This window comes from Prunus persica, chromosome G8, assembly GCF_000346465.2.
Source record: "Prunus persica cultivar Lovell chromosome G8, Prunus_persica_NCBIv2, whole genome shotgun sequence".
NCBI classification, from domain to species: Eukaryota; Viridiplantae; Streptophyta; class Magnoliopsida; order Rosales; family Rosaceae; genus Prunus; species Prunus persica.
In genome coordinates, this window is record NC_034016.1 from 12749857 (window position 1) to 12890535 (window position 140679).

A 140679-nucleotide genomic window follows, 5' to 3' on the forward strand; every position below is an offset into this window, starting at 1 on the left:
ATGCTCAATGGCATCAAGAAAGCATCTTGGTAGCCACCGAACCGGTGCGTTTCGAAGTTCTTCGTGTTATTGTTTGCAATTTTTCTGCTTCCGGAAATGGGTTTTTTAATAAATCGAAATGGTGTTTTGCTTGTAGCATATAGATAAGGGTATAAGCATGTAGCATCCAAAATAAATGTATCTCCTTCTCTGTGTTTCGTTTTTTGGCCAGTTGTTTGAATTTAAGTATTCTACTACTTTGCTCTAAATAAGTATGACAACTTTAACTGATGTCCATTGTACCATTTTTAATGGATTACTATGACACCCTGTGACTTGCATGTTGAACCTATTTTTATTTTTCTTTTTGGTCTCATGGGGCTGAGTTGCATCTACCAGTTTTCATCTTTTGTTTTTCTACAAAGTGGAATGGATGAACTTAGTGAAGATGGGGATTTTGGCGAATTTGTTTATGCGTCTTTCTATGGTTGTAAGAACCCTGCTTAATATAAGAATAGAAATGCAGAACCCCAGCAGAAATTGTTGGTATTTGCCATTTTTCGTGACTTTAATGTTCATACACAATGGCAAGTTTTTGTAGGGATAAGACATGATAGCAGGTCAAGGTCTAATGGTTTTATGGTGCTGTGGGTAAAATAGAAAACAAATTTGGCATCAGTTTGTGAGATGGAGATGTTGTTGTCAACATTAGGTAGAAACTGTAGAGGTTTCATTTGAAAGTTTGGAAGCAACATGCTGAAATTTTTTTGTTGTTTAAGGAAATGAGGGAGGCAGAGTAGCGGAAGATCGTCATCTTGTATTTTTTATTGTTTAGAGAAATGAGGGTTTAAGCAAGCAAGAGAGAGGTACGTGAAACATATGGCTCTATCAGCTTCAGAGTCGAGGAAAATGGTTGGCATCCAGCGTGTGTTTCTTGTTGACATATCCACTTTCCCCCTTTTTTGAGCTTCTATGCAGTATGTATAAATGCCTTTATAAATCAAGATTTAGTGTTCAGTGTTTTAGAGCTTATTTAGATATATAATCTAATAGAAATTTTAATGTCAGTTTGAAAGATTTAAATCTATTTTGCTAGACAATCTAACAAACATTTGTTGTGTTTCTAGATCATTGGTTAGATGAAATCTTTAACCTAATAGGCAACATAAATGTCAAATATATGTGAAATTGGATTGTTGCCCTTGTTGAATTTCGACATATTAAGTCTAGTGGTATTTCTCTTCCATATATCAGAATAGTTCCCAAGATCGCACTCTCCCGTTGATTTTTTGAAAATTAAAGTAATTGGTCAAAATTTGAAAGCTTTTAATTTTTTTTATAGTATTTGAAAGCTTTTAATTTAAATGTGAACTAGTTTGACACTGTTCTTTACCTTCGTTTGAACATAGGCAATAAGATATTTTGGGAGCACTCAAAAAACAAGTGAAATCCACTATAAAAGATGGCTAACACATACCAACTAGCTCTTGATATAGTGGTACGTTTCTTCCCAATGTTGGCTGATGTCTCAAATTCAAATCCTCCCTCCCCGATTAATAAAATAAATAAATAAACGATGGCTCCCACATAACCTAGTGTAAGATGGACATAACAAGCAAAAGGGTTTTTCCTAGAGAGGTACGTACCATTTTTACACGATGGATGTAAAAGTTTCATTTGTCTATTTAAAATTCTAAAATCCTTAATAATATAGTACGCAAAACAAGAAGAACCTTGCTTCTAAGCTTTGGGACCAATTGTTTATTCAATATCTGGTTGTCATACTGCTTACTGAGGACAAAAGCTTGCAATGCCATTTAAAAATGGTTTTGATCGCCATATAGCCACCCTTGCCATATAGTTAGGTCTCTAAGTGTTTGAAAGGAACATTTTGAATATTTGACCTTATTTTTCTTGGGCCAGATTAGTGAGTGCATGAGTCTGGTTAAAAATGCAAAGACATATTCCTGAGCTCAGTTCTTTTGATTTTTAATGCTTCATATATATTGTCAGTATATATTATACAGTATATAAGGTCTTATAATGTTGAATTATTACGGTTTTCAGGGAACTCAAGCAAATTTCTTCTCGGCTATCAAACAGGCCACGATAGACCTTGAATCCAAACTGGACCTCAAAAGAACCTCACACATTTTTCTGAGAAGTGACTGCAATCAAGCCTGATTTCCACCTTAGCTTGTTGAAAGTTCTGAGACAAAGTTCATCTTGAATTTGGCTGTGATTGTTGACTATAATGGCAGATGGATTGAACCATTACTTTCATTACATTTGTCATGTAGGATTCATTTTGGTGATTTTTGTTTCCTTTATAGGTTTAGTATGTTTGATTATATCTCTTCATCTTTCCCCATCTCTTTCTTTCTATAGTTTGGATTTTTGGGAACAGAGATTCTCTTTTTTGAATGCTTTGAATTTTGAAGCCTGATATGTATGGCTTAGGCCCTATGTGTGATCCGAACTATTTTTGCTTTTTGGTTATCAGAGCTTCAGCCTGTTAGAATTATTCATATGGGTTACTCTTCCATAAAGACTGATATCTCTCACTCACAACTTTCCGAGTTTGAATTTCGAAAGAAATTCCACAGATATGTTTAATGCAGGTCTTTTTAATCTCTGGGAGACTAAACCTAAAAACTTGGGGCCAATGTCATCCCAGAAATTTGTTGCAAGAAACAGGGTTTAAATTAGCATTTAAAAGAATTCAATACACATTACACCCTTTTTATTGGGTCTTAAACAGGAATTTTGCTTGCACTACTCCTGCATTTTGTAGGAGTGTTTGCAAGAAATTGTCAGCCAAAAGTCTCAAAACAAACAATGGTTTGTGTTCCTCAAGAAGTACTCCACTGCGGTTTGAGGGACTAACAAGGTGGAAGGTCTGTAGGTGGAGGCAAGATAGAGTGATCTGAGTCTTTCCCACTTTCCACCACGAATGCAGTCTTCAAACCCCAGCTGGTATGGAGCTCCAAATGACAGTGCATGAACCAGACACCTAAAGATGATAAAATACGTTTGAAAATATTAGTGAAATTTCAAAAAAAATAAGATATATTATTCTTGCTTAATTAGCAACTTTGAAGTATAATGTAGCATGCTATTTGGTTAGTTTGATGTGTTCACCTGGATTATCAGCCCGGAACCTTATGGCAACCCAACCACCGGTAGGAACTCCGATTGTGTTTCTTTCGGGAGGATCCACCAAGTTATACTTTGCCGGGTCCTGTTTGGGGTCGAAGTTCCCAACTCCAGTCCCAACAACAAAGAAATTGTAACCATGAAGGTGGAAGGGATGAGACTCCACTGTGAGAAGATTGATGTCTTGTAGCACCAACTCAACTGTTGAATTGAAAGCAAGTTTGCTAAGCCGGGTGCCTAGTTTAGTGCCAAGGCTGGCAGTGAGTGGTGTACCAGTGTAATTGAAAGGTGTTGGAGGGCGGTCTGGGAAATCTGTGGTAAATACTCCCTTGGTGTTGAAATAATGAGCTTGAAGCAGCCCAATTTGGGGCATCACAAATGTGATATTGTTTAAAAAAGCAGTGAGCTGTGTTCCATTGAGGCAAGTGGTGCATTGGTTAATTCCCAACCCGATCGTGTAAAAGAGATGTCGATCAACTTTAAAGAGGTACACTGGCCGGGAACTGTGCTGTGTTTAGACTTCTTAGCTTGGCATTGAAGCTCATTGCGAAAGCTGTGTTATTAAGTGCCGGAAGTTGGGGAAGAACTGGCTGCACGCTATTTGGGATGCCTTTGTACTGCAGTATTCCAGTGGCAGTTTGTTGTCAACGGAAACAGGTGCATCCATGAATGGCCTAGCTGCCATGAAATATCTGCCGGGTGCTTGGTTGGCTTGAACGAGAACATTCGTGGTCTGACCTGGTGCTATTAGTATTGCTTGAGATGCGAATGGTTTGGTGTAGACTGCATCAATTTCTATTGTGACCAGCAATGGCAAAGAATAGCTCATCATTGAGTGCAGCATTGATGATTCGTAGCAGGTACATCTTTCCCTGCTCAACCTCCAATGCATAGGTATCTGAGATAGCAAAAACAAGGAAGGATGAGAATGCAAAGTCTCATTTTTCATGTCCAAATGGCAGTGCCATAAAACAAAAGTGGTCTCAGAACATCTAGTGTCATAGATGGGAAAAGTTCTCGCATACAATGAGTATATACAACGTAGCTCTCACAATAACTAGTTGCACGTCCACCATGTGCATTGTTTAAGCTCATTGTAGGCAAGAACTTTTCTACAGAAGGCGGTGGCTTACGTTTTTCAGAACAGGGAAACAGAGGCCCTGGCTTCCCATTGATGGTGTGTGCATCTGACATATTTGGTGGCAATCCCAGTTTGTTTCCTTGTTTAACAACCTCTTTGACGTCGTTATTCCACCATTCTCCTACACCATTCACAATACAATCATTTTCTGCATAAACTCTAAAAAATTCCTGTATATAGTTACAAATCTAATAATTGCACCAACTCACCTAAGACAATATTAGCCTCCTTGTATGGCTGAAGAAATGGAAAACCAGTCCCTTGTTTAGGCAAGATGACAATTGCTCCATACACAGTGGCTCTTAGCCAGAAAATATGTGCATGCCACCATAGAGTTCCTCTTTGCCCTGTTATAGTGATATTGTAGGTGTAACTATGTCCTGTCTTGATAGGACATTGTGTGATATAGGCAGGCCCATCTGCCCACCCATTTCTATGTTGCTTTAATCCATGCCTGCAAAATTCAATCAAAATGTGACATTAATAAACCCAAATGTTCATTTTAGTTTTATGCTTGCATAATCATATGAATTCAAATATAAATTTCCTACCAATGAATTGACATATTGTATTGTGCATGGTTGGTAACATTGACAAGAAGTGTATCTCCTTCTCTAGCATAAACTGTAGGTCCAGGGAACATCCCATTTACTGTAACAATTGGCTTAGAATGGCACAACCTTCTCACATTCTTCACCTGAACCTGAAAATAATTTTTGGAACTGATAAATAATAACCAGATATAAAATGCATGCGATTTAAGTCTGCCATTTTGAGTTGCTCACATCGAATCGGTATGTCTTCAAAGTGGCTTTTGCCGGAGTGCAAAAGAACCCAATTAAGCATAAGAAGAGAAATGCAGAAGAACCCCAGCAGAAACTGTTGGTTTTTGCCATTTTTCGTGACCGAATCGTTTCTATACAATTGCAAGTTTGTAGGGATGAGACATGGTAGCAAGTCAGGTTCTAATGGTTTTATATGGCTGTGCCCAAAATCTAAAATAAACCATCAGTTTGTTTATGTTAGATGGAGTTGGTGTTGTCAACATTAGGTAGAGGCTGTACATGAAAGCTTTGAAGCAAAATACAGATGGGGACTTTTAGTGTAAAGCCAACTTGAAGAGGCAAACAGAGTAGCTGAAGAACTTAATCTTGTGGTTTTTATTGTTTAGGAAAATACAAATATAAGCAAGAGAGCTACTTGAAGCCTAAATATTGATAACTTTACCTTCAAGGAAAATGGTTAGCATCAAGCGTATGTTCTCTGTTCTCATATACACTTTGGGGCTTTTTTTCTTCTTTTGTTCTGGCTTTTACCCCGCCAACCTTAAGTGCAGGTTTTTTACCTTTCGTAAGTAATTGAGGTTGGTTGGTTTAATATGTTGAGTTGAAACTTGAAAATTGTTTTCCTATGTCAGGTTTTTTTTTTTTGGTTGTTGCCACTTGAAATCATTGTTATGGAGAATAATATTAGCCATTCATCCTAGAAATTTTATTCAGTTTGGGATGGTGAATCAATCATATCTGTTGTGCCTCTTCAGGTCTGATGCAATATGGATGCAAAATGGATGCTTCATCTGTACTTTATAACAGTGTTAAAGCACATGCTTCTGTTGCAACATTACACCAAAAAGAGATTGAAGGCGGAATTGTTTGGGCACGCCAGCTGGGTGGGGAGGTAAATCAAATGTGTACAGCTTACTACAAATTCGGAAGTTGTTGAATTGCTCTAGCTCATACATTCATTATTTGAACCAATTTAAGGATTTCCATTGTTTCTAAGTAATTTTGGGTTTGGGATTTGTTGTTACCATTCAAGTTGAGCTCTATTTGTTCTTGGATATAGTTCAGATAGATAATAAAAAGGACGAGGCACAGATATTATAGGTTTTAGCAGTATCTCTTGGGCAGTACAAGGACCATAAACAAAAAATATATGCGGAATACTGATGTTGACATGCTCTTACTCTGCATGCGAGGAAAAAACCAGCATTGAGATTTTGTTAGAGATAAAAGTCAGGCATTTATTTTTTGTTTATCTTTTTTCCCTTATAGGTAAAAATTCCTGGCACCTGCCTACTCATAATTAAAAAGAACCAGCATGATATTTAGCATTATCGGTTGTTAGTCATGTTATTGTTGTCATTGATATTATTTGCAGTGTTGGAGTTATTATATTTGCTTATTGTTGTCATTTATGTTATTGGTGGTGGTGGTGTTATTATATTTGCTTCTAAACAGCTCGGTTGTTTTTCTGGGCCAGGGTGCCAAGACTTGGAAGTGGAAGGTCATTGTTAGAGATATTCCTTTCAAGGTTTTTTTCTCATTGTATTGTCATATGACATTCTTTTTCCTTGGGGGGAGATCTTAAATTAAACTAGTTTGCTTACGTAAATGCAGGCCAAAGAGAATGAAATAGAAGAGACATTTTCATCAGCAGGGTTTGTCTTGGATGTAATTATATTACACAATTCTGATACAGGGTATACTGTCATTGTCCATTGTTGTTTTTCTCTCTTAATGGAAATATATTTTCTGTTCTTCATTCTTATTTTAATTTTTTATTCCTCGTTCGCAGGTTACCTAAAGGTTTTGCATTTGTCCAATTCACACGCAAACAGGATGCAGAAAATGTACATTTGTGATTTGTGCTTTCCTTTTGGAGTACATAATGAAGCCCTGCGTTCATTAACATTTTTCTTTTTCTTTCTCAGGCAATTAAAAAGTTAAATGGACAAATGCTTCATAAAAGACCCATAGCTGTTGACTGGGCTCTTTTCAAAGCAGATGTGTGGTAGTGTCACTGTAAAAAATGCTGTTTTTGCTTCAGAAGATGGTACTTGTGGCATTATTGTAACTCTATTCTCATTTAGCAAACTTTTGTCTTACTGTAATGGATTATCCTGAATGGTTGGCATTTTCTTTCCTCAAAACATTAACAGGAAGGTCTTATTCTTGAGGGAACTCCAGCTGCAGAAGGGGTTTCGGCTAGTGATATGTTGAAACGCCAAATGTAAGTTTATTGATTTCTTTGTTTCCCTAGATACTGCATATACATACCCTCTCCTCCATGGGATACCATAGCACGATACAATTCGTACATGATTTTATTTGGACAAAATCTCTTTTCAATTAATACAATCATTTGTAATTTAATCCTTCAATTTTTGGTCCCTGTAACGTGTATTTGCATTTTAGTTCAACTATATTTCTCTTAGCAAAATTTTTATTAAAAAAAGCTTATAGACTTTTCTTGTTTTATGGTTCTCGTCTTTGAGGCTTTTTCTGTGTATATTTGTATGGAACTTTCTCTTATTTGTAATTGATATTGTTAATGCAGATAAAGTTCTTGGAGGATGTGAAGAAAGGAAAGCTTGTTGCAAAGAATTTCTCGTGGAGCTGCCTTCGTTGAGTTTACAGAGCATCAGCATGCACTTGTGGCCCTGAGAGTTTTGAACAACAATCCTGGTAATTTAATTCCTCAAAAGTGTAATATCCATATTGACATATGACGCTGATTATTGGTAATCTGTAAACAGCGGTCTCAATTTCAGTCTTATTATGTTGGAAATATATATATTCAAATGCATTAACTCCATTGTATTATAATTTAAGGTGATGGTCCTAAGCATCGCCCAATTGTGGAGTTTGCACCTGAGAATGTTAAAAAATTGAATATACGAAATGCTAAGATACAAGCACAGCAGCGTGCAGCTCATCGTAATCGGGAAAACGTGCATCAAAATGAAGGCTCAAATAGACCAGATACTCATCCAAGCAAGAAGTCCAAAAACTCGAAACAAAAAGGGGAAAAGCCAAAATTGGATGATTCAGTACCAAATAAAGAAGACGAAGTTGAAAATAAGTTTAGTGATGGAGCTGCCACCGAAAGACAGAGAGGTTCTAAGTGGCAGAAAAATGGTCCATTTGGAAAGGTAAAAAAGATCTCATCAAAGGTATCAGGACAATCAACAACAGAGAAGGCAGAAGGCTCAAAACGTGAACCAAACAATCATCAAGATGGCAGGAAGGCTGGTGGTGGAAGATCATCCGAAGGACACAACTATGCAACCTAATAAGAGGACGCTGCAGGAGCAGAAAGAGGTAGGGGGGTTTGGGGGGGGTGGGGTGTGGGCAGCGGGCGGGGGGGAGGAGAATGTGACTAGGAGAAAGAGGCCAAAGAAGAATAAGGACCCATTAGGGAGGGATGTTACAGATAAACTCGACACGCTGATTGAACAATATAGATCCAACTACTCGCAACGGAGCTCCGTCCAAACTGATGGTGAAAAGCAAGGTTCCAGAAATCTTAGTAAATGGTTCCAAACATAATTTTATGTTGATTTTGTTAAATTGCATGATAAGTCTCACAAGAGAGGAGTAAAAGCAGTTGCTGGATATGTAGTTGCTATAAATTTTGCACATTGTTTAACTTTTGGCAATATTTGTAAGCATGAAATTTACTGTCTTGCTTTTTGGTTGAAAAACTATTGATTTGTTCAATTCCACCTGACCTCAAACTTAGGCTTTTATTACTCGTAGAGATTTCTCCTAGTAATGTTTAAGCACTATTTTCGAAACAAAACTCAGTTTCAAATATTTTGACAGACTTGGTTTGGCTGGTGCAGTTTGGTTTCTTGCTTTTAAGTAAAGATTTTCGGGGTTAAGCCTTATCCCTTCATAACTTCAAAATGACGCTTATTGTATATCGCATTTCATTTCATCTGGTGTATTTATGCAGAGGAATTAATTTCTGAGAATGGAAGATGGTGCTGCGTTGCTAATTCTTTGTCAGCATACCCTTTTAGTTTGTGCAAACTAAAAGGAAAATCTAAACATACAAAAAATTAGCAAGGAGAATTCAAGAGAGCAGCTCCAATTTTTGATCAAATTAACCAATTTAGAGTAAATGGACAAATAAATTCAGTACTTTTATCTAAACAAAAAAATAAAAAAAGACAATTAAAGAAAATTTTGTATCTACTAAGAAGAGAAACTAAAGCCGATCAAAATCGTGGTACAAATATATTCATCTACAGCTATATATCACTTGTAGAATTAATATCCTAGATACAAGCCATGAGCTCTTCCATATATGATTCAGTCCATTTAGAGTAGCTGTTATCAACATTCTCAGAGTTACTTGGGCTGCAAGCATCCTCCACTTTGGTTTCACAAAGTATTTGTTCAATGTTGAAGATAGGATTGTCCTCGAAGAATGTCTGATCAATCGGATCAACATTATCATAAGAGACCACAAGTTCACCACCAGTTATACTAGGAGAGTAGCCTTGTTGTACATGTGATGATGATTCTTCAGTTGATCCCATTTGATCATCTTTTTTCATCTTTTTATTTGTGCTCCTCTTCTTTTGTACTTGATCTCGTGATGAACGAATTAAATTTATTTCCTTACTCGAGGCCCTATCGTTCTTCCTCATTCGGCAAATCACGAAATCGAAATCATAACTACGATCATTGTAGTCATTCTTGGGACCAACAAAAAGACTATATTCATCCAGTAACCACCATGTGTGCTCCTCGGACCCTTTATTCTCATAGCGGAATTTTCGTTTTCGGCCAATGGGGTTCGGATTTCCATTGTCGTCCTCAATGAGTTTGAAGGATTCAGTTTCACTCCAGGTACCGCCGTGGCCAATGCTGCGATCCATGCGCTTCGTGGTTAACTTGTTGAGCCCGGAAAGGAAATACAAGTCTTGATCGACAAGTTGAGGCCCTCCGTACTTGTTCCAAATCTCCGAAGGCTCTAACTTTTTGCCGAAGAGATCGCAGGCACGGATGAAGTTGCTGTACGGCGGCATCAAAGGCTTTCTCTGAACCAACAAAGTATGGAGAAAGGAACCCACAATCTCTTGATCAGTGGGGTGGAAACGGAAACCTAACGGCACATTATGATGATGTGCCATTGCTTGCTTGCTGCTGCTAATTAAGAAGAGAAATGCTTGCTTCCTTGGTGCTGCTAATTAAGAAGAGAAAGAGAGGAGAGAGAGAAACCAAGTGACGTTGTTTGTGCGTAATCTGAATTCTATTTATAGGGAGTGCCTGTTTAGGGTTTCTTTTTAGTTTCCTTCCTGCGTAAGGAAATAGAATTCCAGATGAAACATGGAAACTCTTTTTTGTCTTTTTCTTATTTTGTATTAATTTGAAAGAAAATTTGATTGGCCTGAGCAGTTTTGGTACTTTATTATTTTAATTTTTAATTTTTAATCAAATTGAATTGAATAAAAGGAGATTGGTTTTGGTTATGTTCAATTGTACGTCAAGTTCATTGCTTCCCCTATTATTGTTATTTCGTCGATCCTGAATCTTCAGTCGCCAAAATTCTCAGAGTCAGGGTTTTCTTTTTTCAATTTTTTCAATTTCGTTTTCGTTTTTTCCTTCTTCTCCTTTTTCTGTTTTTGTTTTTCCATACTCAGGTAAATTACTGAATTGCTTTGTTTTTTTATGGAAGATATTTTCTTAGCAACCAAACAGCTGTAAAGCTGAATAACTGAAGGTTTCTTTCAGGTGGGTATTTGGTTATTGCCTCAGAGATGAATGATCTAATGACCAAGTAAATCCTCAGTTACGTGGACCTCAAGAAACAGGCCATGAAAGACCTTGAATCGGAACCCGACCTCGAAATGGGCAAACTTGGCCCTACTGATGAACAGAACCTCACCCAATTTTTCAAACAAGTGACCGCAATCAAGGCTGATATGGAACAGAACCTCACAAACCTTCTTCTTGATCTTCAGGACCCGAATGAAGAAACCAAGTTTACTCACACTGCTAAAGTTCTTTGAGGGCTGACATGGTAGCTATTCTGAGGAAAGCAAAAGGCATCAAAGAAAGATTGGAGTCGCTTGAACGCATGTGGCTAATCGAAATGTATATCAGTTGAGTACAAGGAAGGCAGCCCTGTTGATCGAATGAGGATTTGGGTGACTACTGGTTTGAGAATTAAGCTGAGAGATATGATGAATGATTTTCAGTCCTTGAGAGAACAGATCGTTCAAGAGCACAAAGAAGGTCTCAAGAGGAGGTATTATAATGCCACAGGAGAGGAAGCGAGGAAGTGATTGATAGATGATTTTGGAAAGTAAATGGGAAGGTCAAAGTTTTTGAGGGGAAGGCTGAGTTGGCAATGGAGAATCCGGAAAGGCATGAGGCCTTGAAGGACTTGCAGAGAAGCTTGACAGAACTCCATCAAGTTTTCCTGGACATGGTAGTGATGGTTGTAAAGCAAGGGGAACGAATGGATGATAGTGAAAAGAATGTGGCTGATGCTGGGGCTTACATTCATGGTGGAACCAATGCTCTTTATTCTGCTCAGCAGATGAAGCAGAGAAGAGGAAGATGGGTTTGTTGGATTGGGGCTTTGGTGTTGATTGTGTTGCTGGTATGCCTGATTTCCATCTTAGCTTCTTGAAATCGTAGAGATCAAAGTTCATCCTGGATGTGGCTGTTTTTGTTGTGCTGTAGTGGAGTTTTGGTCTGTGAATAATATACTGGAGTTGACTATACTGGCTGGCGGAATCAATGGTTGCTTTCATTACATTTGTCATCTAGAATGCAGAACTATTTTGCTCTTTTGTTATCAGAGCTTCAGCTTGTTAGAATTATTCCCCAGATATGTTTAATGCAGGTCTTTTTAAGCTCTGGTAGATTAAACCTAAAAATTTGGGGCCAATGTCACCCCAGAAATCTGTTGCATGAAAAAGCGTTCAAATTAGCATTTAGAAGAATTCGATACACATTACACCTTTTTATTGGGTCTTAAACAAGAATTTTGCTTTCACAACTCCTGCATTTTGCAGGATTGTTTGCAAGGAATTATCAGCCAAAAGGCTCAAAACAAACAATGGTTTGTGTTCCTCAAGAAGTACTCCACTGCGGTTCGAGGAACTAACAAGGCGGAAGGTCTGTAGGTGGAGGCAAGATAGAGTGATCTGAGTCTTTCCCATTTTCCACCACGAATGCAGTCTTCAAACCCCAGCTGGTATGGAGCTCCAAATGACAGTGCATGAACCAGACACCTAAAGATGATCAAATATCGTTCAAAATATTAGTGAAATATCTAAAAATAAAGAAGAGAGATTATTCTTGCTTAATTAGTAACTTTGAAGTTTAATGTAGCATGCTATTTGGTTAGTTTGATGTGTTTACCTGGATTATCAGCCCTGAACCTTATGGCAACCCAACCACCTGTAGGAACTGCAATTGTGTTTCTTTCGGGAGGATCCACCAAGTTATACTTTGCCGGGTCCTTTTTAGGGTCGAAGTTCCCAACTCCGGTCCCAACAACAAAGAAATTGTAACCATGAAGGTGGAAAGGATGGGACTCCACTGTGAGAAGATTGGTGTCTTGCAGCACCAACTCCACTGTTGAATTGAAGGCAAGTTTGCTAAGCCGGGTGCCGATTTTAGTGCCAAGGTTTGCATTGAGTGGTGCACCAGTGTAATTGAAAGGTGTTGGAGGGCGGTCTGGGAAATCTGTGGTAAATACTCCCTTGGTGTTGAAATAATGAGCTTGAAGCAGCCCAATTTGGGGCATCACAAATGTGATATTGTTTAAAGAAGCAGTGAGCTGTGTTCCATTGAGGCAAGTGGTGCATTGGTTAATTCCCAACCCAATCGTGTAAAAGAGATGTCGATCAACTTTAAGAGGTACACTGGCCGGGAACTGTGCTGTGTTTAAACTTCTTAGCTTGGCATTGAAGCTCAATGCAAAAGCTGTGTCATTGAGTGCCGGAAGTTGGGGAAGAACTGGCTGCACAGTATTTGGGATGCCTTTGTACTGCAGTATTCCAGTGGCAGTTTTGTTGTCAATGGAAACCGGTGCGTCCATGAATGGCCTGGACGCCATGAAATATCTTCCAGGCGCTTGGTTGGCCTGAATGAGAACATTCGTGGTCTGGCCTGGTGCTATTAATAGTGCTTGAGATATGAATGGTTTGGTATATACTGCATCAATTTCTACCACTGTCAAGTTGTGACCAGCAATAGCAAAGAATAGCTCATCATTGAGTGCAGCATTGATGATTCGTAGCAGGTACGTCTTTCCCTGTTCAACCTCCAATGCATAGGTATCTGAGATAGCAAAAAGAAGAAAGGATGAGAATGCAAAGTCTCATTTTTGACGTCCAAATGGCAGTGCCATAAAACAAAAGTGGTCTCAGAACATCTAGTGTCATAGATGGGAAAAGTTCTCGCATACAATGAGTATATACAACGTAGCTCTCACAATAACTAGTTGCACGTCCACCATGTGCATTGTATAAACTCATTGTAGGCAAGAACTTTTCTACAGAAGGCAGTGGCTTACGTTTTTCAGAACATGGAAAGAGAGGCCCTGGCTTCCCATTGATGGTGTGTGCATCTGACATATTTGGTGGCAATCCCAGTTTGTTTCCTTGTTTAACAACCTCTTCGACGTCGTTATTCCACCATTCTCCTACACCATTCACAAGAAACAATACAATCATTTTCTGCATAAACTAAAAAAAAATTCTGTATATAGTTACAAATCTTATAGTTGCACCAACTCGCCTAAGACAATATTAGCCTCCTTGTATGGCTGAAGAAATGGAAAACCAGTCCCTTGTTTAGGCAAGATGACAATTGCTCCATACACAGTGGCTCTTAGCCAGAAAATATGTGCATGCCACCATAGAGTTCCTCTTTGCCCTGTTATAGTGATATTGTAGGTGTAACTATGTCCTGTCTTGATAGGACATTGTGTGATATAGGCAGGCCCATCTGCCCACCCATTTCTATATTGCTTTAATCCATGCCTGAAAATTCAATCAAAATGTGACATTAATAAACCCAAATGTTCATTTTAATTTTATGCTCGCATAATCATATGAATTCGAATATAAATTTCCTACCAATGAATTGACATATTGTATTTTGCATGGTTGGTAACATTGACAAGAAGTGTATCTCCTTCTCTAGCATAAACTGTAGGTCCAGGGAACATCCCATTTACTGTAACAATTGGCTTAGAATGGCACAACCTGCTCACATTCTTCACTTGAACCTGAAAATAATTTTTGGAACAGATCAATAATAACCAGGTATATGAAATGCATGCAATTTAAGTCTGCCATTTTGAAATGCTTACATCGAATTGGTATGTCTTCAAAGCGGCTTTTGCCGGAGTGGAAAAGAACCCAACTAAGCATAAGAAGAGAAGTGCAGAAGAACCCCAGCAGAAACTGTTGGTTTTTGCCATTTTTCGTGACCGAATCGTTTCTATACAATGGCAAGTTTGTAGGGATGAGACATGGTAGCAAGTCAGGTTCTAATGGTTTTATATGGCTGTGCCCAAAATCTAAAATAAACCATCAGTTTGTTTATGTAAGATGGAGTTGGTATTGTCAACATTAGGTAGAGGTTGTACATGAAAGCTTTGAAGCAAAATACAGATGGGGACTTTTAGTGTAAAGCCAACTTGAAAAGGCAAACAGAGTAGCTGAAGAACTTAATCTCGTATTTTTAATTGTTTAGGAAAATACAAGTATAATTAAGAGAGCTACTTGAAACCTAAATGTGGATCTCTCAACTTTACCTTCAAGGAAAATGGTTGGCATCAAGGGTTTTTTTTCTGTTCACGTGTACCTTTGGGCCTTATATTTTTTTCTTTTTTGGCGTACCATTGTTGACATTGTATCTGGATTTGTTTGTTTAAAACAGGATTTAGCATTTAGTGTTTAGAGTTTTGTTAGAAAGATTATGAAATGAAGGTTTAATTTAATTTCAAATAAGTTATCTCTATTTGAATAGCTTATTTTCTGTTGTCTAAGTAGCCTAGCACATTATGTTGCTAAATTGTCACTTTCGATCATTAGAAAAATGAAATCTTATGAGCAAAAACTTTCATTTATCTATTTATAATTTATAATTCTTTAACGATATGGTAAGGGAAAACAAGAAAAACCTTGCTTCTAAGCTTTGGGTCCAACTGTTTAGTCAGTATCTGGTGGTCACTGCTTATTGAGGACAAAAGCTTTGCAATGCCATCTAAAATGGTATTGATCACCAAAAGCTAGAGTAACTTTATTTGTTCAATTTGATTAGGTGCCTGTAGTTGTAAATTGAAAAATATCTTGGTTTGGTCAATTGATTTTCACTATCTTCTTATTGGATGATCTTTAGGCTATACTATTTTCCTTTCTTTTCTTTTTTTTTTATAAAAAAAATTATTAGTTTGCAAATAAAAGTCATTTTTCTATTAGATTAAACCTCTTTCCAAGAATTCTATAGTAAAGGCTTATATATGACTCGTGGATGTAGGGCTGGGCATTCAAATCGGTAACCCGGTCAAACCACCCAAACCAAACCGATGGTTTGGGTTAGTTTGGTTTTTTTTTTTTTCAATCTTTTTTTGATCATCGGTTTGAACCCAAACCAAACCAAACTAAACCAAAATATATGGTTTGGTGTACAATTTATAATATTTAAAACCACGGTTTAACCAAACCAAATCGATGATATTAAAAAAATATTATAAGAAATATATATATAATACATAGTTTCAATCTTTTCTTTTTTTTCTCTCTCCATCTCTCTATTTGTCTTGTCTTTATCAGTCTGTCTTCACTCCCTCTCCCCATCTCCCTCTTTTTTTTCCTTCTTCTTCTTCTCCTCTCTCTCTTCTTTTTCTCCTCCTCTTCTTCTTCTTCTTCTCCATCTCTCCCTCCATTTTTTCTTCTTCTTCTTCTCTCTCTCTCTCAGAAAGCCAAAAAATCCAAACCAAACCAAACCAACCCACCAAGTCTGGTTAATCGAAGTGGTCGATTTTCATCAATTATGATTTGATTTCGATTTTCAAAACAACCAAATCGAGGCTTACGGTTTGATGTTTAGATTGAATCTAAAACCGAACCAACCCAGACCGACCCCACCCCTACTTAGATGAGACCCTAATCACTTTGTTTAAGGCTGCAATCTTACTTTGCTTTTTATTTGATGAGATATGGGCTTTTAAGTCACTTAGGCCAGTGGGCCCCATAAATATACACCACGTGGCTTTTTTTGTTGGAAATGTGACTTAACTATTATTTATTTTTTTGGTTTTTTGGTTTTTTATAGGAAAATGTGACTTTACTTTAGAAATTGGGCCGTAACACTAAAGCAAGTATACATGTCGTGTGACATAAATTAAGCCACGTTTACACTTCTCAAGCATTTAGTATTTTTGGATTTTTGCATTGCCATGCATTGTCTTGCTTGTTTGAAGATCAAACCCAACTAAGATATCAAAAGAGAAATGTAATGGTGTATCCAAAAAAATATATATGTAATGAATGTATATTCGAAACCTATCTCATTTCAACTCACAAACATCAGATATCAAAATCAAAGCCGAAAGCAACATGTATGCAATGGCTTTTAGCCACATTTATTAATGTGTACTAGACTATTATTAACACATGTTGGTCCTCTTCTGGGTAACATGCTCGATAAAATGCCTCAAAGAAATTAAAGAATGCAACTGACATGGTTGTATTTTCAGCCAGTAAATATTAGAGAAATCATATTATTGTATTACATTGTGTTAACTCTTTATTAAGGGTAGGGTCTACAAACACAAGTAAATCTCACCTCTATTAAAGAAACGGTACACAATGTGCTATAATAATATAATCTTTGTAGAATTTTCATTTCCAAGGCCTCTCGTTTCTGTAGAAGTATCAGCAGTCAGGACTGGGAGCAAAGGCATGTCAAGAGGAGACTCATGAAGGTGAGATTCATTTGTTCATGCACTCAGTCATTCATCATATGCATAGAGATAGTGCACATTAACAGTTGGGTATTTTTTATGATACAAGGTTTTTCAATGTTAGTTTATTGCAGAAGTCTGCATTTATCTTTGTTATAACTCATTTCTGGGTGCAGGTTGAGAGAGAGGGGCAGTGTTAGATTTGCTAGCTGTTTGGGAACTTGGCAAGCCATGGAAGCAGAGAAATGGGGTTTTACTATAACCTTGTTCATCTTTGCTGTAGTGCCTTTCACTCTTCTAATCCTGCAGAATCCTAATAAACCATGGTATGGTATGCATTTGCAATCTGCTTTTACTATTTGGATTTAGTTGTTCATTTATAACCACTGAAATGGAGCCTAGACAATAAAAACATAGGAATTCAGGAAAGGAATGGCCTAACAGGAATTATTATTATTATTATTATTATTATTTTTTAAATTTAGAAATGGGTTCATCGTTGTATTGGCTTGGTCTATATGTCTAATTAACAATGATCTTAAAAGTTGTGTAATAGTTGGTTGTACCTGGGTGGTCTTTTTTCTTTGGGGAGACTTTGAAAAAGGCCAAAAGAGAGAGGAATTTTTTAAAAGAAGCCAAAATAGACAAAATTGTCCTTATTTATTTTTGGATTTCCTAAGGAATTCTTTACATTTGCATGTCTTTGGTTTTAAAGTTGAGAGGTTTTTCTGTCTTTTTTGAAAAAGCTTTGGCTTTTTCCAAAAGTGAAAAAAAATTTGTGGCTAAAACCTAAATTTACTTTTTCTCTTTACTAGGTCTGCCTCTGTGTGTAGCCTGTTTTGAGGGATTTTGTTTCTTTGATTCTTTCTGTAGTAGCTGTTTGCAGCTGTACAACCTAGTTTGGTCAAATAGAACAAATGGTAGCTTTATTTGTAACATCAATGACAAAGTCCATGGTTAATTTAACTGAAGATCATCAAACAGTCAAACTAAGTACTAACAGAGGGTGTAAATTGGTCGAATTTTAAACATTAGGGTAGTGGTGGACCTATTAAGGCGCAAGGAGGTGCAACTGCACCTTCTCTTACAGGAAAAACTACTGTAGGTGCTTCAAATTGCCCTTTTATTCAGCTGGTGATGCTGCACAGATTACTTTATTTCCATTTTCAACATTTAAGTAAATGAACTCCATTTACTTAAGTTTACAATGTAAATAAGAAAGTACCCCTTATTTGGATTCAAATAAAAATAATAGAAAATTAAATTCCCACCAAATCAAAATATGAAAAATCAGTTTTAAAAAAATAATGGCTCATTAAGTCAATATATACTTCATAATAAAATCCCATAAAATCAAGTTTTCTTATTTGATGTGTAAGAAATAAAAGCCACTAAAAATTATTTTGAGAAAATGATTATTTCGAAAAATCATTTTTCATACTTAGTCAATAATTTTACATAAAACAATTTTTCATGTATGATACGAATACATTAAAGAACCTAAAGTCAATTTAGGTAAAAAGCTTTAGACATTCAATCCACAAAGAGTTTTTAGCCTTTCAAAATTGCACATCCGCTAAAAATTTCTTGAGTCAACCAGTGCATTAGGGTGCAAATTGATTAAATTAAAACATCGTGGCCCATGTTAATAATGCCCTCAAACCTGAAGGGAGTAAAATGTCATTAATCCTTAATCTAATTTAATCTATGTTCCATCATGTAATTAAACAAAGCACTGTTCTGATCATCAGTCTCTGGCATTGGCAATACCACTTACGGCCTCTAATGTTTCCAGGGAATTTGTGGACAAAATCTTAGGCATATTAGGAGGAGATGACTCAATATACCCTTCTGGAAACTACAAGGTCAATGGAGATCACATTCAGGACCTGTTTGTGAGTCCCAACTTATCTAGTTGCAACTTGCAACTCATCTTATGGTCGGCCTGATCTCCTTGTCCATTGCCGCCCTCCAGAAAGTGCGGAGAAGAGGCCATCATTGATTTTCAATTTCTGGATGCCTCGACTCATTTGCGAATTCGAAGGCCTGCCCATCATGTTGATGATGATTATGTTGCTAAGTATAAAAGAGCCTTAACCATCACGAAGTCCTTGGCAGACAGTGACCCTCGGAGTTTTAGTCGTCAAGCCAATATACATTGTCTCTATTGCACCGGTGCATATGACCAGCCACATTCCAATCTTTCTATTGATATCCATAGGACATGGTTTTTCTTCCCTTGGCACCGCATGATGCTCCATTTCCACAAACGAATAGTCGGAAGCCTCATAGGGATGACGCATTTGCTCTGCCATTTTGGAATTGAGACTCCCCTGATGCAATGACACTTCCTGGGTGGTACATGAATGATCCTTTTTTCAATGATCAGCGTGATTTTTCGCACTTCCCACCAAAAGTTTGCGATTTGAACTTCCTTGAAGACAATGATATTGAACCTGGCATTGATGTATAAGCAGGTTGTATCCGGTGCAAAGAAGCCAGAGCTGTTCATGGGATGAGGGAGGTGTTTGTGATGGACCAGGCACCGTAGAGCGTGCCCCTCACAACACACTGCATAAATGGGTTGGCAGCAATTTCCAGCCTAAAAGGGAAGACATGGGAGCATTCTACTCAGCAGCTCGGGACCCTACGTTCTACGCACACCACGCAAACATAGACCGTCTTTGGGAGGTTTGGAGCGGGGTTCACAAATTTGACTTGCACAATGTGGATCCTGATTGGCTCAACTTTTCTTTCTACTTCCATGATCAGAATTCTCAGCTTGTGAGAATTTATGTTCGTGATGTTCTCAATACCGCGAAGCTTCGGTCTGTTTATGAGGAGGCTGATCTTCCATGGCTGAATATGCGTCCAAAGCCTTATATATTCCATCCAAAATGGACATGCAAGCTCTGAAACTAAGAGAAAACAAAACCATATTACAATCGCCGCGTGAGCGCATATTATCAACAGAGTTTGGATCGAGCGGTCGAAATCTTGACAGCTACATAACAGTAAAGGTGCAAAGGTTGAAATACAATAGAAGAAAGCAAGCAAAAGAAGAAGAGGAAGAGGTCTTGGTTGTTCATGGAATTGATGTCCAAAGTGATGAGTACGTTAAATTTGATGTCTATATAAATTTAGTGGATGAGAGTATAGTTAGCCCAAGTTTCAGTGAATTTGTAGGAACCTTTGTTCACATACCTCACGGCAAGAGGGATGCTAATGGAAAAACCAATCTCAAGTTGGGGATCTCAGAAGTACTAGAAGATTTGGAGGCAGATAGCGATGAGAGCATTTGGGTGACATTGATACCAAGGACTAAATCTTGCACTTACACAATAATTGATGGACTGCAGATTGAATATATGAGATAAATATTGATGCTTTGTTTGTGGATTTCAACTTCAAAAATGAGATGGCTGAGTGCATGAACAAATAAATTGTAATGGAACAAAGATCTCCAAAAAAATAAAAAATAAAAAACCCACTACATAGCTATGGAGTACGTAGACAGTCAGAGCATCCTTACTGAAAAAACTAGATGTTGAGAACATAATGAAACTAAAACTTATAATTTGCATTTCTAGCATACCTCAACTATAAATCATCGTTTTATCCACGTATGTTGATCGAGCTTCGAATTTCGTATGAATATATTGTAACCCCTCGTTACAGTCTCATTGGGCCATAACGAGAAATGAGGTTTGAACATCATCAGCCTTTGTTGGTAAAAGAAGTCCAGCGAAACTAGCCCAAAAGAAAATTGAAAGAATGGTCCTATTTCCAATTCCTTGTTGGGCCTTTGGATTCAAAAAATCCTAGTTGGGCCCCGATGGAAGGGCATTGTTCCCTCTTACTCTTGGCTATAAATATGGAAAACCTAATCCTGCAGCCTACCCCTCTTCTTATTCCCCTCCTCCCTCTCCTCCTCTGTCCAAGTGACCACAAACCCTAATCTCTGTGTTTGTGTGCGTCTGTCTGTAATTGTATAGTTTTGTTTTGATGTTGGGGAAGGCAGGTGCGATGATGATGAGAAATATATAATCTCGTTAATCTGATATTGATATGAGGAGAAACTATCTCATCCATTCATAATCTTTCTGAGCACCCTTTCCTTCATTTTATACTCTCTGTTCGTTTTCTTCTTGTTTGGATGAGTCTTTTTCAAGTTTCAGTTTTGCCTCTGAGCTCAAACTTCCCTACTTTCTTTTGATTTCTTTTTTCTTTTTTTTTATGTGTTTATTTTTTCTGGGTGATAACCCAATTGGGGCAGGCAGAAATCACAAGGGCGTTTTAATGTTTGAACTTGGAAATGTGTTTGATGAATTATGAATATGATAAGGTTAGTGTTCAAATCAAATTGTGAACAGAATTTAATCTTCAAGAAGAGCTAATCTAGAATTTAATCAATTGTCATGCTAAAATTAAGTTCTAATGGAAATCTTCTGTGAGAAAGATGTAATTGGGTTTCACATCTTTCACTGCTACAATACGGGCTAACCATGAAGAACATGTGCAACGTGCATCCTTGCAATTCTAGTAACGCCGACAAGCTTAGTTGGACCAAAGCCTCAAAATAATCATGGCTTATTCTGTGGGTTGGATGGAGGTTTTGGGTTGCTCATTGGCACCAAACCTAAGCCCATTTTTTGGAGTTGAACCATATGGGCAAGGGTGATAGAAAGCTAACATTCTTTTTACAAGCCAACTAAATTTGCCTAAACTCAAACCAAAAATCATTAAAAGCCATCTGAATCTCATCAATTTTTTCGGACTTGGAATATAATTTTCATTTATAAATTTTTTGTATTGGAATTGAAATCCCCTTATTCTGATATAAATGTCAGTTTTTGTAAACAATTTCAAATATAGCAGACAACTCACATAAATAGACACAAATGCCCTCAAATTTAGAACTTACATAATCCTAAAAAAGAAACCTTATTAAATAAAACTTTGAAATATTTCCTCCAAACACTTTTCCAATCACCTCTATTTCTTTTTTTTCTTTTTTTTTCCTTCTTCCGTTTGTCTCCAGCATCACTCCCTCTCTTTTCCTTTTCTTTTTTTCTTTCTTCTTCTCTCCATCTCTCTCTCTCCCTTTTCTTCTTCTCCTGCATATCTCTATTCTTATTCTTCTCATCTTCTTCTCTCCCATTTGTCTCCAAATAAAATGTCTGCATTTATTTGGCAAAAAAAAAAGGTATTTAGAACCAAAAATTTAGAAAATGATTGAATCAATGCATAAGTATAATTTCCTCCTCTCACCCAAAAAAAAATAATTTATTTCACATAACTTTAATTCTTCAAAAAGCCACTAATTTAGATAGTCTATAGAACAAAAAATTCAATAAAATGATCTACATTAAGTCAGCAAAACCATAATTGAAATTTTATAAATATAGTATGAAGAATAAATGAAGAAATTGAACGAAGAACCAAGGAAGAACTGGACTTCACCGTTTGACTATGGCAACAATACGTAACAAACTCTACGTACAAAGATGCCCAATCTAATAGGGTTTTCTTTTTTAGATTTATGTTGGTTTTAAATTGGAGGGTATTTATGTCTATTTAAGTGAGTTTTTTTGCTATTTTTGAAATGTTTTACAAAAACTGACATTTTTTAAATTAGGAGTCAAGTTTTGGCTATTTTTTTTTTATAAATTCTCAATTTTTTAATTATATATAAGCGATAATATCTAAACTACATTACATTAATCTAATTTTTTACTAAACGAAATTTAAAGGAAACGAATTCACTCACGTTTGCTAACCCACGTTTGCAAGCGAAAAAGGAGCAAAGAAAATTAAGTGCACGTACACAATCCAACTACGCAAGCAAAGAAATGGAACCCACACATGTAGTCCCCCTATCAGCTGGCACCAAAACCGCGGCTCATCGACCACCAACTCCTCAAAGGCCCCCAAAACAATCAAAATCTACACCAATCTGAAAATCCTCAGAAACCCAGATCACTAAAAATTAGTCCTTCTCTTGCTTGAAATTTGAATTTGAAATACAGTTTGTGATGTCATTGGAGGTGGTGAAGGAAGACGAAGAAGTTTACAGCTGGCGAGAAGTGAAGCTGGCGTCGATCGCAGAGCTTGAGAGGGAGACGGCGGAGAGAAGGCGTGGCCGTGACATAGTCATCGCTGTGGATCATGGGCCCAACAGCAAGCACGCTTTCGATTGGGCCCTTATTCACTTTTGCAGGCTTGCTGATACCATCCATCTTATTCATGCTGTTTCCAGTTAATTCATTCATTCACTTACATGTTTTTTGATCTTGCTCTGTGTTTTCTGTTTTCTTTTTTAGTATCCTTATGAATTTTAATCTTAGAATTTTGTGATATGAGTGGTTTAGTTTTTGTGGGTTTTTTTTTTTGGGTATCATCTTTGTGACATATGCTATTGTCATTCATAGGAGAAGTTCTTTCGGTGGGGCAAGTCCCATGGGACCTCGTGGAGTGCGACCCGTTTTTCGGGGTCACACTCAACCATGAGGTGAGGTCCCCGTAAGACGTGCCCCAGTTTATGGTTTGTTTTTTTAGACGTAGATGCATGTGAGTCTCACAGTGGGGCTCATGTTTGATTTCCTCATGTAACGGGTAAGCGATTAGCCTAAGCAAATCTCTTCTTATTTTCGTACTTAGGTGTGACCAACGAGATTGTTTACGATGCAAGCCAGGTCCTGATGCAGAAGCTTGCAATTGAGGCATTTGAAGTTGCCATGGTGAGTATAATTAATGTTTGCACTTGAGCATTAACTCTTGTGTTTGGAACATTATTAGCCATGTCTAATTTTATATCAGTTGCGAATGATGTAATTTAGGGCATAACCTGCACATTAAATCACATTTATACAACTTTTGATCATCAAGTAAACTTGGCACCTTGTGCAGTCATTTGCAGCATTGAATTAGTTCAATGGTTTGCCTGCACTAGGTATATAATTGTCATTCTGATGTATAAGCTTAATTTACTGCAATTATTTTGGATAACCCCAACATAGTCAATGATCATTAGGTTTAGTAGAATTTAGTCTCCACCTTTGATTGAGGAATTCTTGAGTTCAAATCTCGTGAATGGGAGTTGTGTGGTAGAATATATTACACACACAAATTCATGATAACCAACTTCAGATTATTTACTTTCCTTGGATCGTTTTATGTTTAAATTTTGAACAATCTCTATGGGAATAGGTGAGGACGATTGCACGAATTGTGCAAGGAGATCCAGGTAAGGTAATTTGCAAGGAAGCAGAGCGTGTAAAGCCTGCAGCTGTTATCCTGGGTACCAGAGGCAGAGGCTTCATTCAAAGGTCTCTCTCTCTCTCTCTCTTTCTTGGCCTTTCCATTTCCTCCCATTTATTTCAACTATTTCAGTCAAAGGTCCCTCTCTCTCTCTCTCAAACACAGATCACTTACTCAAATTTATTCTGGGATTTCTGCAGTGTACTACAGGGAAGTGTCAGCGAGTATTGCATGCACAACTGTAAATCAGCTCCTGTTGTAATCGTTCCAGGGAAAGGTATAACTTCCCATCTTATATATGATTGGAACCTTGAGCTTCAATGGATTTAGAGAATTGAAACATATAATATCTGTTTCTTGAATTGGCAGAAGCTGGAGACGAGTCATTGATCTAGCTAGTGGAACTCATGGTATGTATAGAACAGTTCTGTCCTGATTAATGTTGTGCAATTTCTATTCGTACTTTAGTAGCTTGCGTATGTAGTAATTCGAACTTGGAGGGGTTGTAAGAATCAATTGGCCAAGTCTTACCATTAATAGTTTATGTGGATGAAATGTTCAAAATTCATAGTATATGTTAAGCTGCAGGAATTGATTAAGATCTCTGATTATTTGAGTTTTGCCCAAGTTTTGCCTCATTGCTGATTGCTTTGTTAATCTCAATTGATGGAACAATGTGAGTAACGTTATGTGGATGAATTGGTCAGAATGCATAGCTCCTTTATCAGTCTATAGACTCTATATTCTGAACCTTCACTTGGACCTTTCAACTCTCAACAAGAGTTCTTAACCAAATAAAAAAAACTTTCAAAGATGGCCTCTTATATTCTTGTAGTTTTGAGTTTGCAATGTGTGTATGTGTTAAGAGTATTGAATGATTTATTTAGGTAAGAAATAGGCTTACCCCTGTGTCGATACCTAGAAATATCGATATTGGCCGATATAGCGTAACGGCTGATATTTTCATCCTTGAGCAAGATGTTTCTTTCACCAGCTTGTTCAGGGTTCACAGTTTCTGATCCTTAGCCACCCGTCAAAACCTACCCATAAATTGTTAGGGTCATCTGGTAACCATTTTGGATTCTTTTAGCAAGAAAAAGACACAAACTTAGGAGCTCTGGCTACCTCAAACAAATTTTTAGAGCTGCACCAATTTTTGCAATCTGCGGAAAGAATCTTTGTAGGTTTTAGCTGTTATTCCTTGGAAGGGAAAATTTTCACACAAAGTTGAGGTGGACCCAAGAGAAGGAAGAGGCAAAATCAATCATCCCTCACCAAGTGGAGCAAAGAAAATGAAAGAGATTATTTCTCTGGACGTGGCCAGGTCCACTGACCACACCCCTTCTCACTATTATTTCTCATTGGTCGATTCTTGAATTTCTTGTCATGCATCTTTTTTGGCAATGGCCGTTTCAACTTTCATGTTTCTGTGAATTCATCATCACGTTCAGATTGAATACCAAAAGTATTCAATGTCTAAATTATCACCATTCATCATCGTGCGAATATTTTACATTGCTCAACTGAATTGGGTATATAGACAAAGTGACAATCTAAATTAGGGCCTTTAGATCATGTATGTATGGGCCTCATTTTACAATGTGTTTCTATAATACCAAATCAAATCAATAATCGTTTAACCATTTAATTATCATAATGATTCTCCATGTTTATCGGTAAAACTATGTTCATAAATTTTGGTCGCAATTGGATATATACATGATTCTCGATTTAGATAAGGATATAATAAATAAACGATTTGGATCATGAAACCAAATCACCGAATAAACTCTATATTAAGTTCTTGATACGTGTAGCTAGTTTAGGCCCGTTATTGCAATGTTCTGATAACCATCTATTGAGGGAGGATGAACCAAGTAGGCTAGCTGGTGTAATTGAGGAAGATGTTTTATCATCTCTTTGAGTTGGATCCAACCTCGCATTTCAAAGAAATTCCATGCCCAAACTTGGCTTTATGAATCAGCCACATAGAAAGGGATAATGCTACACAATGTTTTTCCAAATACATTAGATTCTCTACACACACACACACACACACACACACAAAATTGTGTCAAGTTGCTTTCCCTCACTTTAAACAAATTATAATTCTTGAAAACCCATCAACACGTTTTTCTTTTAATTAAAATATCAAGTAACGTCTCACCCTTAGATTTTTGACAATGATAATTCAAAATAATTGATGTAAGGGCTCTGCGGAAGCTACCTTATTAATTACACTAGGCACAAGAAAACAACTCTAACCAATTGAATATAGTAGGAATGGATAAGCAATTTTGTACTGTTTCTTTGCCAAATTGCTGTCCTTGATCTTCTTTAAATTTTGGTCACACCCTATATCATCACTCTTTTTCTGCATAATTATCAGGGTCTCTATCAACAAATATTATTATTCTTCTTCTTCTCAAAAGGGAGCTGGGTTGGTCCACAGGTAGGTTCATGGCCACTGTCCCTCATGTAGCGCTTGCTTGAACTTGTCTCTGAACCTTCATCCATCAGAGGGTCAACTTGCACTCTCCCATCAATTACAAGTATGATACGGCAATTTCTGCATTCCCATGACAGCTAGATTTGTCTTTCACTTCAAATTGGGATGGGGACAATTTATCTTGTAAAAGGGTCTTGAATTGTGGCAGATGACGGTTACACACCCTCGTCTTTAAATGGGTACAATAGTCCTCAGAGCATAGACGACGGTATTTTGTCAATCTCGACAATGGTAAAAATCCGTCGTCTATGATATTTTTTTTTGTAGTAGTGTGGAAATTGCAGGGAACCCTAATTACCCTTTATTGGCTTTAAGTTGGTTTCAACCATAATGCGTGGTTCCATTTTCTTTTTTCCATCAACCTTATTTTAGGGCTTCCAATTTGGTTCCCTATTAATAGGTTGGTGCTATAGTGATGATGATGGTATGATTTGTAGACAATGGAAGGTCTTTGTATTTTATTCATACTATGTTGCAGGTATACATACAAACATATATATATATATATATATATAAATATGTTATGTACTTAGATAAGAAAAAATAATCTGGATCAGAGGCATCAAGTAAACTCTTCCAGTAATCAAATGAATGATGTTTGATTCACATCTCCATCTTTAAATTGCTAGCTTCAATAGACCCTGCAAAAAGATTGATAGGAGGAATCTTAGAGTCAACTTTAGCAGTAACTTTTTTTTTTCTTTCTTTTTTTACCTTCTCCAAATACAACAGAAAATATGATTGAACAATCAAAAGCATCATCATTATTGGATTGAGTGAATTGCAGCCTAAACTTTCTAAAATGGGGACCACTTCATCTTGAGTAAGACTTCACATAATGGATATACACCATTACCATTACTGACAGATGATAGCTATTATGTGGTTTACAGACTCAAAATTGCACCACACCTTTAACTGCTCCCCCTTTCTATCCAAAATGCTGAGGCAAGATCATAATCATTTAAAGAAAACAAGGAAATCTCTACTTTTAATTGATTTAGGTGGAAAAAGGAGATAACCATTCATTTAGAAAACTTTAATTTAGTCCAATTAGAAAGGACATACTAAATTCCTGAGCAAAATCATTAGACATTTTGTGGGGTCTGTGTGGTCTCTATCAGATTCAGAGGTAGCCTAAACCTAATGATGCTTTATCATACAAACATGGAGTCATGGGCAATGGTTTGGGAATGTAGGAAGAAAGATTTGTTCTGTCTACCTGTAAATGGTTGCGATTGAAAGGGTGTTGTTCTTCCTTGTTGGAATTCCACATTGAAAAGGTTTTGTAAATCAGCATCCCAAATTGCAGTAGGAGGGGCTTGCTGCAGGTGGCATATAAGATCTACCGTCAAAACATTGCTAAATTTATAGTGTCTAAAATAGATGTATACATGAGTGCGGAGACATTACAGTGAAGCAGGATGTGTCGAGAAATGTTTCGGGGATCGATACAGGAGCACTGATGGTTCTTCGAAGTGCCAAATCGGAGGAATTTATCCCCATATCCAAGCCACAAGATGAAACCATTTGCTGTACTGGATTAAACTGCACATATGCAGAATTGGTCATTTCTGATGACATCCCAATCGTCGGAAAATTGGCCGCGCACGCAGGAAACATCTGTTGATTTTGAGGCAAAACGAAGAGTTATAAGTAACAGAAGTTTTGAACAAACAAAGTCTTTCTTTAATTCTCAAGCAAAGGAACATAAATTTTGCTAGAAACACTTTTGTGATAAGCCATTCAAGCAATCTTGTTCCCTTTGCCAATACTTTTTGACAACTAAATCAATAACAAAAAGTCTTTGAAAACTTATTGATCTTATAGTACGTTAAAGTTTCCTGACCTCTTTCGCAAACAAATCGTCAATGTTGAAGTCAAGCCGCGGATTAACAGCAGCTAGTTTCATAGACAGGAACTGTTAATTATGAAGAGGATCCGTTTAATAATACAGAACAGCAAAAAGATTTCAAAGTATTTGAACCCAATCATGGGAAAAGATCAAATGTTATGTCACCTCTACTTGTCGTTGAAGAGATTGAACATAATTGATGATTTCGTCGAGCATGCCAGCCTTGCCAGTGATCTTGTTGCACCCTGGTACTAAATCTTGCAGATACTTCATTCTTTCACTGATTTTTTCCCTCCTCACCTGAATGATCACAATCAAACATTGGCATAAACAATTGAACAAGAGGATCTGCAAAAGAAGAGAAAAAAAATTATATAAATCTGAAACCCCACTAGTCCTACTTACCCTCTCAGCCAAGCTGTGGCTATCAGTGGCCTGACCTCGCCGTGCCCGGACATGAATGTAATCAGGCTTTTGAACCTCAGAAGCTTTTGAATTGTCTTTTGAAGTATCACCAGAAGATTCTCTATCGTTGTTTGTGTTGTTCTTGGTGCTGGTTTGCTCTGTGATCTTGGAGTCTCCCTCCTCTGCGCACCCTTTCATTCTTTTCTCTGTGCTATCATCTTCTGCAGCTACAGCCTAGAAATCCCAAAAACAGAATATATGCATCAGCCAATTTCTCAAAACTGCCAAAAAGTTAAACCCCAAAAACTTTCCAATTTAAACACAAACAGAGAAACAGAGAAGTCAAGAAACAAATTAAAGCAGACAAACAGAGAAGTCAAGAAACAAAATTTTTATATTCTTCATGTTGAATAGAAAGTAAATCATAACACCAAAAATGAAACAGAGTCAAAACTACAGAGACCAATATAATTTTTCCTTTTTTTCAAAAAATAAAAAGCAAAATTCAGAAAAATGAGCATAGAGGCACACCTTATTGCTCTGTACCTTATCAGCCTTCCTCTTCTTAAAGCTTTCCTTCCCGGTCGGCAAGCTAATCTTCTGAGACAAAACGGCGTCGTTGGACTTTTTCTCAGCGGCCACAGTAGGTGGGCAGCTAAAAGTCCTGGAAATATTACTATTATTATTGCGACCATTAATCATCTCCTCAAACCCTGCTGCGCCATTATTGTTCACGACCAACCCACAAGACCCATAACCCAATTCAGCCCATCTGTTTTCCGAACACGGGTCGGGTTTCACCGCCGAGTCACCGCACACCAAACCCATGAAGCCCTGAGCCTGACCCGCCGGAATCGGAACAGAGAATACTCCGCTAAGCTCGTTCCCGCTAAAATTGTACCCTTGCTGCTGCTGATGCAGCTGAATTGGATCATTATGCTCGTGCAGGTGCCACTTCATCCGAGCCCTCTGCCGCTCGAGCACAGTCATGTCCGTACAGTTCCCGGCGAGGAAGGTGCCCGGGGCGTTCATACAGTTCAGCATCTCCGGCAACGCTCTGTTCATCACACAGAAAAAAACACACCAGCAGATTTTGGCCACCCACCGTCGAAAAATTGGAAATTTTAGAGAGACGAACACAGAAATTGGAAGGCGAAATGAATTTTGCTTGGTGTGAAGAATAGTGGGTAGTGATTAGTTTTCGAAAATGTGGTGAGATTGTTTAGGGATTAGGGCTCATGCCCAACACGTTGAGGGGTTTTTGTAAGCAAAGTACGTACTGCGATTTGATCATAAAGTACTTTGAATTATGCAAATTTGGTAAAAGGGTATAATGGGAGCTGGTAGTTGATGGTATTGGAGCCGTTGGAGTGTGTGTGAGACTGAGAGAGAGAGAGAGGGTCCTAAAATGAAGGGCAGGGGGGTTAGGTATATATAAAGAGAAAAGAAAGGGTTTGGCCGGAATCTGACAAAGAAATAAGAAATAGCCGGAATTATTAGAGAGAGAAAGAGAGACTCCAGATGATGATGATAGAGGGGAGAGAGAGAGAGAGAGATGGAGGCGGAGAGGGATGAAGCAAATGGGGCAGAGAGCCATCGAATGTATCCACATGAGCAGAGGCCGTGGGTTGTGGGCCATGTTTGACATGACCGCCACGTGGTCATGTCCTGACCAAAACGGCGAATGGTGGCTCGGACGGAACGGGGTTTTGCTGCTTTTGCTAATTCTGCATGATGACGACGACTGCATGCAAATTGTTATATTTATTATGTTTTTTTTAAATATAATTGAGAGTTTAAACTACAAGCAGGATGTGATTTCTTACTTACACATATTATTAATATGTTATAAGTCTTTTGATAAAAAATAAAAAAAAATTCAAAGCTAAAATTACTGATTTACAAATTAGAAACCATTTATTCACTAGTCGGCATGCAAATTGTAATTATAATCTCACTATGAATAAAGTTTCCCACTATTTATTTGTGAGCGTCTAGTTGTATCATGGTGACAACTACGCATCATGGCAAAACGGATGACTTGAAAGATGATTACGACATTGTTATATTTTGAGACTATTAGTTAAGATCATGCATTAATAATAATGTTCCACTTATGATATGATGTCAATCAACTTTCTTATTTTGTAGTTAACACCAAATTAAGATTGAGACGTTAAATTATTCTCTTTGCATGCAAAATCAATTACGATTGACTGTATAAAAGTACTTGTCCTCAAGATTACAAAACATATCAAATCAATTACGAAATGTACAGTGTGATATATTTACTGTAAAGATGAATGTTACTTTTTTATTTTTATCTTTATTTCTTCTCAATTGAGTAGGGTGTGGGAAAACAAATTTTACATCCAATGAGATAATTACAGGTGTACGTAAGTTAAGCGCAGGCCATATCGCTTGAACGCTCCAACCAAGGAGGCCATCTCATGCTGGACAAACCAGAAAGAAAGCATGTCACGCATTGGGCCTGCAAACTACGTAAAACTCAAATACAAAATGGGAAAAAATAGGCCCATCATGGTCATTCTCTGCAAACAATGTAAATGGTATTACCTACTCGAGGTACTTGGTAAGAAGTCATATAACTTGAATTTTATTATAATGGCATGTTTATTAATTCATAATTAGATTATGAGAAATTCAATTGAGGAGGAGTTGGATTAAGGAGAATTATATTCCGGATTTCTATTGAAGTTGTTTACTAATCTATATGGATTGAGGAAAGTTAGATTCTAGATTCCTATTGAAGTTGTTTACTAAACTATATGCAATTGGGGTAAGAGTGGTGCTAATTACTAAAATGTCCTCATTTTTTGAGTTAAATTAGATGGCAAATTTGGAATTTTTAAAATTGTGTGAAGATATAATTGGTAAAAAAGATGAATTCCTAATGGATTAGTTCTCCAAGAATTAGAATATCACCTCCCACCCAAGAATTGAATTCCTCTAAAATCAGAAATTCAATTCCTAATTTTTTGTGGGCCTCGCTTATTTTTTTATTCCTTGATGTAACGTAAACGCAGAAATCTTCCATAGGTGGGATTCAATTCTTCGTGAGAATTCCAATTCCTAATTAATAAACACACCATAAATCCAATTTAGGCATCAGAGACTATTTGGCAAACACCACACCAGTGTTTATTTCCTTTGATTTCAGGTTATAAAGGACATTTTACTTGCCTTGTGGAAATCATCTCTCATATAAGGGATTCGAACTTTGAACGTTCCAACTTTTGGAAGAAAAATACGATTAAACTTGGTGCATACATATTAACTCAAAATTTACAATAATTTGAATCTATAGATGTTCCAAGTATTATGAAATTAGAAATAGGAAAATGAAAAAATTTCAACATTTCCGTAAATTTTTCGGTTCCAATATGATTTATTTGAAATTTTAAGAATCTTGAAATTTACGCATCTTATCTAATTAAATTATGAAAAATAAAAGGTATACGGTCATTTTAATTGAAAAAAATGTTAATATTGTGTATATGACGTTGACGATTTATATTATAGGACACAAATTTAAATTATGGCTTAAAATGACATAATTTTAGCAATGAACAAATCATCAATACAAAAAAGGTAAGAAAGAACTAAGTTACACTATTAATCGTATTGACTGTGTACACTCAACACAACAAAACAATCCTTGACGGATCAATACAATTATAATGACTCGCAATTAGGGGTGGAGCTACATTCAGATTCAGGCCTATAAAAATTCTGTGAAATTTAATATAAAATGTACCAAGCTCAAGAGCTTCTTCGAAGTTTATGTAAAATTTAAAAATCTATGTGCAAATTGTTTAGAAAAATCTTTGTTGGCCCCAAAACAAAAGGGACTAGCTTCACAAGTGGTTACAATGTCTATCATCATCACTTGCCACAATTGAAGATGCATGCTCCTTAATCTTTTCATATTCTCATATGGCATTGTTAATTTTTCTTTTATTCAACGAGACTGTCGTATATGAAATTTGAACTCAAAATGAAAAAAGAAAAGAAAAGGCTGCTTGCTAGTTGTGAAGTAGATGACGTCTTACATTTCCCATTTGTAATAAAACAAGTAAATAACAGAGATGAGGTCACAGCCAATAAGTTTGCAATTCGATCAGTCTATTTTAAGGAAGTTCACAGTATATCCTTCATGCTTATCCCTGCATAACAAAATCGGTTAGACCAAATTTAGCATGGAGAAAATTGGTGGATTTCTGCGCACTTATATAAAAGGGATATTGAGAGATGAGGAATCAAATCTAGAACATCGAATATAAGGGTAAATATTCTTAACTGTCTCATCTACAAGCTTCTTGATATGCATGTAAAAAACTCAGTATGTACTTTAGTTTTTGGATGAACCTGCATAATTCGAATATACTACCTCTTGCAATGTCAAGAAGAGAAATATGAAGGAAGTTGAGGTTTCACTCTAAAATTAATTTACAATGAGGCAATTTCACCTTCGCATTCTTACAAAATACCTCATATATATATGGATAATTATTCGGAATCAATTAAGCTACAAGAAACTTACTATATATATTATGAGAGAAGAAAAAGGTTATGTTTAGAGGTTTATATTTTTATAATAAATAAATTATATGAAGAACTCTTTGAGAATATATCTAATGTAAAAGGCCAATCAATCAATTTCACTCATGAATTGATTTTCGACTAATCATTGGTCCCAACTCAGAAATTTTGACTAAGAAGTTTTATTGGTAATGGAAGTTTAGCATCTCCCGTCTGTCGTCATAGGCATTGACTCTACCTCATCAAAGTTATACCTTAAACTTATTCAAGGCATCATATTTAATTAAGATTACACTTAAAAAGTGCTTGAAGTGTGAAGAAAAACAATTTTATATATATACAGAAATTCTCTTATGTGGACATTTAGATATTATTATCGTGCGGATGCTATGTATTTTATACTACTCCTCTATATTTTTCTATCTGTTTACAATAGCATCCACACGATAATAACGTGTGGACATCCGGATAAGAGAAATATATATATCCATGCAAACCACATACATATATAAAGGATATTTGGATTTTTCCCTTTGATAAACGATAACATATCTACGAACTTTTACTTAAAACAAATTTACACATTGAGGCTACCAACAAGTACGTATCAAATTCATCACAAATATATATCATTCTTAATTACCATCCATGTAAATCGAACTTGAGACTTTTTTCTAACCACGTTGCGACAAATATCATTAGATCAAAGACTTAGTTGGTTAAAATATATAATGGCATTAAGAACCATCTAGATTCTTAACATAACCTTAATTAATGATGCAACAGTTTGGATTGAGACTTTTGGGTTCAAATTATTCAAATCATTCTTTACTTGCAAATTCATGCAGCCATTTGAAGCTTGAAGCAACAGATCGTCCAGAGAGGATGAAGGCTACTTCCATTATCAATTCATGGGCCCAAAATCATCTCTCCGCACCGCCGTCCCACCCCCCAAAATCTCTCTCTCTCTCTCTCTCTCTCTCTCTCTCTCTTTGCATATAGTAATGTTATAAATAAGACTTTAGGATATAGCTGAATACAAATGGGACCTGGGCTTTCTCCATCTCGTTTCCTCTTATCAATTTCTCTGTGGTTTTTAATGAACTGAAAACTACTATTGGCCCCATACTTTTTTATGTCCTCCCATTTTTTTTTTCTCTCTCTCTCAAGTGCTTTCAATCTTTACACTTGGTTTGACCAAAGCCACACCCATAAGTACAGTATATTTATAATCTTTAGGACCCCCCTCCCCTCCCTTAAATATATTGTTAGATTTTTTAAGATATTGTTAGGGTTCAAGTTCAACAAAACAAAAAGTTTGGGATCAAGGGAGAGAAGTCACCATGGTTGGGCCCCAGGGCCAAGGTGGCCCCTCATTTTGTTACACTGAATTTATAACTTAGTTGCTTTTTTATCCTCACGAAATAATTTTCATTTTCTTCCCTCCCCTTTAAAAAAAAGAATTCCATTAGTTTTAAAAGTTGAATATCTCAACAACTTATCCAATATCTTTTTTTTGCCTTTATGTTCTTTTTAGTTGATACATAACTAGTTAGTTCGTAAGTTACGTTAACGTATTGCTGTAGCAAGTTTTGAAAATATCATATACGACACTTTGAAATTCAAAAACTCATACGTAGAGGAATATGAGTGATTAAACACTAATCTCTCATTTGGATCACTCCACAACGTGATCTCATTATTAGGGATATGCCAGCCTTAACCTCCATCTTATTACTAAAGACAATGACTTTTAACAAATCTTTATGGTAATGGTACATTCACTATTACTATTTAAGGTCACCTTTGCCGAAGGCAAATGGGGCCTATTGTTGTCCTTATCTCTCATTCTTTCCATCAGTTTTCTGCATTTGTGGTGTCAATGAACAGAAAACTACTCTTGTCCCCTTCGCTTTTTTGTTGTTGGTGTCTTTTCTCTTTGTGCTTGCTCAAGTGGTTTCCATCTTTACATTTGGATTGACCAAAGCCCCGAAGGATTTAAGTACGCTGAATAATATAATCTTCAAAGGCATCTTTATATAGGACCAGTTGAGAGGGGAACCCCGGCTCTAAGATAGCAACAGGCAAGTGGGTTGTTCTTTCATTTTTTATTTTTATTTGTTCCAATTCTTTTTTTATTGATTTTATTTTTTTATTTTTTTTATTTTTATTTTTTGAATATATTCTTGTGTTGATGCATGGGTTGAAACTAGAAATCCCACCATTAGCTAGCTACATGATACTTTGAAACAAAAAAGATCCCCCAAGATGTTGTGGTTGAAATGCTGGAAATGGGAAATAAACCCTACTGTGTTCACTGTAGAGTGAGACAAAGTAAGTAACCATATTGCTGCTGCTCATACAGAGTCATCATTTATGTGTGTGGTCCAATAAAATTCCATGGTGTGCAAACCCCCTCCCTCTCTCTGTTGGCCGTTCAAAACCAGGTCCGGCTTTGAGCATGGGCATGCAAGGCGATGGTCTAGGGCCCCAATAAAAATCTAAAATTATTGTAGATAAGTATAAATGTTAAAATTCAATTACCTACTTTTTTTTCTTGGTGAGATGTCCAAAACAAATTGTTATATATATATCTTCTTTTTTTAAAAAAAAACACTATAAAATGAGGGGGGAGAGAGAGAGAGAGAGAGAGATCACTGAACTTAGGCTTCACTGGAGACTGTTGTGTCCGTGCATGGCTCCATTCCCCTTGTAGCTATTATATCTAGTCATACACACATACGGCGGATGGAGATGCTATGGGCTTCCTTCTCTTTCTTTAATGCCACAATGAGCTCATACCTCTCAGATCCACCTGTTGAGAGATATTTTATCTTTCATTACTATATTGAGGTGGTTTTGGGGTCATGTGGTATGATATACCATGCGTCATCACTTCTATATGGTGGCTCATTATTAGCATCGACACTTGGGAACTGCCGAAGAGTCATAAGTTAACCAATAATTCTTGTGAGGATGTGAAGTGAAGAGTTGTCCATATCGGAAATTGAAGTATTCTTGCATGGACTTTTGAGAATTGATTTTGAAAGGGAGTACCACCTCTTATTCAAATTTTTTCAATCTCTAGTAATATTTCATTTATTTATATTTGGACTCATTTTAAACCATGTAGTAACCTCCATCCCTCGTAAAATAGTGCGCGATGAAGGGGTACTTACTCCCAAACCAAACCTCTAGGAATGAACATTTCTCGACACTACTTGAATTTTTTTGGGATAACTTTCTTAGTTTGATTTCTCATAAATTTTTTGAGCAAACAATGTTATGTTATATTTCTATTTAGATCGGTATACTAGATACTAGGTTATATTCTAATGATCATTGACTTATTGAGGTATGATAAGAGTTTAAATTAGGTTATACTTCGAAGCCTAAAACCTTGTGAATTAAGGAAAGTTTTGAAGCCAATTAAAGGGGTCTTATTTATTTCCTTTTGCGTGAACCGTTGCATGAACCATTTTTTAGAGTTTTCTCTTAGATCATGTTTTGTCTGGTTATTTTTTGTGCTAGATAGGAACTTGCTTTTTGTTCATATAATCAACAAATTTTTCATAACAAAACTAAACCTAAAATATTCAAACCCTAAAGAAATAACCAGAATTACATCACAACTAAATTACTTGATAAGTTTCTTCAACAAATAGAATATATCCTGTAATTTGTTTATAAGTCATAAGTAATCTCTTGCCACAAAAGTGTGATACTTAATTTAGGAAGCTTGCATATATTACTTGTTAGTTTTGTGATTTAAAGTTAAACTGAAAAAACTGTTTCTCTTAACAAATTAAGAAACGGTTTTCTTAGAAAGTACTTATACATTCTTTTTGCAAATCCTTACAACATCGAATCCTTCCTCAATTAATTTCTCGCAAATTGAAACACACTGGATCAAACTTCAAAATATGGAAGTTTGATCTTGAAGTTGCTTTTGGAATGAATGAGAACGATTATGCTCTCGCTCATGATTATACTTAATTCAAGCTAGTTGTTTCGTTTATAAATCTTATAGTACAACTCCGAAAGCTGAGGAAAAAAGGAGAAGCATCTAACGTTTAATAGGTGTCACTCGTGTCAACTTATCATGAAAGAGAATGAGATTCTAATAAAGAATATAAAGGAGCCAATTAAGAAGCGGAACAAAGATGAATTGCAACGAAAAAAGTTGAGGCGCAACGACGGCGTCGGCTTTATGGAGGACCCATAAGGAGGTACATGATCATCGACTATCTTTAATTCCTATTTTTCACCAACTATTCTCTCTACTTTTGTGTAAGATTTGGTTGATCTCCTGTATATGCAAATCTATTCAATTCATCTTTGTACAGCAAACTCTAAATTTTAACTGTGTGGTGAGTAAATAACAGTTGGGTGAGAGATTGGTTTAATTTCCAAGATAATTGTATTAATTATATCCACAAACTAACAACTCAGTGACTTGTTTTGTGGATCTCCTGTTCTATATTTGTGGCCGGTGCAATCCAACTTCTCTATGAAGAAACTGTTTATGAGGATAAGACGAGACATAGATGAAGGAAATAGCTTTTGCTTTTCCTAAAAGACATATAATAAGTGTTTGCATTGCATGGAGATCATCGCATGGATGCACGCATTAAAGTGTAAGGGTGAGTCAAAGCATAAAATTATGGTCAAAGACATAATATATGCCAGCAGCTACCCCCATCAATTATAGACAGCAGTACAGACAAGTTCCATGTCGGGTTCTGCTTCGCCATCATGTCCTCCAACCCAACATGCCACTACATTTCTTCTACCAAAAATAAAACATGTACGTACATTTCTAATAAATTTTCTGGTTCTTACCCGATTTGGCGATCCCATCTTTTTTTACTTTATGTTGCCAAACCCTGAATATCTTGCACTAATTAGTATTACCATTAGCCAAAAATCCAACTTGTCACTAGATATTAAAGATTAGATTGGTTAATCACAAGAAAAATTATTCTGTTTAATGATAGCACCACGTGACATAGTTATATGACATAACAAGTTTTGTTTATGACTTACATTTTAGGGTTTAATCTTTTCTTTTTGTACAAAGAATATTGAAGTAGAGAATCGATCACAACATTTTAAGTGGCAGATGGGAATTCTTGTAATAACTTAAGCCAGAAATCTCTTGCCTTTGGAGTTTAATATTTAATAATTAAACATGTGGTATAAATAAGCACAGCCTATCAAATGCATTTTTAATCTAATTTTTCATTGCTTCACGACCAAACGGGCCCTAAAGTTTTGTACTTAGCTTGGTTGTCAAGACACACTCTGAGCATCATTGGTCAGATTCAGCTTGGAATAACTTCTTGCAGTTTGGATCAACTCTGTCTCAATTTAGCCAGGCATGACTTGAAATTCTACGTTTACATCAAGTACTGTTGAATTATTGAAATTGATGGATGATCATTTACACATTCCCTAGACCTTGTTGAAAGTGCATTAGAGAATATGCAAATGTAGGATTTGCAAGAAAACATATCTAAGTCATGCCAATCTAGTCGTGTTCAAAGAATTAATTCATCAATGACCAATTATCGGAGGACATCCAAAGAGAACCAAAATTTTGAAACATTTCAAGCAATAAGCATAGCTGCCGACAATAGGAATAAGATGGGTGTCCAAATATAAATCCCTCTAATTGCCGCGAAACCTTTTTTCAAGAATATATACATATGATACCATATCTTCATAAGCTAAATTAAGAATCTACCCACTACCTAGCCTCTCTCTCTTAAGGGACTGACTGATATCACAAACATATCTACCCACTAGCCTTGTACACTTGGATTCATAGACATCCACAGCCATTTTTAATTCGAATCAAGAAATTCAGGGTCGTACAAGAAACAGCTTGAAATGAATGCTTCCACCAACTTAGATGATGTTTTGTGCTCTTTTATAATCGAGGACACAAAGAGAAGGAAACCCATTTGTTGAAATTAGGGTTGGGTGACATACGCATATTAATATTAGTAAAAGAATATGAGAGAGTCGACATTACCACATGAGTGGTTTTGGATGAGTATTGGGAACAAGGACATATTGAAGGCCTAAATGACATCATAGGGTTGAAATGAAAGATTTTTGTATTGGATTTGTAGGATCAATAGGAGAATTTTAGGGTTAGGAGGTTAGGTGATTAGATGGAGGGGAGACCAAGTTGGGTAAGTGTTTGCAGAGGATCTTTGTCATTCTCTCGCAACACCATATGGGTGTGTTCCCAAAATTATAATATGCACAAAACTCACTTCAACTTGTATATTAGTCTACAATTTCCCTTGTATATATGCATACATTGTCTTCCAACTCATTATTTGCTAGGTTGTATCTCTCCCCGCTCCCCTCCCACACCCACCACACCCCCCCCCCCCCCCCCAGCTCCTAACCCCTGATCTGCAACCTACTGCTGATGTGTATATGTGCCTACTTGCCATTTCTTCTCTTCTACCCATCCCAACCCTTTTTCAAACGATATTAATTATATCAAATATATTCATTAAATACCTTAGCATAACTCAAATTGAAGCGTTTGGTCAGCTTCTAATGATATAGATAATATATTTTAGTAGGCAACAATATGCCTTATAGGTTTTTAAAGTACAGATTTACCTACTTCATTTGCGTACTCCCTTGGAGACGGCCATATTCTAATGATATAGATAATATATTTTAGTAGGCAACAATATGCCTTATAGGTTTTTAAAGTACATATTTGCCCACTTCATTTGCATACTCTTTTAGAGACGCTCTGAGCGTACACATGTTACCGATTTAATAAATTAGTTAAAATAAAATAAAATAAAAATGTACGTATCTGTTCATATGAAAGCTATGAGTGCATACAAAGGGGCCCTATTGTGGCTTTGCCCCGGACCAGCTCTCGCTCACAAGACACACACATATACATAATAATATATAATAATAACAATTTGGTAACCAAAAAATAACTGTATCGTACGTGAAAGTATATGATTAATTAAAGTTAAGATCAAACTTCGATTTAATATAATATTTCTCTTGTCAATATTGAAATAGGTTTCAAATTGACATCGCTACTTCTCCAGTAATTAATTTGGTCATCGCATTTTCTTTATCGTCACTGGACATAGACAGTATCAGTTTTACTAGCTCAAACAGGGATGAAATATATAATCCAACAAGCATCATCATGGTCATACATGGGCCTAGCATTTCCAAGACACAGTGGCATCCTTTTACACTTCCAGCAGTAGTTTGGAGCCCAAACATTAAATTTTATTCTCCCTTAATTATATACGTGATATATTTTGCGGTATATATATATATCTCTAATAAAAGAGTGTTCTTCAAATAAAATTATTTTAGGGATCTCTTAATAGAAGGGTACTGTATATATATATCTTTCTGTATATTAGGTGATGAGCTTTTGTCAAAACCCAACAATGGTATTAGGGAAAATCTAAACATATAACAACATATTGGACCATGGCACGTGGGTCGATTGCTACTTCAGAAATGCAATTAATGGAGATGCAAATTGTGAATTGAGAGGTGTAAGGCGAGCTCTTGGTGCAGATAGTGATAGCATATGATATAAGCTCAGTGGAGTAGTGGGTTTTAGAAGAGAACAGGTTTAACAGTACTGGTAGTGGAAGCTTGATTATAACAAATGCACTCATTGGCAGACATTTATATTGAGACATATAGTTGACATTATTCTTAATATTCATGGGGTCCAAGATTACATTGTCCATTTTGGTTGTCATCCAATGAACAACTTATATAGGATATGTATAATTACCCGCAAACCATACGTATTAGATAAATTTGAGTGTTTTGCACTCATGAGATTCTATATGTGCGTTTATCATTAGGTTGAATAAATTTCTTTCAAATTACGTGAATAGTCAAGCGTTCAATTGAATATTCACATTCTTAATTGCCATTTTGCACTTTTTTGTGAGTGTTTTAGAATTTCAAATATAATTAGTATAAGGAGCAAGAAGGTGAAAAATTGAGAGTATGAATAATGTAGTTATTCTAATGATATATGAATGGTACTGATCAGCGTATCTTCTTGATTCATCATGTTTCCCCTTTAGTCATATTATAACATAATTCAATAGAAACTAAGAGTGTGAATAACAACCGCTAATGATATGAAAAGTACTGATTTGCATGATTCATCATGTTTCCTGCTTTAGTCATATTATAGCATAATTCTCTTGTGACCCAAGAAAAAGTTGCACGATCATGAATTTAAATTTCAGTGAAGTATATGCTTGGCATTTCATTGGAAAAACTTTATGTGGGTACCCCCAATCCAACTGCAAGATATTGGTGGGGATATTGGTCCTATGATATTATGATGGTGCCCGGTTGGGTACAAGCAAAGTCAATTTGATCATGAAAGCCAGCTGTAACAAGTCATTATTAAAATATGATGTGCTTGTGTGTGTCACAGAGAGAGAGAGAGAGAGAGAGAGAGAGAGAGAGAGAGAGAGAGAGAGTTGTGTTCCCAAAGTCTATCTTCTGAACAAGTAAATCACGGCCCAGAAAAATCTTACCCAGTATTCATGATTTTCAAGGACGACTAAGAAAGACGAGGGTCAAAAGCGACGTACCCAAATCCATCAACTTTTCGAAAGGCAATGAGATAATGGTAGCGATGATATATATATATATATATATATATATATATCCTGATATCATATCATGGAGATCATATAATGTTAGACAATCATATGCTAGCCAAAAGAGTTGGAGAATATATAGGTTACCAATAGTCAAGACTTTCTGTAATCAAACCTCTGATAGTCGCATATTAGACAACTAATAATGTTAAACTCTTAATTCTTTTGCATGTTAGTTTTGTAAGGGTAAGTTTTACTCATGAGCTTGTACGAAACTAAATTCAACTATTAAAAGAATAGATTTAGAATATATTATAGGTCCTATCTTCAATTCGCTCCTCTCTCAATATCGCTTCGCTTGCATTTTTTTCTTTTCAAATGTAACAAGAGAACCACTTATGGATACTTTCACTTCTGTCCCAACAGAGACAAATAGGCCTGTTAAATTGGGTTTGTAAATCCTTGCAATACTTGAAAGGATTACGGAGAAGGGAGGCCCTCTTCAAAATCACTCCAATTGATGCCCTTCTCATACGGCCAGCCAAGGCTTTACATGTTATGATGTGAAACCCAAATTTTTGTTGGGCAACTCAATGAGTTGGACCTTCTTCGTGGGTTGAGTGTAGAACTGTATATTAATTGGCATGACCACTAACCTAATCGGTGAATTGAAAATGTCTAATTCGTAAATTACAATTTCATAATCCCCTTAAAAAACAAAGCATCCATTTCAAACTCCAACCACAATTTTTTTTCTGTTGAACCTCAATTGTCTCTCCCTTTGCTTATAATTCAAAAGCTTAAAAGATTTTTAGTTTTTCTATTTATTGTCAATTTGTTTTGGATTAAATGCTCACATTTTATTATAGAATGCTATTGAGGTGTTGAGCGCCACGTGCTTTCAGTGAAACAAAGTATATGAGAATTTTCAGATATTTCTGATATGTATTCTTCTCCAATATCGAGGTATTTATAAAGAAGAACAAAGATGTGTTAACCCTAAATAAGATAAGAAATAAATTTAAATTACAATAGGACTAAATAAATTGGTAAGTAACCAAAATCCTAACTTAATAAGGACTCGCCAACACTTTCATATCACCTAACGTGTGTGTTGTTTGTTGAGATAGCCTTAAATGATGCCATGTGTGGGGGCATGTTGATAGTCTAAATTCCGATATCCCCCTTGACTAATAGTTTAAAAGATCATCTTAAGCATCTACACTCATTGCCAATTGGTTTTTGTTTCAATGCTCACATTCTAATATTTGGTACTCTTTGATAATGTTATTTTCACAACATAGAATATCTCACCATCTTGAGCATCTGCACTCATTGCCAATTAAATTTTTTATTGAATACTCACATTGTAATATTTGGTACTCTCTGATAATGTTATTTTCACAATCTCTCTCTCTCTCTCTCTCTCTCTCTCTCTCTCTCTCTCTCTCTCTCTCTCTCTCTCTCACACACACACACACACACAGAGTTCAATTCCTTTCTTGCAACACATTTTGAGAAATCCAGGTCCAACTTGTAGAAAAAATATCACTGATCTATATCATCTATGAATTGTGAGCGATTAGCATGATTCCCATTGGTTGGTGCTCAAGACTGGCACATCTATCTACTTATCCTCAAATAGACAATGGGCGGAATAAAAAAATATATTTTATATGGCTTTACATAATTTGGTTTCTCTCTTCGACAGAGATTCCTCTTTTATTTGTATATATTATGCTTTCCCTAGCCATTTCATGGACCAGGTATGAGTGGTGGATATATATGAGTTATTGTAAAGTCACAGTTTCCCCTACTTTGATATCAAGCTTTTGAAACACCTTCCATCTTTTCAGGAGGACCACATGCAGTAGGAGAAGGGCCTCTGTGATAGGCAGTTAATTTGGCCATGAATGGAACCTGTCGAAGAGTCGTCTTAGATGCTGAATCTGCATATATCACAGATTGGTGTTGAAGAGGACCACTTCTAACTATAAAGTTAAAGAGAGACCCCAAGATTTGTTGCCTTTTTCAACCAATAATCACCGGCCAGACTAGTCCCAATCAATTTCAAATAATATACCAAAAACTTAGGCAACTTGGTTGTTAATGGCAGCTTTCTCTTTACAGAATTAGTTTCACGGAAAAAATTTGTGGGGTTGTTACTGTTACGTAGAAGTATGACACATAATATCTTTTAACTGGATTGTTCTGCCACTCAACAATATTATGCGACAATATATATCAATCATATTTAAATTTCGATGATTTAATTGACTGATAAATAGTAATGAATGTGTATACGTACTTTAACTCATTGATTTCTGATTTCATGATAAACTCATAATAGCTAGCATAATGTGCAATGCAATTCATTCTCCACAATGTCATGCTCTTTGAGGCATGTACTAATAATTGTTTTGATTTTCCGCAATCACAATACCACTCCCTCCCTCTGTAGTCTCATTCCTCGAAAAAAGTATATATCTAGAGTGATACGCTTATTTTATACATGCATATCCCAGTCTTATTTTGATTCCGAAAGTATTAATAAACACCGAAATGACCTAATTGGGCGAGATTTCCATTCTTTCCATTCCCATTTCAGGTTAGTAGACTGTTACCAACTGATTTGAGAGTAGTATTCAAGATCTTAGGTTTCTCCACCTGTTGTCAACTGAGTTGAACAAATATATTCCCTCAAATGGAGATAGGAAGGGAAGAAATGAATAGGTTTTGATATGTACTTCCTAGAGCTATAGTGTTTCCTTACCTTCTTTCTCTTATTTGAAGTATACCTGCAAAAAGTTTCTGCTAATATTTTGGATCACCCTACAACCTAAATGATAATGTTACAACTGTGACAGATTAGAACAGGTATATTCAAAGTGATATAGTGCGGGCACTACGACTACACATCTCTTTATCTTATCACTAGAGGTTACTGGACCACTGCTGCACATCTTTGTGCTACTTCACCTGAGTTTCTACCATCAAATAAAAGTAAAAAATAAAATAAAATAACTGGCCAATGATTCACTGCTTAGAATGGAACGTTAGGCTCCTACGTACCAATCAACTGACACAAAACCCCCAATCCTATCCTATCCAAGTAGAAAACTTGCAGCACCTGTTGACTATCTCCTTAATAATGCATTTTACATGCAGAAACAAACAACTTCATTTTAATATCTATAGATATATCAGGGTACGGGGCTCAGGTAGCCAGCTACAAGTTTTGGAATGTTGTTCAGAAGAAAGATCCGAAAACCTAATTCCAAAGATCTGAAAATTTAATACAAACAAGTAACATCTCTGCTCTGCATGAAACCCGATTACCCAAGTACATCTTCTTTGGCTCTTTGCTTTGTCCTAAAGATCCTGTCAGTGATCACCAACTCACCCTCACCTTGTGATCAATCATATCCTCAGCAGTACACCCCTTTGATATTAATAAAGGGTTTTATTCGATATCTACGAAATAAAAAATAAAAAGAAAAGAAAAGAAAAAAACTTGAGAGAGAGAGAGTACATCCATTTTCTTGATGGGTTGTTACTTATGAGGGGAAAAAAAAAAGTAGATTCAGTAATTATCTCAGCTACAATTAAATCCACATATAAGAAATCTAAATATTAGATATGGATGAATTTGGGGATCAATATATATTACTCACAGTACGTAATTACCAGCCAAGCAACTATGAGTAAATGATAAGTTTTAGTACGTAAACTGCAAATACATGTAAATTATATGTAAACTACACTTTTTACTTAAGTTCAAGCGCTTTGATTCACGGGAAAAAATTTGAACTTATTATTAAAATGTGAGTATTCCATTTAAAACCAATTGAAAAATAATACAGATCTCTGTAGTTTTTAAGCTTTTAATATAAACTTTCATTATTTTGATGTGGAATACTCTCAACAGTTCTAACAAATATCTGAATTTACAACTTTTAAACTTTTGATGTAATGATATTTGTATTTTACAATTCCTTATGCTCGTTCTTTTTACCACTTAAATTTTATGTGGGGTTGAAAATAGGACAAGGGCTAAGAGAAAACCATAAGGTGAAAGATGCATACCAGAGTCTGATCGGAGAGTGAAGGTGACCATTAATGATCCGTAAGTTTTTCATCTTTCAATACCTTTGTTTTCTTTCGAGTACTTTTGTTGTCTAATGTGCTCCACTCTGACTTCTGTGCTCTCTCTCTCATCAATTTAACCTTTGCAAGAAGCTTTTACGCATTTAGTGTATCCATCAATCACATCCACCTTAAGCAAATATCCGAATAAGACATTTCACCTATTTACCAATAAAAATTCTTTACCTCAAACTAAAATAAAGTAGCACAAACTACGTTATCTGTTTTTTTAGCACACTTAGACATTTGAGAATGAGGTGTTTACACAAATATTTATTGAGCACTTAGGCGTTTCGAATTTCTGCTCGTATGAGTATAAGGGAAAAACTCAACCAACTAAGCTATACCCCACTGGCACTAACTACGTTTTCTTTTGTTTTTAACTACTTGGTCAGACCAAAAAATTTGACCTCTCAAATTCCTCTCTCTCTCTCTCTCTCTCTCTCTCTCTCTCTGTCTTCTTGTACCTTGAGATTCTTCAGTTGTGGCTCCAAAAGGAGACGAATGATGCCTAATTTCTCATTTTGGCTTTATAGATTCGCCAACTGGCTTATGGCACCACTCCATCGCTCTCCACTACTACTATTTATAGGCAAAGCACCGTAGCCATTTCTTGCACATATACCATCCCTAGCTTCCCCTCTAACCCTGCAAGCTACACATATGCACCTTTCTTCTTCCCCTTTTTCTTTATTTACACAGCCCTTGAAACCTTTCCATTAGTTGTAGAGTTTGCGTAAATTAGTATTTAACTAGCTTTAGGTTGTTTGATTAACTCATTAATGGCGTCCCTCCAAAAACACAACTCTTCCTGGACACCAAAACAGAACAAACTCTTTGAAAGAGCACTGGCCTTGTACGACAAGGATACCCCGGAACGGTGGCAAAATGTGGCCAAGGCTGTTGGTGGGAATAAAACAGTTGAGGAAGTCAAGAGGCACTATGACATCCTTCTAGAAGACCTCAGGCAAATCGAGTCCGGCCACGTTCCTATTCCCAACTACAAGTCCTCCTATGGCGGCAGTGCTGGTGGCCGCGGCAGCAGCAGCAACATTAATTTTGATGAAGAAGAAAGGTACATCACATCCTCTATCTTTTTCTTGTACATGCAAGATGGAGTGGTTGGAACAATGATGCCCTAACAAATTTTAAAATCATTTTTTATTTTTTCAAGTGAATTTTACTAAAATTATTTTTGTTTTCCAAGTTTACACATTCTTAATAGCATGCTTAATTTTATTCAGTATGATATTTGAACCGTCTTTCTGACCACATTTAGTTGATGGCATGATGCATTTACACCATGCCAATAGGCCAAGCATTTGGATATTTCGGAGAGATTAATATTTGTTCTTGTTTGTTTCTTATCATTTTATCTTTTGTTACCTCTACCCATACCTTTGCCAACAACACATTGCTTGCTTGCTTTGCAGGCTTCTGAAGTATCTTAAATTGCAGTAAAGTCCAAGTCAATTGCCACCTTTTCATGAAAAGGTTGACTACATGTCTCCCTAAAATAAAATGTGCCTCTTTATATGTTCATCTCTCTCTCTCTCTCTCCACAGTGTAATTGATGTTCAAAAAAAGAGGTTTATGAAAATCTGAGGAAAATTCATAGATGTGATCAATACCACAAGCAAAGAGATGTGCATCAAATCAAAACGCATATTGCACCCAAGAGCTGCTAATAATAATTTTTTTTTTATATTTCCTATCAACATTGACCAACCAAATCAAGCTGGCAAGTCAACTTTATAATAATACTAAAGCAATGTGGAGTCATTCTATAGTGAGGGCGTTATATAAAGCCTTTCGATGAGGTTCTATCTCTCAACTATTGGATGAATCTAATCAATTTGATCAAATGCTTAAAAAATAGGATCTCATCTAAGGATCTTAAATAAAGCCCTCACTATAGCATTCTTGAGGCTTGTATAGATCCCACCATCCAGCCCATTTAACATTAAGGCTAGGTCCAGCTTCTATAAAGGGTATTCATGTCAATTCCGATTCAAAATCAACACGTGTCGCCACACGACTCTACCAAATGATGGTATTCTTCTATGTTTCTCCAATGTATACCCAAAAAAAAAAAAACACTTTTCCACGTGTCAGTATGTGATTAGTTGAAGATAGCAAAACAATATTATCCCTATTTTATACAAGTTTTTTTACCCAATATAAAGTAAACGTGTTATATTTTGTGTAGATTTGTAGCATCACATCGACATGCCACATTCGTTGCATCACTCAATAATTTCCTGCAACTCATCATTCTCAATTAATTTGAGCCTTATAGTATTCCCCATCCTCAGCAAGCAGCTTCAATCCCAAAGAGAGTGGAGAAAATAGTTTCCTATTCATGCAACACAGTTCATATTGATACCTTCTTATCAGCAAGGCTGGTCCTGAGATTTTGAGGGCCTATGCGAAACTTTAATTAGAGCTCTCACATAATCTAATGGAAAATTTGCATAAATACCACCTGAACTTTTAGGTATGTGTGTCATTATCACTTGAACTTTTATTTTTTATTTTTAACCACCTGAACTTTGTAAAGTGTTGTAATCCACCACCTACATCTAACTCCGTTAAAATTTCTGTTAAATTTAAGGATATTTTTGTCAATTAACTATAATAAAGAATAATTATAAAAAACAGATTTAAAAACCAAAAAAAAAAAAAAAAGACCTAAAAAACCCACCTTACTCCTACTCCTACTTTTCCAACTTTTCCAACTTTTCCAATGTCAATTCGCTCCACCGCAAAAAAAAACCCACCCTCCCAAAACCCACCCTCTGCACACACTCTTGTGTGGGTTGTTCAAATTGAGTAGCAAACTGATGACTGAAGCAACTGATATGGATAATAACTTCAGATACGCTGGGGAGCCACCAAATTACTATAAGCTTCGACAATTACGTATTTATACTTTTTAGATTGTGAGTAATTGTTTGGTAAGCGGTGTGGTGATTGATACGTTTGTGTTTTTTAACGTTTTATGGTCAATTGTGATTCTAACTTTACTGTAACGTTTGTGTTTTTTCTAAATTTCTTGATTGTTTAACTTTACTGTAACTTTAAATTTTTTATTGCTATTTAATCTTGTAGTTTGCTTTGGCCATTATGATATTTTGCTTAACAACTAGATTTGCATCGAGTGTCTGTGGGGCTATGTCGAATATGTCACATTTCCACGTTTATATTTTATGATGTGACTCACACATCACATATATATGTACTTCATGGGAACTGCATTACCAATCTTTGGAAGCCTATTCTGATATGGTTGAAACCTACCATATCTCCCTCGACTTTTTAACACCTAAGTAGACAATTAAGCCACTTTGTCATTAATTACAAATTTTAATAAGTTAACTCTTGCATTTTTTTTTTATAGTACACTCTCACATGCCAACTTCTTTAAGTGGTTATTTGTAGGGCACAAACCGAACAAAATAAAATAAAATAACGTTGCCTTGTTAGTTCAACAAAAAGGAGCAGCTCCTAATAGTTGTTATTTGGTTTATGAAGATAGTTCTGAAAAATTATATGTTTTATTTGTTATTTGTATGTATAAAACTAATTTCACATGAAAATTACGATCATGTAAAATTTTTGAAATTTTAAAAATAGTGGTAACTTTTGTTTGTTCAATGTTCTATACGCAGAGGGTTTAGATCCAACATTGTGGACTGCTGAAATACACCATGGTGGTCAACTTCAAGACATAGGTAATGGATACAACTTTTATTCTGGCGGTAGTGTGGTTTGGGTAGACAACTTAAATCGAGACTAATGTCACCTTTCGATTTTGATAATTTTGCAAAGAAATTGGGGTATCAAGAACGTGTTAGCTACTACTATAGAGTGCCAAAGGGAGTAAATGGGTTAGAAAGTAAGTTGGTTTGTATTACAAATGATGAAGTGTTTAATAACATGTTGGGAAATGCTAACAACCTTCTCTCTTTTCCTCATGACATGTGTCATTTTCTTTGCACTTAAAACAATGTCAAACAACCTACGTTTTGTTTTCCATACTTACCCTTTTTGATGTATTGAATTTACTTTATTATTATTATTATTTTTACAGCTTTCTTAATACTTTGTAAAGAATTATTATATTAATTTATTAAATATTTAAAAAAATCAAAATAAAAAACCTATCTCAAGTCGTCCCCACCTTCTTCCCCAGAGCGCAGCACCTCCATCTTGACCACCATCTCCTTAGCGCCACCCATCCCCACCCCACCCTTTCATTACAGAACTTGATATCTGATATTGCATTAGCTAGCTTATCTGAGCTTTCACCATAATTCAACAAATCCTTCCTCCCTGTAACATGGAAACATAGAACTTTGACCAGATTGCCCCAATTTTCAACTAAATTAGCTTATTTTCAACTTCACACTTCACTGAAAACAACCAAAAAGACACCCTCAACATAAAATTGATTATTATTTAAACTCAGCTAATCAAACAGAATAACTTTTGTAAAGAAAATAAAATAACAAACAAATAAAGCAGAAACTCTCTCAAATAAAACAGAGTAGTATAACTACAACTCAAATTTCAAAGAAAGAGGAAAAAAAAACCCAAAATAGCAGCTTCGGTATCTCTGAGGAGGCTCACCTCTGGAAGAAACTGGGAGTTTTGGAAGAGCTCTGAAGAAGGTATTATTTCTACCATGGGCGGCCAATAATGGTGGAGGCAAGCTTGCAATAATGGAAGGGTGGGGTGGGGCGGGTGGGGATGGATGGCGCTAAGGAGATGGTAGGCAAGATGGAGGTGCTGGGCTTTGGGGAAGAAGGTGGGGACGAGAGATTTGTTTTTTATTTTGATTTTTTAAATATTTAATAAATTAATATAATAAATTTTTACAAAGTATTAAGAAAGCTGTAAAAATAAATAAATAAATAAAAGTAAATTCAATACATCAAATGAGGGTAAGTATGGAAAACAAAAGGTAGGTGGTTTGGCATTGTTTTAAGGGCAAAGAAAATAACACATGTCATGAGAGAAAGAGAAAATATCCAAAAGAAAAGGTTGAAGAAAAGGTTAGCATTTGATAACTTACTACTCAGCAAATTGTTTACTAAAAAGGCCTTTAATATTTTAAATTTGAGGCAAAATAGGTTGCCAACTGTCAACCGCTTATTGAACGGGGATACTTCTGTGGATGGCTGACCCTGGCATCCCCGTGCCAGGAAAGTTTTTCTCCAAAACCACAGTAAATTAAATGTTTCCAACCAACACTCTAAAGCTCTCATTAGTTCTTAAAAAGCAAAAACATAAATGGTCTCTTCAGTCTTGGTGCACATCTTCCGAAAAAGAAGCAAGAATTTCCTTGAGCTGCTTGTTGAAAACGAAGGGTTTTTCTATATGCAAAAGGTGGCCTGCCTCCTCTATAGACTGCAGTTTTGCGCTGCCTCCCAATTGCCTGTAAATATCTGGGTTTCAAATTCATTATATTTCAAGTCTAAAAGATTTCTATCACTATCACAAATCCAATTATTTCAGCCAGTTATTGTTTAGTATCGAAGTCAAGGTCAACGTCTTTGAGCATGGTAGAATAACATACATTCTTAGGTTCCTGGCTGTTTCCATGTTGAAAATTTTGTCATTCTCTCCCCACAAAAGATGCACTCTCTGCAAGAAAATGAATCATTAGCCTATTAAAGAAATATGACTACTGCTATGCTCGCTAATATTTTATCACCAAAAAATATGATTATTTTCGTTTATTCAATAAATGTCTACTAATATACAGAGCGTCAACGAGACTCTAACTTAATGAGAAAGGGCCTTGACACATTGGTAGTGTATGTGTGAGAATCCCCTACCTTTATTTTTTTATAATTTAGAGTATCGCTTGTATTAATAAATTATAAAACAAAAGGCCCCCACTAAAGTAAAAAAATAATTTAGAAAATAAATATGGTAAACCTAATATCAAAGAAAATTAATGCAACATTTAAGGCAATACCCGTGTTTGTCAAAACTAGCGGAAGGATCGATGCACTAAATTTACCCAAGCTACACATGTTTGTCATGTTCCAGCTTCGAGTATGTCGTTAATTGTGATCATCATTTAAGAACACTAACATCAATTTATTTAGAAAAGCTCAACAAACAACAAACCTGTGGAAAATCAGCAATGGTCGAGACCTTGTCATCAACTACCAATGCCCCTAGAAGTTCTTCTCTCTCCTTTCTGTTGCCAAACATAACCTGCAACCATTCATCGATCATTGAAATGTTTAAGACCACCAGACCATTTTCCTCAAAATATTTGCACTAACAAATTATTAATTAAAAGCTCATGTATATTGGGTTACCTCGAAACAATCTTTGTAAATCCAATCAGGGAGATATGGAAATTTGTAGGTAGCAATTTCTAACATGTTTCTCACATCTTTGACTGAGTTAGGAAGCAAGTAATCGGGCCAGCATTTGAACCCAAGTCTTTCAAGAGAAGCATCACTGATGGATCTGGTCAAAGCCAAAACTGAACCAGTCACCACAATGGACTCCACCAAATTGGGGTACAACTCAGCCATTTTGAACCCAACCATCCCACCATAGCTAAACCCCACCAAGGTGCACCTCTCTACCCCCATGCTCCTCAAACCCTTGGCAACACACTCGGCTTGAAACTCCGGTGACCTATCCGATTTATCTGTGATGGATCCCCCGAAGAAGAGAAAGTCCGGGACATAAACGGTGTAGTTTTTGGCCAAAGATAGCACTTGAAGTTGCCATGTGAAAATACCATCCATTGTAAAGCCATGAAGGAACACCACGGCTGGCTTCGATTTCTTTGGTGTGTTTGCAATTTTGTTGGGGATATTACTAGAGACCCAGAAGTTCATGATCGTTCCTGGCTCTATTTCGACAGTTTGGGGTCTCACCCCAACTAGTTTCATAATTCCATGTAGAATAAACTTGTATACTGAAAAAAAGTTCACCATCTCTCTCTCTCTCTCTCTCTCTCTCTCTCTCTCTCTCTGGTGCACACAAAGACAGACTAAACACAGTGTTTACTGTATAAGACTTCTCTTTCTCTCTCTCTCTCTCTCTCTCTCTCTGTGGTGCACACAAAGACAGACTAAACACAGTGTTTACTATATAAGACTTGTCGGCAGCTAGCATCTGTCAATTATTTCCACAATCTTTTGTTTATTTTAAAAGGATTGCAAATGGCGTGGACTAAGGTCCTATTACATATATGCCCTAGAAATCAGTATAAAATGGATAATTCTAAAGAAATAATATCTAATAATTAAAAGGGCAAAAACGTTACTTTAGATACATAACGTACACAAAGTAACAAGTCCATGGATTAAGATATAAATGAAAAGTGGGCTAAAGAAGTTAGAGGAACGAGACCTTTCCATACATATAAATATTGTATCCTAAAATGTTCCTGGTCATAGGATCACCAATTGGACAATGGTGACCCGCAAAGATTGGTGCACATTATGTCTGCTTAGTTGGGAGGATGACTAATCTTAAGTCATTCGTGTAGAGACATTGAGACAGATGGTGTAGGTGCTGTATAGAAGATGGAGTTCACTTAACGTCATCAACTCTAGAATTCTTGTATGGAAGTGTTACTCACAAGTGTCAAACAAAGAATTCTAAGTTGTGATAATGCAAATTAATCATTAGACCTGAGACATCACAATTGTCTTGTGTATATGTTGTTTCTCTTTGAGAGCATTATACGGTCGTATCAAAATAATGTGACTTAAAGGTGTTCCTCAGGATTCTCAGCGTGTACGTAGAGACTAGTGAATGTACACCAAGGAATCTCTGCTCTTAGTAAGAAGAGAGAATACTCTAAAGATATGATTCATGAATCTTTGGCCAAATATTGGATGGACATTGAAACAAAAGAGTTTGCAATTTCATCAAATTGAATCATATAATCTAGAGATGTCATATTAGGTATTTTGACACAAATTTACCATATCCCGAGAATATGACATTGAGTATTGAATTAGAGAATGATCGAATTGCATTGTAATCACAAACTGACTAGGTTCTTTAAATGAATTCTTTTTAGATTGGGTAGTCATGACATACTGCTAGGTGTCACTTATGGCTTATGAAAGTCCTATAAGGACTAATTATAATTAGCCTTCGCCAATATGGAGAATTGTATAGAGGGATACAATTCACACTTGATTCAGAGTGAATTATTCATACTCACTGCCTCGCTAATTAGAACCTATAAGATCGCACACCAAAAAGGAATCGATTGGGAAATTATGAAGAGAATGAATGATTTTGTGACTTGGTCAAAGTCAATGTGAAAGTCAAAGGTCAAAGTCAAAAGTCAAAGGTCAAAAGTCAAACGGTTGACCCAACACTTAACACGGTCAACTAAAGATGACCAGGACCAAGACTCGTTAGACAAGTGAGTGATTGCATTAGTCAAGTCACTATAGTAATTAAATTGATTAGATTAATTTAATTATTCAATTAAAGTTATGAAATTTTAATTAAAGATCCCATATGACTTGGACATTCAAAAGGAATTTGACCATATGGACTTAGGGCATATGTGACACGTTATAGGATTAATGTGTTGGACCAAGATAGCAAAAGATGACACACAAAGGGGGTATGGCTACACTAGGGTTTGGGGGCATTTTTGTCACTCTTGTGACATTTTTTATTCTATAAGAGCAACTCCACACATTTGCCCTTAGCCATGGCAAGGGTGGAGCTAGGGCAGCCACTATTCACGTGAATAGTGGCTGCCCTTGCAAATAGTATTTTGTGTTTCCACCCATTGCCATAGCTAAGGGCAATTACTATTCATTTTTTTGTTTTTTTACAAATTTTTTAATAAAAATAATTAATTTAGATAATATTTTCGGATAATATTTTTGGGTTTGTACATATCAATATTTATTATAAAATTCATATCTCAATCGGATAAAATTTTGGTATTTATAGAAAAAAAAAGAGTATTTTTTTGGTATTTTTTTTTAAAAAAATTCAATTTTTTTCATTTTTTTATTGCACAAAAATTGGCTGCCGTTGGATTGGAGAAAAAAAATCTGATCGGAGAGCCCAGAGTGCGACACGTGGACTTTTAGTGGTACTGTAGCGCCAGACATTGTAGCACTGCGGCACTGTAGCGATGACGTCAGCACCAAAACGAGGGCTGGAGCTCGGGCCAACCTTGCCCTCGGGCCAGCCCAGGTTGCTGGGTCCCACCTTGCGCTCGGGCCTGGGCTGTGCACTGGAACACCTTTTTTTTTTTTTTTTTTTCTCCCCTAGCCTCGGGCTGTGCCGTTGGAGTTGGTCTAAGTGTGTAGCTATGGAATCCTATCATCCTAGGGTTTTCAAGTTGGTGAAATTGGAAGAGAGAAAACATCAAGCTCTCTCTCCTTAACCCCTTGAATCTATCACATCAAGTGAGGGTGCTAGCACCACTCTTCACTTGTTGTCTACTCATTCTCTCATCTCATTCAATCCTTGGTGAAGAGTTTTGAGGAGGTGCATATCTTTGTACCTATTGGATAGCTACAAGATGGAGAATCAACATTAAAAGGGAGAGCCAACAACAAAGGGACCACTCCCTCTACATGATCACCATTCTTGGTTTCAAGATTCACTCCAAGGGTATGAACATCTTATCTTTCTCTCAAATAGGATTTAGAGAGTCTTTGATGCACACTTTCATAGACTTATAAAGATTGTGACCAAATGAGACTTGCATGAATCCCTAGTTTATTTAATGCTTCCGTTTTTACTTTGATTTCATATTAGATATGACTTGCTAAGTGATTTATATTCTCAAAGTTTGGTTATAGAGTTTTTAGAAATCTCTACACAACACCATTCCCACAATATTCCCTTCAATCCCTTGATATTGATTGTGACTCTTTATCTGTTGTTTCTCTCATGGCCAAGGTGTTTGCCCAATCGCACCCCCTTTTTTGTCTAATTGAAGATTGCAAGTTGCTGCTAAACCGTGATTATGTTTACAGGGACGAAATAGAGTTGCTGACCACCTTGCTAATTTGGGGCATGAATTACCTTTTGGGCTTCATAATTTTGAGTCAGCTTCGACTTCTATTTCGAAGATTTTATTGGACGATGTGATAAAAAGGGCCCTTGAAAGGGCTGTGATTTGTAAGTTTTTTTCTTCTAGTTTCGTCTTCACTTTGGCCTCGTTGTAATAAACAAAAAAATGGGACAACTGACAAATAATGTTTACAGATATAATTTACTATGCATAGAGATAATGACAGTGAGATATGATAGCAAGATTAATGTACAGAAATAATCAATTTCGTAAACCTTATTATATTATATAAATAATTATGTTGGATTTGCAAAGCATATCTATGCATGTGTTTTTGCTTGTAAAATGTCACCCACATCAATGAGATGGATAAAATAGCCAAGACATGAGTTCGCTCTCGTATAGTTAAGTTTGAACCCCTTCACGTAAATTAGATTAATTTAAAATATATTATTGCTCGTTTAAAAAAAAAAAAAAACTAATGATTCTCTTGATTTGTTTTTTCAATGCATTACTCGTGTGTTATTGTATCCTTTTCGCACCATCCGGAAGAAACAGGACGGATATATATTCCTAGACTGAGGAGGGATTTAAATATATGAAAATGAAAACGAGACTTACCAAGTTTGGAGCTAGGAAAGCCTGTTTATACGGATTGATTGAAAGCTTGAGCAAGAATCTCGCACCAGGAAAAACTTGTGCAAGAAAAATCCGCACCAGATTTTAACAACAGTAAGGAAAAGCAAATGGGTAGAATTGAGGGAAGCCATACACATGGATTAGGTGCAAAATTTATGAATGAAGGTGGGAAACTTGATGTATGGCAAAGATGAGAAATTATACAGTAGTATGGTAGTACCACGTCTCAATTGACAAGTGGTACTACAATCCATTAAGCTTGCAACACATGGATGTACTAAATTTCTCTCTAACGACGTTTGTTTCTCCAAAACCTCCGTCTCTTACTTCTTTCTTTCTGCACTTTATCCATGAACACATTGCATATGCAGATCAAGTTTAGAGCACCCATTACCTGTCAAAGATTTTGAGAGAGAATAACAAAATTTCCAAAGGCCCATTAATTAGAGATCTATGAACAAATTGAAGAACTTTGCCCAACAAATCCATGACCCACAATCTTTGTTGGTATATCACACCATCATTTTACGCATATTCATTACTCAACAAAGACCCATCAAAGATCATGGGTTGATTATGGCTGATTCCTAAAATAAAATAAAAATTATGGGTTGAAAAACACCTTCTCTTGGAGAAAGAATATAAAAAAATCTAAAAAATTTGGCAATTTTCAGTGAGAGTTTGCGTCAAATAAATCAACCGCTAAAAGAAATAATCTTGGCTTCTCGCATCATGTAACTCCATTGTTTTGCATCGAAGCTTTACAGAGATTTTTAATTTGCTTTTTCCTCTTCTTATTAATATTATTATTCTCTTATCTGGTCCGCACTTTCAAACTTTTTTTTTTGGCAATGTCAGCGCCTTCAAAACTTGAGCTCAGTCTAGGAAGAATAACAAAGAAACCGAGGATTGGAGAAGACAAATGTTGTCACGGAGAAATTTATTACCATCAACATGTTGCAAGCTCAATGGAACGTAGTACCATGTGTCAATTACTACGTGGTATAATATCGTACTACTGTATAATTTCTCAGCGATAACAGAGTAGCATTCAGACACGTGGCTTGCCAAGCATTAGAAAGTTGCTACTTCACCCATATAGGTGGCATTCAATAATTTCACTCAAGATTATAATTTAGGCAAAATGTCATTTTTCATCCTTGTAATTTCCATGTTTTACTACTTCGATCTCTGTAGTTTCAATTCGTTAATTTTGTTTATATAATTTTGAATCCTTCATAATTCAAGAACACGTTACAAATTCTGTTAACCACGCATATCACGAGCATCTTCGTTGCAAGGCCTATGCATTGTCATTTCAGCGCCCCATAATATTGTTTGTCATTCATATTACAGTTTAGCCCAAACTTAAAAAATATAAATAAATAAATTCAATTTGTATACCCAAAAAAAAAAAAAGAATTCATTCATGCATATCAGGGATGGGCAAGTCAGAAATGAGTTGTAAACTTGTATAGAATAACTACCTTTCTTTTTCTTTGATTCCTATTTTGGACGATGATAGATTAGTTAGGTTTTGCCACGAAGTATTCTTTAGTAGTTTTTTAAAGGGTTTTCGACCGAAATGGTTTTTAACTATTGCTCCAATATTATTTTGGTCTATCAATTAAAATTTTCATTTCAATAGTCCTTCAACTTTTCATTTAGCATCAAACTTGTTGGTAACTGAAACCAAAATTTAAAGGATACTCTGTATATTGAAAGCTGAAGACTCTTTTATATTAAATCAGAACAAGATTACAACTTAAATGGAAGCAAAGAAAACAAATTCTAACTGCACTATAACCACTAACACAACTAGTGCAGATTTTGTGGACATAACAACACTAAACAACGGAAGCAAATTGTGATCGTGGTGAGCAGACTCAACCACATCCCCTACATGCTAGGACTCTAGCTTGACTTGGTCTCTATGTTACCAGGACAGCATTAGTTAATTAAAAGGAAAATGCTAGGGAGACCAACTTTAGATACCAACTTGTGTACCAACTCTCTAATAGAGTGTGGGACCCATTGTATTGGTGGGCTCCACCTCTATTAGAGAGTTGGTACACAAGTTGGTATCTAAAGTTGGTCTCCCTAGCATGACCCTAATTAAAAACATAATTAAACATAACTAAATAACTCTTAACAAAACCGATCCTACTATCAAATATTTCGTAAAATCGAGAGGCAAAAAAGTAAAATATTATTTTAAAAATTAAAAACTGAAATGCCCAATCATCTAAAACCCCAACGAAAAACAAATCCTTGACTTCCCCTTCCTCAGCAAGCATGCACAGTGGCTTCCATGGCTTCCACAAAAAATCTAACTCAAACCCATCACAATCTTCTACCCATTCACTCCCACTCAAATCAAGCCCATGATCATCTCCTTGTCTCTCTACCATCATCTCTTGCTGCTACTGCGATTTCAAGTTATGGGCTTCAACCAATCCCTCTTTCATTTCGGCAGAACCCACTCCCAAATTCTCTGCAACCATTGTCTTGTTTTGCTGCTCTTCAAATTATTGTGCTGGACTTTGGCACAACGCAGTGGTAAGCTTACATTTGTTTTCGTTATTTATTTATTGATGGAGAGTTAAAGTATTTGCAAAAGCTAATGCAAATTAGCCTTCAAATTTCATTCACCTCTAGTGGTGTGCAATTTGTGGGATGACATTACTTATCCTGCTCTTCTGAGAGAGGGGGGGAGAGAGAGAGACGTGCGGCTGCAGGTTAGGCAAATTGGCGTGGGGTGGTGGCTAGGATTTTTTGTGAGGACTGTTAATAGGGCGGGCCAAATAGGGGTGATAAGGAAATTAGGGTTTGTTTTTTTGTTGATAAAAAATCTAATTTACCCTTAAAATTTGAGCATGTGATCCAATTTAACAGAAAATGTAACAGAAGAATCAATTTGACACAAAATAGAAAGTTGAAGGACTATTGAAATGAAAAATTTAAGGTCCGTTTGATAACCATTTCAATTTTATTTTTTATTTTTTGTGTTAGAGTATAGAGGAAAATGAGAGTGATAATGGGCATAAAGATGAAATTGAGAAGATGATGAGAATGGAGAATGGGAGGAAGGAGTGATAAAAGTGAAAACAATTTCAAATATATTTCAGTATTTAGTTTTTGTTTTCACTTTTGTTACTCATCCCTCACATCCTCCCTTTCAGTCTTATCTCCACTCTCATTCTCACTTTCATTCTCCCTTTTTTTTTCTCTATACTCTAGCACAAAAGATAAAAACTAAAAACTAAAGTTGAAATGGTTATCAAACGGCTGATGGACCAAAATGATACATGAGCAATAATTGGGAACCTTTTCCGTCAAAACCCATTTTAAAAAAAATCTTTTTGTGTTCATTCCACGTTGTGACCATAAAGAAAAAAGGAAACGCATATATACCATCGTATACCAAGTTTTTAAAGTGAGAGATTCCCTAACCCAAAAAGGATTACCAGCTGTGTAAATACACTTGAAAGTTGAAAAGACATTTTACACTAATTTTCCTCACTTGCAATGCAAGGACAAAGTTTTTAGGCCTATTTCCTTCCAAGGTTAATCTGGTTTTCCCCAGGTAACAAACAAGAAAAGAAGATTCATTGCTCTCTCATTCATGTCGGCTTTCGCAAACTCAGTTTCAGACGAAATGTCAAAAGATTAACTTTGTTCAACACTGAACAATTACAGCCAAACCAGAAGGAGCCTGAAGCTATTCAACAACTCAATTATGGTTTTATTCATAGATGTGATCTGAGGAAAATTCATAGATGTGATCAATACCACAAGCAAAGAGATGTGCAGCAAATCAAAACGCATATTGCACCCAAGAGCTGCTAATAATAATTTTTTAAAAATTTCTCATCAACATTGACCAACCAAATCAAGCTGGCAAGTCAATGTTGACTTTATAATAAAACTAAAACAATGTGGAGTCATTCTATAGTGAGGGCTTTATATAAAGCAGTTCGATGAGGTCCTATCTATCAACCGTTAGATTTATTTAATTAATTTAATTAATTAAATGCTGAAAAGATAAGGTCTCATCTAAGAGCCTTAAAGTCCTCACTGTAGCATTCTTGACGAAAGCAATGTGATTCCTCGACGTGAATCGCTTTGAATCAAAATATTCCAAGTAGGTAAGTGAAATGGTAAAACTGGGCCCTCTGCCCCGCCCAAGCTTAAAATTTCAGCCTGAGAGTTTGAGCCGGGTTGATGCTGAAATATTTTTGCATTTCACTATGGGCTTTTGCTTGATATGCATATTAGGCCGATTTATAATTAATTAGTTTGAGGCTTCTCTAGATTCCACCATCCAGCCCATTTAACATTAAGGCTAGGTCCAGCTTTTATAAAGGGATGGTATTCTTCTATGTTTCTCCAATGTATACATGATGTGCCCAATATAGGGAAACACTTTTCATTGTGTCAGTATGTGATTAGCCGGGATAGCAAAACAGTGTTATCTCCCTTTCATACAAACTTTTCTGCCCAATATGAAGTATACGTGTTATAATTCGTGTAAACTTGTAACATCATATTGACATGCCACATTCGTTGGATCACTCAATAATTTCCTGCAACTCATCATTCTCAAATTAATTTGAGCCTTATGGTATTCCCCATCCTCAGCCAGCAGCTTCCAATCCCAGAGAGAGTAAAGAAGATAGTTTCCTATTCATGCAGCAGTTCATATTGATACCTTCCTACCAGTTGAGATTTTAGGTCCCCATGAATTTAGCAGCAGCACACAAATTATATGTTTCCAACCAACACTCTAAAACTCTCATTAGTTCTTAATAAAAAGCAAAAAAATAAAAAAGGTCTCTTCAGTCTTGGTGCACATCTTCTGAAAAAGAAGCAAGAATTTCCTTGAGCTGCTTGTTGTAAACGAAAGGTCTTTCCATTTGAACAAGGTGGCCTGCCTCCTCTATACATTGCAGTTTTGCGCTGCCTCCTAATTGCCTGTAAATATCAGAGTTTCAAATTCATTATATGTCAAGTCTAAAATATTTCTGTCACTATCCCAAATTCAATTATTTCAGCCAGTTATTGTTTTGTATCGAAGTCAAGTCCAGGTCAACAAAGGTATTTGAACCCATTCCACAAGGTAGAATAACATACATTCTTAGGTTCCTGGCTGTTTCCATGTTGAAAATTTTGTCATTCTCTCCCCACAAAAGATGCACTCTCTGCAAGAAAATGAATCATTAGCCTATTAAAGAAATATGACTACCGCTATGCTCGCTTCGCTAATATTTTATCAACAAAAAAATATGACAGTCTTCGTTTATTCAATAAGTGTCTACTAACATACATAGTATCAACATGGCTCTAACTCAAAGGGAAAAGACTCATCTACTCTTAAATTTAATGAAAATATTGATAGAAGTAACGGTGGGACTAGTAATCCAAACGAAACTAAAGTTAAAGAACTTTAGGTACCATTTTGAAAATTGAGGTATTCAAATACAAATCCGGTCAAAGTTAGGAAACTAATAAAACGATTAACCCAAACTTCAAGTTATCTGGAGACAAGCGCAAAAGCAACAAACCTGTGGAAAATCAGCAATAGTAAAGTCCTTGTCATCAACTACCAATGCCCCTAGAAGTTCTTCCTTCTCCTTTCTGTTGCCAAACATAACCTGCAACCATTCATGGATCATTGAAATGTTTTAGACTACCAGACCATTTGCCCGAAAATATTTTTACTAATAAATTATTAATTAAAAGCTTTACCTCAAGGCAATCTTTGTAAATCCAATCAGGGAGATAAGGAAACTTGTAAGCAGCAATTTCAAACATATTTCTCACACCTTTGACCGAGTCAGGAAGCAAGTAATCAGGCCAGCATTTGAACCCAAGTCTCTCAAGAGAAGCATCACTGATGGATCTGGTCAAAGCCAAAACTGAACCAGTCGCCACAATGGACTCAACCAAATTGGGGTGCAACTCAGCCATTTTGAACCCAACCATCCCACCATAGCTCAATCCCACCAAGGTGCACCTCTCCACCCCCATCTTCCTCAAACCCTTGGCCACACACTCAGCTTGAAACTCCGGTGACCTATCTAATTTATCTGTGATGGATCCCCCGAAGAAGAGAAAGTCCGGGACATAAACGGCGTAGTTTTTGGCCAAAGATAGCACTTGAAGTTGCCATGTGAAAATACCATCCATTGCAAAGCCATGAAGGAACACCACGGCTGGCTTCGATTTCTTTGGTGTGTTTTCAATTTTGTTGGGGATATTACTAGAGACCCAGAAGTTCATGATCGTTCCTGGCTCTATTTCGACAGTTTGGGGTCTCACCCCAACTAGTTTCATAATTCCATGCAGAATAAACTTGTATACTGAAAAAATGTTCACCATCTCTCTCTCTCTCTCTCTCTCTCTCTCTCTCTCTCTCTCTCTCTCTCTCTCTCTCTCTCTCTCTCTCTCTCTCTCTCTCTCTCTCTCTCTCTCTCTCTCTCTCTCTCTGGTGCACACAAAGACAGGCTAAACGCGGTGTTAACTTTATAAGACTTATTGGCAGCTGGCATATGTAAGGGCAACGTCTACGGTGGACTTAGCACACCGATGCGTCAATTTTTCAAAATTGCCACAGCAGGTAGCAGGTAATATTATATATATTATATTTCAAAAATAAAAAGAAATAGAAAAGATTATGGTGGTGCTCTCCACACCTTAACATATCCATCCATCTCAACCATAATACCTAATTTCATTTGAGATTTGTTTTTCTGAAACAGAAAAGCTTCTCTTTTATCACTCTCTCGACGGCGACTAAAAATCCACCCATCTCAACTGCCAACTTCTCTATTTCTCGACGACAGTGACTGAGTCTTCCTCCCATTTACAGATTGCTCAGCTCTCCTCTCTTGATAGTGATGTCTTGATGCAAACTGCACGCACCATCTTCGATCTCATCTTAGCCCAGGTATGATGTGTTACTGCCGTATTTTCAAATCTTGGACCTCATCTCATCACCCTCTAGCAAATATCATTTTTCTTGATTTTTGTTTTTTGTTTTTTGTTTTTTTTTTATTCTCTTGTATTTCTTGTTGAGCCTAATATTTTCTACATTTAATATTCTGTTGTAGTTTTTGAGTTGAATTAACTCTCAAGATCCACTTGGTATGAAATTTTAGATTGAAATTCCAATTTTTGGTGGGTCGGTTTCAATATCTATAAATTGTTTCTTTATTGAACTGTATACTAGTGTTTAAATTATATAATGATGATCTTCTTATAATTTTTGAAATTCTATTGAATATGAATTTTTTTCTCTAATTACCTTTTCCAAGGTCCACTTAACAAGCTTAGATTTTTAGGTATTTCTTGTCAAAATTTCGTGAACTTTATTTGATTAGAGGGAGTATGCTGAGCGAAGGACTACCAAGAATGACTCATAGTGGTCCCAACAATGCTTCTCAGGGTGCCTTGAGTGTGCATGACGGGTTCTCTTTTGGGCTATTACTTAACCTGCTCGTGTTCTTGTGCAGGGTGCCTTGAGTTTATATTTATTTTTCTGTTTGTCGTTCTCTGTTGTTTTGCTGGCCTTTGGTGTCATTGGCTGATGCTTTAATGAAGCAAGCTTGAATGACCAAAAAAATAAAAAAAAATATAGCTAGAAATATGAAGAAGAAACAATTTTTGTTTGGGGAATGATTAGAGATTGTTTTAGTTGGTTTTGGAATCTCTGAATTTTGGATTGTTTGATTTTGGAGATTTTTATATTTTTTATATTTTTTTACAAGTATATGGTGCATATGCTTATATATGCCCATATCTATCACATATAATTTGGTTGTGTTTATATAATCTTCAAAGAGGTTTTACCTGAAATTGGAAATGGTTTCTGCACAAGGTATTGAGCAATTTTCTTTTATCATTTCCTTTCCGTTATTATTTAGTTTCCATGTTTCTGTGATTAATTGAATAATACCTCTTTCATCTATTTATCTATGCAATGATTTTAATGGTTTCAGTTCTTGATTAAAGAATGAAAATGCCATTAAAAATGCAATTTGCAATGTATTAAGTTATTTCCGTATGCAATTACTAGCTCCCTGTCTGCTAATTGCGAGGAATCACCTTCTATGAGTTTAGCCACTAATAACATCGGGAAGTGCAGATGAGGGTGTGGGGCGGTCAATGTGATAAATGTCCAAAAATGTCTCTCAAATAATTTTAAATTTTCAAACTAGAGCCGCTAATTACGTGCAAAATGGCCATGGCATGCGGGTAACCGATTCTTATTTTTATTATATATATATTTATATATTTATAAATACACAATGAAAAAATAAAAAAGAAATCGCATTGAAAACATGAAGAAAAAAATTCGATTAATAATTGGTCGATTTTGCAAAGAAGTATTTATATGATCATATGCTTGTGTATGATAATGTTCTTTTGCTTAGCAATAATATGTTATATTATATGCAAAAAAAAAATACTATACTTTAAATTAAGAATCAATTTTATAAAAATCTATATTCTTAGATTTTATATTATTATTTGCAAATATAAACTATACTTTAAACTAAGAACAAGTTTATAAAAATCTATATTCTTAGATTTTAAAATATTTGGTGAAATAACATTTGTATATATTTTTTTATGTATGTTATGCACACAAAATTGTCAATGAACAAGATATATATTTTATAAATGGTAATCAAGATGTTATCCTTATTACTTAAAATTGAAATTTAAAATAACCACAAATAAATAAATATTTGACATGTTAAACATATAATGTTTTACTAACTACTTTTTGAAACTTTAGATCATTCTATTATTTTTCCTAATTTTGTTCATACCTAATATTTTTGTATTTTACTAAAATATTTGATTTTTTATTTATAGGAATCATTTACATCCTAGTTACTGGTGGAAAAAAAACATGGAACAAATTTTTTAATCCTTATTATTATTATTATTTTAATCTAAATATATTTAAAATTTATGTTTATTGTAATTTTCTTTTAATTTATATTGGTTTTTTCAGTTAATTACATTCTTACTTTAAGTTTTCATATACATAAACATCAACCCAAAAGAGAAATTAATAAATAATAAAAAACTAGCCTACTATTCGTATACATTAAATCAACTCAAAGGAGAAATAAATAATATATATATATATATATATATATACTAGCCTCTTTGCACGCGCTTCCGCGCATGCGAGAGGTTTTTTTTAAAAAAATTTAAATTTATTTTAGAATTAAAAAAGATAATGGATATTTGTGTTCCATAAAAATAGGACCCATTATCTGAATTTTCTTTTAATTTTAATTTTTTTAATACGAAAAATTGTGAATTTACTATATTATCCTCATTTAATTAATAATTTCAATTCTTAATATTTGCATTAACCAAAGGCATTTTCTGGTATTTTGAATGTTTCATCATTCTCTGTCTTTTGCTTTATATAGATAGATAAACATGCCTTTTGTCCTTTTTTTTAAGCCCACGTTGGTTGTCAGCTTTTTTGGTTTGTTTTTTCTCTTTCTTCCTTCACCGGTTTTATAGGTTGGTGGGATTCAATTTCAGTGTTTGTTAAGAGCCATAGATTCAAAGTGATCTAATGGCTGAAATTTGGGCGCATCCATGCTCCTAGTGCATGGTAGAATTTTCGATGTGAATAATTCCCACAATCTTTTGTTTATTTTGAAAGGACAACTGACAGATAATGTTTAGAGATATAATCTACTGTGCATAGAGATCTGGACGGGATAGCAACATTAATGTAAAGATATAATCAATTTCATAAACCTTATTATATTATATAAATAAGAGTCCCGATCTCTTGGACCACAAGAGTCCAAGAGATTGTGGTCACCCACCGTTGGATATTAATTCAATGGTTCAAAAGAATTTCTTCAAATGAATGCAAGAGTGAGTGAACTGTTGAATTTACATACAACGGTGAGTGACCACAAATCTTTTGGACTCCTATAGTCCAAGAGATCAGGACTGATATAAATAATTATGTTTGATTTGCAAAGCATATCTATGCATGTGTTTTTGCTCGTAGAATGTCAACCACATCACTGAGATGGATAAAATGGTCAAGACAATGAGTTCGCTTGGTACAGTTAAGTTTGAACCTCTTTCACGTAAATTAGATCAATTTAAAGTAGAATATTGTTCGTATAAAAAAAGAAAAACTAATGATTCTCTTGATTTGTTTTTCAATGCATGACTCATGTGTGCTATTGTATGTTTTTCGCACCATCCGGAAGAAACAGGACGGATATATATTCCTAGATTGAGGAGGGATTTAAATATATAAAAAATTAAAAACTGAAATGCCTAATCATCGAAAAACCCCAACCAAAAAAAAAATAAAAAATCCGACTTTCCCTTCCTCAACAAGCACGCATAGTGGCCAATCCTGGGCCCATTATTCAAAGGGGCCCCAAATTTTTTATTATTATAGTAAGTGTTATATTATATTATTATAAATTGATTTAATATTTTTTCATAATTTTTAGGAATAGGATATTGAGATGAATCTGAAATTTTGGAACAAAGAATCTAGTGGCGGATCCAGGATTGGAAAGCCAATTGGGCGGAATTTACACATTAAACTCGACGGTATGAGTGAATTTCATTAATAATCAGAAAAAGATACACCTAGTCAAGGGGGACGTAATAAGCCTTACCCTCAAATACATCTATACATAAATACAAGCTTAACAACAAAAACAAAAACCACAAGTAAATGTAATACAAAACATCACTAGTTAAATCTAAAATTTTACCTTGCGAGACTTAAAAGTCTTAAATTCCTCAATTATTAATGCATTAGTGATACTATTAGCAAACTCTCTTTCAATGTGGAGGTCATGCAATCAGCAAGAAACTCTTCAGCTATGGTGCTTCGAAACCGATTCTTAATAATTCTCACACATGAAAAAACTCGTTCCGTTGTTGCTGTAGAAACGGGAAGAGTCAACACTAACCGAATCAACCTGTTGATCAAACAATAGTTCTCTACCAAACTTGTTTCCACTAATTGTTGACATAAATGAGGAAGAGTGTTGGTTTCCTTAAAGCAATGAAGGCGATGTACATCATTTTGAAAATACCTCAATTCTATTTCCAAATCTTTCAACTCATTTGGAAGGAAATTAGCATGATAGAATTTCTCAGCAAGTTTACATATATGATCAATATTGAATGACTTGAATGAATTACGAGGATCCAATGCTGAGCTAAGAATAAGAACTTCAATTGTTTGCTCTGGAAATCTGTCATTTAACTCCCTTAACATGCAATCTATAACATCATTGAATACATCAACGCGATAGTAATGCTCAAATGTAATAAAATCTTTTTGTTGACAAGAACAATGTGTGCCCGTCATATAACGAGCACCCATATCAAGAACATCAACACCATGTAGTTCACAAAATGATACCACACTATAGAATAAATCATCTCAGCCATGTACCCTCATATCTTGAAGCTGCATTTTTGTGTTTTCAACAAAATTTAAAGCACTTACAATGCCTTGAGTTTTGGTCTGAAATACTTGACAAAGAAAATTGGTCAATCCCAAATTTTATCCATCAAAACTAATGAAAACACAAACTCAAAAGACATCATAGCAATATAGTTACTCTCAACATTGCCACGAAATTGTTGGTTAGGTCCATGATCACTGATCTCTTGAATAAGTAATTTAGTCTCTTTAAATAAACACATCAAACTTGTAATAGAGGCATAATGAGAGCCCCAACGAGTGGCTCCAACTCGTTTCAAACTACGAGCTTGATTAAGTCCTCTACCTGTCTCAAGTTCTCCAGAATCCAACAACCCATTGAGTTCAACTTTTCTAATTAAGTTTAACTCACTACGACGCTTAGCAGAAGTACTAATAAAATTCACAATGTTAGTCAACATTAAAAAAAACCTCCATAAAACTTTCACATCTTTAGCTACACCATTTAATGCCAATTGCAAGCGATGAGCAAAGCAATGCACATAATATGCATATGGACAATCTTGAAGAAATAATGCTTGTAAGCCATTCCATGAACCACGCATATTACTAGCACCATCATACCCTTGACCACGCATGTTTTCCACTAGAATGTCGTTATTACCAAGCACTTTGCATATCACTTTTTTAAGAGTCAAGGCATTAGTGTCTACAACACTCACAATATCGAAGAAGCGCTCACGAATAAATTCATCACAATCAACAAATCTTAGAATAATAGTCATTTGTTCCTTACCGGATTCATCAAGTGATTCATCAACTAGAATACAAAATTTGTTCTTCCCAAGTTCCTTACAAATTGCCTTCCTCACCTTATTAGCAAAAATATGTAAGATTTGCTTTTGTATGTCATGCACAATGTATTGAGCATTTTGAGGAGCCTTATCAAGGACAACTTTCTCAACTTCTATATTCATTCTTGCAAAAGACTTTATGATTTCAATGAAATTACCCCGATTAGATGAGTCAATAGATTCATCATGGCCTCGAAAAGCCAATGCTTGATTTGCCAGATACCTAATGCCCTCTATTGTGGTCGTAAGTCGCAATCGATTTTCCATCATTTGTTGCTTTGATTGCTTTTCTACCACTTTTTCAATATGAAGATGTGGAGTTTTTAAGCTAATCCACTTTTGCATAGCAAGATGATGTGGTGAATTTAACTTGCCTACATGATGTTGAAATGCACATTGATTCCCACCAATTCTCTTCCATTTTTGACACCCATCAACAATAAAGGTTAGGTGTGACTGATTCATGTCAAAAATGAAACAAGGAAAACAAAATACCTTATTCTTAGCAACTGAATACTCAAGCCAAGTGAATTGACCAAACCACTTTTTATTAAAGCGACAAAAGTTCCGCCCTTCTAAGTGGCTTGGATAATCTTCTAACTCGGGTTGACATGGTCCTAAAAAAATATATGCTATTCGCACATTATCTTGTTCATTCACCGGATATTTGCATATTAGACGATGTAATCCAGGATCACGCACAAGATAATTGATATTAAAATCATGATAATAATCTACTCTTTCAAATTCAATTCTTTCAACTTGAGGCTTGATAATGGGACACTCGGGAAGATTTTGCCCATCACATATTGGAATAGATAAAGAAGAGCTAGAAGACAATGTACTAGATGATGACCCATCATTCTTTTTCTTAAAAAAAGAGAACAAGTTTTTTGTTCTCTTGGGATCCGATTGTGATCCGACATAATAAAAGATAATCTATGAATAACATGTAAAATAAATAATTTAAATCAAACATACCAACAAAAAATCAAACAAATTTTAATAATAATAGCATCTCAACAATATCAACAAAGAACAAATCAAACATTGAAACATCTCAACAAAATTCCTAAAATCAAAGCCCTAATTAATTTCAACAAAATCACAAAATTATAATTCAATCTCTACATAAACCCTAGAATATTGAATTTTAAATTAAAACTATAATTAAAGATATATAGAAAATGAGAGAATTAGAAATTACTTCTTGTTGTAGAAAGAAGAGGACAAGATTTTGCCAAGTTGCCCACTGCCCAACCAATATAATAGTAAGATGCAGAAAATAAAAAGGGCAAAAGGAAGCTGTTGTTGTCGTCGGGTCTGTAGAATAGAAGAGAGAAAAGCTGTGCCAAAAGAAAAGAGACAAAAGTTGGGACCACTTTGAAGTTGGATGGGCGTGTGTGTACATTGGGTTAGCTTTTTAAGTTTTTAAACTTGAGCTGCCCATATAACATATATAGGTTTTTAAATAATAAAAAAAACTTTGGATGGGCGGGCACCCACCCTGCCCTTTACATAGATCCGCCACTGAAAGGATCCATGACGAGAGTTTTAAAAGAAATTCTTTGATATTGGCTTGACTTGCATTCTTGAAATTCTTTGACTCACTAGTATAGTATCCATAGTTGGACATTTGTTTTCATTATTTAGGAATATGGAAGACATTGCTCAAAGTCTAAAAATATTTTCGAATAAATACTTTCTCAAAAAACCCAATGCTGTAATAAAACTAGAATAATTAGAGGATGAGAAGTACCACTGTAATATTGGGAGTGGAATTATATTTCTCTTTGTGGTGTTTACACTGACAGAATTTCTCCTCAGATAGACTCCACTCTTTCTCTTCTCTCTGACTCTCACTCTTTCTCTTCTTCTCTTTCATATGTTTACAAGCAAATATAATGTCTATTTATAGGCAAAGCAAATGGCCTTTAAGGGAGACATAATGATTTCTCCCCAACATCATTATCCTATATTTTGACTAATACCCTCTAGCTATATCTCCATCTTTTGACTAATGCCCTATAGCTTTATCTATGTGGGCTTCATTTCTTTATAACACTCCCCCTTGAAGACCACATGTCCCTAGATTGGTTGCCTCATTAAAACCTTGCTTGGAAAAACCCAGTGGGAAAAAACCTAAGCGAAGGAAAAAGAGTACAACTTTATTTGGGACATAAGGGTAATGCGCTCATGTTGCCTCGTTAAAACCTTGCTAGGAAAAAATTCGGTGGGAAAAAACTCTAATCGAAGGAAAAAGAGTACAACGCGCATATGTCCTATGTTAGAGGACTCTTGAATGCTCCTCCTGATTTTGCATGCTCCAACTTGATTTCTTGCGGAGTTGTCGTAATCCGATGTCATGCACTAACTTTTGGAATGTACATTTCGGCAATGATTTAGTGAAGAGATCTGTCAGGTTATCGCTTGAGCGGATTTGTCTGACTTTGATTTCTTGACTCTTCTGGAGCTCGTGTATATAGAAAAACTTTGGTGATATGTGCTTAGTCCTGTCACCCTTGATATACCCTCCTGTGATCTGAGCAATACAAGCTGCATTGTCCTCATTCAGGATTGCTGGAGTGTCTGTTGCTGAGGGTAGGGCACATGTGCTTCGGATGTGATGGATCACCGACCTTAATCAAACGCATTCACGATTGGCTTCGTGGAGGGCAAGTATTTCTGAGTGATTGGAAGATGTGGCCACTAGTGTTTGTTTCGTTGAGCGCCATGAGATTACAGTTCCTCCACATGTAAATACATACCCAGTCTATGATCGTCCTTGATGTGGATCAGAGAGATATCCTGCATCAGCATAACCAACAATACTCTGGGCGTTGGTCGATTCACTGGAATAGAATAAGCCCATGTTTGATGCCGGTCCAATGTCGCCTTGTTGGAGCAGAACTGTACCTTACTAACAGATTTACTGAAAATGATGTCTAGTCTGGTACATTGTGCCAGGTACAATAAAGCACATATTGCACTAAGATATGGTACTTCTGGACCAAGGACCATTTCATCATCCCCTTTTGGACGATATGGGTCTTTCTTAGTGTCAAGCGACCGAACGACCATTGGAGTGCTAAGTGGATGGGCTTTATCCATGCCAAATCGTTTCAATACTTTTTCAGTATAAGTTGATTGATGCACCAAAATTCCATTAGCACTATGCTCAATCTGCAAGCCAAGACAATATTTCCAAGGTCTTTCATCTCAAACTCACGTTTGAGATAATCAGCAGTCTTTTGAAGCTCTTCAGAAGTTCCAATCAAATTCATGTCGTTGACATATACTGCCACTATCGCAAATCCAGACTCTGACTTCTTAATAAACACACATGGGCAAATAGGATGATTTGTGTATCCTTCCTTCAGTAAATACTTACTGAGACGATTGTACCACATTCGTCCAGATTGTTTTAGCCCATATAATGATCTTCTCAATTTAACTGAGAACATGCCCCGTGGTTTATTTCTGGCTGCTTCAGGCAGCTTAAATCCTTCTGGAACTTTCATGTATATATCTGTATCCAATTCTCCATACAGATATGCAGTAATGATATCCATGAGTCTCATTTCAAGTTTTTCTAAAACCGCCACACTTATTAAGTAACGGAATGTAAATGTATCCATTACTGGAGAGTCGCGCTTTATACATTGAGATCTCATTTTTCTCATTGCGCTTTCTTGTAAATACCCACTTGTAACCTACAGGGTTCACATTGGGTGGAGTTGGAACAATATGTCCAAAAACACTCCTTTTTTCCAAAGAATTTAATTCTGTCTGGATTGCATCTTTCCAGTTAGGCCAGTCTTGCCTCTATGTACATTCATTAATAGAGCACGGCTCAATATCATCATCTTTTATGATCTCAGCAACCACTGAGAATGCAAATATATCATCGATGATCATCTCATTTCTACTCCACAATTCATCAGTGGACGCATAATTTATGGAGATTTCTTGACTTTCAGGTACAGTTGCCGCTCCAGGGGCACTTGTCTCACCAATGACGTTTTCCTTTTCAGGAAGTACCTGTCCCTCTTTGGTGGTATTTGAATTATGAATTGTGGGCTCTTTATTTATTTCATTTAGATTCATTTTGTCCATCAACTTCCTCTTTCGAGGTACTGAATCCTTTGAGCCTAGTGGTCTGCCACGCTTCAGGCGTGCAACAGATGAACCATTTGCTGACACATTGCCTTGTCCATTATGGACATCAATCCGTGCGGGTGCATTTGCAGCTGGGATATGAGATTTCGTCACCTTTGCTACATCATTAAATGCATCTGGCATCTGATTTGCAATACTTTGGAGGTGAACGATCCTTCTCACTTCGTTTTCGCATTGACCAGTATGAGGATCGAGATGAGACAATGTGGATACATTCCATGATAATTCATGTCGTTTTTCAGGAATGAGTTTGCCTTGTTCTTTAGACGCAGACTTTTCTCCACCTAATGATGGGAAGATTGTCTCATCAAAATGACAATCTGCAAACCGTGCGGTAAAAATATCACCCGTCAGGGGTTCCAGATATCTGATGATAGATGGTAAATCAAAACCAACATAAATTCCCAATCTGCGTTGAGGGCCCATCTTAGTACGTTGCGGTGGTGCAATGGGCACATATACCGCACACCCAACAATTCTTAAATGTGAAATGTTTGGTTGATTCCCCAATACGAGTTGAATTGGAGAATATCGATTGTTGGCGACGGGCCTCAATCGCACAAGTGATGCTGCATATAAAATGGCATATCCCCAAGCAGAAACTGGCAACTTTGTTTTCATTAGCAAAGTGCGTGCTATCAACTGAAGGCGCTTAATTAAAGCTTCTGCCAAGCCATTTTGAGTATGCACATGGGGAACAGGATGTTCAATGTCAATGCCTAGTGACATGCAATAGTCATCAAAAGTTTGAGATGTAAATTCACCAGCATTATCGAGTCTGATTGACTTAATGGGATAATTTGGGAATTGGGTTCGTAATTTAATTATCTGAGCCAAAAGTCTAGCAAATGCCATATTCCGAGTAGACAAAAGACAAACATGTGACCATCGGGTAGATGCATCCACCAAGACCATAAAGTACCGAAATGGTCCACATGGGGGATGAATAGGTCCACAAATGTCCCCTTGAATTCTCTGCAAAAATGATGGAGACTCAACATCAACCTTTGGTTGTGATGTTCTGATCACCAACTTCCCTTGTGAACAAGCTTGGCAAAAGATGTCACTTGATAACATAACGTGTTTAGTCAACAAGGGATGTCCTCTAGAGTTGGTGATGATTCTGCGCATCATGGTGGATCCAGGATGACCCAACCTGTCATGCCAAAGCTTAAAAGCATTTGAGTCAATAGACTCTTGGTCCATGACACTATGTGCCTCAATTGTCCGTATGGTTGTATAATACAACCCTGATGAGAGCGCACAAAGCCTCTCCAGTATACGCTTTTGGGTATCACTGGAGGTAATGCAAAGATATTCCATGTTTTTCTCTTTCTTTGTTTCAACATGGTAGCCATTCAAACGTAAATCTTTGAAACTCAACAGATTCCTTCTGAAGTTAGATGAATACAAAGCATCTGGAATGGACAGTATTGTTCCATTTGGTAACATAATTTGGGCTATTCCTGAGCCTTCAATTAGATCTGCATGACCTGATATAGTTGTTACCTTTGCTTTTGTAAGTATTAATTTTGAGAAATACTTATGATCTTGAAGGATCGTATGAGTAGTCGCGCTGTCTACGAGACAAATATCTTTGCCATAGCCTTTGTTTTGAGGGCATCCATAATTTACATCCATGCCTTCAAATAAGCTGAATCAATAAAGAAGAAAACATTACCACTTTTATTGGATTGAAATGAAAAATTAAACAACACTTCAGCTAATACAAATAGTACATTAAGGAATTTAATCTAATTCGGACTCAGAAGCTTCATTCCCTTTTTCAGTAACAAAGTCAGAAACATCCAGATGCGTCTTGTTTAGCTGACGCGATATTTCTGATGAGCCATCTGTGGCTGGTGGAGCATGATCAATGTAATTTATCTCCACTTTCATGTTCTTAAGTGAAGCTTGATAGAGATCCGCCAAATGCTTAGGCGTACGACATGCGCGCACCCAATGTCCCTTTGCACCACATCTGTGACAAGTGCTTTCAACATTTCTAGGCACATGGCTCATCTGTGCCTTTCCCTTATTACGGGATGTATTTTTGCCATTCGTGGATGGACCGCTCCTTGGACCTAAACCCTCTGAACGAGCACCACAATCTTTTCTGCTTTCTTGCCAGCGGCCACGCTTGCCCCCTCTCCCACGTTTGTGGATACTACCACGAGATGAAGTGGCATTCACTTCCTGAGATGCAGCATTTATTTCGGGAAGTGGTGCTGAGCCTGTTGGGCAAGATTGGTGATTCTTTAATAAGAGCTCATTATTCTGCTCAGCTAACAAGAGGCAAGATACAAGTTCCGAGTACTTCTTGAAACCATTATGTCTGTATTGCTGCTGAAGGAGGACATTTGAAGCATGAAAAGTGCTCAGAGTTTTTTCGAGCATATCCTCCTCAGATATATTTTCCCCACATAGCCTCATTAATGAGGTAATTCTGTGCATAGCAGAGTTATACTCGGACACTGACTTGAAATCTTGAAATCTCAAGTGAGTCCATTCATATCTAGCTCTTGGGAGAGTCACCATCCTCTGGTGATCGTATCTTTCACCTAGAGCTTTCCATAAAACCAACGGTTCATCAACCACCACATATTTGCTCTTCAGCGCTTCATGGATGTGGCGGTGAAGAAAGATCATGGCCTTCGCATTCTCTTCAGGCGAAGCATCATTCTCATCCACAATTGTTTGTCCGAGGCCATTGGCTCGTAGATGAATTTTGGCATCCAGGACCCATGATAAATAGTTGTCCCCGGAAAGGTCCAAGGCAGCAAACTCTAGTTTTGCGAAATTTGCCATTCGAAACTTTAGGCTCGAGATCTGGGACATTAAGCCACTTATTAATAGGAATTTCAGGCCCTCATTATTCAGGTATATTAATTGATGATAAAAATAAAGTGTTATGAATTTGATGGTATGGACGATAAACCCGCACCATACCTTAAATAAAATTAAATGTACGGTAAAGTAAATTGCTTGCTGTATGGACGTTAATTCCGCACCATACTTTAAATAAAAGTAAATATGCGGTAAAGTAAATTCATAAAGTATGAGGGTTAATTCCACATCATACTTTTAATAAAAGTAAATGTGCAGTAAAGTAAATTCATAAAGTATGAGGATTAATTCCACATCATACTTTAAGTAAGAGTAAATGTGCTTGTATGGGCACTAATTCTGCTCCATACTTTTAAATAAAAGTAAAGGCATGGACGATAAACCCGCGCCACCCTTTTAAATAGATACTGTTGTATGGGCAATAATTCTGCTCCATACATAAAAATAAAGGCGTGGACGATAAACCCGTGCCACCCTTTTAAATAAATATTGCCGTATGGGTAATAAACCTACTCCATACCATAAATAAAATAAATATGGGGATAAAAACTTCCACCTAATGTATATGAAGTGCATAATATATCATATATTGTGGGCAATATAACTGCGCCACTATTCAAGATATAATATATGGGTTTTAAGATCACACCATCATTTTATTACAATAATTTGTGTTACAACGCGATGGGTAAAAAAAAATTACACCACCATAAAATAACAGGACGGGGTATAAAAACCACGTCATTCCAAATTACGTTACAAAGAAGTAAATTGAACAAGCATGGATGAAACAACATAGAAATTGTGAGAACACAAAAAAGAAAGTTTGCATGTCGTCGTAGTAGTAAAGTGAGAGTAGACATATGACAGAGAGGAGACAGAGAAATAACCACATAGTGTTGAGTTGGGAAAAATTCAGAAATAAAAAGGAGAGACTTTCGTGCTGATAACGTGTAATAAAACTAGAATAATCAGAGGATGAGAAGTACCACTGTAATATTGGGAGTGGAATTATATTTCTCTTTGTGGTGTTTACACTGACAGAATTTCTCCTCAGATAGACTCCACTTTTTCTCTTCTCTTTGACTCTCACTCTTTCTCTTCTTCTGACTCTCACTCTTTCTCTTCTTCTCTTTCATATGTTTACAAGCAAATATAATGTCTATTTATAGGCAAAGCAAATGGCCTTTAAGGGAGACATAATGATTTCTCCCCAACATCATTATCCCATCTTTTGACTAATACCCTCTAACTATATCTCCATCTTTTGACTAATGCCCTATAGCTTTATCTATGTGGGCTTCATTTCTTTATAACAAATGCTTAGTTGATAAAACAAGAAGTATACTAGTATTAGTGATTAATGTGTGTAGAGCACACTTTAGATTTTTGCCATGGGCCTTTGAAAACTTAGGACCGGCCCTGATAGTGGCTTCCATTGCTTCCACATAAAATCTAATTCAAACCTATCACAGTCTTCTACCTATTCAGTCCCACTCAAATCAAATCCATGATCGCCTTTGTGTCTCTCTACCATCATCTCTTGCTGCTACTACGATTTCAAGTTCTGGGCTTCAACCAACCCCTCTTCCATTTCGGCAAAACCCACTCCCAAATACTCTGCAACCATTGTCTTGTTGTGCTGCTCTTCAAATTTATTGTACTGGAATTTGGCACAATGCAGTGGTAAGCTTACATTTTTTTTCGTTATTTATTTAGGGTTAATCATTTTATTAGTCCCCTAATTTTGACTGGATTTACATTTGAATACCTCAATTTTCAAAATGGTACTCGTGGTCCTTTAACTTGAGTTTCGTTTGGATAACTAGTCCCACCGTTACTTCTGTCAATTTTTTCGTTAAAGTTAAGGGTAGATGGGTCTTTTTAAGTTGGTTTTATTATCCCCATTCTACAACTTGTCTTCCCTCTAAAATAGACCTTGGAGAGCCTGCTGCCAAAAATCTAAAGAACCAAAAATTGCAATCCGCTTCTGCAACTCGCATATTGGTTGAGTAAAAGTTGGAATCGTCAAGATTGGAAGCTTGGAGAGCAGATTACTTGCCTGCTTCAACGCCTTTCCTGGCCTAGCCGCCGACCCGTCCTCCACCATGGCTGTAGGCTGTAGGCTCTAGTGGTGGTTCCAGTGTTCCTTTCAATTGATAACTTTTTGTATTGTTTTAGGTTAGTAGGAGAAGCCAACACACATGCGACGACAATTTCTTATAATGAATTATGGATTTAGAGGCACTCTTATTCCAAACCAGTAATGGTAATATGTGGAAAGGTAATATGGGGTATGTGTTTGCTTCTTCAATGGGCTAATCGGGTGACTAAAACCGTTGAACAGATGCTTTAAAACATTTCCCCATAATGGCAATTCCCCGTAAGAAACACCCACACACATACTCCTCTCTCTGTCTTTCTATTTTGCTGCATTTGGTTTGAAATGCTGAGGCTTGAACTGGTTTTGTTAAGTTGTTGCAGTGTTGGATCTGGTTCTTTTAACCAGGCCTCAAATGGGTTTATGAGTTTTCTTAAATTTGGTCTCTGAGTTTGAAGGTTTCCTGCTAAATTTTCAATTTTTAGTGTTGGCTTTGTTTTTATGTGCTTATACCTGAAATGGGTTTTTGAGCATTTCAATGCTGAGATCTAATTTCTGCAGATTTACTGGTCACAGTGAGGTTCAAGATTCTGTGAGTTGGATTTGGTAACCTACTTTTGTACTTCATAACAGTTCAGTTGAGACTGAGAGGTTAAAGCAAAAATGGCTCCAAGCTTGGATTTTTCCAGGTGGTGGGCAAAGGGCAATACAAGGGTAATCCAGTGGTGGTGACAATGAAGAACTCCAATTACTCTGTGCTGGAGATAAAAGTTTTTTTTGGTCCTTCAAAACCAACCTGAAAAGACCCATCTATCCCTAAATTTAACGAAAAAATTGACAGAAGTAACGGTGGAACTAGTTGTCCAAGTGAAACTAAAGTTAAAGGACCGCGGGTACCATTTTGAAAATTGAGGTACTCAAATGCAAATCCGGTCAAAGTTGAAGAACTAATAAAACGATTAACCCATTTATTTATTGATAGAGAGTCAATTTATTTGCAAAAGCTAATGCTAATTAGCCTTCAAATTTCATTCACCTCCAGAGCTGTGCAATTTGTGGGATGGCATTACTTATCCTGCCCTTCATCTTGTTTCCATTCTACATACTCATGTAGAGAGAGAGAGAGAGAGAGAGAGAGAGGTGTGCAAATAGGCATGGGGACTGTTAATGGGGCGGGCCTGATAGGGGTGATAAGGAATTTTTTTTTGGGAGGGCCCTAAACCCTAAATCCTAAACTCTGAACCCTAACGGTGTTTGTGTTTGTTGGTAAAAGTCCAATTTAACCCCACAATTAGAGCATGTGATCCAATTTAACGGAAAATGTAACAGAAGGACCAATTTGACATGAAATAAAAAGTTGAAGAACTATTGAAATGAAAAATTTAGAATTCATTTGATAACCATTTCAATTTTAGTTTTTAATTTTTCACTTTTTGTGCTAGAGCATAGAGGAAAATGTGAGTGATAATGGGAGTGAGGATGAGATTCAGAAGAGGATGAGAAGGGAGGATGGGAAGGAGAAGTAACAAAAGTGAAAACAATTTCAAATAGATTTCACTTTTGTTACTCCTCCCTTACGTCCTCCACTCTCATTCTCACTTTCATTCTCTCTCTTTTTCCTCTATATTCTAGCACAAAAAGTCAAAACTAAAAACTAAAATTGAAATGGTTATCAAACGGGTTGGTGGACCAAAATGACATTTGAGTAATAGTTGGAGAACCTTTTCAATCAAAAAACCTTTATAAAAAAAATATGTTCGTGTTCATTCCAAGTTGTGACCATAAAGAAAAAAGGAAACGCATTTATACCTTCGTATACCAAGTTTTTAAAGTGAGAGATTCTCTAACCCAAAAAGGATTACCAGCTGTGTAAAGACACTTGAAAGTTGAAAAGACATTTTACACTAATTTTCCTCACTTGCAATGCAAGGACAAAAATTTTAGGCCTATTTCCTTCCAAGGTTAATCTGGTTTTCCCCAGGTAACAAACAAGAAAAGAAGATTCATTGCTCTCTCATTCATGTCGGCTTTCGCAAACCCAGTTTCAGACGAAATCTCAAAAGATTAACTTTGTTCAACACTGAACAATTACAGCCAAACCAGAAGGAGCCTGAAGCTATTCAACAACTCAATTATGGTTTTATTTCTAACTGCTACCAATAAAAACTCACTTCAACCATCTAAGATGTCATGCCAGGCCCTACAATAACACTAATCTATTGTTTGGAAGCAATTCGAAGATACAACCTGTGCCACTTGCAAAAAATATACAGATGAATACAAATCCGCACGTCCATAACTGGCAATCAGAAACGAATGACAACAAGAGGAGTTAGGTAACACTGCACATCAGTGGGGAAACGAGTAGAAAAATGTCACTTTCAAGCAATCTACACACGAAATGGAAATAAATCTCACCTGCGTCACTAGAAGATAAACCCTTGTCAAAGGCAAGGAATATTCGACTTGCAAGACCAGCAGAGATATGACTGATCATAGTTCACAAAGGACGGCTTCCATGAACCCAATTCCAGGCCATATGGAAGTTTCTTGAGAGCGTTTGAAAGCCATTTGGAAATAAAATTCACTAAAACTTACAACTATACCTTTTGTTGGCTTCCATATGCTTATCTGGAAAAAGATAATGACACTTAATTATCTCAATGCTAATATTTTTTACAATGGAACTTATACATTGAAATTCTTTCAAAGAAATGATATCCATGTACATTTAGCTTTTCCACTGCCCTCCAAAGCTCTGCAGGAAATCATAGTAATCACAGTACGATTGCATTTGGTACAACAAATTATCTAAACATCAACGCGCAAGGGCTACGCGAATGAGGGATCTCAAGATTTCAATGACCAAATAACACATAACATGCCCAATAAATCAAGAATTATAAAAAAGGAAAATTATTGATAAAGGGGGCAGAAAAAATAACAAGATAAGTTGACCAATTAATCCATCAATGTTTCCTTCCTTTAAATTGAGTCCCTGACCAAATTCTGGCTGAGCTCTGCTAGACAACAGTATCCACAGGGTACCTGTCAATGCAATCTTCCCATGGACTATGAAGAGAAGGTTTTACATTCTGAAGAGCCTCCCAGACTGCACTGTTACACTTGAAACCACTACCAAAAGCAATCTGCCAGACACGGTTCCCCTTTTGCATCCTCCCCTTTGCCTCAGTATAAGCCAACTCATACCAAATTGAACTCGACGAGGTGTTACCAAACCTGTGGAGTGTCATCCGAGATGCCTCGACATGAACTGGTAGAAGCTGCAAGTTCTTCTCAAGCTCATCAATCACAGCCCTCCCACCAGCATGTATGCAAAAATGATCAAAAGCAAGCTTGAAATCCGGGATATAAGGCTTGACTTTCGCATTGAACAACTTCTTTGCAACCAAAGTAGCAAAGAATAGAAGCTGCTCACTTAGAGGCAGGACAAGGGGACCCAATGTTGTGATGTTAGTCTTAAGAGCTCCACCAGCAATTGCCATGAGATCCTTCGACAATGAAACCCCAGTTTTCCCAGTATTATCCTGCTCTTGATAAACACATCTAAATGCCTTATCATCAGCCCCGCGATGAGTCCTCACAACATGCACAAGCTTATACTTTGCCCGACGCCTATCCAACGACTTGTTCGAAAGCAAAACTGCCGCCCCACCAACACGGAACAAACAGTTTGGTATCAACATGGATTTCTTGTTCCCAAAGTACCAATTCTGAGTAATATTCTCAGTGCTAACAACCACCGCATAAGCGTTCCCGTGAACTTGCAACATTTCCTTAGCAAGATCAACAGCTATAACTCCAGCACTACACCCCATACCCCCCAAATTAAAACTCCTAATATTCCCCCTCAATTTGTACTTGTTAACAATCATAGCAGACAGTGAAGGGGTTGGATTAAACAAACTACAATTCACAACAAGAATGCCAATGTCCTTAGGCTTAACATTTGTATTAGCAAACAGATTATCCAAAGCACCAAAAATCACCTGCTCTGCCTCCTCGCGAGCCGCCGCCATGGACGGCCTAGGCGGAAGGTAATGCATTGCTTCAGGGACATAAGTCTCCTCCCCAAGGCCAGAGCGCTCAAGAATCTTGCGCTGGAACTCAAGTGAAGACTCGTCAAAGTCCCCAGTGAGCTTCGAATGCTCCATGAACTGCTGAAATCTCACTTGCAAATGCGAAGGCGGCTTGTAACACGAGTAGTCCACAAGGTAAACGGATCTCGGGCGGGTCATAATGTAAACGGTGGATCCAAAAACAATTACAGCAGAGAAAATAATGACACTGACCAGATTGTACTGGAGCTGGAGCCAGAGGTGGTGAATGTCATCTGGGTTCATCTGAGAGGCTTGAATGACAACGACCGCCATTAGAGGAACTGAGCAGAGAGTCAAAAGGTGGGTTATCAAGTAATGGTAACCCAATTTCACATACTTCAAGTTCACGCTTTGTAAGAAGTCTGGTAATCTACGGCTCTGGTGGATCTGAACTCCGCCATTGACAATGGGCTCAGAGCTCATGATGGGTTTGAGAAATAGGCACTTGGGTTTGAAACTATGGGGTTTTCTGAAGTGGGATTTCAGTGGAGGGGCTTCAGAGGGTTATATATATGGTGAACAGAGGGAAGTGTGAAGGTGAAGAAAACGGATCTGAGTGAAGAAATAGTAGGGTTGGTAGTTTGATACAACAAGAACAGCGACCAAGTGAGATTTATAGACAAGAGAGGTGAATGAATAGCACAGCATGAAGATTGTGACGTTGATAGAGAGAGAGAGAGAGAGAGAGAGAGAGAGAGAGAGAGAGAGAGAGAGAGAGAGAGAGTGGGTTGGTCTGTTGTTTTGCGTTTGGTTCTGCCACACCTCCCCCCTCTGTCTCTGTTTGGTCGAAGATTTAGAATTGATTGATAAAATTTGAGGAAAGAATTTAGGGGGTGACTGGAATCTTAAATATGGGAGGGTATTGGACGTGTCCAGTAGAAACGCAATGAGAGAGAGAGGAGCGGAAGCTTCAAAGCGATTTCTCTGGACGTCCTGACCTGTTTGACGGCTTATGATAAATGGCCTAAAAGAGCATTTCTAGTTATGCTCCTTATTTTCAAGTAAAATTTGAACTAAAAAACTACAAAGTTAAATTATAGTGTTCCATTGCTAAAATTATGAGCTTTTAGCTCTCACACCATGCATGCACTCTCCTGCTAAGTCCCACATTATAATCTTCTATTGTTGTTCAAGCACCACTTGAGGCATCTCAAGAGCCACTTAAGCAATCGTAGAGCCGCAAGAGCTTAGAAACCGATTTCACTCCGGTGCAGCCGGTGCTCGGATTAAGGAACGGAACTTACTAATTTGAATGGGGATTAATAATGTGGAGAAAACATAGAATTTTTTTATTTTTTATTTTTTATACAAGCAAGTAAGAGGATAACGATTTAAACATAGGACCTTAAGTGTTATGGATAATTATTCTTAACCACTTGAGCTACAAGTTCTTTGCGGGAAAATATAGATGTTATGAGTATAATGAGTTGTTACATTTCTCTACTTCATATGTCACTTTGGTGCACATATATGAATATGCTTAAGGATGATAATAACGGTACTCTAAATATATGATAATTGAATGGATTGAATGAGCCAATGAATATAAAAGCAACAACAAATCAATAAAGACTTTAAAGTTTGAGCCAAATTTACAACTAGCCCTAGAAAACTTTATTTAAGGTCGAATTCTAATCATCCACCATATCGAAGCACATGCTTGGGCAAATGATTAGATCGTACTCCACTACCTCATTATTATTATGGCTGGATAATCACAATAATTGAGAGTCAACTTCATCTCGAGTTTTCATAAAATTTGAAAAAATTCAAGAAATTTAATGCTTTTTAAAAAAAATAATATGGATAGAGAAATAAGACAGGTGATGAAAATAATAACAATCTTTTTTTTTTTTCTCTTAAGAATTTCTCATCAGTCAGCATTTTTCAGCTCTAGGGACTAAAATGACATTGAAAAAATAGTCATGTGGGAGACACATGACCCGTTAATAAAGTTGAACTTCTCACAGAAGTCAATGTTCCAAAGTGGCAAAGAAATGAAGTTCACGCAAATAACATAATAATAATTCATTAATCGATGAGTGTGTTGACCACTCTTTGCACGTTCAAATAAAAACGCAGAAATCATGTGGCTCATTATGTTTTCAATCATTTAGATTTTGGTCGGTGATATCTTTTGGTTGGATAATCTTGTGGAAGATATTTGGTGCGTTATATATTTTGCACAATGGGCCTACTGATGTTGACCCAAAAAACATGGGCCTACTGCTGGTGCGTGTGTATTTTACATAATTGGCCTACTGCTTAAGATTTCACATGACGAAGAATTCTATAATGAGCGCCTTACATATGTCTTTTAGTAAAACTTTTTCTCTTAATCGTTAAATCAAACTGGTTAATCTAATTAAATGGTTAAGAGATAGAACATCACCTAAGAGCCATATATAAAACCCTAACTATAGAATGACTCTTCGCATGACATGACTTATTGATTCTTTAGTTGTTAAGAATAGTTACCTGCATTTGAGGTCAAGAGGAACAATATTCTATTTTAATTTAATCTAAACTACGGGAGAGAAATTTAAAATTGTGTGCAGAGTAGGGAGTACATCTACTTAATATTGCTTGTATTTAAAAAAGAACTGTGCATATACTGCTTTTGGCTTTTACTACCCAAAAATTTAAAGAAGAAGAGCGTTCTATTTGCACCAAAAAATTTGTTCATTGTTCTCAGCATCCAGCTAAATTTTCAAACTTTCCTTGCTCCCATCATCCTATTATGCTTTTTTTTTCTTCTCTCTTTATTAATATGGAATTGAGAATGAAAGCTTCGAATTTGAGACATCTTCTGACATTAAAAAGCCAAATACCAATGGACTTAAAATTGGTCTATAACCCTAACAGTTATGTTCAAATTTTAAACTAAAAAGAACTAAGGAAAATAAAAAAATTGGGCACCAAGTGTAATGATCAAACTTTCAGGTGTGAAAAGCAACACTGATAAGAAACACCATTATCCTTCAACAAAAGGGGCTTGATATCAAGAAAGCCCAAAGAGAAAACTTGCACAACAGGCCGTCTCGGTACCCCGTTTGGCTTTGTGACTTTGCCACCAATACTTCAGTGCCACGTTTCAATCCTGCAACGGGCTCTGACCTTCTCCGTTTTCTTGGCAAATACTCTAACTCATGGCGGTTCCCCTTGTACCAACCAGATATAAATACAAGACCCTATTTTTCTTCTTCCTCAAAACAACAAAAAAAATATTTTCTCAATCTATTTGCAATTTACAATTTCACTTGGTTTCTTTGTGATCAAAGGTATTCGGTTCCGAACTTGAAGCTTTTATTCTACTGATAAGTGATTTTTTTTTTTTTTAAATATTTGTTTTGCGTGCCAGTTATATGCCCATAGAAAGCAGACTTCGCCGTTGATTTAGCAACAATTGTTACCAATTTCTTCTGAAAAAACTTTTCGTTTACCTTAGTTTTGAATCAGATATTATTCTGCAGTTTTGTGTTACTGTGATAGCTTCATTGTGGCATTACTTCAAACACTTGTTGTGCGCTTTTTAGATTTATAAATGTGGAGCTGAAACTTGTTTGTGTGGCATTTTATTATGCTTGTGTGTCTGTCCACATGCTTGCGAACTGTTGTGACGTTCAATCTGGACCATGTGTTCAACAAAAATCTACCTGATCACAGTCTGATATCATAAAATGCTAAACATTTCAGACTGTCTTGATAATTGAACATGCACCTTGTTGTGGGTGTTGGTTTTTAGGCTCTCTTGCTTTTTTGATTGATGAGGGAAAACCAGTTGTGCATGATGTTAATAAAATTTTATTCGTGATTGCCCACTTTTAATAAGATGTAAAATAGTTTTGTTTATGCATCACAAGCCCAACACCGCTGAAGAAGTTGACGATTTCCTTTGTTTGCTTTTCTTATGGAAGGAAAGGTCTCCTTTTTTGAAGCTTTTTTGAAGATAGTCCTCCTTGTTGCACAGATGTGGCTATAGAGGTTGTGATAATAATGAACACATTGAGGACATTTGTGATCTAATTTGATATACAACCTTTGAATCTCATAGTAGTGCTATCATGAGAAATAAAAGGAACCCTCCATTTCATTTTGGCTCTAGTGTGTTCATGATGTTGTGGTATGAGCTAAGGGCTCGTATATCTAATTACTTCCACTCCAAGTTTTTTATTTATCCTTTTAATATATGTAAAATAGTCCTGAAAAGTGTTTTTCCTTTCACTTAAAGCTAATGATTTGCATCAATTTTCTTCCCTGCATCTTGATGAGATAACTGAATTTCTTGCGGTGGCTTGTTCTGGCTAGCTAAGACTCTGGGTTTAGTTTAAATTTGTTGCTTTTCATTGTTTTCAATTGTAATCATCTCATCCAAATCTTTTGTAACGACTGATGTCTGGGTCAGGTGTTACTGAGAATGGAATCACAGAAAAGTCAACATGAACAACAGCCATCGCCTGCTGCTGCAACCCCCTCCACCACTTCGTGTCGAAAGAAGAAGAGCGAACAAGCCAGTTTCTTGGAGGATGTGAAGGATCATATTGATGACTTTATCCATGCCTCTATGGATGAACACAAAACTTGCTTCAAGAAGACCATGCAGAAGGTTTGTTCCCACTTCACATTAAATGCTAATATTGCTTGTTCAGAAATGTTTTCGTAGGTTAATTGGTTTGCTTCTGATTCTGATTGGATTATTGTGCATTCATTTTCAGATGTTTGGCATGTCAAAGATTGTCGCTGAAAGGAGTTCCAACACCAAGGAAGTTGAAAGTTCTCTGCCCCTTCAAACCACAGTGGCAAAATAGAATATCTTCTGGTGTACAATTTGTTAAAATTGTGGCACTGCAGTTTCAGTTTGACGAACGAGAAAATTTAACTTTGTAAGGTTAACTGGTGACTATTATGAAGCCGATTACTTAGTGTTATGACTATGTTCTTGTGATGTATTTAGCTTTGCTACTATTTTATTTTTTTCTGTATGTGCCAAGTCAGTGTTGAATTTGGTCAGTGATCAATTATTGAGTAGCAAAACAAATAGAAAATTGACCTCCTACATGAGATTAAAACAGGGCTGCATTTTTTGTTTCCTCGTACGATCAGCTTGCTCTTTCAACAGGGGGGAAATTTCATCATTGTGAAACTTGTGAAGTGGCAGGGCTGCTACTTGATGCCACCATTTTCTCCCCCCATTTATAAGCTGTGCTTGGGCGAAGTTTTTGTCTATCATTGGCCTCTATGGTCTTCTATTGTAGAATCTGTCAGGGCCTGAGCGCCCGGTAGTTTGTTATGTGGCGGATCTAAGCTGTTCGAGTCTGTCTTATTTTCAGGATAACAGCCATTAGATTTTGGTAGGAATTACTGCAAACTCACCTCATAGGTTGTAGGGACTACCAAATGCAGAGTTGAGCATTAGAGGTGATAAATTGTTTGGAAAAAAAGAAAAAAAAAAAAAAGAGCGGGAAAGGGTGGTGGAAGGCATAGGGCAAATAGAGAAACCTTGCAAGTTGCAAAGGGCAAAAGAAGGGACGGGGGAATTGAATGGGACCTCGTCCAGCATTGGATGACGGATACGACTAGATTAAGAGCGAGCTGGTGAATGGAAACACAAACGTATCGTAAAATATGGGGAATTTTGTGTGTGTTGAGTACAGGGGATTGAGGGAGGGGGTTTATACAAATATTCATTGGGTGGTCTGGAGATTTCGAACCTCTACCCACATGAGTTAGGGGTGGCAATTTCGGACACGACTCAAAACCCGCACGAGAAACTAACGAGTTCAACCCGCACGATAAAAAAACAGGTTAATTTCGGGTCAACCCGTTTAATAAACGGGTGGGTTTTGGGTCAACCCGCTAACCCTCTATAATACTTATCTAACCCGTTTATTAAACCCGTGTACAACCCGCTAACCCGCTAAAAAATAAAGACAAATGGAGACTTCAACACACACACACACAAGGGCTTTTGAACCCCTATCATCCTCATTTCTCTCAAACATCTTATCCACCATGCTACAAACAACTTTGTGATTTTATGGTATGACTTTTGATATTTATAATGTTTTTTTTTCTTTTCTTTTTTTGTGTTTTCCTTTCTTTTCCGTCTCTCTTATCCTCTTTTGTTTTTTTTTCCTTCTTTCTTCTTTCTCCTTTTTTTTTTTCCTCTCTGTTCCTTTCCTCTTCTCTCCTCTTTTTTTTTTCTTTTTTTTCCTTCTCTTTAGTTTTCTCTCATCTCTCTTTTTTCTTTCTTTCTTTCCTTCAATCTTCTCTCCTCTCTCTCTCTCTCTATTTTTTTTTCTTTCTTTTCCTTCTCTCTTCTCTCCTCTTTCTATCTTTTTTTTCTTTCTTTTCCTTATATTTTCTCTACTCTCTCTGTTTTTTTTAATTTAAATTTTTTCGGTTGTGAGTTTTGTAACATGCATGTTATTATTTATGAACCCGTTACACGACTCGAAACCCGCACGATAAAAAACTACTCGAACCCGACACGACGCGTTTATTAAATGGGTTGGGTTCGGGTTGACCATTCTTGACACGTTTATTATCCCGACACGACACGACCCATTGCCAGCCCTAACATGAGTAGAAAGGTGGAAGAGCTCAACCAACTGAGTTATACCCCACTGACATATCGGGATTTATTTTAATACAAAAAACGTAATCACTTTTGGGCTTTCATGAGCCATAATAAGGAGAATTTTGGGATTTAACTCATCCAAGCGCGACTCTAACTCACGCGCATTCTACTTAAACCCTAATCTTCCCCTAACCATCTCACATTTCTTTCTCTTTTGAACTTTTGTTTTCCGGCGGCTGCGTCACTCATAGTGCATCAAGATAACAAACTTTCCATCATTCTTTACAAATCAACTCCACCTTCTTTAAGGTACTTGTGTACTTTGATTCCTTTCTTAATTTTCACTTTGATTCCTTTCTTAATTTTCTCTTTGAAACGATATCTTTGAATTTCTATTTTCGTCTCTTAATTTGCTTTGTATCTTTCACCTTTTTTGCTTTCCTTTGATATGATGCTACCTTCTCTTGCACGTAATTTCTATCCACACATGTATGTATATCTCCTTCCATTAAGGGACACCTTTTAGGTTCCCTAAATTCTAAATCATAAATTAAAACTTGAACTCCTTTCTTTATAATTCATGGTCAAAAACTTATGTGGAACTGTTTCTATCATGTGATAGTGCTCAGTAACAATACAGCTAAAAGATGACATGCGTTTAAAAACCAATAATCAACTTTGAATACATGCCACCTTTTAATTAAATTGTTATGTCATTGAGTATTGTTACATGATACGAATATCCCCCATAGAAGTTTTTCTCGTAAATACCTATCGGTATGGAAAATGTTGACAAAATATCAAGATTGATTTTATAAATAATAATAACAAAAAGACTGTTCATGATAAATAAAAAAATTGTTAATTGAATTGCATAGGAAAGAGTTGGGATTTAAACGAGGTTCAAGTGGATCCAAATATAAGCGAGTGAAATGTTTATCACATGAGTTGAGAGTTATAAACAAAAGAATGTGAAAAAAATAGTGAACGTTTTTTTAATTTCGTATTTGATGTAAGGGCAAGAAACATGTTTGGATGTGGTTACTTGGTTGACCTACATTCTACTACATGCTAATCGAATGAAGGCCACATGCATCTCTCTCGTATACTGCGAGTGGTAGGTGAACAACCCCCTCCCTAAAATCTACCTGCCATTATTGCTGGATATGTATTCATGGCAGAATATGTGGAACCTTGTATTGGGTCCAGTTTGAACCAGTAAAGATGTAGATTTTGTTTCCCTTCTTTTATTGGTGAGAGTTGGGGTTTTTGGGGTTGTGAAGGGAGCACTAAGCTTTGAATTTGTTAAACAAATCAGGTTGAGATAATAAGATTTCAATAAGACTAGGGAAATGTTATTTGTGCATTAGGGAGTGCAAGAAGCTTACTTTGGAGTGCAAATAATATCTCTTTAACTGTTTTGATAAAAGATAAAAAAACGATAGATTCAAAATTCTAAAACATCAAAGACAAAGAGTAAAATAAGAATGTGTTTTAGAATTTTGAATCTCAACTTATGTGGTAATGTTTTATTTGTTTATATTTGGTTACTAAACTCGTTTATTTCCTACAAACAACCACCTACGGGATTGAAATTAGAATCACTAATTATTTCTTAAAGATTAATGAAATTCAAAGCAACTAAAATACTTCTGCAACCCATGCTATATCATTTGGTGACCCTAGAAATAGTATATATTGCTAGTATTAATTTTTCGACAATAAATAATGCAACATATAACAAAAACAAATTTCAGTTGCTCATATCAAGGTTCATTTTGAACAAGTACATATTTTTCAAATGTTATTCACCAAACCAAATGATTTGGTGGAACATGACAATATCTTACATGAATGGGGATTGCAACTTGCATGAATGGGATAGATACAAACATGAACAACATTTGGTGACCAAAATTTGAGAAAGTTTTTGTGGCTCTAGCGTTATTGTTTCAAAAATCAATAATGCACACCAACAAAAATCCTAAAATTTTGAACATTGTGTAGTGTTTCTTTTACAAATGTTATGCATCACATGACAATATATATATATATATATATATTTTTAATACAAGAGATAGTATGTAAGTTAAGGCCATTTTTCCCAAGGTTAGACCCCACTTGACAATATCTTAATTAAATAAATGAGGTTCATATTGAACCAAATATATCAACATGTTGAACAATAACATTATTGCCAGTGGAGAATAGCTCAGTTGGTTGAGCTCTTCTACCTCCACCCGTGTAGACAGAGGTTCAAAACCCTCATGCACCCATTGAATATTTGTGTAAACCACCCTCCCCCAATCGCTTGTACTTAAAAGAAGAAAAAAAATCATTTGGTGGCACAAGTGTTATTGTTTCAATAATTAATAATGATACATGCACCTGCTCAAATCCTTAAATTTTGAACTTCAACTAGTGTGATAATGTTTCATGTTCTTTATAAATATTATTTCTAACAAGTAAGAAATTTGGAAACCAAAAACTTTCCCAAATATTATCAATCATGTGGAGAAATTATAGAATACTACAGTAGTACGACGGAAAAATCACTCCGCATGCGGTGTGATGGATAAAATGACAATATTTTAAAAGTTGTAAGAAGAAAAAATGCTAGTCATCAATTATGTTCAAAAATATGATGTGTTGATACTCGTTAGTAATAAATAGGGTTTAAACTGAACCAGATTTAAATCATTCAAACAATGCCACACCATTAGGTGAATAAAATTTTAGTGAATATATTTGGTATCCCTACTCTACTAGGAATATGTTGACTAAAATGGTGTTTTCAGAAACACTAGGTAAGAGGAGGAGGGTCTAGAGTGAAAAGGGTGGTGTGAAAAAAAATTTGGAAAAATTTGGAAGCCAAAGGAGAGAGTGAGGAGAGTCAATAGAGAAGACTTAAGTCAAGGGGAGGGTGTGTTTTATAGGGGTGGGTATTTGAACCCGTGAACCGCATCGAAAAAGACCGATTAGGGTTTAGGGTGAAAAGGGCAGTGTGAAAAAAAATTTGGAAAAATTTGGAAGCCAAAGGAGAGAGTGAGGAGAGTCAATAGAGAAGACTTAAGTCAAGGGGAGGGTGTGTTTTATAGGGGTGGGTATTTGAACCCGTGAACCGCATCGAAAAAGACCGGTTAGGGTTTAGGGTGAAAAGGGCAGTGTGAAAAAAAATTTGGAAAAATTTGGAAGCCAAAGGAGAGAGTGAGGAGAGTCAATAGAGAAGACTTAAGTCAAGGGGATGGTGTGTTTTATAGGGGTGGGTATTTGAACCCGTGAACTGCATCGAAAAAGACTGTTTTTGTCTTGGAAAATCTAGTATAATAAATCAAATTGGACCGGTTATGTTAAGTTTACCTATTGATTTATATCCAAAATTATTAGTAAGCCTAGTTAATATTCAAATAACATTAACTCTAAGTACGTAATATCTAGATATTTTAGTCCAATTAATAACAAAATGTCTTTGTTCAATTTTATACTAAATTAAATAACTACTCTAGCCCAATTTTTTTTTATTTTCGGTGAACTATATCCGTTCTTGTTGCACTTCCGTCTTTCTCTATTTTTCACATATTTCTTTCTCTTTATCTTCCTATTTATCTCTTCACCTCTTTCTCTCTTATTTTATCCTTGGTACATATTTTTCTATATATCATATTTCTCTACTCTTCACATCTTTATATTTTTATATTTTCAAATCGGAAATCGAGCCAAACTGAACCGAAATCGCATAGGTCTAGTTTGATTCTATTCTTCTAGACATTTTCTATAAAAACCAAACCAAATCAGATTGTGTGCACGTTCCAGTTTTGGTTCTAATTCAAGAGAAAAACCGAACTGAACCGGACCATGCCCACCCTTAGTTTCATGTTGACTTTTGTCTTTTTTTTTTTATTTTTTGTCTTTTTTTTTAAAGTTTCCCGCCTCTTATTGTTCATTTAATCTCTCTTTCATATTTCATTTGTTCTATTTCTAATGTCAGACATATTAATTAGTTTTCTTTTTATTTTCATTTCTTACTAGTTATAATTAATAAGCTAATGTTTAATAGCTTCAGCATAAATGAAAAAGAGCAAAGCATTTAGAACATGTTGTACCGTACTCGCGTAATTTTATGTATTTGGCTTTATATGGAGAAGAATATATATGTATATCTGAAAATCCCAAATACCATCGTCTCACGTATACATAATAAAAATTAATACGATTATATGACACATAAATTAAGATTCCATTAGTTGAATCTTACACGTAGAATCACAAAGCACATTATACATGCCTTCGGTACATGCACACGTAAGTACGTACGTACATACACACACGAGCTTATATAGCGGCAAGAAAACAAAAATTAAAAAAAGTGAAACTACTTGAAAGTACATACATAGAAGAATCACAGGTGGTGATTTCACAAACGATAGTAAAACTATACCATGACCACAAACATAGAAGAATCATAGCGATGATGCTTTTATTTATTAACTAGTGGGTAGATGGAGTTGCACTGCTTCAGCGGAGCTTGAGGTTTCTCATCCTGCAAATTAAGCACAACAAAATTCAATGGAAGTGTTGGTTTTCCAAGGAAGAAAGCGTCTAAAATGTTGAGCACATATGTAAAGGCAAGAGCTAGAATTGGGTTACAGCAGTGTTTTCTGGTATAGAAGCCTTTCAAGTTAATTTCAACTTTGGTAGGGATAGTGTCTTGGAAGTCAATGGACATAGTCTTATTAAAGCGTTGGAATGGAATAAAATGGAAAGGAAAGTTCAGTGTATTTTAAGCACAAATTTCACATTGAGTCAAAGAATTGGAATTAAGTTTAACAATATTTATAACTAGTCATTTTCTGTTAGGTGGAGGACTTTGACAATAGTTTATGTATATATAATATATATACCTCTTTTCCTCATCATTCCCTCCAGTGGTTCTGTAGTCTGGGAAGGGCACTTGGCCTGACTCAATATGCTTGACATCTTCAACAAGACGCTCGTAGTGCCTCTTCACTTCCTCCGGGGTTTTGCCGCCGACCGCCTTAGCAACATTGTACCAGCGGTCGGCGGTGTCCTTGTCATACAAAGCCAGAGCCTTCTCAAAGGCTTTGTTTTGCTTGGCGGTCCAAGAGGACATTGAACTTGATGCCATTAGTTTCTAGGACTGAAATGGTTTTTTGAGAAACACTATGGGGAAGAAGAGTCTAGAGTGAAAAGGGTGGTGAGGAAACAAACTGGGAAAAAGCTATTGGAAGGCAAAGGAGAGAGTGAGGATAGTCAATAGAGAAGACTTAAGTCAAGACTCAAGAGGAGGGTGTGTTTTGTGCTGAGGGCTGGCAATACATGCTCTTTATAAGGAGGGAGTCGAGGGGGTGAGGTGGGGTAGTGCCAGTTGGCAAAGAGATCTTGGAAAAATGATGTGGAATTTGAATGATTTGGTCACCTAGCTACCACAAAATTATTCAATCAAGCAGACAAAGATGAAGAACAATAATTACGGGAGAATCAGTATCTCAAAGAAATTTTGATTAAAAAAAAATCAATAAAGTTGATTGAAGTCCTTTTCTTTCTTTCTTTCTTTCTTTTATAAGTTATTATCAACACTATAACAAAGAAATAACACACTACTTGCGGTTTGCTCACTCGTTCATTAAATTGATCTAAAATAAATAAACGGTGACTTTTTTATGGAGTGTAAAATTATAAGTTCTAAAAACAGTCAAACCCGGGAACCTAGAAGCTGTTCTCTTTGCTTATTTTGCAAATCAACTTAACCTAGAAATTAGAAAAATTGGAGCTGTTTGGCCTCATGTAATTTGCCAGCTTCTGGATTAAAAAATTGGTAAGTTTGGTGACTTAGAGCCTTGAAAGCTAAGCATACTAATAGAGGAAAAAACAAAGTGGAAATTCTCAAGGTGAGAGCTTCTTCATCTGTTGAGATTTCCTGCAGATTACATCATTACCCTCTCTGTTTTATTCTCTAACTCTGCAGGATTTTTAGGTGGGCCTCGTGCTCGAAACCACAGTCAATCAGGTAACCGTACTAAACTTTCACGTGTGCATCACAAACCCTTTTTGCCTTCTCCTTTTTTATTTTTTGTTTTACAGAGTTTCATAGCAAGAGGAAGAGCAGGAAAACTTGTGTGGAAGGAGGATACCTCTTTTTTCTTATCTCTGACTAATCACATTATGCCAATTGAAAAAGTTATCACGTGTGGCATACCGTGATTGGCCGGGATCGCAAAACAGTGTTATCTCCGCTCCACACACAAGTGTTTCCCTAAGCAAGAGGCCTCAGTGCTGCTAGGTACAAATGACCTTGTTAGTGTCCTCTGTCCTGAACAACGTTCCAAGCTCTCTAGCTGGCCTGCTGGATCCGTACAATGATTCAATTGTGTTTTTTCTCTGAGGAAAGGTCAACATAATGTCACCAACTCTTCTGCAGTAGGGGCCCTTTCTGATGTAGTTTGGTTATTGCCGCATAAACCTATTGGTGTATTCACAAAGTGTTCAATGGTTTGAACTTGAGAGATTTCCTTCCAATCAGACCCTGAAATTTCAGTCATTTTGGTTTAAACAGAGTTCAATCAGAACTCATCTAATTATGTACCATTTGGAAAGAAAAGGGTTGAGATTGACCTCTTAATTGTCATTTCAAACCATGTTTACGGTAATGCAGAAAAACCATGTGCCTAGAAATCTGTATCAAATAATTGTATCAAATCTGGTACCAATTGGTATGAATTATTGTAGTGATGCTCATGATTTTGGCCCTTCATTGGGCCAAACAGTTCTAAAGTTAAATGGAGAAATACAAATTTCTGCACCTATATATAACAAGGTTATCCACACATAATGATCTTGTTTGCTTTGTCTTTAGCTGTTGCTTCAGGATGATGCATTGGAGTCACAAACACCAATTCCCACAGCCCTCCACTTGTTCTTTAGATTTTAGCTCATTTTGATCCAGAAATCATTGTTTCCAATTGCTACATTTGGTTATTTCTCAAATAAAAGAAAAAGGTGTTTCAACTTTTAACCTCTCAGATGGTTCGAGTCTGGCTGGCTGTGAATCTGTTTTTTTTTTTTACCGACTGATATCATCCTAGTCATGAACTCATGGGCAAACTACTTGCAATAATGTGATAGAATCTTTTACTGGCCAGAGTTAAAGTTGCCCACTTGTGGTTTTTGAATTTTTGAAACTTCTCACTTTTCCATGTTAGAGGAAGTTTGGTTGTTTTTAGTCTTTGACCCACTAATTTTATTGAATAAATTCTCTCTTTAAGCCCATAAATTGTTACAAGAACCCAAATTTGCTGATTAATGATAGGAACTTGACTTTCCCTCGTGTTTATCATCAATTGTATACAACTATATTCTTATATCTTTTATCACGTGACTAGCCATGTTAAAAAGAGAAACAAGAATATTGTATACAGCTGGCTACACCTAAGATTATTTCCCCATAATATTTCTTGCATCGGATATGTTGAGTCCCTGTAAATTTAGCATCATCAACAAGCCCGAATTCCGAACAAAACAATACACATTGGAACACCATAACTGTGTGCTAGTATCATGTCTGCTTAGCACATGAGCTGTAACAGCATTAAGGGTTTCCTGTAGCTTTCAAGTAGTCAGAAGAACCATATTTAACTTGCATGAATAATATAAGGTTAAGGCGTATCTCAATCATGACAGTGACAGAATTTATTTTTTTTGGGTCAAGAGAATATCTGTTAAGAATAAAAAGTTAAGTCGGAGGCATCCCATTTTAGAGGGGCGGCGAGGTGGTGCCATGTCTAGTCTGCAACTTGGTTAAGGTAGCCCCAGCCTATGGGTCTACATTTGCAAAAATCCTGCAACTAGACCTCAGTTTAGTCAATTCAAGACTTCTCAGATCCACATAACCAGTTTTTGTTTCCAGAAGCATAGATAGGACTAGAATGGCAGGAAAATCAGATTTCTGTATTTCAGAAAATACAGGGCGCGCGTATGATTCCTGCAACTTTTTGACAACTTTTCCTCTAATAATGTACATAGTAAAACAATTTACCTAGTATAATGAATCTATTTTTTCACTAAATTTTGTATCTATTTTTTTCTTTGAATAATGTACCTATTAGTTGTTTTGTGAAAATTAATTTAAAAATCTATTTATTTTTTGTTTTATGAATTTTTTTTCTCTAAATAATGTACCTATTTTTTTCTCTAATAATGTATACCTAGTATAATGGGGTGATTGATATTGTCAAACCCAAAAGAAATGGAGTGATTGATATGTTATTAATAGGGAGTTTTAATTATAATTATGGCAGTTAATGAAATGCTTGGAATAAATTATAAATAAAATATGAAGTATGATGGCAACGATGTTAAAACGTAAGAATACTATGACCTCTTATATCTTACTGGTCTTTTTTTTTTTGAGAAATTCTATGATTGCATTCATAATTCAGCCAAAAAAGTCACCAGCCATAAAGAGCCAATACAAAATAGCCACAAAAGGGCCATTATAATAACGGAGCGGTCTAATATCAAAATTAAGACAATCTGGCATGTCTCCACTAACGATCAGGCATGATCGAAGAAACTCTAGCATGGACATCCCAACTAAGATTGCAAACTTAGATTAATAAAAATAAAAAAAAGATAAAGCTTGAAAAAACCAAGCCATAACAATACAAATAAAACTCTCACAAAGGAGAGATGAAAAGCTCTCACAAAGAAGAGATGAAAAACTCTCACAAAAGGAGATGTGAAAACTACACAGAGAACCCAAAGAGACTCTGCAACTTATTCCAAACATAAAGAAATTGCAAAAAAGATGGTGGTGGAGATCCGACGCTGAAATGCAGGTGAAGATCCGACGCTGAGCTGTAACAGCCTATAATGGTTGGATGAAAATTATAACAAAACTAAGACAAATAGGAAAAATCCTTTGTCTCTGAAAAGGGGGAAGAGGTGAAAGGAGGAAGAGAAGAGGGGAGAGGGGGGAAGAACAATGGTTTCCTCCTCCCTCAAAGTGGAAAAGGCTCTAAGAGTATCCTACTGGTCATTTAAGTTTATGGCAGTTAATGTAATGCTTGGAATAAATTATAAATAAAATATGAAGTCCGATGGCAACGATGTAAAAACCTAAGAATACTATGACCTCTTATATCCTATTTGTCATTTAAGTTTGAAATTTGATTTTACACATAGATTTATAGAATGATGGGTATATGTCTAGGAAATAGAAATTGTAGGGACCTATATTGGACAAGCTCTAATTTCTCATTCACAGACGTATATGGATTGTCTTAGTTATGACGTGCATTCAAATTCAGTTTCTTGCGCTGAAAGTTAATCTACGAAACCATGTTGCTCTCCACACATTTGTGCCACCTTGCCGTCCCTAAGAAATTGATCTCTTATCTTATCAAACAGGATATTAGCCAACAGTTATGAATTTTCTGTTGATTTAAGGTGCAGCACGTACCGAAACATTGAAAGTAAATGCGGCCTCCATGGTCAAGTTGCATCAGTCAGGGTCATGGGATACTGGCCACATGCTAATGGGGCTATCACTTATCATTAGCTTGAAAACTACGTTAAGCAACTTTCTAGGAATCTATACGAAATAAGTGATGGCTTGAGATGCACATACGCCCTCCTAGCAATCGATGTTTCGAATCCTTATCACGCACAGTCTATCTCCATTAGAAATCCAAATCTCTTGATTCCCTCCTCTCTTTCAGTGTGGTCCTTCCCTACAAGTTGGAGAGAGAGAGAGAGAGAGTGGTTAAGCTTGGACTCTATATATATGTTGGTCCTGAGCCTAGTTTTGTGCTTTCTGTTTCTATATTTGGGTTGGTTGATGGAGAGACTATCCAAAATATCATTCAGTTTAAGGCCTTTAATTTCCATGTTAAAGAACTATGGAATTGGGAATCTACTACTCAATAGTGAGGGGCAATAGTCCACCACCCATACCTTTCTCTTGTTGGTCCTAAGTTGGCCGCAAAGCATAGAAATCATCTTTTGGATGGAATCTTTTATTAAAAAGGGGAATTGTGGAAATAGATATTTAAATTGGTGATTTGTTTATTGGAAGGATTTTATGAATGTATATGCATGGAAAGTTCTGCTTGTGTGAATGATGTGGTCCAAAAAAAAAACTTATGGTGTGTTTATTAATTAGGAATTGAATTTCAATTACGGAGGATTCTTGTGTTTAATTCACATCAATTAATTAAAAAGTAAGTGGGGCCCACACAAAATTAGGAATTGAATTCCTTATTTTGAAGGAATTCAATTCTTGAGTGAGATGTGGTATTCTAATTCTTAAAGAACTAACTCATTATGATCTTTTTCTTTTCTTATCTTTTTTATAAAAAAAACACCAGGAAAAGATAAGATGAAAAGGGAGGAAGGAAGAGGGAAAGAGGGGGTGAAAGGAGGGGAGGGGAGGATGGTCTGTGACCACTTCCCACTCCCCTTCCCTTCCCCCGGCTAGAGTTGGGAGAAAAAAATTGCAGAGCAGGAAAGGCAAATGTCGTTCTTTTTCGGGTTTTTTCTTCTTTTGCTCTTCCTCCTCTTCCTCTTTTCTTTCTTTTTATGGTTCCCTCTCCCCCTTCCTCTCTCATTCCCCACATGTCCTTTCTCTTTCTCGTTTTTGTTCTCTCCCTCCACGTTTTTCGGATCTTTTTTATCTTTCTTTCCTCCTCTTCCTCTTTCTTTCTTTTTTTGTTTTCTCCCTTATCCCCTTTCCTGCCATCTCCTTTCTCTTCTACCTCTTTGGGGGTTTTGCTATGTTTTTACAGAGTGATTCTCAGTTTTCTATTTTTTACTTTTGTTTTTTATTTTTTCTATTGTTTTTTCGGTTTGAGCCTCTTTGGCTGTGCTCGTGGCTCCCTCTAAGAGTTGGGTGCTTCTCCCCACTGTGGTGATTGCTTAAGCCTTGTGCTCTGTGCTGAGATTAAATGTCTCATGATGTTGTGTCCCCCGTTTTTCACCAATCTACCCCAAATTCTCCTTCTCTTGTGTTCAGATCTAGACTCTCCATTGGGATACAGCAACTATATCTATAAGCACACAATTTTAAAATTTCCAAATTTGTCATATACTTTAACTCAACAACGATGACATTTTAGTCATTATTACCACTCCTACCCCAATTTCATATGGTTTAGTAAACAACTTCAATAGGAATCCAAAATCTAATTCTCCTCAATCCAAGTCCTCCTCAATTCAATTCCTCCTAATCTGATTACGGATTAGTAAACATGCTATTATTGCAATTTAGAGTGCTTTGTGTGTGTAATTACGGTGGAATACACACTTAAGTTATTAGGGAACGGACCCCCTCTTTCACATATCCTACAAGTGGAGAGGCATACACCGTGCAGCCCTGTCATGCATCTTGCAATTCAAAAATGAACTAGAAGTGAAAAGATTGGACGTTTTGAACCCAAGATCAACTACATCCAGAATTGTAGTTATGATACCATGTTAGATAATAATAACTTAACCCTAAAAATTCAAAGTTTAGCATATGGACACTAATGTACATCAATCTGACATAGGGCACTCATTCATTGATATTGAGTACTATTTATTGTATATGATATATTGTCGATACATATTGAAGAATAGATACATATTGAAGGACCTTGTGAATTGATAATCCTTTTTCTTTTTTTTTGGGTCGTTGTGAATTGATAAGCCTTATGTGGCTTACATCAGTTGTGAAGCGAAGTTTAGGAGATGAACCATGCAAAAAAATGATATATATCTATATATATGGACTCGACTCACAGATAATAACCAATAAAGAAGCACCACCAATCAGCATTTCCGTCAATTTTGGGGTCACCAAGAAATTGTTATCAAGTTGTTGAAAGATCAAGATCATTGACGTTGGGTTATGTTAAGAATAGAAGGACGTGGCTGGGTTTGAGGCGACAAAAACATCATCTTTCCATTCCTTCTAGGCGTCACAAGAATCAGCAGGAACAGACCAAGACATTGTGGGGCATGGATGGATTCTTCTGTCAACTTGTCATTCTTCCCAAAGCCTATTTTGCAAGTCAATGCCCTTGTTTTGGGCGCTCCACGTTGGTTTGCCTGCAATCATTTTTTAGTGGAGGAGCTTCTTTGTGGATCTCATTCTCTATTTTGTTAAATCTTAAGTTCAATCCTGCTCTTAATATGTGCTTATGTTGAATTGGTTTGTGTCTATGGTGAAACTGGATAAACGGATTAAACGGTACAATCACAATCACACACGTAGCACAAATGCTTGAGTAGTTCACTCATGAGATATGCAAAACCTAACTCTAGGTTTTGTGTTTTAATGAGACTCTAAGTTGAGGCACTACTATGCTAAAATATGAAAACTATGAGAGAATATTTGTTTGTGGGAATTTTCTGTGTATTCTTCTCCTTGTATGAGGTCATATTTATAATACAACGAAATCTGAATGGGCAAGTAAATAATAAATTCCTAAATCTATTTACATTAGGAAATCAGGAATTAAAGTAAATCAGGAATTAAAGTAAATCAATTACAATTATAATATGAATTCTTGGTGTATAAGAAAAGTAAGTCAATATCCAAGTCATGCCAACACTCCCCCTCACGTTGGTGCATAGATATCGTCAATGCCCAACTAATCCGGTAAATTGTGGAATGCTTTACTGGAAATCGTCTTTATCAAAATATCCGCCAATTGATCCTCGGATTTCACAAAAGGAAACTGAAACACTTTAGCCTCAAGCTTCTGTTTGATGAAGTGTCGATCCACCTCAACATGTTTAGTACGATCATGCTGAATTGGATTCTGTGCAATGGCTATACCAGCCTTGTTGTCACAAAAGAGATTCATTGTGGATGTAGATTTATACCCAAGTTCAGTAACTAACTTTCTTAACCAAAGAAGTTCACAAATCTCTTTAGTCATGCCTCTGAACTCGACTTCTGCACTGGATAAAGCTACTACATTCTGTTCCTTGCTCCTCAATGTCACCAAATTACCTCTCACGAATGTGAAGTAACCCGATGTGGATTTTCTATCTGTTACATTACCTACCCAATCTGCATCTGAATAACCATCAATATTTAAATGACCATGCTTTGAGAACATTAGTCCTTTTCCAGGTGCAGACTTCAAATATCTAAGTATCCGAAGAACTGCATTCATGTGGTCTTCACTTGGAGAGTGCATAAATTGACTGACAACGCTCACCGCATAAGCAATGTCTGGTCGAGTATGTGACAAATAGATCAATCTTCCCACTAACCTTTGGTATCTTTCTTTGTTAGTTGGAACTTGATCCGGATATTCTCCAAGATGATGATTTTGAACAATAGGAGTGTCTGCAGGTTTGCAATCTAGCATTCATGTGTCTGTCAACAAGTCCAAGACATATTTCCTTTGAGAGAGAAATATGCCTTGCTGCGATCGAGCCACCTCAATTCCCAAGAAATATTTGAGTCCACCTAGATCCTTCATCCCAAACTCAGTAGCCAAATAATTTTGTAGCTGTGATATTTCCTGTTTATCATTCCTAGTAATAATCATATTATCAACATAGATTGTTAATTATGTTACCTTCCACTTCTGATGTTTCAAGAATAGAGTATGATCTGAGTTGCACTGTTTGAAACCATTGTTCTTCATTGTCATAGTGAACTGTCCAAACCATGCACGTGGTAACTGTTTTAGTCCATACAATGCATTTCGTAACCTGCAAACTGTTCCAGTCTGAGTAGTACTATATCCACAAGAAATGTCCATATACACCTCCTCCGTGAGTTCGCCATGTAGAAAAGCATTTTTTATATCAAACTGGTGTAGTGGCTAATCCAAATTAGCTGCAAGGGACAATAAGACTCCGACGGTGTTTAACTTTGCAACTAGTGCAAAGGTTTCTTCATAGTCTATACCATAGGTCTGTGTGTACCCTTTTGCCACAAGTCTTGCCTTGTATCGCTCGATAGATCCATCTGCATTGTGTTTTATAGTAAACACCCATCTACATCTGATAGTCTTTTTTTCTCGTGATATAGTCTCCAATGTCCAAGTCTGATTTTTCTCAAGAGCTTTCATCTCCTCTTTTATAGCTTGGACTCACTTAGGATTTTTCAATGCTTCAGAGACCTTGGTTGGAATATGGATAGCAGACAACTGATGCACAAAAGCCTTGAATGGTTCAAACAGCTTCTCAGTGGATACATGATTTGCAATTGGATACTGGATATCTTGCCAATATCAGGTGAATAACGGTTTGGTGGCTTCCCACGATTTTTCCTAAAAGGTAATTGATATCCAATAGTTTTATCTTCTAAATGCACAAGTCTAGTAGGAGTAGTTACCTTAAAGATATTCTCAGGAGATTGGTCCAGTGGTACTGTTGAGTGAGATGGGGGTTCTTCATCTTGTTGTTCGGAGTTGTCTATAGGAATATGACTCGAATCAAAAACAGTTTCGCAAGGGTTAGGCAATAGATCGTTGTTTGGCAGAGAGCATTCGCACGTGCCAAACTCGGGATCATCGATTGTTATTGTTTCTTGGCCGAGAGCAATCTTCGTGCATAGATGAATATCTTCGATTTCCAAGATGCTCCAATTGAGCTCTTCACTCCGTATCTCCCCCTGAAGAGTAGAATTGGATGCGGGGTCATAGAAGAACATCTTTGATTCTAGAAATGTGACATCCAAAGTAACATAGGTTCACCGGGTAGAAGGGTGATAACATCGGAAGACTTTCTGATGAGTGGCATAACCCAAAAAAACACAACGAAGCGCACATGAATCAAGTTTGCTTCGATGATTTTTGTGGAGATGAACGAAGGCCACACAACCAAAAATGCGAGGGGTAAGCACCAAAACAGAGGGCAGAGGCCCGTGTTGCGCGAGCACTTGTAATGGAGTTTTGAAGTTCAATACCCCAGAAGGCATGTAGTTGATAAGGTGGACAGCATTGACGACAGTATCATCCCAATGATGACGAGGAACATGGCCACCAATGAGAAGAGCATGGGCTGTTTCAAGAAAATGACGATTCTTCCATTCGGCAACACCATTTTGTTGTGGTGTCTGGGGGCAAGTTGTCTCATGAATAATGTCATGTGTCTAGAAGTAAGTCTGAAAATCATGATTAACAAATTCTCCACCGTTGTCAGAGCGAAGAATCTGTATTCAAGCATTGAACTGTGTTTCCATCTGTTTGTGAAAGGATTGGAACAGGGAAAACACTTCGTTCTTATTTTTCATCAAATAAAGTCATATCATCCGTGCACAATCATCTACAAATGTGGCAAACCAAAAAAGACCAGAATGAGTAGAAAAAGGTGAGGGTTCCCAAACATCAGAATGAATTAAAGCAAAAGGAATAGTACTTTTATTCATACTTAAAGGGTAGGATGCTCTGTGACTCTTGGCTAAAATGCAAGTGTCACATTTAAAATATGAGTCCTTAAATACAGAAAACAACTCGGGCAATAAGTGTCCCATATAACCAAAAGATGGATGCCCCAAACGTTGGTGCCAGAGCCACATCTGTCGGTGCTTATCATCAGACGGATGCTTCACATTGTTGGCACGTCCCATACTGAAGTCATCCACATAGTACAGCCCCCCTCTTTTAGTACCATGCCCAATGATCTCATTGGTGAGAATATCCTGTAGTAAACAAAAATTGGGATAAATTAGTGCACAACAATTTAGTTGTTCAGTTGCCTGGCTCACAGACATTAATTTATTGGACAAAGATGGAACAAGTAGAGTATTAGAAAGGGACAGAGAAGGTGAAAGAGCGACAGTGCCGGCCCCTGTAACAGGATAGGTAACTCCATTCATATTGGCAAAACTTGTGCGACGGGGTGTAGTGGTATGCAAAAAATTATTCGGATCAAAGGTCATACGATCAGTGGAGCCAGAATCAATTATCCAACCAGTAGTATCTCGTAGATCAGAAGTATGAAATACATAGCCGCAGTTACCTGAGACATCCGGAAGCGCGGGACTATCAGTAGGGTCTCCTTGAGGGAACAAGGCTAATTGGTGTTCGGGAGAGACAAAAGCAGCACGGCCGGAATTACTAGCAATTTCTCTGAGCTTGCGAGCGCGGAGGTCCTCCCACCTATCAGGATAACCATTCAGCTTAAAACAGGTGTCACGGGTATGTTTGGGGTTGCCACAGTCATGCAACCACTTCCATCAGCCGGAGCTTTGGGAGGAGAATGTGGGATGGTTTTAGGAGGTGGAGTACCAGCAATAGTAGCATATGACTGGATCTGAAGGTGGGCCGCAGTAGAGGAAATATAGGGCTCTCCGATACGAGTAGGGGGACCTAATCAAGGCGCACTCTTGGCCGCTAAGCCAGCGCCAGTGGGTGCAGATAAACCCATCATCCCTGCTTGTCGAACATCTTCACGACAAACATAGGCATAAGCTTGGTCCGCAGTAGGGAATGGAGTCATGTGAAAAACATCACTTCGGGCCTTATCAAGACGATCATCAAGGCCATCCAAAAATATGTAAACTCGATCTTCCTACAGAATATCATTATATCGCTTGATATCACTTTCATACTCCATCATATTTGGACCACAGAAATCAATCTCTCTCCATAAGCTTTGGAGAGTATTGTAATAGGTTTCAATGGAGCCGCTAACTTGTCGCATACGGGAGACTCGTCGTTTCAGATCATAAACCTGAGAGGTGTCAGTGCCATCATAGTAGGTTGTGGCAATTGCATCCCACACTACTTTTGCCGTCGGAAAACAAATGAAATTGTCAATCAAGCTCTGCTCCAGAGAATTGATAAGCCATCCTTTCACAATAGAGTTCTCAGTGCGCCAGCAAGGAAACGTTGGAGCGGTCAAAAGAGGTTGTGGAAGATCGCCGTTAATATATCTCAATTTGTCTTTGCCGGAGATATACAACTCAACAAAGTGGGACCATAGGGCATAGTTTGTGCCATACAACTTTATGCCAATCTGTGCAGCGGAAGCTTCATAGGTAATCGTCGTCGGAATCGTTGTCTGATTCGGGTTCAAGGTCGTCATCTGATTCGAGTTCGAGGTCGTCGTCTGAGTAGAGGTCGGGGTCATCTTAGAAGGATCCTGATTTAGGATCGAGGTCGAGGTATGAGGCTGCATCTGCATTAGTTGAGCCACCTGAGTACTCAACTCAGCTATGGTTAGTTGAGAAGGAGAGAAGGAAGCAGTAGTGCTACCGCCATGAGGATTAGAATAGTCATCCTCCCCCATGGTGGCGGCTAGGGTTTAGAAACTAGAGTCAACAATCCCAAGATCGCTGCTCTGTTACCATGCTAAAATATGAAAACTATGAGAGAATATTTGTTTGTGGGAATTTTCTGTGTATTCTTCTCCTTGTAAGAGGTCATATTTATAATACAACGAAACCTGACTGGGCAAGTAAATAATAAATTCCTAAATCTATTTACAGTAGAAAATCAGAAATTAAAGTAAATCAGGAATTAAAGTAAATCAATTACAATTATAATAGGAATTCTTGGTGTGTAAAGAAAGTAAATCAATATCCAGAAGTCACGCCAACATACTAAAGAAAAGGAAAATTTGCATAAATATCACTTGAACTTTTAGGCATGTGCATTACTACCATCTGAACTTTTAATTATTATTATTAACAACCTAAACTTTAGAGAGTGTTACAATATACCACATATGTCTTAATCCATTAAATTTTCCGTTAAGTTTGAGCACAATTCCGTCAATAACATTTTACAATTAAAACAACATTTTTAGAGAGTGTTACACTATAACAAAAAAACTTAACATTTTTAAAATTAACATCATTTTTAAATAATAATATTTTTTTTTCTTTATGAAAACCTAATCTAAATTATCCCACGCTTTCTCCCATCCCTTCCAACACTAATTTTCCCCCTTGCCCAGTAGACCCCCCTCTGCCATCTATCATCCTGGCTTTTGGGGATATGGATTTCATGGCCCATTCCAAATAGATTTCTTCAAATCTCCAAATTAATTTGGCCTTCAATTATTTTTTAGTAAATTTAAGTTTTAGCCATAAAAAAATTCTCAACTTTCAAATCAAAGACATACAAATATGTAAATGATTTCTTAGGAAATTCAAAAATAAATTAGGACAATTTTGTCCATTTTTGCTTCTTTTAAAAAATTTCTCTCTTCGGCCTTTTCCAAAATCTTTCTTATTTTTTTTATTTTATTCATGAAGTGAAGTTTCATTCAAAAGTCAAAACGGAAATACACGAAAAACCATATAAGAAAGAGCAAGATAATACAAAAAACTGAATCATTAGGGGGCAAGCAATCCCATATCTAGACAGTACCATAACTAGTGAAAAAATAGGCTGATTAACCCATCTGAGTAGTGCACCCTCGAGTTGGCCTTCAACTCTTCAACAACCCACACCAAATATTTTATAGATTCAGTGGAGAGAGAGAGAGAGAGAGAGAGAGAGAGAGAGAGAGATGCGAAAGTGGGGTGTATGCATAGGGTGGGAGAGGAGGCTATTGGGCAATGTGGAAGAATTTGTGTTGGAAGGGGTGGGGGACGACAAGTAGGTTAGCTTTTTTTATAATAAAATTTTTTAATTTTTTAATTTTATTAGTTTTAAAAATATTAAGTTTTTTAATTATAATGAATCGACGGAATTATTCTTAAACTTAACGAAAAGTTTAATGGAGTTAAATATAGACGGTACATTGCAACACTCTCTAAAGTTTAGGTAGTTAATAATAAAAATTAAAAATTCAAGTGGTAATAGTGCACATGCCTAAAAGTTCAGGTAGTATTTATGCAAATTTTTCGATAGAAAAACATCAATGAATTTTTTTTTTTTTTTAAGGTCGGAATTAGAGTTCATTAGAAACTTACAAAAAGGCAGAAATATACAGCATACAAGTGAGCTCGGCAACAAGGCCAGAAGGCAAAATGCCGACAACAAGCATATAGAGTTCAACAAACTGAGCTCGGCAACAAGGCCAGAAGGCAAAATGCCGACAACAAGCATAAGGCCATTAATGTAACAACAAAAGAACTTGGGTTACCTATACAACAAAAACATATTGGGCTCCCTATACAACAAAAACAAAAACAAAACAAAAAAACAAAAAATTGGGTTTCTGATGAAGTCTAATTTTTTGGTGTAATGGACCTGGTTATACTTTGGAAGGTTTTTTTACGATATTGGTTTGGGCTTATTGTTCTAGTGAGAGCTGAGCTAAATGTTCTCAAAAAAAAGCTATGAGCTACTTGGGCTTAAACCTGCCATATTTACCTAGAAGTGTAGCCCAAACACACTTCCACCTTTCACAAGGAAAGATAGTGGAGTATGAAAATCATAATGTGTAATGGAAGATAGGAAGACTTTTTCCGGTCTTACTATTGTCACCATCTGAAAAGTTCAAAAGTTTATTCCCATTAAAAGATTACTGGAAAGTTTTGATAGCAAGTTAGAAATCATCATTTCCTTCTTCATCGTTCTCTTTAGAGAATGACAAGCATATCTGACAATCTTTAGTATCGAATCGCATATTTATTTATCTGAAATGAATATTGAAATGATTTTGGTTTCCAACTCTGAAATGAATATTGAAATGATTTTGGTTTCTGACTCTCTTTGTTTACTAACATATAGGTATTATAATTATTATAAGGTTTAGTATCACAAAATGTCTTTAAGGTTTACGAAACTATCAGATTGCATTCTTAATATTATTTTTTTGGTCATTCGTGGTCCTCGAGGTTAGTATGTGTGATCACAAATAGTCTCTGCCGTTCGGTTTTATCAAAAACTTTGTTAGTTTGCTGACGTAGCATATATATCACAAAACATCCTGAGAAACACGCACATATCCCAAATGGCCCATGCGAAATTTTTTAATTTTTCATTTAAAATTCATAAAATTCTAGTTTTCTTTTTTAAATTATTTAAAAATATATATTGTATTTTAAATAGATGTGACACTATATTTTTGAAGATATTGACTCCACGTATATGCCGCATTAACAAATTAATGAAGTTTTAAAAAAAATAATTTAAAATTCATAAAATTTAAAAATGAAAAAATCATTTGTAGAAGGATTTTAACCTTGAGAACCATTTATGAATCCTAAATCCTTGGTTTTTTAATTTTTTACTTTTATGAATTTTAAATTATTTTTAAAAAAATTCCAATAGTTTGTTGATGTGGCATAGATGTGAAGCCCATATATACAATAATATAGTGTCACGTGTATTTAAAATATAATATATTTTAAAATAATTTAAAATTCATAAAATTTTAAAAAGAAAACTAAAATTTTATGAATTTTAAATCAAAAAATTAAAAAATTTCGTAGAGACCATTTGTGATAAATGCGTGAACTTCAAGAATGTTTTGTGAAATATATATATGCCACGTCAGTAAATTAATGGAGTTTTTTATGGAACCTAACGTCAGGGACCATTTGTGATTACACATAATAACCTTAAAGACCACGAATGACAAAAAAAACATTAAGAATGCAATCTGATAATTTTATAAACCTTGGATACGTTTTGTGATATTAAACCTTATTATAATTCATAAAATTATGTATATTCCACGTTAAAATCCGTAATATAATACCACATTGAAATCCCTAAACCCTAAACCTCTAAAATTATTAATTACAGATTGAATCGAGCGAGTACTTGTCTCATACTTCTCCCATTCCAAGTAACTAGAAACCAAGTCAAATAATTGAATACTGGGCCGACCGCCATCCAGATTCTCCGCACTGAATTCATCCCATTAACACTCGAATAAAAAAATTACAGGAAATTAAGCTCACGACCGGAAGTGTCCCTACTGGTTGGTGGCAAAAGATATTTTCATTAATTAATTAGATTCTAAACTCATAAATCTCAAAGATTCCCCACCGATTGGTGCCAAGATAATTTCAATGCCACGCAGACGGTCCAATGATTCAAAAGATAAGCATAGATAGAATAACCCAATCAAAAAATTTTCAATTAAGCATAACATGAACGGCCAAATCATATATACGTACTCGGTACTGAAATTACTAGATTAACCTCGACTTCGATTCGAATTATTACCACTTGTATTCAGTTCTGTATGGGCATTATTCCAAATTAAACCCTTCAACCCTCGTGGTTAAAATTGTGGTAGAATTCTAGTGTTACACGTAATAATTACTGTGCCAATTAAAATAAATTAGTAAAATTCACCACTACGATTTGAGCTCTTTAACTTGATGGAAATTACTGATTTAATAGATCCGAAATATTAGCTTAATTAAATTTATATTGTAGAACAACAAACGTCCACTGAAATTTGCTTGCATTTTGTAGAGGAAAATTTAAAATGAAAGAACACAGGAGATATGCGAACGAAGAACTATACTTCATTTCTCAAACACCATTTTTTTTTTCTTTGGGAACGAAAATACAGGAAAAAGTAACATAGTCATCGATCAAAATTATCGAGCGCAAAGAAAACACCACCATCATCAAACTAGAGAGATTCAGAGAACCAGATCCAGAAACCAGCTAAACCCTAAAACATATCAAAAAAGCAACACTAAATTCCCAAACCCTAACCCTAAAATTTAACTCCTCCAGCTGCCGCCTTCAGAGCCACCGCTGCCCCTGGAATAGCGAGCGCCGCCGCCCTCACCACCTCCATACCCACCTTCACGACGGCCACCACCGCCATATCCACCACCTCCACTGCCATATCCACCACCGCCGCCTCCACGGCTGTAGCCACCACCGCCACCTTCACGTCGGCCGCCACCTCCGTAGCCACCGCCATATCCCCCGCCGCCACCTCCGCGGCTGTAACCTCCTCCGTTACCGCCACCACCACCGCCGCTTCCACGAGACTGAGCCTCGTTAACGGTGATGTTGCGGCCGTCGAGGTTCTGGCCGTTCATGCCTTCGATCGCGTCCCTCATGGCCTTCTCATTGCTGAAGGTGACGAAGCCAAAGCCCCTGGACCTCCCGGTCTCACGGTCGTTGATGATCTGAAAACACAAAAACGAACCAAATCGAATCAGATCCGTCCATATAATCATAACAAATACACAAAATATGCAAAAATGAAAAGGAACCGATCGATCTTCAATCTTTGGGAGAGAAAGATGAAGATGAACGTACCCGATTTTGGGAGTGAGTAATAATAAGAATCATATAGTAACAGAGAATCATAGATCAAGTAACATAGAGAAACAGAAGATCAAGTAGCAGAGAGAGAACAACAGATGGCCGCGAGGCCGAATCGGGTCAGATCCGATCTCTGCGTCAAACGGACCTTCGATTCGATGATCTCACCGAACGGAGAAAAGGCCCTCTCCAGCGCATCATTGTCGGTGGCCCAGGCGAGCCCTCCGACGAAGCAACGGAACTCGATCTCGGCAGAGGCCATTGCTAAAAAGTAACCGGAGAAAAGAGAACTGGAATTTTTGTAAAGGAAGAAGAGAGCAAGAGAGCACGAAGGACAGCTACTCCCAAAGCCTCGTTATATAGAGCCCCTTCCCCCTCAACTAGGGTTAGCTTGTTTGGTTGCTCGGGTTCAAATCCAAACCTATGATGTTTGGTTACGGGATTAATAATATCTCTATCCCGGTTTTGAAATCATTATCTGGACACGTCATCGTGTTTGGTATGTTTTTCGCTGTGTGATTTGTTTGGTTCGGAGTTATTTATCCTCGTTTCCAAACAGGGAAAGGATAGGGCCGTGGCATTCGGTGCGTTACGGACTCTGGTTGAAAACGATAAAATATAAAAATATAAAAAAATAACTGGGACGGGTTATGGGTGGGTTCCACACATCACATTATTGTCCCCGCTGAGATATTTTACTGCTTGGAAAATATCTCGCGAGTGTAAGTACGGGATTACCCTTGTCTTTTGCAAGGAATTGCTTGTGTGGCCCTCGGTTGGTATCTCCGCGCCTCTGACCCTTTTTTGTTTTTTTAATGCTTTGGCGCTATCGATATGGAGAAATTCTTAACGGATATGCACCTGTGATCACATCATATGGCCTCACATGGAGATACTATTGTATGTGATAATGCCTACTGGTATTATTTTACAAATTGTTGGTGTTATTAATTTATTCATGTTTTAAATTTATAGTCGAACGTTAGTTTTAGATTTTTATAAGAACAAGAAGTTTTAAAAGGGTTTCGTAATTCAAATTGTTACACTATTATTAATGAGGTGTTTGTTGAATTGGTTCAAGTTTTTAGTGTGCTCCTAAGTAATTGTAGATTCAAATCCTCATGATATTCGAGGGTGTGAATTTCTCCCTCCGCTTTTTAACTTTGACAAACAAAAAAAATACTCAAATGATTACGCATTTGGACTGAAAGTCATATATATTTGAATTTCTCTCCCCCATATTGTTTGTATCTAAAGACAAATATGAAAAATCGGATGCTCTCTGCAGTGCCACCTTCACTGCCCTATAGTCGACCTGTTTCTCATACAGTCGGTAGGTTTCTCTACATTAAATTTTTTTATTAATTTTTTTATTTTATGATCTGCAGGCCCAATCAGAGTTCTTGTTCATTTATTGATCTTATGGGATCTTAGGTATTCTTGGCTATATATGGGCCTGCTGGTGTCAGTTTTTATGAGTTGATTGGAGAGAAGTGAACCTTCCTAAGGCCTAGCCCAAGTCTGGTATTTGGGTTTCAACTTCAAATGACAAATGGGTGCCCATATCATAATCACCCACAACAAATACATGCATAACGCATTTCCAAATACCCTGTTTAAGCATGGGCCTTCTCTACTGCCTATTTTCTTCGCATTATTTTGTGTTGTTAAGAGTTCACGGGTAGAACTTGTTTTAAAAAACCGACTTGTAAGTGAAGAGTCTTTAAGAGCTCTTAAAACACCATAGAATATTATTTTTCCAATGTGGGATCTTTAGTCCTAACATTCCATCATGCTTCCATACCCAACGTCCTCGTTAACCCACTCTATCGACACTGACCCGATGATAGCCTTTTCCTTCCTTTGAAGCGGCTTTACTCAACTATCAATATCCAATAACTCGATATCATGCCCATTCATAACACCGATCATTTTAATCCAACCTATAAGTTGCCCCTTTCGTGGAATTGGGCCTAGTTGTGTGGTGAAACCAGACTCTGATACCAATGTTAAGAGTCCATTGGTAGAACTTGCCTCTAAAAATATACTTGTAAGGGAAGAGAGCCCAAGAGCTTTCACTCTAGGATATGTTATTTCTCCAACGTAGGATCTTGAGTCCTAACATTTTATATCAACTAGTCAATAATTCCGGACACAAACATCCTTAATGTGTACAAACGACGTAAAAATGATAGATGGTGATAGCGTTTTAAGCTCGAATCTCCCGTCCTAATAAAAAGAAAAAGAAAAAAAAACACAGTTCTTTTATGCTTCGCCTCAAGTACAACAAACCTTTATTCGGGTCCGGCTCTATACACCTCTTTAAGTTTCAAATAACAATATGATCCCAACCCATTCTAAATTCTTAAGCCCATCTAGATAATTTGGGCCGGCCGAGTTTCCTAATTAACATTTTTTTGGGTCAATATGCAGCCCAATGGTGAAATTTGATTCTTTGCTTAAATTTTGTCCTGGCCACCCAACACAGTAAAACAAATTCATTTAACCAACAAAACAATTACAGTAAAACAAATCTGCTAATTGTATGAAGGTAACTCCACAGTAAAATCTTTCACGTGCACCAGTTGGAGTTATATATATTTTTTTTTGTTCTCAACCACCATCCATGTGTGTTACTTTCAAACCTCCATCATGAAAGTGTAGAATAATGGAAGGGACTTTAGGTGTTGGAGAAGAAAAGGGACCAGTGAAGTGATGAGTTGAGTGCCACATAAGCACTACCTGAAAACCCTACTTATAACACTTTTTTTAATGGTAATTTTGTTGTTGTTATATACTGATATTGATATTCTGATTTGTCTTGACAAACATAATAAACTTCGAGTTGCTGCAAAACTAAGTTGGTTGTGCATGTGCAAATGAATACACAAAAAGTTTCTTTTGTTTTCTTTACACCTAAGCACACACGTACGGATATACGTATAGACAATACTGAACCATCTCCTATATGACATTATTACATCATAATTGTGTTTATATACAATATTTCTCGCTCGATAGTTACATACAAGTCTATATAACATAGAATTTCATAGTCGTAGTTACGATCGGATCTGTTCATTAAACATAATCAATGTAATAACATTTCTTATCTACCCATAGGTGTTATGTTTGGATTTGAATCCACTGAATGGATAAGTCGTCTATCCCTAATACATACTAGAGTAATATTGTCTCACTATAGTGTAGAATCCAATATGATAATGCGATGATATTGACTTGTCTACTTTGTCCATGCGTTACATTCCTCAACACTCCACTCTCATAAATTCAAAATCTTATAAACAAATAGATTTGACCACAATCAAGAGATTAAAGATAATGACACATTGATTTGTTTTTCTTTCTTCAATCTTAGTTTCAACATAAAACAAACAAACATTTTTTGAGTACTTTTTTTGTCATGGAAAAGGGATAACCAATTCCAATTGGTCGGGGTCAAACGTTTGTGTAATTGATTTGTATGATTGATTGACCCTCTAATTTTAATTTTTTTAATTTTTTTTATGTTTATGGGAAGTTGACCTTCTAACTAATGTAATGTGCATTTTTACGTGATTTATACACAATCATTAAGTTCTATAATTTTGTTGAAATACACGCTGATTAAGTTAATATAAAAGGAAACAAATACAAAAAAGATTGGAGCAAGTCCTTCCGACAGAAAATAATATGGGGCCATTAATTCCAATTATTGATCATAAAATGATGTGTTGATCAATTTATAGTTATTTACAATAACATATCTCGAGGTTTTCGATTTTTTTACGAAATTTCCTGAGATTTTTGAAATTACACAAACACCCCTTGAAGTTTCAAATTGGTTTCACAATACCCTTTTGTGTTGTTTTGTCATCCAAAGATTGATGATTTTAAATATAAAAAATGTATTCGAATAACAAAATCAACCTTTGAGATTAAATTGCATATACATTCATTGACCTCTTTTATCTGGAGAATACATTCGTTTAGGTTAATTTTGTCATTTGCATAAGGTTTTATTTATTTATGAAATCATTTATTTTTTGACGAACAATCAACAAAAAGGATTTTGTTAAAGCAACTTGAAACCTCAAAGAGTGTTTGTGTAATTTTTGAAACCTCAAAGGACTTTGTGAAAAAATCAAAAATCTCAAGAAGTGTGAGTGTGAATAACTCATCAATTTAAACCTCCTCCTACCCCTTTAAACTTTCCTAACCGCTGTGTTGTCGTTGGGTGATTAATTATGATAATCAGAATTTCTGCCAAACCTCATAAATTTTGTATTCCCAATATTCAACCATCTTCCCACCCACAACCAGTTATATGGCCCTTATGTCTATTCTGGTGAAACATGGCCATGAATGTACGTCAATATGTTTGCCCCACCCTTCTAAGGACATTATAATCATTGTGATGGGCATTATGGTTCCTACATGTGGAATATTGGACATTCCCTTTAAAAGAAGCAATAATAAAAAATAAAAAAAAGGAAGTAAAAAGGAGGACTTAATCCATATAATTTTGTTGCTACAAGGACTCAATATATAATGTATACATACAATATGAATTTTTCATCTATGTTAAGTGCTATTTCAATAATCGGAATCATCTATATTTAAGTTTCCTTCCAAAAAATTTGTTAAGATCCGAAATTGTTTATTCTGTCACAATGGATTCATGTAAGCAAAGCACAATGTTCTACTTTCTTTTCTTTTCTTTTTTTGAATTTTTTTTATTTTTTTTATTTTTAAGTTTAGTTTTCCTAGCCCAAACCGTTAGGGGTTTTAGATAAATGAATTAAAAATTACATAAAATTCTAAAATGACGGAATTTAAATTTTCATATTTTCAATTTCTAGCAATTGAAGATTTTAGTGTTTGGATTTATTTATGTCAAATTTTGTAAATGACACTATAAAAATTGTGAAATAACGCTTATTTTGGTGGAAATTAAATTCCGGAATTTGATGCCCCAATTTCTAAGCTTTTTTTCTCGCATTATTTAATAAATTTCGCGCTTAAGTTGCCAAACAACGAAATTATCAATTCCTCCTATTAAATTCTCATACTTATAGCTAAATTTAGAATTATTTTCTCTCATTCAAACGAATAATAGAAATTTTACTCTCTTTTTTTCTTTCACTTAGACATGCAAATAGAATGCGTGGCAGCCACTAGCACAAAGTGCCTATGCTATAGTGCAATCATCTGAAACAGACATGGTATCCACACAATCTCTCTTCCTCTCCAAACTTTATCATACAAAACTCAAAAAGAGAGTAAACGTACGTGGTGTGAGATGTAAAAGCATAATAAATAAACAAAGATCTAAGCAAACGCCCACGTTCACTAAAAGTAATTTAGCTTTGAATAATCTTTTTAATTAATTCTTGTTTAAATATTTGTACAGTCGCCCACCAAAATAATATATATAAATGAACATCACATCGCTACAGTTGGATGAACAGGTAGCCAAAGTAAAGTCATTCATTGAATCTCTGTCTAGTATTTAAATCTGACAGATTCAGATTTATGAAGTTATGCCTGCGTATACAATGTACAGTCTGAGATCTGAGTCAGTTGATCCGGGGTTATCTTAATTAATTTTAGGGATAAAATTAGTTGACATCCTTTTATATTTTAGGGGTTATCTTAATATTAGGATTATTTTATTTTTATTAAAAGTGAAACTAAAAGGGGCTAATTTTATTCTAAGCTGGGTGGAACGGTGTTGGGGGTTTGCACTTATAAGCAACAGGAGATGTGAGCTTTGAATGAGAGGGGGACCACGTGTAAAAAAACGTGCGTTGTACAGCACAACACAGTGCAGTGTAGTAGCAAACTGACATCGTTTAGGGTTTTCGTTGAACACCTATAGTGCACCTTTCAGATTGAACAAAGGTGCAATATGCAGCATCTATAATGACTTTTCTGATGATATAAGGTGCAATTGCACCACCTTACGTCTAGTTTGGAATTGTATGCTAATAGAAGGAGTGTCATGAGTTTGGTATTGAAAGTTTTATAAATAAATCTAAAAAGAGTAAAAAATTGATGGTTTTTATATTTACAGTACTTTATTTGATCCCACGGTTATAGCCAAAGAAAATCTTTATATATTCTTTGAATTCTCTATCTCATCTGATTGTACTTTGATTGCGGTGAAACTAAACTGATATTGCTACTTGTCAAGTTTAGTTATATATAATAGACGAAAGAAACAATTATATCACACCTCTATGAAACTTCATGATTCCAACTTTACGTATGGTGCGAGAAAAGATGCATGAAAATGTCAAAATTAGGAAGTCAATGGCACACAAACTTTGGATTTTGAAAGACATATACATATTGAAAGCTAAATATGTTAGAAGTATTTTATTAACTTACCTATTTCTTTTTTTTTTAATAGGATTTGTTCTATTGAAATGGGCGATAATATACTAAACTCACACACACTACACGGATACTAGGATTTGAACCCCTGATCTTGCCTGAAAGAGCAATTACTCCAAACCACTATACAAATGGGTCCTTTACAACTTGCCTATTTCTAAGGATAGAAATCAGATCATGAAATAACTATTAATGGAAGCCCCTTGATGCATAAATAGTAGGAACTATTTGATTGAAGTTTTCAAAGAGTGCCTCCTTAGCTTCAACATAGTAATTAAAAGAGAAGACTATGCCCATACAAACATTAGTTTAGGTTTCCCATCTCCATGGAATGTGTCATCATTGTTCACAAGTCAATTATCTAAACAGAAAAAGAATCAAAATTGTACTTAACAAAGGACAAACATGTGATAATCGTATTGAACCAGTCAATTATCTTACCACCACATATACATCAAACACTAGGGATATAATATTGGCAATGAGTAACCATATGGTGGAAATATGAAAAGTATGTCATATATAATTTGACCTCCTCTACTCGTAACTCAGTTATTCATCTCCCTCAACCTTTTGAATAATCTTACGGACATAAAATGCAAAAATGCGTAACGTGGTATGTTTACTTATCAGGAATGAGTATTTGAATGATTTCAATTTCTGACTTCTCGCGTTTACTAACACATAAAAAATAAAAAATTATGTGGGTTTCACCTTAAAATTCATAACCGAATATCTTCAAAATCGGAAATAGATCAACTAACCAGTTCCGCATTATTGTGCTGTGAAAATAATCGCTGTCAGATTTACTGTGAGAGAAAGCAGTTTGGCGTTTGGTAAACTTTTTTTTGTTAAAAGTGTTGTTGGTATTGATTCCTGCATAATCAGAAAATGATTGCCACATAATCATTCCCTTATAGCTCTCTCTCACAATAATTTTTAACAATAAGGGCATGTTTACGTATCAGTAATGGAGAAAGTAAGGAATCAGAGAATTTAGGAATCAGGGAACTACTGAATCGGTATGGAAAGAATCATTCTCATTAAGTTGTTTACTAAACATATGGAATTAGCAAAGGAATGGGGTTGATTCCCATTGTTATTGTTTACTAATGTTCATGAATCAGAATCCAAATTAATTTGATTACTGAAAAGCCCTGCACATTTTTACCGCAAACATATATATAATTCTCAAATTGACTAAAGAGACCAAACTAATCCTGCAGCAAACCAGTAAGGTGGTGTAAACATGAGGACTCAATATGCTGAACAAGATGAACAGTAAGAGCTCAGTTCAATGATAATGTTAATAAAACCTTTGTCTAGAGCCAATTTCAAACGAAAAAATAAACACCAATAAATATATATCTTTCACATACGTAACTAGTAAATAATCAACTAATAATAACATGAATAATCTTCATAGGATTAAATACATAATCTTCATACTACAAAAAAAAAAAAAAAAAAAGAGATATATAATCTTCACAAAAGTCTGCAACGCTAACGTAAAAAAGAAGTTGGAGTGTCTTGGAACTTCTTGGCGTGAGTTTTTTTTTTTTTTTTTTTTTAAGGGTTTGGGGTGTTTTGGAATTATGGTAAAGTGGTAAAGGTATTTTTGGAATTTATTAAGAGAAAACAGGCTCCACCCTAGTTGATCTGATACCCAGTTTTGAGGGGATGTGATTACGGATTTTGAAGTGGGGTCTACTTATTTTTTCATTCGTGATTGCAAGTAAACGCAGGGGAAGTCAGGAATGAAAATCATTCCCTTTCCTCTCATACCCATTACTAATACGTAAACATGTTCTAAGTGGTTTTCTAGTTTACCAAACGGGCTGGGCTTCTTAGAATTTTTAAAAAATCACTTATCACCCAAAATAAGCAATGTCAAACCGACACTAAAAGAGAGTAGTTGATCCAATTCCCTGATCTAAAATCCCAAATTCTGGATTAGGTAAGTACACATATCCTTAAGGTGGGAACTTATGTATTAGGTAAACGTTTATTTTGACGAATTCTTAGGATGTGAACAGTAAATAAACACGTGTATAAATACATCTAATTAGTTGTTAAAAGTGGAAATTGAGCAGAAACGTGTGGGCTTAGCTAGATGGTGACATTGCAGCCGACTTTTAGAAAAAGAGCAAAGCAAGTGCATCTTATATTATATATTGCGGCAAGTGGTGCGCCTCACTGCACTTACCTCATGAGGAACAAGAAAAAGTGGTTGACTCGACTGAATTGATAATTTGGACGACTGAGAAAAAAGAAGACAAAAAAAAGCACTATGGCAAATTGGCAATGCTCAAGGATTTGGTCCACATCAGACTAACCAATTTGCTAATTTGCTATTGGCTTAGAGCTACACTTGGCGGTCAAAGAAGCTATTTTGGTCTGAATTTATAGCACAAGCAAATAATGCTTAAGGTCAACTTGTGCAAGAGGGTCTTTGGGAGACGATGGATGAGGCTGAGGGTTGAGGGAGAAAAGAAAGGAGGGGATGGGCGGAGGCTATGAGAGGGTGGGTGGCAGTGAGGAGATGGATGCCAAGGTTTGGGGAAGAAGATGAGAAGTGATTTTTATTTTAAAGTTATTTTTTAAATTTTATTTATTTAATTAATAATATGTGGACCACGTGACACTATATAATTGGTCTATGTAGCATGTTTATTGCCACGTCAACAGTTAACAGACTTTTTAACGAAAAGACTGACGGTATGTATGAAAGTGATAAGAAAATCAACTTTATATATGTAACTGAGACGAAAAAAATTTGTTGTATCAAACTCTAAAAGTGGATAAACTTTACTGTAGTAAACTGAAAATTACCTAATAATAAGGAAAACAAAACCCTAGAGAGGGTTTCAGCAACAGTAGCAGCCACTGAAAACCCGATGGTTGTTTTCGAACAATCTGTGTCTCTCTCACTGTTGTTGTTGTTGTTGCTATCTTTAATCATTGTGGCTGCGACCTGGTGTAACAAAGAAGAGAGAGAGAGAGAGAGAGAGAGAGAGAGAGAGAGAGAGAGAGAGAGTTTTGACCACTATATGGGCGTTTGACCTTTGACTGTCGCATTTCCTTTCTGCAACTAGAAATCCATTTTGGTAGTGCAGTTAGATATTTCTCCAACCTTTTTGTATGATTTTTCCCTTTAGGGTTTAGGGAATTATTCTACATCTAGCTTTAGGGTTTGCTACATTTAAATTATAGAAAATTATATTATATTGTTGTTTTATTGATCAACAGAATAAATTAATTACATCGCTGTCAGGATTAGAATAATTAATTATCCATAGATTAATCCTAGGACAAATTAAACTTAGGAGTCATTCCTTCAATGCATTTCAAAATCTGAATTGTTCATCTCAATTTGTAGAGAAATGTTATAAGAAGTCAAACATTATTCATTTAAAATTATAAAAATTACAAATCACAACTATATATACGGCATATTGTATCAAGTGATCTTTTAATACAAGAGTGTTATTTTAGAACGAGATTTTATCAGACACGGTTGTACATATTTGTCATTTATTTAAACCTTCGACTGTACGAGGAAATTTATTTATTAAAAAACAAAAATCACTCAGCACTTGCTTGAGCCATCTCATTTGTCCTTATGAATGCTGCTTTAACCTAAAACGAAATGTTTTTCATACCAAAAAAAGAAAGTAAAAAAACCAATCTCTAAGTTCATGCATGTTGAGTGCTCAAGATTGAGCCCTAGTTTTAAAAAGTAAACGTACAATTTTTATTTCATAGATTAATTTGATCCCGACCCAAAAACTAGCAGACACAGGCAGGACCACTGTTCATAAGTTGGCCAGCAGAAAGTTGTTTATTTGACCAAAGAAAGAAGGACCCTGAGGAAAACGAAGAATTTCCTCAAGTTGTTGTAATTTTGTGGTGTGTGAGGCCAAAAACGAAGTGAGTAGTTGAGCATTATTTGCCGTTCATGTCTTTCAACGTGGAAGCATGGAGCCAACAGCAGCATGCGTATCGGACTAGGACTGCTGCATGGTCCTTCTTTATAATAACTGATAGTTCAACTTGCACTTGTGTTCTTTTCTTTGTTCTTAACGACGATGGAAATTGCATTTAATGCAATTCAAGAGAAAATTCATTCAAACTTGCTTTTTCTGTCAGAAAAAATTAATTGAGACTTGATAGGGATGGATTGCCAAACCAAATCTTGAAATTTTGATCTCAAAAACTGTTGTGACAATATATTATTGACCCCGCCGTGAATTTATGTATTTGTATGATAAATAAGGAAGTTATAGCTCAAGTAATTAAGAGTATTTATCAATATCGTTTGTATCAAAGACCAACAAAAAATATAAGGGAGACTTTGGAAAAGCCCAAAAGAAAGAGAAAAATTTTAAAAGAAGCCAAAATGGACAAAATTGCCCTTATTTATTTTTTGATTTCCTAAGGAATCCTTTACATTTGCATGTCTTTGGTTTGAAAGTTGAGAGGTTTTTCTGTCTTTTTTGAAAAAGCTTTGGCTTTTTCCAAAAGTGAAAGTTTTTTTATGGATAAAACCTAAATTTACTAAAATATAACCATGTTACATTGTCAACGGTAATAAATTTTTTTAAAAAAATTGGTGAGTGCTAATGAAAACATATAGAATTCCATCCAAAATTTGGGTTTCTTTAGGTTTAACATGCTTGCACTGCTGGATAAAAATGAGAATTTCATTTTCAACATGCTTGACAGTACCATGTACGAATAGGAAACTTCCAACCATTGAGTCGTTCAATCATGCATAAATAATTGTCTCTAGCATTTCAATGATATAGATCCATTTTTGTTTTACTTAAACAGAATTCTAGGTTTTTTGTTTTTTTGTTTTGAAAAATAAGAGTTTTTCATTCCTATTTGATGAGTTTATTTGTGAGAATATCATTCATGATCTTGTATCCCATAAACTAGTTTTCGATATCTATTTAATGAATTTCTTCATGTACAAAGGGAAAATTGTCATTTGTTTATGTAAATCAGAAAGATACCATCCATTATCTTATACGTTCAATCCGAAGCGAGTAAATCGAGATATAAGAATATAATACATTTGCGAACTAGTAAAAATTAGTCATTCAACCTCCCACGGAAGAATAGTTCGACCCAAAGGTAGGGTAGAGAAATAAATGTGAGAAAAATACTTATAAAAAAACTAATAAATACGTTAGCTCGAACCATTATATATATTGACATCCTCCCTCCATTTATCTCCTTAAAAAAAAGAAGCTGGATAGTTTCAACTGCTCTAAATCACGGAGAGTGAGATCAAATTCAGATGTAAAGAGGCAAGCACATTGTTCTGGTCAATTGGCCTAACTCACATATGCAACATACTCTCTTGACTTAGGTTTTTATTTTTTATTTTATGAACTAGGCCATTATTTTAGTTCTATTTTTCTACGGTGGTAATGGGTTGGGTCGTTTTTTGTCCCAATTTGTAACCCAAATTGATATAGAGTGGTTTTATGATTTCTTGGATCGAAGATTCACTTATTATTAGGGCAACTTAATCCAATCCAACCCAACTGTGGTTGGATTGGGTGGTTAGGTTGGGTTAACTCAAAATTAACCTCACTTTACGTTTTGGTTCCAACATGTAACTCAACCCTTCACATGGCAGTTTATGATTTTTTAAACCCAAGACTCGTTCATTAGTAAACTAATCCAACCCAACCCTCTAATAATAGATTGGGCGGTTTGATCGGATTGACCCAAAATTATGTCCACCCCTACTAAACACCCCACGTCGCAAATTAAACGAGCCCTAATAATAATGAAAAAAATTATAATAAACAATTACAAATTCAGACATTCAAATATATTAAAATTAACTCAAGCGAAAAATAACAAAGACAAATGACATACGCTTTTAGTCTCCCATAATACAGAAGTAACATTTTTAAATTTAAAAGCTAATGATGAAACGATTTGATTTAGTCCATTTTTTATTCATCCAAATCGAAAAAGAAATGCAGTTAATAAGTTCTTTATCTTCAAATCCAATCCAACAAACAAAATTAAAAAAATTAAATTTGATTGAACCTTTCATCGGTTTGCATGAATAGTTTGAACTTGTCTCAGCAGACCATTTCATAGAAAAGAAAAGGTTCTTTATATACATATATAACTTTAAAACAAGAGTATATATCTCATGTCATGTATTGATTTGAGAATAAGTTTTCAGACAACTGCCCTTTGTAAGGAAAATAATGTTTTGAGATAACAAGTACTGTTGTTGAGCTGTAATTGTTTTTCAATTAAAATCTATTTTTCTTCATGTGTGGCTAGAATCACCAAAAATAATAATTCATACCTAATCCAACTCACTTACCTAATGTAACATAAAAAAATTTGAATTGCCACTTCATCATGTCCCCTATTAATTTGTCTCCAATGCTTTCTATGTGAAGCAAAGGAACCTCAGACAATGATGAAATTGCTCCTTAGTTACCATAATCATCATTTACTTGATATCTATGAAATCCAAAGCAAAATTCATTGTATTATTATTATTATTATTTTTTAGACTTTTTTTATTGAGAGGAGCGACTGCAAACTAAACTCACACACATTATACGAATGCTATAACTCGAACCCAGAACCTTTCATGAATGAATAATTGCTCCAAACTACTACACTAGTGGCTCATTTACAAATTCATTGTATTCTTAAGTGCTTTTTAATCATTCAGATTCAATTTTACTTCATTTCTTTACACCATACTTCTTCCCACTAGTATTGTCCTTGAAAAGATATTTCCTAATTAAAAAAGTGGGTAAGTTGGGTTAGTGAGAGAGAAGGGGAGAGAGAGAACAACCCTTTATTTCCATGTAGGTGCAAATGATCATTTCGCTAAAAAGACAAACTTTAATTCCAAAGAAAAAATGATCATGTACTACAAAGTATCATTAAAGGCCATCAAGTACACACCAATTTTACACAACCAAAACCTACCATTTTTTGGATTAAAACAAATAACCTACCATTTTACCCAAATTTCATTCCTTTGTTTCCCAGAGTCAGAGATAGTGTTGTAAAAACAGAGCATCCATTTGTTCTGAGAGAGAGACAAAAAACAGAGCATCCATTTTTGTTCATAGACACATATTCCCAATGCTTGACAGCCTATAAATCACAAAAGAAATCACACAAGGGTCCCTTCAGTAAATTCCCTAAACAATTGGGTCACAGCAATAATTGTATAGAACATTTCCATTGTTCACTTTTTTTTTTCTTTTAAATTTAAAATTTTGCTGTTTATAAGATTTCCATAGAAGAGGAGAAAAATAGGAAAGAAAAAAAAAACAGTGGATGGGTGTGAGCTGGAATGGGCGGGATTACCGGAGGTCAAATTCATCCCAACCCACTGAGACTCACAGACAGAACCGGCGTCGGACCTGGGTTCAAACCCATCACCAAGTCACGAGTCCAAACCCCCAGTCAATGACTCAGCTGATTCAGCCACAACCACATTGACCAGCCCACATTCTAAAGACTTCAACTTTCCATCTCTTTCAGTGACAGCAGCCCCTTCAACACAGAAACCAAATAAAATAGAGAAGGTAAGAGAGAAAATCAAGGCTTGGTTTTCTCTCTCTGTGTTTTTTTTTTTGGTTTCTTGTATGCAGCTGTTGATAGTCCACAGTTGCTCCTTGAGCTTTGACCAGCCACTTTCTGTCCCTCTCTCTCTCTCCCTCTCCAAATTTATTAATAATTAATTAATGGGTTTTTCATTTTCTAAATTTTACGTCTTTTCTCTCTTTTTTCCTCCCTGATTTGTCAACTGAAGAAGCTGAAGATTTTGGGAGTAAAGAAAGGAAAGCAAAGAAAGTGGAGACAGATTTGTCTGCCTCTCTCTCCATCTCTCAACAGTTTCTAGTGGAGACTCAAAGCGTGTGAATTTGAGGTAAGTGTCTTCCATTTTGGCTTTCTTTTTGGAGAGAGAGAGAGAGAGAGAGAGAGAGAGAGAGAGAGAGTAAGTTGGGGGCTTTTAGAAAGAGAAATGCATTGTTATTGTGTACAGGGCATGTATAATTCTGGGGAGTTCTATAGCAGTCAAACACATGTACATGTTTGAGATTGTGTGTGTGAGAGAGAGCTAAGATGGGCATGATTGGATCTTTATGAGCCATGGTGGATCAGCGAAGCATAGTCTCTTGTGCCTTGTTTTTGGTGGTGGTGTCGCTGTTTGAGCCCACATTTGAGCAACAGAGCCAGCCATTGCCATTGGGTTCAACCACTGAGCGAGTGGCTCTGCTTGAGCTCAGATCGTCCTTAGGGTTGAGAAGCAGGGATTGGCCCATAAAGGCAGACCCTTGCTTAATCTGGAGAGGGATTCAATGCCAGAATGGTAGAGTTGTTGGGATTAACATTTCTGGGTTTAGAAGGACTCGACTTGGCAGTCAAAACCCACAATTTTCAGTCGATGCTTTAGCCAAGTTCACCCTTTTGCAGTCGTTTAATGCCTCCAATTTCTTGCTTCCGGGTTCCATTCCTGACTGGTTTGGCCAACAAGTTGGGTCCCTGCAAGTGCTTGATCTCACTTCTTGTTCTGTACTTGGTCCTATTCCATTGAGTCTCGGAAATTCATCCAATCTAACTGGTCTGTATTTGTCTCATAATAACCTTACTGGGACAATTCCTGCCAGTTTGAGCCAGTTGTTACACCTTTCCGTTTTTGATCTTTCACGAAATCGGCTCACTGGATCCATTCCTACATCATTTGGCAATCTTCGGAATCTTTCTGTGCTTGACATTTCTGGGAATTACTTATCCGGGGCCATTCCTCCGGGCATTGGGACCCTCATGAAGCTTCAGTATTTGAACCTTTCAAGTAACATGTTGTCTGCTTCAATACCTGCTCAACTTGGGGACCTTGATAGCCTGGTTGACCTTGATCTCAGTGCCAATATGTTGGCCGGGTCAGTACCTTCGGATTTGAGGGGGTTAAGGAACTTGCAGAGAATGATAGTTGCAGAAAATTTGCTTAGTGGGACTTTGCCAGACAATCTGTTTCCGTCTTCAACACAGTTGCAGGTCATAGTTCTGAGAAACAATGGTTTCACGGGGGGTCTTCCTAAAGTGCTGTGGTCAATGCCTGGATTGAGTCTTCTTGATGTGTCTGGCAATAATTTCACTGGTCTGCTTCCCAATTCTAGCTTGAATGCTAATGCCACTGCTGCAGTATTCAATATTTCTCAGAATTTGTTCTATGGAAGTCTTACGCCTTTACTTGGAAGTTTCAGTGTTATTGATATTTCGGGAAACTATTTTCAAGGTGGTGTACCAGGCTATGTGGGCACTAGTGCATCTCTTGATCGCAACTGCCTTCGAAATGTGAAGAATCAAAAGACTTTGGCAGAATGTTCATCATTCTATACTGGTAGGGGTTTGACTTTTGATAATTTCGGGCAGCCAAATTCTACACAACCTCCACCGCCAGCAAAACCTCCTGGGAAGAGCAATAAAAAGGTGATCATATTAGCTGCAGTTTTGGGGGGAGTTGGTTTGATTGTGCTCTTAGTGTTGATTTTGGTAGTACTACTCCTATGTTTACGCAAGAGGGGCACTACAACTGAAAGAGGGGTTGGTGTGGGGCCAATTACTACAGGCAGCGGTCCACCACCGCCCGGAGGATCAATTAACTTTTCTCGTGTAGGAGATGCATTCACATATCAGCAGCTGCTCCAAGCCGCAGGTGACTTCAGCAATACGAACTTAATTAAAAATGGTCACTCAGGGGATCTCTTCAGAGGTGTCTTGGAAAATGGGATCCCTGTGGTCATCAAAAGGATTGATTTACGCTCAATGAAAAAGGAAGCATACATACAGGAATTGGAGTTCTTTAATAAGGTGTCACATACAAGATTTGTTCCCCTTTTGGGACACTGTTTAGAGAATGAGAATGAGAAGTTCCTTGTCTACAAATATATGCCAAATGGGGACTTATCAAGTTCCTTGTACAAGAAAACCAACACAGTGGATGATAGTTTACAGTCATTGGATTGGATAACAAGATTAAAGATTGCATTAGGTGCAGCAGAGGGTCTCTCCTATCTGCATCATGAATGCAATCCCCCCCTCGTTCACAGGTAGGTTAAGAGTTACTTCTTGTTAAGTTTCAATTCTTCCCCTTCTGATATTTTTCATTTATTCTCCATGCAATTATGTTCTCATAATTTCCTTTATTTCTGACTTATAGTATCTCCTTAGTTCTTTGTTTTAGATGGATATGTAACATTGATTTTTAGATGGAGTTTATTTTCTGTAACATTTCCTCAAGAAGGGCACTAATTTAATGGCGTCTTTAGGATTTCTAAGGGCTTTCTGTGCCACGTTAGAAGTTAAAACCACTTAGGAACTCATATCAACTACTTGTTCATCTTTAGAAGTTAAAACCATTTAGGAACTGGCATAAACTACTTGTTCATTTCAGAGGCTCTATGACACTAAAGCTAAAGATACAATGGACTAACTATGGCTTTGTAAGAGGTTCTCTGATTCAAATTTTGCACTCTCAGTACATTGAACTGGGACAAACCATAGCATATGTTATTCTATTGACAAAATTTCATTGTTCCTAGTCTCAAGAATAAAAAAATCAGAGATGGTCAAATATATTGGTCAAGATACTCCTGTGTTTATCAGTTACAAGAAACTATATAATGGGTTTGACAAATTTAAGGGGAAGATAATGTTTTTATCTTGTTTTATTTCATTTATAAAAATAGTTGAGCAGCAATTATGGTTGGAGCTTGTAAGAGGTGATTATAATATCCCTGAGGCGTGAAGTCATATGCTTGAATGTGTCCAAAGCCAATTTGACTTTAGACTAAATCTTCAACATAATTCAGTATCAGATGGCTGTTGCAGTGGATTAGTTAATGGAGTTTGCATATTTAAAGTACAGAAGTGATGGGAAAGCTATAGATTTGTATCTCAAATGAATGTCACTGGCACAAGATGGGGAATCTATAATTTTGTTCAATAAGCTTCCTGGTAATGATTTATCTGTTTGAGGTTTTGAACTGAGGCCTGGCACTCTCTTGAAATTCAACTATACCAACTTGAAAGCATGATTGTTATACAGATAGTGATTGATGATTGCGACATTTAGGTCTAAGTAAGATTGTTCTTAAAAGACTAAAATAAAATATAAATTTGGATGATTACTGTTTAGGTAGAAACGAATATGTAGCAAAATATTGGAACTGTTACTATTTGCATATGTTAATTATATATGTAAATTCTTCAATGAGTGAAGATTTTTATGTGCTGCATCTTTGCACTTTGTCAACAGTCAATTTGTTTAGGTGAGAGCGAGCAACCCGGTTTTGTTAGTTTAGCATTCTTGTTAGTGCAATTGATGATCCCAGAAGCCAGATTATAGAACTTATGCCTAGTGGTGCATGTAGTGACATAGCTTTCTTTTGGTCAATGAAGGGATGTTCAAGCAAGCAGTATACTTCTGGATGATAAATTTGAAGTGCGGCTAGGGAGCCTGACTGATGTCTGTTCTCAAGAAGGAGATACTCATCAAAGCAGAATTACCAGGTTGCTGCGGTTGCCACAGTAAGTGTTCTGTTCATAATTGTATCTATTCACCTGTCTCCTCTTTCCAAACTGTGACTATTCCTGGAGGAACAATTTCTATTTGTTTTATATTGTATTGTCTATTTATTTGTGATATATCTTGCTATTCAGTCAATTGTTGAGTTACTATGGTAACTCCTGATATGTTTAGTCTTTTTTGCAAAGACAGCATGTAATTTTTCTCTTATATCCATTTCTTGCTGCTGTCCTAGTTGCTTACTCCATACGTTTTCCTTGCCTTTTATTTTTATTTTAAATCCAGTACTGCTTTAGTAATTGTTTCTTGCAATATATCTTCTACATTAAACGAGTTGCTTTAATTCTCATGATATCTGCCGTCCCCAAAAAAAAAAAAAAAAAAAAAAAAAAAATCTCATGATATCTGTATGTCCAATGAAAAACCCTTAGGTGCGACCACATGATGAGTTCTATCTTCCCCCACCCCAACCCCTACAAATTTTTAACTGACTCGGTGGTATTCCTTCTGCTATTCGCTTGTTAACACGACATATATGTTTTTTGTCTGCCATATCTTTTATAAGACATTTTGTGTTAATTGGTATTAGCTATTTTTGCCCCCTAAACGAAGCTAAAGCCTGAAACAAGGTTACATGATGTGGATCCTGTCAAACTAAGAAATATTATCATACACCTAATTGTATTTGTTTACTTTCTTCATCTTTGCTGAATTACGTGTAGCCTTTGCATTAGGTTTATTATCATTTGTAAAGATTTAATAGATCTGCGTGTATACAGTTCTTATTAGTTTTCCTTTTACAATGCAGGTCATCTGAGCAAGGTGCTTCTGGTATGTACATATCTGGTTATAAAACTTCACATCATTTTAACTCCTTACTTTTATGTCTTGCTGTCCTTTTATTGATTTCCTAGCACTGAAACAGACTTGCGGCTCTTTGGGCCAACTATTCATGTTAATTTCTTTTTCTTTTTTTCATAGAAGTTTTATTAGACATGTCCTTTAAGCTTTTGGATCTTTGAGGCATTAAAGAGTGACTGACATGTTTAATAGCGCTCAAAGGCTCCATATGTTTGGACGGAAAATAGTTCCACAAAATTTTCTGTTGTTTGTTTTAACTAAAATGAGAAAACTTAAAAAGAAATACAAGCATTTCTTTCATTTTTTTTTTTGGTCAGGAAATGTTGTCTTAAGGGCGAAAAAGAAAAAAAGCCTTTTCCTATCCTTATATGAGTTGAATGCCATAACCAAAATACAAGCAAGCATCTTCTTCTTGCCTATTTAATTTCCAAACGACTAACTTATTATTTGGTAAAGCTTTAAGTGGTGTAGCTTATATTTTTAAATCTGGGGTAGTTATGCTTTTGTTTCTATCACTAAGGCTTCAAGCTTGTCTTAGTCCATAGTGAATTATGATCCTTGGCTATTTTTTGTTATTTTCTTGCACTCGAATAACCCAATTCTTTATCTCTCTCAAATTACCAGGTTCATCGACAGCATTATGTTCCTATGATGTTTACTGTTTTGGGAAGGTATTACTTGAACTGGTAACAGGTAAGTTGGGCATCAGTGCTTCCAGTGATGCTGAAATGAAGGAATTATTAGATCAGACGTTACCGTACATCAGTATATATGACAAGGAACTTGTGACAAAAATTGTGGATCCATCTCTGATTGTGGATGAGGACCTATTAGAGGAAGTGTGGGCCATGGCTGTTGTGGCCAGGTCCTGCCTAAATCCTAAGCCCTCAAGGCGCCCCCTAATGAGATATATTCTCAAGGCTTTGGAAAATCCTTTGAAGGTGGTGAGGGAAGATAGTTCTGGCTCTGCAAGGCTAAGAACAACCTCTTCCAGAGGGTCTTGGAATGCTGCTGTGTTTGGTAGTTGGCGCAGCTCGTCTGAGGTAGTGGTCATACCAGGAGCCTCCACTACCAAAGGGGAAGGAGGGAGTGGCTTAAAACATTCAGGAACCACCGGTTCGCAGGGAAGTGGCCCAAATGGTGGTGGTGAACTTTCATCCTCACGCAGACGGCATTCTAGGGATATATTCCCCGAACCATCTGGTGTACAAGACGTAGAGAGACCTGACCAGGACTAGCCGATTCATGTTGATTGTTCTTGATTCTTTTTAATAATACAGCAGGCTAATTTGAGTGCCTGTTTGTTGGTGCTCCAGCAAGCTCTTATTTGGTTTTTGGAGTTAGGTGGTGTTCCAAGCCAATTTTTGTACATGGGGGTGGTTCCATGGTCCACAGCTTCTCTTAAGGGACGCTGAAGTTGAAGTTGCATAAAATTGCTATATCTTTGGGATGTTGAATGTAGTTTGAGGATGAACCTGGACTCACAGAAAATTTGGTGAGAGAGAAGGATCAGGGGTGCCATCAGCGGATATGGTTCGTATTTGTTGGGAGTGCTTGTTTATGGCGAAAACAAGCTACAAATTTTATGTGTAATTGATTTGTTCTGTTCCTGTTCAGTTTCTGGTCAATGTAAATTGTAATTGTCAAAGATTACTTCATTCAAAGCAGATTTCACATTTTGATTCAGCAGGAAAACACAACACCAAAAAGGGAATTGGAACAGAAGAGAGCTTCTTTATATGCAGAGACTTTTCGGTTCTTGATTGTTATCTCCGTAGTCTACATAGACTGACGCTGATCCCTGAAACATTCAGCTCTCACCTATCTGCCTTTTAACATTATGACTTTCCATTTCAGGATAAAAAAAGAAGAGAAGAAAACATTCTACTTGGTTCATCTGTCAATATTTCTAAAATATTGGACTTTGGTGTTGTCATGGACAAGCCATGGTAACACCATAGCACAGTTGCATTTTTGGTCCAAAGCTGCCTGTTTTTTGAGCACAAGCGATAATTTAAATTACAGGAGATGGGGGATTCTCGCACACTACCATAGTGTCGTAAGGGTTTGAATATAAAACCACTAGTCTATAAGTAAGACCATTTTCCATGGGCTAGATCCTGGCCCAAAGTTGTCTGTTAAAAGCAGTAATTTCATACTATTGACCTAAAAAAACACAGTAATTTCATACGATGTGATTTGAACTTAAAATCTATCATTTTTTACATTATCATAACATCACTTGAGATCGCATAAAAAAATAACATCACTTGAGTTGGAAGCTCATGACAGTGTTAATATTTCTAACTAACAAGCAATGCTAATAAATATCTATTTTATATCGTGACGCGTACACAAATTATACCTTACAATCATACTTTAGTATCACATCATAATTAGTCTGTTTGTGCAACTTATTAACTAATTTATTTACAATTTATTTTAAATTATTGATACAAGTGATATCGAGAAATAAGAAAAGAATGGAATGGACATGATAAATTCTCTTAATTACTTGAAATGCAAGTCACTTCAGTCAATCAAAGATAGATAATTTGAATGACTGTGGATTGAATTGGGATTCACTTGTAGTGAGAGTTGAGGTGGATATTATCCCATAATCCAATTCCAAACATTGTGAAATGCTGCGGAGCAGCAAAACCACAGCAAACCCAAAAGAGCAACAATGTTGCTGTCTTCTCCCCTCACTCCACTCCCTTTCCACCATCGCCATTACCACCCTCACATTCACCTCCATCAAAACGCACACTCCATCACCAAATTCAACACCTTCTCTTGTCTCCACGAAACTCCACAACCCCATCACCATGACCCCCAAGACCTCTCTCTTCGGAACCACAACTCCAAGTCCACCGCCCTCCTCCTCCAGCGCCTCTCCCACCTCCCCAACCCTAACCCTAGCCACCTCCGGCAACACCCAGACCCTCAGCCTTCCGGCCACAAAGCCAAGCTCTTGGAACGCTCTCTCCTCCGCAAGCGCACTCCTCAGTTCCCTGGCTCCATCTCCCTCGACTCTTCCTCTCTCACTTCTCTTGATGATGAAGACGATGAGCATCGGATGATAATGCGGGCCCTGGATATTCGCAGGAAGGTCACCGCAGAGATTTTCAAGGAGTTTATGAGGACCAAGGGCAAGTTTGGCATCACCTATGCCACCAATTTGGTCGAGACCTTGACCGAATTCCTTGACTACGTCATGGTCCAAGCCGCCGCCATGAAACTCTCGCCGGAGTTCTCCAGCTCCACCTATAATTTTCGCGCCAAGACTGTCATTGAAGACTCTGAAGTTGTGCCCTGTATCAGGTAATCAAACACTTCTCTCTCTCTCTGGCATTTTTCTTTGGGGGTTTTAATTTCCAATTTATGTGTTTTTTTTTTTTTTTTTGTAGAAATTACATGAGCTATTAGTTAGTAGTGTGCTTAGAATGAAAAGTAGGGAATTAAAGGGATTTGTTTGTCCACAACTGGGTTTAATTGAGTGTCATTGTATAGGTGGTTGAAGCACAATTCACTCTCATATCCCCAAATTGGGAAGCTCATTTGCTTGTCAAAGGGAGACATCGGCTCAATTAGACGACTTGCTCTGTGGTTGAAGTCAATTCATGTTAAGGGGAGATTTATTGGGGTGGCACTTGTGAAGGCGGGAGATCATTTTTTGGAGCGCAGCAATGAAGAATTGGATGAGATTGTTGAGTATTTAGAGAGTAATGGGGTTAGGAGGGATTGGATGGGCTGTGTCATGAGCCGATGTCCGCAACTCTTGTCCTACAGTTTAGAAGAAGTGAAAACTCGTGCCGGGTTTTACTTGGATATGGGTATCAATGACAAGGATTTTGGCACCATGGTCTTTGATTATCCCCGGGTACTTGGCTACTATACTCTGGATGAGATGAACCAAAAGGTAGCTGAGTGCTTCTGCAGATTATTGATTCATTGAAATCATATATATTAGGGTTTGATTCAGGAGAATGTGGAGTTTAATACTTACTGATTTGGGTGTATTAACATATATATATATAACTTATTGATTTTCATAAAATAATATTAAAAAAAACTTACTGATTTGCATATGCATGTAGTGAGATGCTGCTCTTGTTTATCCAGGTTGACTATTTGAAGGAATTTGGTCTTAGTGCCGAGGATGTTGGAAAATTGCTAGCATTTAGGCCACAGCTGATGGGTTGTAGCATTGAGGAAAGATGGAAGCCTCTAGTTAAGTATTTGTATTACCATGGCATAACTCGGGATGGTATGAGGAGAATGCTTATCATAAAACCGATGGTTTTCTGTGTTGATTTGGACAAAACCATTGTGCCAAAGGTATGCCATACTTCATGCCTTAAACTTTGGTTATCTGAATCCTTCTTTCCATTTGGTTACCTTCCATCTCATCCTGTTTTAGGTATCCTTGTTCTCATAATTATTCATGTATTATGTGCATAATAGGTTTATGCTAAATAGGCAAACTACATGTTTGATGATTTTGGCACTTATTTTCCATCATGCAGGTAAAGTTTTTTCAGGACATAGGCATTCACGATGATGCGATAGGCAAAATGCTTGTAAAGTTTCCTCCATTGCTAACATACAGCCTCTACAAGAAAATCCGGCCTGTGGTTTGTTTTTTTCTTTTCAAATTCTGTTATTGTTTCCTATCATTCCCTAAGGTTATACGGTTATTTGTATGAACAGATCCCACCCACCCAGCCCACCTTTCCGAAACACACACCATCCGTGCACATGCATCCACACAATTATGTTTATCGTTCTGTACCGCAAAATCTATGTAGCAATAGATTTCTAGAAGTTAAACATGGAAATATGTCCTTTTTCATATTGTAGTAAGCTGATTAAAGTGAGGTGGAGTTTTAGGTTCAATTCTGTTTGGTGCATGGGTTAATTTTAGTTTCGAAGCCCTAAAAATAAATAGATTAGAATATCAGGTCATTTGATTGAATGAATGAAAATAACATTCTGAGTTTAATAAATAGGCGTAGTAAATTATTTTTAGTGACAGACTAAATGAAATCTGATAACTTATTTGATTTTGTATTAGTTTTGCTTGTATGTAACTGGTAATTGTTTAATTGCTTCATTGATTGAGGTGGACTTGAGAAAAGCCCAAAAATTGTTACAGATAGTACTCATGAAATAGTTAGAAGTTAGTATCATTAAAACAGATAGCTGTACTGAAGACTTTTGCATTTATGTAGGTCCTACATGATAAAAATTTAATATCCAGGTTCAGTTTTTAATCAAAAGGAGTAACCTTTAGCATTCCCCTTTGGTAACATGTTACTTGAATATCATACAGGTCATATTCTTGATGACCAAAGCTGGAGTTAGTGAGAGGGATATTGGAAAGGTAATAGCTTTGGGACCAGAGCTCTTGGGATGCAGCATTGTGAATAAGCTTGAGGTTAATGTGAAATATTTTCTATCCCTTGGCATACATCTTAGAGTTTTGGGTGAGATGATTGCTGATTTTCCCATGCTGCTCCGGTACAATATAGATGTTCTCCGTCCAAAGTACCGTTACTTGAGGAGAACTATGGTCCGCCCTTTGCAAGATCTCATTGAGTTTCCAAGGTGAAAGCATCACGACAGAGATTCAAGCTTTGGGAATTCAAATTCAACCTTACCTTGTCAATTTGTGCTTATTCATTTGTGTAATAATTTATCTTCTTTCTTCTCTACTATTGGATTTGACCATGATGAAATCGTGTCCAGGTTTTTCAGCTACTCCCTTGAGGGCAGAATTATTCCAAGGTACAAGGTTCTGATAGAGAATTGCATTAATTTAAAACTACGCTACATGCTGGCTAGCACAGATGAAGAGTTTGAGGAGAGGGTCAAGGTTATAGTGGAAAGGCGCAAAAGATTTGAATCTGGTGTCACGAGTGAGGATGTTTCTAATTCCCAAACAGGTGATGACGATGAATTTCCTGTGAAGGGAGCTATGCTTGATGAAAGTGAAAGTGAGGTAGAATTAACTATGTTTGATGACGGTGAAAGTGAGGCAGAATCAACTATGCTTGATGACAGTGATAGTGAGGCAGAATTATAATTACTCTGCTTGTCGCAGTAGGTGTACCACACTAAGATGAACAATGCTCCGACTTACCAGTCACAATCTCTTGACTTACAAAACTGAACTTAAGTTATAGTCAAGCTGTCAAAAGAGGAAGATATTTGTTGCTTAGGAAATCCAAGACTGCCGTCTCCAAAGAATGTTCCAGACAGTGAAGAGTATGAACCATGAAGAGAGATGATGCCCTTAGGTATGAAGCCTATGCTTGATGTTCTCTTTATGATATATATTTTTCTTTTACAAGTGCTTTATATGTTATTGAACCCTGCTCATCCGTTGTCAAAAATGATGTAACAGTTGGTCATTTAGTTCATAGATGTATGGCGTTAGTGAATCCGCTGCATGATGTAGAAGAAAGCAGAATAAACAATGAACCACCTTTCCCTCCACTATTCTGTTGCCCGAGAAGTGCAGGGCGTTCGTTTCGGCGGCCATTGCTGTTGGGTGTTGGCAAGTTTGCTTCTCATGCAGTAACTTGGCGAAGTTACTGTTGTATTCTCTTAGACTTGTCCAAAGCCAGAAATGTAGGTAGTAGAGTAGCTTGTTAGAATTCATAGATTCTCTACACTGTAAAGGTATACATTGTATATACTGGGGCCTTTATTGCCCCCTTTTTATTTATTTATTATTAATACATTTGGTATACTTCAATTTAAATCGCTGGTTAAAGCATGCACATGTAAAGGATTCGAGCTTGAGGCTGGCAAAGGCTGTGAAATTACGAAATTAGATGACAATCAGTAGATACTTCGCTGCTGGAGAAATTCTTGTACACAATCTCTCTAGAAAAACTGGTTCCACGCTAGGCATGCAAGAGATTCAATGTGAAAAATGAATTGTATGCAAGATTTTTTTTTCATTAACCTTCAGCAATGGTAAAGATTCGTTGAACCCAAGTTTTGGGCCAGGCAATTGCAGCATGAAGTACGGTGAGAAAAACTTCTAAAGGGGGAAACCAGTAAAAACTTCTGAAGGCAATTGCAACGAAACTGAAACCAGTAAAAAGGCCAAACTAGAAAGAGAAAGACCTTAGTGCTATAAAGCCATAATCCAGGTAAAAGTGAGATGAACATTCCTTCGCCTAAGATCCGGAGTTTCTGATTTACAGAAACCTGTTGACTTTTGGCATAACAAAGCTTTTGTTATTGTAATCATCAACCCGGGAAAAGGTTTGAACTTAAAAAAGATCTAAAACAAACTTACAAGGTCGTATGACATTGTCTACAACTAAGTGGTTGCAACATCTGCATAGACAGGGTGAAGCATGTGACCTTCCTTGGGCACGACATGCACCCACTTGCGTCCACTGAGCTTGTGGTGTTCAAATTTTACACAGCCTTCTTTCAGAGCAAAAAGGGTGTGATCCTTCCCTAAGCCAACATAATTTCCAGGATGAAATCGGGTGCCCCTCTGGCGAACAATGATGTTTCCAGGTATCACTCTCTGCAGCATAAACAGAATAACCTCAGTCATCTCAACGAAAGAATTCAACAAGCATTGATGAATCCTCCACTTTTTTTTTTCTCTTTAAGTACGCATCAGCCTCTCACCTCTCCACCAAATTTCTTCACTCCAAGAAACTTAGGGTTTGAGTCTCGGCCATTCTTTGTGGATCCAGCAGATTTTTTAGTAGCCCAGCGCCTAAATGTCAAACTCAATCCTTCTGCCGTGACATCTAAAATTAGCACATTTAGTAAAACATCAGAACTTAGAAGCAGCAACACAACACACTCATGTTACAGTTAAAATAGCACAACCCATTTGCTGATATGAAACTCGTACCAGAAGCTCTGCTGTACACAGGAGTATTCGAAACCAGGTGCTTGACACCCAATCTACTGCATATTGATGCTGCAAGATTCATTGTGTTTTCTATATGATGAGAAAAACCTAAAAGAAAATCACCACATCAAACTCATGCTTTGAAAACCAAATTAGTTCAGTTCACCAGTGAGAACTCTCAACTAAAATCTATTTATGCATAAATTGCACATGGAGATATAGGATGGGTTAAATTAAATTTCTAAAATGAAATTCAAAGTTAACAAAAATAAAACAACGCAGATCAAACTAAACAAAAAGTTAATGCTTTCCCAGCATGAAAAGAATCGAACCCAATTGTTTTACCTCCAACAAAAATTTAAAGTGCCCAACAGACAACCAATGAAAACCAGTCAAAGATGGAGATACATTTTATCTAATTACCATTTTTAACATCATTCAGAGATCATGGATTCGAAAGGGGAAAATCAAAGTTACAGAGAATGTCACAGACAAACAATGCCCAGAAACCAAAACACGGTAAAATTGCAAAAACTTAATCAAAGAATAAGACTTTATATTATTATGTGAGAAGTGAAACCTGGTTGTTGGAATGCCAAGCTAGGCTTCGTCGTGAGCGAGCTTAGATGCGACGATGAGTAAGGAAACGAAGACAGGGAGAGAGAGAGCTGAAATCAAATGGGGTAGGGTTTGGGATTATGGCCTATCGGGCGGGCCTGGGTTGGGTCCATTTAACTTTCATCTTTTTCTTGTTTTTATTTATGATTTTTCAAAATTTAAAGCATTACTTCAAATATATTCTTTATTTAATCCACATGACATGCCACATCAGCAAACTAACATAATTTTTGACAGAATCGGCAAAGACCAGCCTGATATGCAAGAGTTAACACTGGAGGACCATAAATAACAAAAATAAAAATGCAAATGATCAAAGCTAATAGTTCGTGAATCTCAGGAACGTTTTGTGATGAAATTTTTTTTCTTTTGTTACTTACATATATATATATATATATATTTTAAAATTCAGGTTTTATTTCAAAACGTCCATGATGTATACAAAATTATTAGCTAGTCATTTGTTTTTGTCATGGATCGTTCTTCACATGAAACCCTTATAATGTATTTGTATTGTTTAATGTTTGTTGAGCAAATACAAATCATTACAATGGAGTTCGAAATTTCAATAAAGGATTCAATACAGTAATATCCATCTTCGTCTCACCCGTGAGTCATTACATCACCGCAAACGAATTTGAAACAAAAGGTCAGCCTGATCTAGCTGTTTTCATTTGATTTATCAAACAAGTTTCCCTGCCATACTTTCTAATGAAGAAATGCGTACATTTTGTATTCGAAATGAGCAAAATGCAGTAAAACAAAATTTTTGCAACGGCAGCAGAATTTTCCAATATGCTATAATCCAAGGCGGCATATTGGGTTTCTCTTGATGAGACCAAGATCGACCTACAAAATAGGAGAACCAGGTGAAATCCAATTCAGATGAATGGAAAACTAATGACTAAGATTGAAGATAGGATGTAATGTGTTACCTTATGTCCAAAAAGATCTCGAATGTTGTCAATCCCGTAGAGTATCATGGTGGGTCTGGTTCCAATTAAAATCCAGAGAGAATAAACATCAATATAATGTGGAGTATTTTTCTAGCAAAAATCCCTAAAAAATTGTAGTGATGAACAGTAACGATAATTAATTTGTTCTTACCTTTCGAGGGAGAGGCCCCATGCAATAACACGAACATCTTCAGGGAGTCCCATAGGAAGCAACATTTCAGGTCTAAACATGCCAGAATTTCCAACCTCTACCCATTTCCCAAAGCCTTCATGATAACTGATTGAGAAAAAAAGGAAAAATTTATCAAACTTTTAACTACCAAACATGAAACAACCTTTTCCACCTAATTGAGCATTAATTATCACCTGAAAATCTCCATGCTAGGCTCAGTATAGGGATTATAAGCGGGCTTGAATCGCAACTTCGACATGCCTAAAAATAGAAAAACAAAAAATAAATAAGTTTCCTATTATACCCAATCTCCAACATCAAAGCACAAAAACCAAGTCAGTAGCAATGCCAGCCAGTGTCTTACCCAGACGTGCGAAGAATTCGTGGAGTACTCCTAACAAGTCACCAAGAGTAAGCCCTCGATCACATACCAAACCTAAAACCAGGACCCAGATTGTTCATTTTAATTTAAATCTCCAAGAGTAATTCAGTTCTTTGTTTTATAGCAGAGCCCAAGATGAACAGAGTTATGGACCTAGTGAATGTCTGCAGATATCTAGCTCAGGTATATATAAACAAACCGAATAATACCTTCTATCTGGTGGAACTCTGCAAGATGAGTTCGATCTACCGCTTCATTTCTGAATACACGATCTATAGAGTAGTACTTTTTCGGGGCAAATGGTTTCTGTAAATGCCAAGAAAGAAAAACAATTATGACTTTGGGACTGCGTTAGTGGGATTGTGTGTGTCTACTTATGCAGGTGCATGCAAAACGAATTCCTGA

At 36.3% G+C, this 140679-nt stretch overlaps 16 protein-coding genes, 1 long non-coding RNA gene and 3 pseudogenes across 25 annotated transcripts in view; 8 read left to right on the top strand and 12 right to left on the bottom strand.

Moving 5' to 3' along the window:
• On the bottom strand, positions 2770-5225 carry LOC18767841 (annotated as a pseudogene).
• Positions 9342-10202, bottom strand: LOC18768139 (NAC transcription factor 56). The gene has a single exon (XM_007199070.1). It carries the CDS (start codon positions 10200-10202, stop codon positions 9342-9344), a length of 861 nt encoding a protein of 286 aa, XP_007199132.1.
• LOC18768663 lies at positions 10174-11855 on the top strand (annotated as a pseudogene).
• On the bottom strand, positions 11987-14595 carry LOC18766414 (laccase-11). The gene is made up of 6 exons (XM_007200154.2): positions 14405-14595; positions 14169-14320; positions 13828-14072; positions 13604-13732; positions 12445-13368; positions 11987-12314 (listed from the first exon to the last, which is right to left on the bottom strand). The coding sequence occupies exons 1-6, from the start codon at positions 14513-14515 to the stop codon at positions 12184-12186; spliced, it is 1692 nt and encodes a 563-aa protein (XP_007200216.1). The 5' UTR covers positions 14516-14595; the 3' UTR covers positions 11987-12183.
• Positions 17237-22287, top strand: LOC18768235 (annotated as a pseudogene).
• On the top strand, positions 22801-24900 carry LOC18766743 (universal stress protein PHOS32). Its single transcript, XM_007200286.2, has 5 exons — positions 22801-23263; positions 23666-23745; positions 24215-24333; positions 24466-24542; positions 24635-24900. Exons 1-5 carry the CDS (start codon positions 23041-23043, stop codon positions 24658-24660), a joined length of 525 nt encoding a protein of 174 aa, XP_007200348.1. The 5' UTR covers positions 22801-23040; the 3' UTR covers positions 24661-24900.
• On the bottom strand, positions 27205-30569 carry LOC18766580 (transcription factor bHLH63). Of its 2 annotated transcripts, none has more exons than XM_020569975.1 (7): positions 29581-30569; positions 29035-29268; positions 28795-28929; positions 28624-28695; positions 28188-28397; positions 27997-28099; positions 27205-27415 (listed from the first exon to the last, which is right to left on the bottom strand). In XM_020569975.1, exons 1-7 carry the CDS (start codon positions 30097-30099, stop codon positions 27378-27380), a joined length of 1311 nt encoding a protein of 436 aa, XP_020425564.1. In that variant the 5' UTR covers positions 30100-30569; the 3' UTR covers positions 27205-27377. The 2 variants fall into 2 exon arrangements, with proteins under 2 accessions (XP_020425564.1, XP_007199864.1); XM_007199802.2 differs by having other exon boundaries at positions 29566-30569.
• Positions 46915-48010, top strand: LOC18767448 (protein RADIALIS-like 3). Its single transcript, XM_007200608.2, has 2 exons — positions 46915-47466; positions 47825-48010. The coding sequence occupies exons 1-2, from the start codon at positions 47174-47176 to the stop codon at positions 47850-47852; spliced, it is 321 nt and encodes a 106-aa protein (XP_007200670.2). The 5' UTR covers positions 46915-47173; the 3' UTR covers positions 47853-48010.
• LOC18767795 (epoxide hydrolase 4) lies at positions 51302-53473 on the bottom strand. 2 transcript variants are annotated; one of them, XM_020569566.1, is made up of 4 exons: positions 52730-53473; positions 52533-52622; positions 51973-52040; positions 51302-51841 (listed from the first exon to the last, which is right to left on the bottom strand). In XM_020569566.1, the coding sequence occupies exons 1-4, from the start codon at positions 53360-53362 to the stop codon at positions 51661-51663; spliced, it is 972 nt and encodes a 323-aa protein (XP_020425155.1). In that variant the 5' UTR covers positions 53363-53473; the 3' UTR covers positions 51302-51660. The 2 variants fall into 2 exon arrangements, with proteins under 2 accessions (XP_020425155.1, XP_007200797.1); XM_007200735.2 differs by having other exon boundaries at positions 51303-51831.
• Positions 61482-63542, bottom strand: LOC18767921 (epoxide hydrolase 4). Its single transcript, XM_007199371.2, has 4 exons — positions 62824-63542; positions 62640-62729; positions 62209-62276; positions 61482-62049 (listed from the first exon to the last, which is right to left on the bottom strand). The coding sequence occupies exons 1-4, from the start codon at positions 63454-63456 to the stop codon at positions 61914-61916; spliced, it is 927 nt and encodes a 308-aa protein (XP_007199433.1). The 5' UTR covers positions 63457-63542; the 3' UTR covers positions 61482-61913.
• LOC109950681 lies at positions 63759-64965 on the top strand. The gene is made up of 2 exons (XR_002272965.1): positions 63759-64024; positions 64419-64965. It is a non-coding gene; the product is annotated as an uncharacterized LOC109950681 (long non-coding RNA).
• Positions 68653-78535, bottom strand: LOC109950871 (zinc finger MYM-type protein 1-like). Its single transcript, XM_020571017.1, has 3 exons — positions 78364-78535; positions 75538-75812; positions 68653-69855 (listed from the first exon to the last, which is right to left on the bottom strand). Exons 1-3 carry the CDS (start codon positions 78533-78535, stop codon positions 68653-68655), a joined length of 1650 nt encoding a protein of 549 aa, XP_020426606.1.
• On the bottom strand, positions 81152-84172 carry LOC18768236 (3-ketoacyl-CoA synthase 4). The gene has a single exon (XM_007200905.2). The coding sequence runs from the start codon at positions 83068-83070 to the stop codon at positions 81550-81552; it is 1521 nt and encodes a 506-aa protein (XP_007200967.1). The 5' UTR covers positions 83071-84172; the 3' UTR covers positions 81152-81549.
• On the top strand, positions 85813-88114 carry LOC18767458. The gene is made up of 3 exons (XM_007201843.2): positions 85813-85928; positions 87053-87253; positions 87363-88114. The coding sequence occupies exons 2-3, from the start codon at positions 87065-87067 to the stop codon at positions 87453-87455; spliced, it is 282 nt and encodes a 93-aa protein (XP_007201905.1). The 5' UTR covers positions 85813-85928; positions 87053-87064; the 3' UTR covers positions 87456-88114.
• LOC18768119 (transcription factor RADIALIS) lies at positions 93421-94718 on the bottom strand. The gene is made up of 2 exons (XM_007201402.2): positions 94129-94718; positions 93421-93767 (listed from the first exon to the last, which is right to left on the bottom strand). The coding sequence occupies exons 1-2, from the start codon at positions 94371-94373 to the stop codon at positions 93743-93745; spliced, it is 270 nt and encodes an 89-aa protein (XP_007201464.1). The 5' UTR covers positions 94374-94718; the 3' UTR covers positions 93421-93742.
• LOC109950660 (glycine-rich RNA-binding protein-like) lies at positions 110612-111742 on the bottom strand. Of its 2 annotated transcripts, none has more exons than XM_020570418.1 (2): positions 111542-111742; positions 110612-111254 (listed from the first exon to the last, which is right to left on the bottom strand). In XM_020570418.1, exons 1-2 carry the CDS (start codon positions 111653-111655, stop codon positions 110838-110840), a joined length of 531 nt encoding a protein of 176 aa, XP_020426007.1. In that variant the 5' UTR covers positions 111656-111742; the 3' UTR covers positions 110612-110837. The 2 variants fall into 2 exon arrangements, with proteins under 2 accessions (XP_020426007.1, XP_020426008.1); XM_020570419.1 differs by lacking the exon at positions 111542-111742 and adding an exon at positions 111388-111457.
• Positions 125066-132021, top strand: LOC18766370 (probable LRR receptor-like serine/threonine-protein kinase At2g16250). 3 transcript variants are annotated; one of them, XM_020569945.1, is made up of 5 exons: positions 125066-125384; positions 125612-127913; positions 129265-129393; positions 130200-130222; positions 130877-132021. In XM_020569945.1, the coding sequence occupies exons 2-5, from the start codon at positions 125953-125955 to the stop codon at positions 131488-131490; spliced, it is 2727 nt and encodes a 908-aa protein (XP_020425534.1). In that variant the 5' UTR covers positions 125066-125384; positions 125612-125952; the 3' UTR covers positions 131491-132021. The 3 variants fall into 3 exon arrangements, with proteins under 3 accessions (XP_020425534.1, XP_020425536.1, XP_020425535.1); XM_020569947.1 differs by lacking the exon at positions 125066-125384 and having other exon boundaries at positions 125391-125728; positions 125846-127913; XM_020569946.1 differs by lacking the exon at positions 125066-125384 and having other exon boundaries at positions 125391-127913.
• Positions 132824-137040, top strand: LOC18767848 (transcription termination factor MTERF2, chloroplastic). Of its 2 annotated transcripts, XM_020569948.1 has the most exons (7): positions 132832-133576; positions 133766-134174; positions 134378-134593; positions 134782-134889; positions 135588-135862; positions 136004-136554; positions 136662-137040. In XM_020569948.1, the coding sequence occupies exons 1-6, from the start codon at positions 132939-132941 to the stop codon at positions 136338-136340; spliced, it is 1983 nt and encodes a 660-aa protein (XP_020425537.1). In that variant the 5' UTR covers positions 132832-132938; the 3' UTR covers positions 136341-136554; positions 136662-137040. The 2 variants fall into 2 exon arrangements, with proteins under 2 accessions (XP_020425538.1, XP_020425537.1); XM_020569949.1 differs by lacking the exon at positions 134782-134889 and having other exon boundaries at positions 132824-133576.
• LOC18768935 (50S ribosomal protein L27) lies at positions 137343-138876 on the bottom strand. The gene is made up of 4 exons (XM_007201265.2): positions 138727-138876; positions 138147-138254; positions 137915-138039; positions 137343-137807 (listed from the first exon to the last, which is right to left on the bottom strand). Exons 2-4 carry the CDS (start codon positions 138226-138228, stop codon positions 137592-137594), a joined length of 423 nt encoding a protein of 140 aa, XP_007201327.1. The 5' UTR covers positions 138229-138254; positions 138727-138876; the 3' UTR covers positions 137343-137591.
• Positions 139251-140679, bottom strand: part of LOC18767329 (phenylalanine--tRNA ligase alpha subunit, cytoplasmic) — an 8095-nt gene continuing 6666 nt past the window's right edge. For all 3 annotated transcript variants that reach the window (XM_020569951.1, XM_020569950.1, XM_007200641.2), the window contains exons 14-19: positions 140484-140580; positions 140257-140328; positions 140087-140153; positions 139872-139997; positions 139700-139754; positions 139251-139613 (exon numbers count right to left, since the gene is read on the bottom strand). In XM_020569951.1, the coding sequence (XP_020425540.1) occupies positions 139563-139613; positions 139700-139754; positions 139872-139997; positions 140087-140153; positions 140257-140328; positions 140484-140580 (468 nt within the window). In that variant the 3' untranslated portion in view covers positions 139251-139562. The remainder of the gene's footprint in view (positions 139614-139699; positions 139755-139871; positions 139998-140086; positions 140154-140256; positions 140329-140483; positions 140581-140679) is intronic.

Excerpts from the sequence above, each read along its gene's own strand:
- LOC18768139 (XM_007199070.1), bottom strand. The coding sequence starts at position 10,202 with ATGGCACATCATCATAATGTGCCGTTAGGTTTCCGTTTCCACCCCACT.
- LOC18766414 (XM_007200154.2), bottom strand. The coding sequence starts at position 14,515 with ATGGCAAAAACCAACAGTTTCTGCTGGGGTTCTTCTGCACTTCTCTTC. Across the intron at positions 14,321-14,404 it reads TGAAGACATACCAATTCGAT|GTTCAAGTGAAGAATGTGAG; the intron begins GTAAGCATTTCA and ends AATTATTTTCAG. Across the intron at positions 13,733-13,827 it reads GGAGGCTAATATTGTCTTAG|GAGAATGGTGGAATAACGAC; the intron begins GCGAGTTGGTGC and ends TGAATGGTGTAG.
- LOC18766743 (XM_007200286.2), top strand. The coding sequence starts at position 23,041 with ATGTCATTGGAGGTGGTGAAGGAAGACGAAGAAGTTTACAGCTGGCGA. Across the intron at positions 23,746-24,214 it reads AGGCATTTGAAGTTGCCATG|GTGAGGACGATTGCACGAAT; the intron begins GTGAGTATAATT and ends CTATGGGAATAG. Across the intron at positions 24,543-24,634 it reads TGTAATCGTTCCAGGGAAAG|AAGCTGGAGACGAGTCATTG; the intron begins GTATAACTTCCC and ends TTGAATTGGCAG.
- LOC18766580 (XM_007199802.2), bottom strand. The coding sequence starts at position 30,099 with ATGAACAGAGCGTTGCCGGAGATGCTGAACTGTATGAACGCCCCGGGC. Across the intron at positions 28,100-28,187 it reads TCGACACATCCTGCTTCACT|CAAGCCCCTCCTACTGCAAT; the intron begins GTAATGTCTCCG and ends TGCCACCTGCAG. Across the intron at positions 27,416-27,996 it reads TCAATCGCAACCATTTACAG|GGTCTATTGAAGCTAGCAAT; the intron begins GTAGACAGAACA and ends ATCTTTTTGCAG.
- LOC18767448 (XM_007200608.2), top strand. The coding sequence starts at position 47,174 with ATGGCGTCCCTCCAAAAACACAACTCTTCCTGGACACCAAAACAGAAC. Across the intron at positions 47,467-47,824 it reads AATTTTGATGAAGAAGAAAG|GCTTCTGAAGTATCTTAAAT; the intron begins GTACATCACATC and ends CTTGCTTTGCAG.
- LOC18767795 (XM_020569566.1), bottom strand. The coding sequence starts at position 53,362 with ATGGTGAACTTTTTTTCAGTATACAAGTTTATTCTACATGGAATTATG. Across the intron at positions 52,623-52,729 it reads TTTACAAAGATTGTTTCGAG|GTTATGTTTGGCAACAGAAA; the intron begins GTAACCCAATAT and ends GAATGGTTGCAG. Across the intron at positions 52,041-52,532 it reads CCATTGCTGATTTTCCACAG|AGAGTGCATCTTTTGTGGGG; the intron begins GTTTGTTGTTTG and ends ATTTTCTTGCAG.
- LOC18767921 (XM_007199371.2), bottom strand. The coding sequence starts at position 63,456 with ATGGTGAACATTTTTTCAGTATACAAGTTTATTCTGCATGGAATTATG. Across the intron at positions 62,277-62,639 it reads CTATTGCTGATTTTCCACAG|AGAGTGCATCTTTTGTGGGG; the intron begins GTTTGTTGCTTT and ends ATTTTCTTGCAG. Across the intron at positions 62,050-62,208 it reads ACAGCCAGGAACCTAAGAAT|GCAATTAGGAGGCAGCGCAA; the intron begins GTATGTTATTCT and ends TGATATTTACAG.
- LOC109950871 (XM_020571017.1), bottom strand. The coding sequence starts at position 78,535 with ATGGTGGAGGACGGGTCGGCGGCTAGGCCAGGAAAGGCGTTGAAGCAG. Across the intron at positions 75,813-78,363 it reads TTGGCAGCAGGCTCTCCAAG|GCTCAGCACCACTTCCCGAA; the intron begins GTCTATTTTAGA and ends CTTGCCCAACAG. Across the intron at positions 69,856-75,537 it reads GTGGTGCAAAGGGACATTGG|TCACACCTAACCTTTATTGT; the intron begins GTGCGCGCATGT and ends GACATGAATCAG.
- LOC18768236 (XM_007200905.2), bottom strand. The coding sequence starts at position 83,070 with ATGAGCTCTGAGCCCATTGTCAATGGCGGAGTTCAGATCCACCAGAGC.
- LOC18767458 (XM_007201843.2), top strand. The coding sequence starts at position 87,065 with ATGGAATCACAGAAAAGTCAACATGAACAACAGCCATCGCCTGCTGCT. Across the intron at positions 87,254-87,362 it reads TCAAGAAGACCATGCAGAAG|ATGTTTGGCATGTCAAAGAT; the intron begins GTTTGTTCCCAC and ends ATTCATTTTCAG.
- LOC18768119 (XM_007201402.2), bottom strand. The coding sequence starts at position 94,373 with ATGGCATCAAGTTCAATGTCCTCTTGGACCGCCAAGCAAAACAAAGCC. Across the intron at positions 93,768-94,128 it reads GGGAATGATGAGGAAAAGAG|GATGAGAAACCTCAAGCTCC; the intron begins GTATATATATTA and ends CTTAATTTGCAG.
- LOC109950660 (XM_020570418.1), bottom strand. The coding sequence starts at position 111,655 with ATGGCCTCTGCCGAGATCGAGTTCCGTTGCTTCGTCGGAGGGCTCGCC. Across the intron at positions 111,255-111,541 it reads GTGAGATCATCGAATCGAAG|ATCATCAACGACCGTGAGAC; the intron begins GTCCGTTTGACG and ends TTGTGTTTTCAG.
- LOC18766370 (XM_020569945.1), top strand. The coding sequence starts at position 125,953 with ATGGTGGATCAGCGAAGCATAGTCTCTTGTGCCTTGTTTTTGGTGGTG. Across the intron at positions 129,394-130,199 it reads AGGTTGCTGCGGTTGCCACA|GTCATCTGAGCAAGGTGCTT; the intron begins GTAAGTGTTCTG and ends TTTACAATGCAG. Across the intron at positions 130,223-130,876 it reads ATCTGAGCAAGGTGCTTCTG|GTTCATCGACAGCATTATGT; the intron begins GTATGTACATAT and ends TCAAATTACCAG.
- LOC18767848 (XM_020569948.1), top strand. The coding sequence starts at position 132,939 with ATGTTGCTGTCTTCTCCCCTCACTCCACTCCCTTTCCACCATCGCCAT. Across the intron at positions 134,175-134,377 it reads TGGATGAGATGAACCAAAAG|GTTGACTATTTGAAGGAATT; the intron begins GTAGCTGAGTGC and ends TTGTTTATCCAG. Across the intron at positions 134,890-135,587 it reads ACAAGAAAATCCGGCCTGTG|GTCATATTCTTGATGACCAA; the intron begins GTTTGTTTTTTT and ends AATATCATACAG.
- LOC18768935 (XM_007201265.2), bottom strand. The coding sequence starts at position 138,228 with ATGAATCTTGCAGCATCAATATGCAGTAGATTGGGTGTCAAGCACCTG. Across the intron at positions 138,040-138,146 it reads TGTGTACAGCAGAGCTTCTG|ATGTCACGGCAGAAGGATTG; the intron begins GTACGAGTTTCA and ends TGCTAATTTTAG. Across the intron at positions 137,808-137,914 it reads TGAAGAAATTTGGTGGAGAG|AGAGTGATACCTGGAAACAT; the intron begins GTGAGAGGCTGA and ends TTTATGCTGCAG.